This window comes from Cibotium barometz, chromosome 9 (genome assembly GCF_041138505.1).
Source record: "Cibotium barometz isolate CiBa-2024 chromosome 9, ASM4113850v1, whole genome shotgun sequence".
Lineage (NCBI taxonomy): Eukaryota > Viridiplantae > Streptophyta > Polypodiopsida > Cyatheales > Cibotiaceae > Cibotium > Cibotium barometz.
Genome location: NC_141054.1, coordinates 18573783 through 18717961, shown reverse-complemented (window position 1 = coordinate 18717961; position 144179 = coordinate 18573783). Strand labels below are relative to the sequence as shown.

Below are 144179 nucleotides of genomic sequence, written 5' to 3'. Positions count from 1 at the left end.
ACGGTTTTGATAAATTCTCAATATGTAGTAGGTGTTACTACCTGAGGCGTGAGTTGTGATAGACTGGTCTTAATTGTTTTGAATTGCGCTGCAGAATATATAGTAGTTTATGATGGGCAAGGAAGGCTTCACAGTGGACCTCAATAAGGCTCTTGTGTTTCAGGTTTGAACTCAGTTACTTTGCTATGCTTTCATTTGCACACTGGGTTGAATGAGTTAGGTTGGTTTCAAGCTTTCTGTTTCCTTTTGTCCATGCAGGTGGGTCACCTGGGAGAAGCTTATCAGGAGTGGGTTCATCAACCAATTGCATCAAAACAAACACCCCGTTTTTTTGAAAACGACTTCTGTGAGGTAAGCTCACGGCATGGAGTCTTGTTTACCCTTAATCTGATTACAGACACATCACTATCTTATCATAGCTCCTTACTTGAAGCACATGGGTGGGCGGATACCATCAGTTTGTAATGATGTAATCACCACTTTGGTGCTTATGCAAATTAACTCTACTCCAGTTTTTTACGCGTACGGTTTGGTGGGTCATACCGTTGGTATGGCTTCCGGTGGTGGCCTGGAATCAAGTATTATCGGTTCAAAGGGGTCTTCCACCAGCACAGGCGACAACCGTGATGCTTTCTGGAGTATTTCTATGGACTCTGATGGAATACTCTCTGCACCGGTTTCTCTTTCACATAAAGACATCCACTTACTGGTGAGCATCTACTGAAACCATGTAACATGTCAGGAAGACTTTCATGTCTTAGAGGTTCTCAGTACCGATGGATGGCTTTGCTTATGGTTGCAGGGGGAATACATTGCACTATCTTCTTCATGGTTGTCACCATAAGCATCCCATGGATGGATATCGCCTGGTGTTCCCACCTGCTGCGACTGCCCTGTTGGCTTTTCCGGTATATAGAGCTCTTTTATGCATTTGTATCCCTGATGGAATTCATCTCCTCAAAGCAAAACATTTGAATGTTGGGGTAAAACGTGCTTTGTTGTTCTGCAGTTCTGGCTCTTGGCAAGGCTGCTGGTTCCCTACAAAGCAGTCCCGGCTGCTTTTGGTGGGGGGCTTCTCGGGTACGTAATGTATGATGTGACCCATTATTATCTACATCATGGCAACCCTTTCAATGAAATGACTCGAAAATTAAAGGTATGGGCCCTGCACTATTAGAGCTTGGATCAGGGATGGTTCTTTTAACCAATAGTATTGAGCTGTTTTCTGATTGTATTGATACAGAAATATCACCTGAACCATCATTTTAAAGCCCAAACGAATAGTTTTGGAATCACGTCCCCACTCTGGGACATGGTATTTGGGACACTGCCCTACATTAAACAACAACGAGGTTGAAATGGTCCTTCCTGGACTTTCTTGGAAGTCATGGTTAATAGTTGAGTATTCATTATTTCTTTCTGCTGAGATTCTTTAAGTTGGCATCTGGGGCACATTTTCTCTCCAAGACTTAGCCAAGAGTATTCCCCATGTCTCCAGGACCTCTTTACTGGCATTCGATGTATTAAGTTGAGCTTTCTTTTCGATTTGCAATCAACATTCAAAGTTTCGGGTGTTCAAGGAGAAAGATCCAGTTCTGTTGCTCGAGTCCTGGTCTGGTCTCCATCAGGGGAAGCTGAAGCTCTGGTGGAAAGTTTGAGTACAATTTTCTGTGGTTTAAGGTCATTATTATTGATGCTACTATTCATTTATATTGTGATTCCCGAAGAGATTGGTACACTCGTGGAGGAAATGATGGCATTTGCATTAGTTGTGATGATGAGAGCTAGTATGGTATACAAGGTTTTCCAATTGTGTGTGGCAGAGATCTGTTTCTAAGAGGGGCTGAAAGCACATATGTATAGGGGTTGTTATGCCAATGGTGCTTTGATGGTTATACGCTTAACAGGTGTTGAGTTTGTAGAAGTAGAAAAGGATACATCACCTGGTTCTGTGATTAGTTGGTCCTTCTGTGTTGGTATAGATGCTATGCACGCACTATTGCACGAAGGTTCCCATGAATTGCCATGGCTTTGAATGTGAAGAGCTCTCCTCCCACATGAGTGATTCTCAAGAGTGCATGAGAGGGCCTTGCAACATTTTGACTAACATCCTCCCAGAGGGCATTGCCTCTTTTCGCCTCATTCAATCTTTGTTGGGTGCATGGAGTTCAAGCCACAAGTTGTCTTACAAGATCACTGTCCCCATATGGAGCCTGAGCTACCCCTCCTAAAAGTTGTTTGGAATAACTAAGGTCTCCATAAGAAAAGCAAAATGTATCTAGTTTTTGTAAATGCCAAGGGGCTACAAATATAACTTGGTGCCAGTGGTGTTTGACTTGACATTCACTTTCACAAAAAGATGTTTCTGACACTTAAAAGTTTGTCCCTTGGAGTTAAAAGTCTCTATGGTTGTAAATAACGAGGGTTATTAATACCCTTTGAATGTAGGTGATTAATAGGGTTTTGGATCAGAGAGTGTGAAATCTATTAACTCCACCTTGAATTTACTTAAGCCAAAAGTACAAAGATATATCTTCTCCAAATTGATGACGGTACCTAATCTCCATATCAAGAGGAAACTTGGGTCGGATTGCAAGCTACTTAGAAGACCTAGTAAAAGATAGAGTGGGTGTCACTATAATGAATAGAGAAGTTCAATATCAAGACTACTTCAGCATGCAATCTGAAGATAACATATAATGGTTAGGAGGCTTAGAGAGAAAAATGTTAAATATTCTGAATTAGAACAAACTCTCCTAATGTGTTAGAACATGTTTACTTAAGCCATGATGTGTTGGAATATATTTTCAACCAAGGGAATTACCAACTACTACGATGAAAGTCGTAAACTTTTTAGTGGAATGGCATATTGGTAGGTACCTGAAGACCTTGAAATGCATGTACAATGTTATCCGTGGTGCATTTGCATGGAGAAGAAGTCATCTATGGTGTAGTCTTGGTAAAAAAAGAGAGCTTTAAATAGAGCTAAAAAGAACTCCAATTGGGAGTCCAATCCTATGAATTTATATATGCACACTACGTGCCCCAAGGTGCAACATAAACTACAATCATGTGTCTTGCTTCATGGCAAAACAAAATAGCATTTTAATTTGGTCCACAAGAATTTGATGTCACATTGACAAGCAAGAAGTGTTTTTTTGGTGTGCAACTAGACATGTAGGAGGAAATAGAGGAGTCAATGGCCTAGTAGACCCATATTAATGATTCTACAAAAGAATACGAAGGCGGCTTAATAAATAGGACTTATTGAGATAACCAACTTTGATTAGAATAGTTAGATAGAGAAAAAGAAAAGCACATGAATTAATTCCAACGCAATGGAAACTCTCTCAAAGAGGAATCAATTAAGAATTTGATGTGGAACGAAATGGATAAAGGGCATTAAACTACCTTATTTTTTGGCAAGGCTACAGTGAAGGAGAACAGGAGTAGAACCAAGAACCATGTCGAATGAGGCCACCATGTCGAATGAGGCCACAATGTTTCAAACTTTTAGTGTCGATTATGAGCTGGGTTTTGTGGCTTCCCTCAGTGGCATCTTGACGATGCTTAGCTCTAACTCCAACTTTTTTCTTTCCTTGAGTACTTGCTATTGAGTTCTAAAAATCCTTGAGTACTTGAGTACTTGAGTACTCAAGGTGCTCATCTCTAACTCCAACGTTTTTCTTTCCTTGAGTACTTGCTATTAAGTGCTGAAAATCCTTGAGTGCTTGCTGATAAATCCTAAAAATCCTACTCCGAAGGGTATTCCTGCGTGCAAATTCTTTTAATAGTTGCTTCGAGGGGTATTCATGTGTGGAGTTACTTTAGATCTTCGAGTAGTTGCTTCAAAGGGTATTCATGTGTGGAGTTAGTTCACATTCTTTGAGTAGTAGCTAGGAGGATCGACTCCAGGTTAGATGTATCGATTGTGAAAATCCCCTCTAGGTGTCATCCATTGGCAGGGTGAAGTAGGTATTCTAGTGGCTTGTCCAATACCTGGATGCTTGCTATCTAGTTCATTGTTTGAAACATTTTCTTTGAGATGGTAGAGAGGCCAATTTCTTTTAATATCTTAAAAGCTCTTGAAAAGCTCAGTTTCTAACTAGTCCTCTTCAATTATTCCTACCATCGAGTTTTTGATAACTAGTCCTCTTCAATTATTCCTACCACCGAGTTGATAACTAGTCCTCTTCAATTATTCCCACCATCGAGTTTTTGGGAACTACTCTCGATAGTCCCTAGTGTTGTAGACTAAAGATTGCTTGGCCTGGCCTTATTAGTGTTGATATTTCTTGGCCTTGCATTACTAACATTCTCCAAGAAACATACAATTTTAGAGTTTTGGATGTGTTTAGGTTGTTTTTGTTTTGATTTGAAGTTTATTTACATTAGGGTATTCTAATTTCATCCTTTGGAGGGGAAAAATGCTAGTTCATTGGTGATTTGCATGATTTTGGAGCCCACAATGTTTAGTTTTCATTACATTGAGCCAAGGAATAGCTTAGCAATTATGTGATACCGAGGTAAACCCATGAAAAAATAATTTTGTGAACATTTGGTAATTGGACTTTGTCCGGGTCACTGATCGGTCACATGAGAGCAAAACTAGCTAAGGGTATGGGAGTGGAATCCACTTCGAAAGCATGAGCATTAAGCTCCATTAGGTGTGGATTAGAGTAAATAGGCAATTTTTATCATGTATTTCGTATTTTTCATGCATTGTTTGAATTGGTAGCTTAGAAGCATGCAAAACCAATAAAAAAATACTTGCATAATCACCACTAGGATTAGGTCCCTTAACCACCTCCCATCAAGTCCTAAAATCCTTAAAAAAACTCCAAAAACTATGGAAAATGAGCTCTTATGTTGGGAGACGTGAGCCCACATTTCGATGAAAAAAGATGTGAGTCAACACACGTGAGCTGGGAGATGTGTGTCGTAAGTCTAGAGACGTGAGTCAACTAGACATGGGTCTAGAGGTAGGTATACGAACTAATTATTATTGTCTTAAAGACTTGTAAGGATATACCTACTCATGTCCTTTAAGGATTGTCTTGTCATACAATCTGTATACAAGAGCAGCTACAATTTTCAATGAAAATTCTTGTCCCTTATAATTATTGAAAAATTAAAGTATAATTATTGCTCAAATGAACACCAATCCTATCATAGGCCTAGTGCATAAAATTACGTGCCCTAGGTAGGCCTATTCTTGTCCCTTATAATTATTGGGAAATTAAAGTACAATTATTACTCAAATGAACACCAATCCTATCATAGGCCTAGTGCATAAAGTTATGTGCCCTACCTAGTGCATAAAATTACGTGCCCTACCTAGTGCATAAAATTAAAGTACAATTATTGCTCAAATGAATACCAATCTGTCATAGGCCTAGTGCATAAAATTATGTGTCCTAGGTAGGCCTATTTCATAAAAATCAAGTACATGAGCATAGTTCATAACAAAAAAGGCTGAGTCTAACACACGTGAGCCTAGAGACGTAGTTCTGGAAGCATGAGTCATCAGACGTGAATCAACACACGTGAACCAAGAAAAAAAATCTTAAAAAAATATGAGAAAAAAAAACGTATTTTGGTAGCTTGAGCAGAATATACGTGTCTTAAATCAATTTTAGACGTGTCTCAAGAAGGACTAGAGACCATTTCACTAGAGTGAAACCCTTGATGCAAACTTGATCTAGACTAATTGTTAGAAATGATTGCACAATCGACTATAGTGCATCAAACAATAGTTCCTCAAATGCACCTAGCCTTTAGTCCTAGCAAACAACTAGCACACTCAATATGTTAAGAAGCAAAACTCCTTTGGACCCAGCTCTCCAGCAGGTAAGGAGATTCGGGATGAGATGAGCCAACTAAATATAGATGTGAGGAGAGTCAACATACGTGAGTCAACAGAATTGGAGTCGATAGAGGTAATTCAACACACGTGAGTCTAGAGGCGTGGGTCATAGACATGAGTCAACACACATGAATCTAGAAAAATAAAAACCTTTAAACTAAATAAATTGTGAGAAAAAAAAATGTATTTTGATAGCTTGAGCAAAACATACGTATATGAAATAAGTTTGAGACCTACTTTAGGAAGCACTAGAGACCTTTTCACCAGAGTGAAACACTGATCTCGACTAATTGTTGGAAATGACAAAACAATCGGCTATAGTGCATCAAACCATACTTTCTCAAACCCACCTAGCCTTTGGTCCTAGCAAACAACCATCACTCAATAGAGTGTTTTCTTGTTAAGAAGAAAAAACTCCACCAGATCCTCAAGTGAGGAGCTTTGGGACAAGATGAACCAACAAGTAAAAGCGGAGAAACAAAAGAAAACCTGGAAACACGAGTGGCCACACATAGTCCTTGGAACCCAAATTTACTAACTAGCTCTGTAAACATCGCTATAAGCTTCATGAAAAGGGCACTAAATCACCCTATTTTTAGGTAAAGATCTAGTGAAGGAGTGGGAGTAGAACCAAAAACCTCAAGGTTCTCTTTTTCAAGAAGTGGCCAAACCATGTCGGATGCCACAATGTTCAAACATTTGGTGTCGTCATGAGCTAGGTTTATCCTAAGACCATGACCAATAAGTCAAGTAGCCCAACAACTGTAGTTATGACAATCGGGACATGTCTCCTTTGTTGTACCATTACGGTTCTTCAAAGCACACAATAGCAAGCATACAGTGCAAGTAAGAGTCCACTTTCCACAGGAGCTCATTATAGAAGCTCTTCACCATGGAACCAAGTTCCAATTCTTCTTCATATGGACAAGAAACAAGAAACATGGGGAACAGTAGAGAGTCAATGTTCGAGACTACCTCAAACCAAAGCGATCCACAAGGGCATTCACATAACGTGCCAGCCATAGCAAGCCTGCAGCCTCAAAGAAATGGATGACAAGTGCCATTAGAAACCATACAACCCACCAATCCCCCCATGGGGAAGGGGGTTGCCAAAGTTGGTAAAAACAAAGCCAGTCCACATCTCAAGGATGGTGACAAAATTTGATGAAGCTGGACATCCCATTCAGCATCATCTAGAGAAGTTTGATCAAATTTGTGAGGCCATGGGAAGGATTGGTGATCCCACCGTGATCTGTTTGTTTGGGCTTTGCCTTGAAGACAAAGCAAGCCAGAGGTTTAGCTCTTTAAACCATGAAATCTTGAGACACACATTCTTGTGTGGTAATCTCACCCAACTGAGCCAAATGGAGCCCCAGCACACAGATGTATAACGTCAAGCAAGAGGAGGTGACACAATGTGGGACTAAATTGCTAGAACCAAGTATCTTCATATGAGATACAACCTCCATGAGAGACTAGATGGCCTTTTGATTCATTGATTGATCGATCTCAAGAGCAAGATGCTTCATTACCAACTCTATATGTCTAGACACTACATCTTTGATGAGTGTTGCCCCCACGAGATAATAGACACACGAGGCAATAAACCTAGTAGACAATCTCCAAGATAAGTCATCCACCCTAACCAAGAGATAGGGGATGCGTCATCCAAAGCCTCAATCACTAAGGGTGCCCAACCAGGGCCAGCTAGAGTCCTACTCAAGGACACCTACTAGTCAAGGCCATGAGCATGGATGAGCTAGCAGAAAATATGCTTAGCCCCAACCTGTTCCTCAAGTGGGACACCCACATTTTTTTCCATAGAGAAATATGGTTTGGTGTGCAATTTGTTATCAAAAGTACAAAGTGTCCAGTGCTAATGCCTAGATGACAACATTATTGTGCTCATTGTCAGTGCCATGTAAACTACAATACAACCCATTGTTAGTACTACTCGGGAAACGTACCATCCATTGACTATGCCTCCTTGTTCAAAGCATTGGTGCAACAAAGGGCATGAGACCTCAATAACATTTTGCATATGCCACCTTTTCAATGTTCCCATTGAAAGGGCCAGCATTGTGTTGGTGAGTGTCCTCATAGGTTTTTCACACCACCAAGTATCCCAACTCCATTCCAGAATCTAGTGCCAAATCCCAATGTTATTTAATAGAGGCACATGTTACAAGTGTGGATTTAAACATTATTTTAAGGATTTTCCCAATAGAGTGATAATCACCCCAATGGATAAAGCATCAGCCACATCAATAAGACTTAACTTGTTGAGTGTACAAGGTGGACTTATTCATACAAACCCCATCGCAAGGCTCCACCAAGGTGAGAGTAGCATCCAAGGAAACATCCAAGCAACTAAGCAGTAAAAAGATCAATCTTCAACCTCGAAGCTAGAAGCCAGAGGCATAAACCCCAGGCTGCATTAGCCCTCTGAAAATACTAAAGGACCCAAAGGTGCAAAATAAGAAAACCTTAAAGAGCATGTGGAAACACAATGCATGATCACTTTTATCAAGGGCAACGACATCGACCATTGAAAGTGGTTTGTACCATAGCTCCGAAGATACCTTTCTTGTGGAGACAATGGACGATCTCTGGCTTAAACCAACTCTTCCCAAAGAAGAGAAGAAACCCGTTGACTACACAAACCTTCCAAATAAACTCAAAGAGTACCCCAACCTCATTTTGGAGAAGGAGCAAATAAAACAAGCCTAAGTGCTTGTAATGAAGGCGTAGAATAAACTAGAGCCAATATTTGAGCATGTGTATGCCCCATTAGAGTAAGTACTTGAACAAATAGTTGAGTACAAACTAATGACCCCAGTGAGAGGGAACCTCATAGCGCACTAGAGGACATAACTGAACCCTGAACATTCGTAAGAAGCCTCAAAAAGAGCCAGTTTTTCGAGAAGCCTCTAGAACCAATAAAACTAGATTCCACATTGCTAGATGTAGTGAAAGAGGACTAAGTGGTTGGGAGGTGAAAGTTAGCCTTCCATGGGTCATCATAGCCACCACAATATTTTCTCCAATGTGATAAGTGACAACTTTATTTCGACCCCATTAGAGGCACTATCTCTTAGGGAAGGGGATTAGTGCACATCCCGTGCACATTGGCAAGTCTAGGTCCACCTCTAAGTTAGTACGAACTAAGTGAGCATGAATATCACACACGAGGGATGTAGCACACCTCACAGCCTTCCTTATTACCCTCGGGAGTTTAAGTCTTGATAAGTTCCCTTTTATAAGGAAATTCTCAAATTTGGAGAGACTGATCAGACTAGATGATTGGGAACCTAAGAGCCTACACACTTGAACCTGAAGAGAAGGAGGATGAGCCATGCCACATGGAGTTCTCTCCTTCCATATCCAAGATAAAAGGACAGCCAAAAGTTCCCATGAACAACTTAGGACACTATTTCAAAAGTGATGAAATGAATGCCATGTTACCTCTTGTTTTATATATAGGAACAACGGTCTCCACAATCTTGGATGGTGGTGCTGGTGTGTTAGAATAATCACCAAGAATTGATAGGAGGCTTAGGGAGGAAGACCACTACTCATAGGCACAAGCCGACAAGAGCACAACTAAACCTTTGGACATCCTCTTGAGGATGCAAAGATTAAGACCTTCAAGCTAAGATTCCATCACACATTCGTTGGTGTGATGGATTTTCAGAGAAGAGGGTCATGGACCATGATCCTCAAAATGCTTACATGAGAGACACAAGGCTAGTTTATGATTGGGAAAACAATCACATTTACATATATAAAGGTAACCGGTCCTTGAAAGTAGGGAAGAATCATCCCATGGGTTGAGGAATTCTTGGCAATGAGTCTGATATAATCACTTGGACCACATCAATCGATATTTGTAGAGTTTACAAGATGTGGGATGGTGAAGATGAGGACCAATAATATAAGCCCCTCCAAGAGATTGGTGACTACGAGGACTGGATTCATGTTTTAACGACCATGGACACTCTTCCAAAGAATCTTGGGACAAGGTTTGCATCATTGGACGGTGTCAAAATCATATCCCTGTTTGTGCTTAATGCATTTTGTGGGGACGAGAAGCTAGGTCCTCCACACTCCACCAAGAGCTTCCCACCATCACCTTGACATCTTCGATTGCTCCGACCACTGGTGCTCTCCGACTGGTGCCCTTTGACGGCTCCAACCGCCGTCACCCCCGTTGGTGCCCTCCGACTGCCGTTACCGCCCACACCTCTGACATCTCCGACCGCCATCATTGCCGGTGCCCTCTGACATATCCGACGTGCATGGCCAACTCCAATGGCACTCATGGAGGTAACACCCCTCTCCCTTTCCTGAGGGACGGTGAGATCCTCTTGAGCACCATCTTCCTTTTCCCGATGGAAGATCTTCCCTCTACACTACATGATGAGGGTTGGGACTTCGAGGAGGAGGAGATAAGGGGAGCACTCTCTCGTCGGTAGGACGGACAGACTCTCTTGTAGGACATTCATTGTAGCACATTGAGGCAGGGAGCCCATTCTCTATTGGAGTAGAGTCTCTCTTGAATCATTCCTTTTTCGGTATCTTGATATACAGTGTTACGCTCTTGTGGTGTTTGGTCTCTCTCTCTCTCTCTCTCTCTCTCTCTCTCTCTCTCTCTCTCTCTGTGAGTGAGTGGATAGTGATGGGTGGGCTGTGAGTGAGAGGCCTGTAGGGATACTGCAGTGCTAGGTGGTGAGCATGGTAGATAGTGTAGAGCATAGGTCTTGCATGTCTAGCCGGTGAGGTCGACTCATCCTTGGCGGGTATACTTCCCTGAGAGGATCCACAATCCCTTTTCCCCAACCCTAGTGTTTGTGTTGATAGTCCATGAGTTCCCTAGCGAGGACCGGTGGAGTCATCTACAGCTGTGAGTGTGAGAGGCATGTAGGGATACTACGGGGCTAGGTGGTCGTTAGAGAGCATGGTAGACAGTGTAGAGCATAGGTCTTGCATGTCTAGCCGATGAGGTCAACTCATCCTTGGTGGGTATACTTCCCTGAGAGGATCCACGCTCCCTTTTTCCCAACCCTAGTGTTTGTGCTGGTAGTCCGCGAGTTCCCTAAGCGAGGACCGGTGGAGTCATCTACAGCTAAAAGAAAATTTGGCGATCACAATGGGAGTCTCCTAGAGGTCAAGGATAGTCTTAAAAAAAATCTTTTTCTTTTTTGGTGATTTTTGTTTGTGGTGAGAGGAGTGTTGTGTATGCTCCCGAAGACTAGAGCTTCTGGAGGTGATTCACCCCTTCATTCTCCCCTTTGAACTAGTCATTTTTGTAGGGTTCCTCCTCGTTCCCTTACTCCTTCCTCAGCATCTTCCTCTTCTAATCCCTTGGCAGCTCCAGGGCCAGAGCCATTGGCTACTGCTGTCCTTAACCGTGTGCAAGTTAAACTACCAACCTTCAAAGGTACCATCACTGAAGATGATGCGAAAGACCATGTGTGGCGGTTCCTCAATGTGTGACTCAAGAGGTCTCAACCGAGATGATGCACGCTTGGTCTTGTTCCCGACAACGCTGGAAGAAAGTGCCGCAAAACTAGTGGTACAATCAATTTCATGTCAACCACTTCTCGGATTGGGCCACCCTTAGGGTACAGGTCTTGGCTACATTTCGGCCAGGAAACTACTTCGGCCTCATTACTCAAGAGCTCAACCAACTCTCCATGAAGGTGGGGGAGTCAGCGGCCTAACTTGTCACAAGAGATAAAGTTTTGGTCGCTCGACTACCCCAAGATCCTGGAAACTACATGCTGCAAACAGTGGGTGCTTTGAGCACTCCCTACTCAAATGGTGATGAAGATGAGAGAGACCTTCCCACCCCAAGGCACCCTGCAAGACTTCCAAGACAGAGCTACACAACTAGAGAATGCTTGCCTCATGGTCGAGCATAGTACCTCTCGGTCCCCACTTATCCCTGGCATGTCTTCGACTCCTCCAACTGTTCCTCTAGCCCCGATGGTAGCTTCTACATCCACTTCCATGGACGAGCTAGCCAAGCTCAAGAAGGAGCTTGAAGATTTGAAAAGGTCACAAGAAGAGGACGCGACCGTGGCAGCGCTCAGGAAGGAGATCGAGCAGCTCAAGGTCAAAGATCCCAAGACGAGTCCATAGTGCCCAATATGTAGCTCGCAAGGCCATCTTCCAAATGATTGTCCCACCAAGAAATATTGTTCATTTTGCTCTCAAAAGCGGGCCATGAGGACAAGGAGTGTTACTACCTCAAGGGACTTCGCCTTATGCAACAACAACTTAAGCAAGGTGCCACCCCGCTTAATCCCTTTGTCGAAGACTACATGGTGACCACAATTAGTAGTGCTTCAACTTCTTCCCATAACCACCAACCAAATCCAACACCCTTCTTGAACCCTCAATCAGCTGGAGCTACCCCCCAATCCCAAGCTTATTAACCCTGTCACCCCTAGCCCCTCCTACTTAGCTGCCCCACATACCCTTCCCTCCCCCATGGTGGCTACTTTTGTACAAACCCCTCCACCGCCCCAAGCCACATCATCTTAGCAGGGAGCTCAAGTAACCACGGTAGCATACACCAATACCCCTCATCCTGGAGCAACCCTAACATACAACCCCCTGCCTATGCAAATCCCATATCATGCAAGCACTCTCCCAACCTATCAGCCGTACCTCCCACCCGTGCGAGTCCCACAAACACCCCAAGCCTATCAAAACCCACCCCCGCTGGTCTATGCGGCAGCTCCTCTAGTAACTCTGGCCACTATAGGGCCAGCCTAACCAAAGGTTTACCAATCGCCTGTTGGAATTAGGGTTGCAGGAATGCACACACAACTTCAAGAAGATGAGGAAGCTTGAGCACAACACAGTAATGTATTATGAGTGCCAAAAATGAAAGATAACAAGCCCTAGAAGATAATGGGCGTATATACAATGCACGGGGGAAAAAACCTCCTAGTGAGGGAAAAAGTGCCCCGGCGGTCCTAAGTGTGTTCACACACATCACTACTATAATATGGTAACAAATCCCCCCTGGAGTGATGCGGTGAACAAGAGCTAGCACTCATGTATAGGGAAGTGTCTAGCTATGTGGACGAATCCACAAAAGGGAGTAAGCCCAAAGCTTTGCGAAAAGCTTCGAACTTCTCACGAGGCAGAGCCTTTGTGAAAAGGTCTGCAAGGTTATCCTGTGTTGGCACATAAGCCAAACTGATCTCTCCTGCAGAGAGTCTCTCCCTGACATAATGGTAGTGCACCTCAATGTGCTTCGTACGAGCATGGAACACTGGGTTCCGCGCAACTGCCAATGCGCTCTGACTGTCAGTGAAGATGGTGGTGGCAGATGGCTGCCCAACACCCAAATCAGCCATAAGGCGTCTGAGCCACACACACTCAACCGTAGCTGTGAAAGCTGCCCTGTACTCAGCTTCACAACTAGAAGTGGCCACAGTAGGCTGCTTCTTGCTCAACCATGATATGCATGAGCTTCCAAGCATGAAGCAAAAACCACTCGTGGACACGCGTGTGTCATAACAACCAGCCCAGTCAGAATCTGAAAAAGCATGTAAATCTGGCGGCAATGATCTCCCCTTGGGATAAAACAACCCAAGATGCCGAGTACCACTCAAATAGCGAAAGATACGCTTCACTGCCTGCCAATGCTTAATGCCTGGGCTATGCATAAATCTGCTCACCTGTGAGACTGCAAACTGAATGTCTGGCCTCGTAATGCATACATAAATGAGGCAACCAACAGCTGTCTGATAGAGTGTGACATCAAAGTGATCTCCAGCATCATGAAGACTCAACTTCAAACCTGTCTCCATTGGAGTAGCAATAGGTTTGCAGTCTTCAAGGCCAAATCTCCGCAACAATGTCTCAATATACTTTGTCTGACACAAAGCAATACCTCCATCACACTGCTTAAATTGTATCCCCAAATAATGATGCAAATGCCCCAAATCTGACATCTCAAAAGAGGCATTCAAATCAGCCTTAAAATCAGCAATATGACTCTCATTTGGTCCTGTGAGCAGCATGTCATCGACATAGAGAGCAATGATTAGATGTACACCATCCACACGTTTAACATACAAAGTGCTTTCTGTTGGACTATTCTGAAACCCATGTGCAGTCAAATATGCATGTATTTTTTCATACCAAGCTCGTGGAGCTTGCTTTAAACCATATAAAGCCTTTTTTAACCTGCACACTTTGTTTTCCTGCCCTCTTTGAACAAAACCACGAGGCTGCGATATATACACCTCCTCATGCAAATCTCCATTTAAGAACGCAGTCTTTATATCCAGCTGATGTACATTCCAACCATTATGAGCTGCTAATGCACAGATGCTACGAACAGTGGTCATACGACATGTGGGAGCAAAAGTCTCATCAAAATCAATGCCCTTCTCTTGAGCATAACCTTTTGCAACAAGCCTAGCCTTATGGCGATCCACTGTGCCATCAGGCTTACGCTTCAATTTGTATACCCACTTAGTGCCAATGGCCTTCTTGCCAGGGGGCAAGTCACATAAAGACCATGTACCATTCTTCATAATAGCATCGTATTCTGCTTGCATAGCAGCCATCCAATTTTCTGAACTTTGTGCCTCATCAAATGAAACAGGCTCACTTTCATCGCACATACTAGAAACAGCCAATGCATAACAATCTGACGCATAAGAGGCACCATGAGAGCCAGAACGAGTGCGACTAGACAAAGGGGCATCCAACTTGCTGTCACACAAAGTCTGCACCAGCCATCTAGGCATGTTCCTAGAGCCCTCAATCTCTTGTCTCTCATCCTCAAGTGCATCATGCACATCTGCATCAGATATAGGCTGATCTGTGCCATCATTTAAAACCTGCATAGGCTGAAAAACTGCCTCATGAGGTATTGCACTTGACTGTGCACCACTGAAAAGAGGCAACAATGTATCATAGACATCACGTGAGCTGATATCTGTCTCCTTAGTACATGAAACCAAGGGCTGAACTGCATCTTCCACAAATACAACATCACGGCTAACCAAAATGCGCTTTGTCTGTGGATGATACAAACGATAGCCTTTGCTCTCAGCACTATATCCAACAAAAATACATTTGACAGCTTTGTCATCCAATTTTCTGCGATGTTGCACAGGCACTAATGCATATGCCAGGCAACCAAAAACACGTAAATGGCCAACAGATGGCTTGCGGCTATGCCAAGCCTCATATGGAGTGACAACCTGTAATGCTTTGGTGGGACACCTGTTTAGTACATAAGTGGCACACATGACAGCCTCAAGCCAAAAACCATGTGGTAGACTTTGACTCTTAACCATACATCTTGCCATTTCCATGAGAGACCTGTTTTTTCTCTCAGCCACACCATTTTGCTGTGGTGTATACGGCACTGTACATTGGTGTTTTATCCCACGCTCAGCCAGAAATGCATTAAATTCTGAAGACATATACTCCCCCCCTCGATCTGAACGGAGGGTGCCCATCTTACTTTCTGACACATTTTCAGCCATAACCAAAAACTGTTTGAAGCACAAAAACACTTCGGACTTTGCCTTCAAAGGATATACCCATGCATGCCTGGTAAAATCATCAATGAAAGTCACGAAGTAAAGGTAGTTTCCAAATGATGGAGTTTGCATGGGACCACAAACATCACTGTGAACAAGCTGCAATCTGCGTTCAGCTCTCACTGATCCATCTTTGGGAAAGGAAGCACGCTGCATTTTACCCAATATGCAGCCCTCACAAACATGTTTGACAGGTGCCTCAAGCTTAGGCAAAGAAGACACCATTTCAGATTTCTGCAGGCGCAGCAAACTTGCAAAATTCAGATGACCAAAACGTGCATGCCACAGTTTTGCATTTGAAATAGCCTGCGTATCCATAATAGCACATGCTGAATCCTCTACACATTTGCCATCCATATTGAGCTTATACAGCCCTCGACATAGTGAACCAGATGCTACAATGATGTCACCACAAGAGAGATCATGAACAGTACATCTGTCATCCACAAATTTTACAACCAAACCTGTTTTGGCAAATGCGGAGACTGACAGCAGATTCTTTTTGATCCCTGGCACATACAATGCATCAAAAAGTGTAAAGGTGTTGCAATTTGCAACATTCAGCACAATCTGTCCAACTCCTTTAACGGGATAAGAGGAGTTATTGGCACAAGTGACAGTATTCCCTGTGGGAGCAGACTCAAGGAAAGTGAATAAACTGCGCTGCGAGGTGATATGCTTAGTGGCACCACTGTCAAAGTACCATACATCTGAATCTACTGCAGACATACATGTGTCATGCAAAGATGGGTCATAACTGCACTGTGCATTGAATGCCCATTCTGTATCTTGAACAACATTAGCAGATTCATTGTTAGAAGGAGAGGCATCTGCAACAGCCATACCAGCCTCTTTCTTCTTAGCCTCTTTCGCAGCCAGCTTAGGACACGCTTTGATGACATGATCATTTCCCTTACAGTACTTGCAAAATGTCTTCTGTTTGTCACCCTTCTTCTCATCTTTGTCTTCCTTCTTTGGTTGCGCAGCATTTGCAGATTTCTGCTTACTAGAAGAAAAGCCAGCTTTACCTTTCCCGCTTCTCTGATTAGCAACGAAAGCTTGATCTGCGACACGCATAATATTCCTGTTTTGCCTTGACTGGTCTTCTTGCAGCAAAACAGAAACTAACTCCTCAAATGATAAGGCATTGGGATTGCCTTTCATCATCAAGCGAAGAGTGGAAGCAAAACCCTGATAAGAATCTGGTAGACCATTCAAAACAGTCTGCACAAGTGAACTGTCTGACAGGATTTCATCTGCAGAAATGAGCTGCTCTTTGAAATCCTTGATCTTTGTCAAAAAGCTATCCATAGAATCACCTTCGTTCATATGCTCACTCTCCAACTGTTTTCGGAGGTAAGCAACACGAGCCTCATTTCTTGCCTGATACAATGTGGCAAGTACATCCCAAGCATCCTTAGAAGTCCTGCAGGAGCGAATATGTGGGATAATGGTACGTTTGACAGACAGCGCAATCAAGGCATGAGCCTGTGCATCTCTACCATCCCAACGAATCTGCTCTGCTGAAAGTGGTGGTTCTCGAACAGCTGCTACAGCACTTGTGCCTGCACCATCATCAACAGTACCTGTTTCTGATGTGTTTGCAGCATTCCCAGCCACAATAGGACGTGCATCAATACCCTGCACAATGTTCCATAACCCCTTTGCTACCAATACATGTCGCATCATATATGCCCACAATGGATAGTTGGTGCCATCCAACTTATCCTCAGCAGCCAACATGCGGAATACATCATTGTTGTCAGCCATGGCCAATGACTGTACTACTAGATATAAATGCTGTCTGTAAGAGGTAAACCTGTATAAAATCGACCTGTGCTATGTAGCACAGCCCAAAACAGACGAATGGGCACCTGTCCTGCAGATTTTAATCTTGACAGAAAATCTGCACAGTAGGACGATTTTGCCTGCGCAGTACTGCAGACGCTCGTGAAACCTCGTTGCGATCGGAGGAGATGAAGCGGCAGGTGCCGGTGATGCTGCCCGGGAGGAGGAAGCCTGCTCTGATACCAATTGTTGGAATTAGGGTTGCAGGAATGCACACACAACTTCAAGAAGATGAGGAAGCTTGAGCACAACACAGTAGTGTATTATGAGTGCCAAAAATGAAAGATAACAAGCCCTAGAAGATAATGGGCGTATATACAATGCACGGGGGAAAAAACCTCCTAGTGAGGGAAAAAGTGCCCCGGCGGTCCTAAGTGTGTTCACACACATCACTACTATAATATGGTAACATCGCCATCCTCCCAACAACCCCACCCGACCCCTCATATGCTACCGTTGTGGGGAAAGCGGCCACATGCAAGCTCAATGCACCGTACCAGAGGGCTCGCCCCCATGCCTCCATTGCTCGGAGAGCCGAGACCACTACACCTAGGATTGTGCTAGAACCCCACTGGTTAACATGGTGGAAATTGTGGAGCCACCTCCCATGGCTGGCACTCCAAATACTGGCAGTGGTGCCCTCTCCCACTACTGGCACTCCAATAGTGGTGGCCATCACCCGGTCCCAAGGAGCCCCAAAGACATCAACTTCTCCTCTAGATGGTGCAGTTTACCATCCATTGTGGAACAAGCTTATGAGGAGGCTGTGGAAGAATTCACTCAAACACCACCCATGGAGAAGAAAGCGGCGCCTACCTTGGTCATTCCCCCAACCACCTTACCTTCAAAGGCAAGTGACGGGTCTACCCAACCCAAGGTTAGTAATTTAAGTTGGGAGGAAGTGTTGGCAGGAGCAAAGGTGGAAATCACCCTTCCTTAATTATGTGGTTTGAGCCAGGAAATAAGAGAGCAATTGCTAGGCTTGGTCCAGCATTGGATGGATTCGAAGCCAACTAGTAGGGGTGAAGCCACATCTAGTAGTAGTGGGCAACGGCCCAAGCAGCAAGCAAGGGTATGCCTCACTGCCCAAGGAGTGGCCAATCATTGAAGCCCGAAAGTGAGTCTTCGTGGGAGGAACTCAAATTACAAGGGCCATTGTGGATGGTGGTTCTGATGTTAACATTATGCTTGAAGCTACTAGGCAAGTCTTGGGTCTCTGAATTAACGAGCCAGCTCCCTTTGCCATCCGAGTGCTAGACCAGAGAGAAGTGATGCCCTTGGGACTAGTCCGGAAATTTTCGATCACTTTTGAGGGATTAGTATTTGAAATGGATTTTGGGGTGTTAGACCTCCCACCAGCTATAGGGGCCTACAACTTGCTCATCGGAAGGCCTTGGTTGAGGAAAACTCAGGTGATCCATGATTGGTGCTGAGACAACTTGCATATCCCTAACCCAGGACTAACCCAGGAGGGACGATGACCTTGCCCTTGGAAAAAGGTCCCGATGAGACTGCAAGGGGCACTGCCCTACATGACATGATTCCCATTCGGGGGGGAAGGACCCAGTGACAAGGAAGAGTAGGAGGAATGGCAAGGATTACCACAGTGGATGAGGCTTGGGGTCCATTCGGGTCAGAAAGAGAGGTGGCAAAACCTCTATGGAATTGGTTAAATTCCTATGAGGGGTCCCAATGCAATATGGTGGACATAGTGGAGTTGGACCCAGACCCCATTCAAGAGGTGTCCCAAAAAGAAGAGCTCTTAGAAGAAGCAGTAGTACGGGATTGGACAGAATTCTTGCTCACTCTGGCCTTCTCTTTTGCACCAGTGCTCAGAGAATCACCAACTTTTTCAAAGAGCACCAAGATGTGTTTGCATGGACTTACAAAGGACCTCCCAGGGATAAACCCAACCATTTGCACTCACAGAATTCCCAGGGATAAACCCAACCATTTGCACTCACAGAATTCCAGTAAAAGAAGGTAGTCGGCCAGTCAAGAAGGGCATTTACCGCATGAACCCAAAATATTCAAAGGTAGTGAAGAAAGAGCTGGACAAGATGGAAGAGGCTGGTATCATTGTTCCCATTGAGCACTCCGAGTGGTTCACACCTATAGTGGTGATTTCGAAAAAGAAGACCAACTAGATTAGGATATGTGTCGACTTTAGACCCCTCAATTAGTGCACAATCAAAGATGGGTTTCCCTTGCCCTTCATAGAGCGGGTTCTGGAAGATGTGGCCGGCCATGTGCTCTATTCCTTCATGGATGGGTTCAACGGCTACAACCAGGTAGTGATCAATGAGAAGGATCATCTCAAGACAGCATTTGTCACACAATGGGGAACATATGTCTACAAAATTATGCCCTTTGGTCTTTACAATGCCCCAGCCTCCTTCCAAAGGGCCACCACCAAGATTTTCCAAGAGTATTTGAATGATTTCTTATGCATCTTTTTGGATGACTTCTCTAACTTCAGTGGGGAAAAAAGGCATGCTTAGGGTGGTGGTTCTAGAGGAACACCTGCCCCTCAACTCACTTTGGTGTTCGTGAAGTGCAAGGTATCTGGTCTGCACCTTAACCCCTTCAAGTGCCACTTCCTTGTGGGTCATGGTGCCTTGCTGGGTCACATCATCTCAGGCGATGGTCTTTCTCCGAATCCTGACAAGATCACTGTTATTCTCAGATTAGGCCCTCCGTCCAATCCTAAACCCGTGCAGGAATTCCTCGGGCATACAGGCTACCAACACCGGTTCGTCTACATGTATGTAGACGAACCAGTGTATGCAGATATCACTTTGTGGTGATCACGAACCATCAAGCCCTGAAGTATTTGTTGAATAAAGCCCAGGTGGCCCGCAGGATCTGGAGATGGCTCCTTCTCTTTCAAGAATTTGACTTTGAGATTATGGTCTAGGACCATGTCATGGCTGATTATCTGTCAAGAATCCCAAGTGGTGAGCTAACCTCTGAAGATGGGATTTGTGATGATCTCTCGGGGACAACATGTTGTTTGCGGTGGATGCCACCCCTACTTGGTATGAGGACATTGTGATGCTGGTGAGCACAGCTAGGTTTCCCTAGAATGCTGATACGCCAAGGCAAAGAGGAGGCTTTTACTTAAGAGTAGACCTTGTCAGCTCATTGCTGGACAATTGGACAATTGTACAAGAGGGGCAAGGATGAAGTGTTGAGGAAATGTGTCAACCCTCATGAGGTTCCCCTCATCATGGAGGATGCACATCTGACTGCAAAAAGTGGATGTAACAATGCGACATATGTCAAAGGTCTGGACCCAAACCAGATAGTAGGCATTACTCACCTCTCCATGTTTCCCCACCCTAGGAGCCCTTCGAGAAGTGGGGCATTGATTTTGTGGGCCCCATCACCCCAAAGTCCCACCCCCACTTAGTGCAAGTATATTTTGGTGGCCACCGACTATGCGACCAAATGGGCCGAGGCCATAGCCACTTGGGACAACACTGCTCTCACAGTGGCCAAGTTCCTGTATGAGTGAATCTTCACCGGATTTGGGTGTCCATAGAAATCATTAGTGAGACAGAGGTAAACATTTTGTGAATGAAGTCATAGATACCCTGCTGACACATTATCAAATCTTCCACACCGGAGGTCGTGTGCTTACTCTACTATCCCAAGGCTAAGAGACAAGTTGAGAGCACCAACAAGGTCTTGTGCAAGTCCCTGTTATACGGGTAGCCAAGGAGCACTCCCACCAATGGGATCAAACCCTCTTGGGTGTATCGTGGGCCTATTGCACATCTTACAAGGCAACCACCTCACACACTCCATTCCAGCTTGCTTTTGGGCTAGAGGCCATATTACCTTTTGAATTTAATGCAGGATCATCCAGAGTGGGGCAGCCTAGGACTCCCACATATCACCCCACATACTCCGCTTGGCACAGGAGTAGCTCGAAGTATTGGAAGAGACCCGCCAACTCGCTCAAAGGGCCACAGAGGTGGAGAAACTTCGACGTGGCATGATCAACACTTGAGACTTCCCCAATTCTCTGAAGGTGACTTGGCTTTGGTCTACAATTCTAAATATTTAAAAAAGGCTCGGAAGTTGGTGTATGCTTGGCAGGGTCCCTTCCGCGGGTAGTGGAGATCTTGCTCATGGGTGTGGTGCAACTAGAAACTCTCCAAGAAGGTGCCTCCCTTCCGTTAGTGAATGGCTCCAGGGTGAAGAAGTATTGGCCTCCTTAGGTGTGACAAGCCGCAACAAGCGCTCGTGGGAATGACACGGGTTGTACATATTTTATATCTTTTTAAAATCTTCTTGACCACTTTATTGGTTTTCTTTGCATTTTCTTTTTCTCGTTTCTTTTTCTCTCGTCGTGGGTTACATGGTGGCCTCAATCTCCACCGACCAACCCTTTCCCCCTCCCCTCTCAATTCTCCCCTCGGCCTTCCTCACCGACCGACACCCCCCCTCCCTCTTTTTTTCTCACCGATTCAAGCCAAAAAAAAAAAACCCCTCATAGTTTTCTTTTTTCCATTACAAGGCAACCCCCCCTCTCTCTTAGTTTCCTTTTTCCATTACAAAGAAAAATGAAAAAAATGTCTCTCTTTCTCTCTCTCTCCCCCCTCACGCCCCTCTCTCCCTCACCCCACCAACCATCACTTCCCTTCACTCCCCACCGACCACCCCCTCCCTTCATTCCCCACCGACGACTCTCTGTCTCCCTCACCTCACCGACCACACACTCTCTGTCTCCACCGACCACACACTCCCCCCATCTCTCTCTCTCTTTCGCACCCCCCCAGCACCACCTCTCTCCCCCCCCTCTCTCACCGTCTCTCCCCTTCTCACTCACCGTCACCCCCCTCTCCCCCTCTCACTCACCATCACCCCCTCTCCTTCTCTCTCACCGTCACCCCCTCTTCCTCACTGTCACCCCCCCCCCCCTCTCACCGTCTCTCCCTTCTCACTCACCGTCACCCCCCCTCTCTCCTCACCCCACCGACCAGTCACCCTTCCACCCCCTCTCCTTCTCTCTCGTGCACCATCCCAACCCACCCCCTCTCTCCCTCTCACTGACCAACCCCTCCCCTCTCTCTCGTGCACAGCAACCCCCAGTTCCCCTCACTCTCTCGTGCGTCGATCCCCCCTACTGCACCACCCTCCCCTCTCCTTCTCTCTTGCGCACCGACCTTCCCACCCCCCCCCCTCTCTCGCCACCCCACTGTCACTCACGCCCCCTCACTCTCTCGGGCGTAGCCCTGACCCCACCCTTTCCCTCCCTCGCGACCTCTCTCCCCGACGCATACCATCGCCCCCCTTGCGTCACCCCCCGTGCTGCACAACAGTTTTGTTTGCACTCGTCATGGTAACAATGTCTCTATAAGAGTTCAAATGGTGCCAATCTTGATTCAAGCCCACAAAACTGCATTCAGCTTTTGGCCTTGTTTGCGCGAGCGCATGCACATTGCACCCTCCTCATCGACTGCTCCCCCCCCTCTCTCTCACTTACGCCCCACCCCCCTCTCTTCTCTTCCCCTCCGTCACCCCCCGGACCCTTTCCCCCTCACCCCATCGACCAAGCACCCCTCTCACTTACCAAACCCCCACTCCCCACCTTCTCACCCTCTCACCCGTCCCCTTCACTCCTGTCCCCCTGTGATGGTGCAGATTACTAATAAGCAGTGCAAGGCCGGATGACCATGCCAATGGGGATAGGTGTTCAAAAGCAAAGCCTCTTTCGATGTAGAGAATAAGTTGAACCCAACTTTGCTGGCTATGCCTATGAGAGCTTTTGATTCTTGAAGGGCTTTTTTGATGAAGCTTGCCATGGCTACGGTTATGGCTATGGAGCCTGCCCCAGAACAGCTCCGATTCAAAGAGACTGAAGCTTCCTTTGGCTACGGTTATGGCTATCTTCGGGTTGAGTAGTTGTACCATTGGAGAAGGTGATCTGTAACATATGAAACTTCTTCTGAACCACAAGCCCAAGCTTGTCAACAACGGCTCCCTTTACCATAGTGCCCTTTCTCCACTTCATTATGCAGCTTCCCATGACCAAGCTGACGTACTCTTGCTGCTTTTGGAGAATGGGGCTATGGTGGAGGCCTTGATTCATCACAACCAGACACCCTTGATGTTTGCTTGCAAGCATGGCAGTAGCTTGCATTGAGTTGTGATGGAAGGGGGAGCTAATGTCCTTAGATTTCGATGCATCCCATGGGTGGACTTGCAGGCACTACGCTGCAAACAGTGGGCACCTCCACTGCCTTTGGATAATCTTGAAGCAGCCTCAGATTTGGGAGCACGCCTTTGCATTTTGCAGACCGAGGTGGGTGAATTGAATGTGTAACAAACCTTTCTAGCATGGGGTGCAGATAGGTTGCCAAGAACCTCTCAAGGGCACACTCCTTTTTTCATCGCTATGAAGTACCATCACATATCATGTGCAACTCTTCTCAACCCTTTGGTTGCCGAGCCCTTGGTATGGCTATCTCCATGACAGTTTATGAGCAGTCTTGACCTTGAAGAAAACATTCTGTTGGAGGTTACCTTGGCACATGCTAATGATGCTTGGGAGAAGAGGATCTTTTATGTATTAGCCATGGCCGGTTTCATTTGTACCTTTGTATGTTTGGACTTCGTGCTGGATGTTTTGCCCGGACGAAGTGGCGAGTGATTATTGTTTAGATTGGTTTTGTGCTTTTGTTGGTGTTAACCTTCCTGTCGGATGCTTTGCCTAGGAGACGACAGTGGGCAATACATGTAGCGATGGCTTACTGGATGAAGTGCTCAAGAGCTCTCAGAAATACCTTGCTAGATGAAGTGCTTAGGAGCTCTCAGAAATAGCTTGCTGGATGAAGTGCCCACCAGGAGCTCTCAGTTCGATCATTTTTCCATAGGTCGCTTGCTGGATAAAGTTGTCGAGAAGCCTAGTTGAATCATTTTTATTTATGATGTATCTCTCTAGAAGATTTGCCTGGAAGGATCATTGTATGAGAGGTATGTCTGGAGCTTGCTTACCGGATGTTTTGCCCGGAGGCATTCATTGACGAGACGGTGAATTGAGTAGTAGTGGGTGACCTGTGGACGGAAAGCCAGGTCCTCCACACTCCATGAAGAGCTTCCCACCATCACCTCTGACCGCTCCAACCGCTCTGACCGTCAGTGCCCTCCGACCGCCGTCGGTGCGGTCTGACACCGCCAGTGCCCTTCGACATCTCCGATGTGCATGGCCAACTCCAATGGCACTCATGGAGGTAACACCCCTCTCCCTTTCCCGAGGGATGGCGAGATCCTCTGAGATTCTCTGGAGCACCATCTTCCTTTTCCCGACGGAAGATCTTCCCTCTACACTACACGATGATGGTTGGGACTTCGAGGAGGAGGACACCCGAGGAGGAGATAAGGAGAGCACTCTCTCGGCAAGATGGATGGACTCTCTTATAGGACATTCATTGTAGCACATTGAGGCAGGGAGTACATTCTCTATTGGAGCAAAGTCTCTCTTGTATCATTCCTTTCGGTATCTTGATATACAGTGTTACACTCTTGTGGTGTTTGGTCTATCTCTCTGTGTGAGTGAGGTGAGCGAGTGGACAGTGGTGGGTGGGCTATGACTGAGAGTCCTGTAGGGATACTGCGGTGCTAGGTGGTGGTTGGAGAGCACGGTAGACAGTGTAGAGTATAGGTCTTGCATGTCTAGCCAGTGAGGTCACCTCATCCTTGGCGGGTATACTTCACTCAGAGGATCCACGCTCCCTTTTTCCCAACCCTAGTGTTTGTGCCAGTAGTCCGCGAGTTCCCTAGCAAGGACCGGCGGAGTCATCTACACATTTGAAATAGAACCGTGTGGGTGGAACCCACTCTCCTTGAGCTAGAGTTCCACTACAAAGACACCTCACTACATGGCTCGCCTTGGTTGTCATTCACTGGAGATAGCGAAAACATGATGTCTTGGGAGATGTGTGGGACCTCATTATGCCACCCACCCCTGCACAATCCATAGAAACCATTACCATCCAACTCCGAGGATTATATTCACGTTTTGGCAGCCACCATGAGTGAACACTCTTCCATAGAAACTTAAACTTGGGACAAGGTTTGCACGATTGGACAGTGCTGAAATAACATCCTTGTTCGTGCTTGACGCATTTGAAATAGAACCAATAGTGGAACCCCCTTGCCTTGAGCTAGAGTTCCACCAAAAAGACCACTTAGTTGCATGGCCCGCCTTAATTGACATCAGGGCTAGCGTTGTCTTGGGAGAAATGGACCTTATGAGTCCACCCACCCCTCACACCATCCGTAGCAACCATTACCGTGGTAAACAAATCTCAATCTATGACCATTAGTTATCTTAAAGCTGAATGTTATATTGAAACTAAACTTGCATCTTGCATGTTTTATGTGACCCATGCCCGATATAATGAAAGAGAACATTCCTTGGGATGTGCTGGATTGTAGCCAATTGTGTTGTTAGTTGTAGTAGAAAAGAACTTCAACACTTCAGCTTCCCCATGGAATGGTTATATCCTTGCTGGCCTTGGTGGATGAAGGCACCTCACACCTGTCAACATCCCAAGTCTCGTCCTCCACTTATAAAAGTCATCACCTCAAGTAACTCCTAATACTCAACACTCCTCTTGTCTCCCTGCGTCAACCACCTCCTCTCAAACCATTATGAAGATCTAAAACCTTGTTGGTAAAAACAAAGATTACCCCCAAACTCAACCTCAACAACCCTTCAAGGAGGTCCGCACTAAAAAGGATCCCCAAGAGTGGGTACCCAAGAGTACCCTGGCTAGCCAAGGAAAGTATGATGCCCAAGCAAAGACTTGGCAACCACCATTTAGCTAGAAGCCTACCCAAGCTCTACCAAGCGCGCGAGATCCCCATGCAATAAAGTTTAGCCAATCCCCGAGCCATGTTGGATCCCTGTCAAGGTGTTAGAAGCTCAAGGCTTCTATGTTTGAGTCCCAAAACCTTGTAGATCACACCCCAATCTCCAAAGCCAAACAGATTTAGGCATGGCCATGAATGCCAATTCAAGTCCAGTAGTCGATATTCCGTTGGTTTTTAACCAAGATGCTAGAAACGCAAGGAGAAGCCCTACATTTAGGTTCCGAAGTCAAGAAAATCCATACCACAAGACTCTACAAGCACACCAACAAAGTTCCTGACCAAAGATGCAACCCTAAAGCTTAAGCAAGAATGGAGAGGAGTGGGTTCCAACTCGACTTATGTGTCAGCACCACCTTCAGAGAAGTCGAAGGAATCCGTGGATGCCATGTAAGGCTTTTGTTGTGGATGGGCAAGCAACTCTCTGCCTTCGCTTTGTGCAAGGCAGGGCCACACTGTAAACCTTAAAACCCTATTATACGTATGTAACGTAGCACTTCCTATTAGTTGTACATACACATACCCCCAGGAATGAATAAAAACTTGAAACCTAAAACAAAACAAAAAATGACCAAAAAATAAAAACCTGCACATGCACCTACATGTGCACACAGCACATACACCACTAACGTTTGTACGTGCACTCTCTACTTATGGTAACACACACACACACACACACACACACACACACACTCAATTGTTTTAAAAAATAAAAGCTTTGACTTTTTTTGGAAAAAAAAGAGTACCACATGGCGATGTAGGCTCACTATGTTACGTGTCAAAAAAATTAATTATTATTATTATTTGAAAAATAAAAAATAGGAGAGAGAGAGAGAGCATAAGAGGGCACAAGAAAACCTCCCCTGAGAAGAGCATCACGAGAAGAGAAGAGAATCTAAATGGAGAGAAGAGCCTGCACTACAATCGAAACTAACTAAATCTAAACTCAACCGGGGGCTGTCTCTCCTTCCACAATGCACAAAACATGTCAATAGCGAGTCTAATCAAACGAGGTAGAGATGCCAAGGTCACTGCAAAGCCACAAAAGCCGCACCCCACAATTGGCATTGTTGGACAAGCCACCCGCTCGGAGACCAATGCACATGGTATACTGGGTATCCTAAGTTCTTTTATTGTCATGGACAACCCAACCTTATTCACACCTACCTTATCGGCAACTAGCCTTGCTACACATCAACTTAATTCCGTATCTCAAACCGTGTGTAAGAGTCAAAGAAAAAGCCAAATAAGTGTCGAAAAAAGAAGTTAGAGTTTTCACTGAAAGGAGCTTCTACATGTTGGATGATCCTACTTGCTTTGTCATCTAATATGGATTAAACCAAAAGTTTACACAAGTGGTTGGGTATTTGTAAGTGATTTCATCATCTCATCTAGCTTTAATCAAGCATAGTATGTAGTGGTGTGAGAAAAAAGATTTCACCCAAATTGATGGATAACCTTCCTCTAAAAATCAAAAGTATTTCTTACTAATTTTACATGATTTGAAGGTAATTATAAGTAAAACCTCTTAAGCCTTCAATTGTAGGATTTGCATGTAGTGTTTAGATTCACGAGGTGTCAAATACACTAAACCCCACTTTTTTTGGACTGGTGTATAAATTTCATATCCTGAGTGCTTGATTAATTACCCATTACACACACTTCATCATTATTAAGGTCCAAAGTAACTCCTCATCCCATCACCAGCATATGCACCCCACCTCCATCTATGTCACCAACAGAGACCACAACTCCTTTTCTAGCTGTTGCAACCCCTCCTAGCCCAACCCAATTGCCTCTCCCAACTATAGTGTAAGGACCCAAGCCAAACTATAAAATCTAACTGGAGAAGAAGAGTGCTCTCAAAAAAATGAAACACCAGCATGGGATACTTTGTTTACCAACCATCCCTATACATACATACATACATATGAAACCCTAGCATGGCATACTTTGTTTCCCACCCAATCCCTTTACATAAATACATACTAATGACTTCGAGCATCTAGTGCATCTTACCTATCAATCACAACAGTACTAACGCACACCTATGTTCAGATGGTACCCCATGCTACACGAACATCATGGGTCTTCAGGCCTACCCAAAAACCGTTCACATCCGCACACCCATATGGACGTAAAGACATCCACAAAATCATGGTCAAGGCCCACGAGGATGTAATTGTAGAGATGCCACACCTCCATGTGAAAGGTGTCCGCAAAAGCATAGTCAAGGCCCACATGGGGCGTGATTGTAGGTGCACATGCACGAAGTTTGGTAACTTGGTGTCTTTTCCAGATATCCTTCTACATGATCTTGCATTATATAACGTTGAACCAACACTAGAGCATTCATGATCCTACATGTGTATATACCATAAATAGGAGCTGCTTTGGAACAAAGGCAAAATTAAAAAGCAATAATAATTTACAACAATGGCCATGCTTCAAATGCAGTAATTGGATTGTTTATAGGCGTTTAAGAGTTCAATATGGTGACCATGCACCCATCACACCACCACATACATGAATTCACACAGGTTGCAAGTCTTTAAAACAATCATGGAACTCTTGGCGAGTTCGAACAAAAATTGTAATAAGCTTCATAAAATAACATGGAACCTACAAAAGAATTGCCACACTAAGAAACACAGCCACAATCAAGATGAGTCTTGTAACACAAAAAAAAACATGCAATGATATGCCCGCAGCATAAGAACCTTTTCACCAGTCAGCTCGTGTAAAAGAGGTAGACTTTGACTTGAATAACCTGCGCCTAAGTATACTTGGCCAATTCCCTGGCCACACAAGATTAGATGCTTGCTTCACTTCTTTGCTTGACTCAGCCTGTGCACTCTCTTCCTGTTCTTTTTGTTTCTGCTGGGACAGGTTCTTCATTCTCACTATAGCTTGAGACACTGTAGCAGCAGCCTGCATAGACAAGCACTTCAGACTTCCTCCCCAGCAGCACAAGCAACTGGACAAAAAGAAGAAGAGAGGTTTGCATGTACCTTCATTGGCTTTAGAAGGTCAATCTGAGAATGATCCAGAACACGTTGACCTCTTTCATTTGTGTGGATGAAATCCTCATAGTCTCCCTCCCAAATCACATCATCATCGCAAACAAAATAGTCCTGTTGCATAAAATCCCCTAAGTAAGGTTTATAAGCCCACATGAAATTGTGCTTTCCCAACCAACAATATGATTAATTACACTCAAGTATTAGGTAACAGCACGTGGGATGCCGTTACGTTTTCGAAAACAGGTGACCGCCGTGACCCATTCTCTCAAACAGGACAGCAGGCCAGCTGCCATTCCCGGACATCGTAGTCTCGGGGAGGCAGTTTTAAGGTAACTAGGCAAGACAACAGACGACGGACACATCTTCATCCTTTGCAGACGTCAACAGGCAGCAAGCAGAGGGGGTCATGACACAGCAGGCACAGAAGATTAATGGTGATGGTGACAGGTGGGTGCAGGAGATGTAGATTTTTTTCTTGCACGTCCATTCTATGTTCCAGATCTCTCCACCAACCCACAACTATGATGCATGGAATTACAATAAGCTGTCCAATATCCTGAGAACTTATGGAGCTGATACAAGACCATCAAGCATTATGTCTGCTGCATGAATCAAGCTGCTTTCACCATGCTCGGGCATTTAAGAAATGCCCATTAGCACCAAATAAAGTAAAGCCTCTAGATCATAAACTTTTTCACACAATGTAGCATTAGGTTGATTTTCAAATAAACTTCTCAGTGAGCCACTCGTCAAGGTTTTAAACATAATCCTAAAGTTGAGATGGATGCAGTGTCACATGCACCCATGCATTGAGACGGATGCAGTGTCACATGCACCCATGCATTGAGGTGCTATGTGACACACTCATCATCATCAGTGCTTTACTTGTAATCTTTAGTACCCTTTTAGGGATTGTTTCTTGTACGCCATGAACCCCTTGTGAATCCAAGCATGTAGAAGCATTAGATAACATGGGCATCAAGGGCTTTAGGCCAGTCATGGGAAGCCTTGCACATGGGCAGCAGCCCATGGGCCACCCATAGCCACCATTAAAGGGGCAAGTGCTTGAACCTTGGTATGAAGGCCAGCTCATTGCTCAGTCGGCTCAGTTGGCCAGCCGCATATGCAGCCCAGCCACACGTGTAAACGATGACATGAAAGTCGATAGCATTTGATGTTGTGAACATATAAACAGGCCGACAGCTGTATGAGGAAACCGACCAGCATATAAGCGTGCATATATAGGGCGCCTTCAGTTTCTTGCTTAAATCATCTCATTCTCTCATAGTTTCAGCCGTAAACAAGAGCAGAAGAATGTGTCCTTGAGTCCTACGGCTTGTGCATACTTATATAATCCTTGGGTCCTACAGCTTGTGCTTCAGTCCAAGGCATCCCAAAATCCTCTTCAACATTCAGCCTTCAGTCTTCCATCTCCCTCAACAGATCTGGGTGTGCATAGTGGCTTCAAGAGTCCCTTGATGGTTCATCCGATGTTTGGTCTACCTCGTCCTTGCGTTTGTCATTCCTCGGTCAACAGTCATTGTAAAGAAAGTTCTCCAAAGCAATGAAGTAAATACTCCTACTTGCAAAAGGGGGCCCTTAAGTGGGTAGATTGGGACCTAATCTAGTGTCAACTCTACATATTCTCTCTACAACTCTCTTTTTTTTTCCCAAGAAAATATCCTTCCATTAATTACCAAAAGATAGCCGAAACGGCTGAGTACATGACCCAATCTCAATCAAGGGAGACACGAAAAGCAATTGGGGATAGATAGGGGCTCTTCCTCACTTTTTTGTTTTTGTTTTTGTGCTTCAGTCCAAGGCATCCCAAAATCCTCTTCAACATTCAGCCTTTAGTCTTGCATCTCCCTCAACAGATCTGAGTGTGCATAGTGGCTTCAAGAGTCCCTTGATGGTTCATCCGATGTTTGGTCTACCTCGTCCTTGCGTTTGTCATTCCTCGGTCAACAGTCATTGTAAAGAAAGTTCTCCAAAGCAATGAAGTAAATACTCCTACTTGCAAAAGGGGGCCCTTAAGTGGGTAGATTGGGACCTAATCTAGTGTCAACTCTACATATTCTCTCTACAACTCTCTTTTTTTTCCCAAGAAAATATCCTTCCATTAATTACCAAAAGATAGCCGAAACGGCTGAGTACATGACCCAATCTCAATCAAGGGAGACACGAAAAGCAATTGGGGATAGATAGGGGCTCTTCCTCACTTTTTTGTTTTTGTTTTTGTGCTTCAGTCCAAGGCATCCCAAAATCCTCTTCAACATTCAGCCTTTAGTCTTGCATCTCCCTCAACAGATCTGAGTGTGCATAGTGGCTTCAAGAGTCCCTTGATGGTTCATCCGATGTTTGGTCTACCTCGTCCTTGCGTTTGTCATTCCTCAGTCAATAGTCATTGTAAAGAAAGTTCTCCAAAGCAATGAAGCAAATACTCCTACTTGCAAAAGGGGGCCCTTAAGTGGGTAGATTAGGACCTAATCTAGTGTCAACTCTACATATTCTCTCTACAACTCTCTTTTTTTTTCCCAAGAAAATATCCTTCCATTAATTACCAAAATATAGCCGAAACGGCTGAGTACATGACCCAATCTCAATCATGGGAGACATGAAAAGCAATTGGGGATAGAGAGGGGCAGTGGGGGGCAAACAGGTAGAGAGGGGCTCTTTCTCGCTGGCCGCTCTCGGAGGAAGGCTATCTCATACGATTGGGGGGGCCCCAAGTCACAGAGGGTGTGTATAATGTCTGTCCATATGCTCTGGATGGACTCAGCGGGTGGCATGGTAGTGTCCTCTATGGCCTATAATGCCAAGTAACCTCGTTGTCTCTCTGTAATGCCAAGCAACCTTGCTGCTTCTAAACCCGAGGAAAGGACCATTGCTCCAAATCCGCAAAAAGCCTCTCGGTGCTTCTGCATACGTCCATAGCTGCTTCGCAGCTTCTTCCACTCGCCACGGAGGGTGTGTATGATGTCCGTCCATATGCTCTGAATGGACTCAGTGGGTGGTGTGGTATGCACCTCTATGGCCTCACTGCAGCAAGCATGCCAAATGTGCCATGCTCCTATACTGTTGATGATCTCCCGGTAGTACTCCTTGCTGGGGCTGATGATAGCGGGGCTGTCATGATACTGTTGTGAGAGAGGAGAAGGGCGAGTGCTGTCCCATCTCCTCGAATGAAACCTAGGCTACCGCCCCCAGGTGATGGTGCGGTCAAATGCCTGGTCCACGGTGAAGATACGGAGGATCCGCAACCAAACCTCTTGCGCCTTGGGACAATTCCAAGGGCAATGCCGTTGTGACTCCTGGGGGTGTCCGCACCTAAAACAAAGGGTTGGCCGACCTCCAACTGCCAACCAAGTGCCCATTGCCAAGCTCCTGTGAGCTATCTGCCAAAGGAAGAGAGTAATCATCTGTGGCCGGAAGCTGTCCCACAATCGCTACCAGAAATCATGAAGGAAATATGGCGGGATGCCCAGAGTCTGCCAATGTACTGCTGTTGGCGTACTATCAACCTTAGGCATGTGAATCCTGCGGCCCAAGTGGACCGTGTACTCAAATAAGGGGATGTTGGGAGCATCCTCGGCGGCAAAGGGATCGTGCCACAGCCATTCGCCTGGATCCCACTACAGCAGCATTAGTGGTCGACCCTCCCATAACCATATCTCCACAATGTCTCTTTGGCCACTTTGGCCGAGGGAGAGTCAACGTGCCATCTGTGGTCATGAAATCCGATCACCAACTTGATTCAAGACATCCATGGTCTTTGTCACTAGCCAATATTTTTCAGAAAATTGGTGCCAAACTCCATGAGATGGAAGATTGTTTGATAATTTTTGCATGTGATCTATGTCGTATATTTACATGATTATGTGGGAAAGGAACATGTCAACGTGACTTGTTTTTGGGCATGGACATTGCCTGCACGTTTGCATATGCATGCGCATGGACATTGCTGGCACTATTGCATATGAATGTATGTGGGTTTTGGAAATGCCTGAATATCCCAAAGGCACGTGTATTTGTAACCAACACAGGACCTCTCTCAACACTGAACCATTGATGCTATTAAACACTTAAACATTTAAGCGCATGCACTAACCAAATTCACATAAAGCTGAAAATGTAAATAGCACATTTGAAGCCACATTGAGGCCGACCCCCGTTGGAATAATGAATGTACCAAGGAGAATATAATGTTAAAACTTTGAGGGCTTCCTTCACAAGGAACTAGCCAGATTATCCTATACGATAGAATGATTCAAGTACAAGACTTCTCACATAGATATCCGCTAGATATCGGATATCCATAATAGTTCTTCCAAGTGTGGGCTCTAATCTTCCCCACAGAATTAACCCACTAGAACACTGATAAAGATATACATCCACAGGGCACCGATTTTTCCTAACTCCCAAGTGTTCATTGCTAATCATGAGATTACTGAGCAATATAACACTAAAAGATTCTAACGAGTATTATCATATAAACCAAATGAGGTATAATAGAAAATACTGGCAAGTATTTATGGGAGTGTAACCTGTAGAATCCTGAAAAGCAGCTCACTACAGGTACTAGCAGGGCAGAATGGAGCTGCCTAGTTAGGTACAAATAACCATAAACTCCACACAGGAGTAAAAAGTAAGTACACACAGGTTCAGCCAGCCAGAACATGCATTTTAGCAAGTACAACAGGTATAACCAGCCCGTACAGTCCATTTAGCAGTACGGAAATTGTTAAATATTGCGGTTCTAGTGTGTGTGAATAGTCGCTAGCATGTGGGTTTTTTTGACTGTGGGAACCTCTTAAGAGGATCTTATGTAAGCAATGTACATAGGTAACATCTCTTAGGGACACTTGGCATCATAGTTTGACATGTGGCATATGTGGTGGTAGCATATGTATGCACCTTGTAAAGGGGGGTCTCTCCTAGAAAAGGACCATTATCATAATGATGAAGTGTGCCTAATCTTCATTCCCCCTCTTGCTAATCACTCTTGTTTAACCTTGTGATTAAAACCCTAATACCTAACAACTGGTATCATAGCTAGTGCATAGTCTAGCTGCCGCCACCAACGGTGATCAAGACAGCTACTTTGCATCCTTGGGAAACGTTGATTTTGCTAGGACAAAAGTGGTCACCATGCTTTAGTTCTCTTACTCAATTTAATATGCTTCCAGAAAAACCCACAAGTCTATATTTCCATTTTTCATAATCTTGGACCATTCAAACCATAATGTCCAGCCATTGAAATGTAAATTCCATTAAACACAAGGTGCCCATTTTATAAAATGGCCACCCTTCTACAAGTGAGTGTGGATGTCGCCGAAGATACCCACACATACATCGTGGAAGAATCAAATCCCTCAAGCTATTTACACACTATTTCGGCAGTTCATATGCAATGTGTGTGCCAGATTGGATTACTCCCATGTGCGAGGAGATCATGTTGTTGTGTGTCAAAATTGATTCGTGTGATCTATGTGTCAAATGGTATCACATCAACACACATTGCTTGTGAAGAGGCGGCAGCTGATATATGGCAGTGGTCATGTCGTGGTAAGACAGAAATTGTTGATCATTTGAGGGGTGAGTTGCTTGACTTCAATGGAAGTGGAAACAATTTAGCAACTTTGTTTTGTAGTGCACACTCATGATGAGGGGTGAGATGCTTGACTTCAGTGGATGTGGCAACAATTTGGCAGCTTTATTTTGTCGCTTTGGCTTCAGTGAAAGTAACCATACTTCAGTGAAAGTGGCAACTTTATTTTGTTGGTCTGGCTTCACTGGAAGTAACCATCATCAACAACCTTGATAATTTTTATTTTGCAAACTCAAAGTTTCATGCTATGATCTGAACAGTTCTCTTTTTCTCCCTACTCAGCTGTCATGTGCAAGAAATGCCATGACCATTCTCAGAGGCTAATCCAGAAGGGGCAGCCAAGAAAAACATCATTAGAGTCAGAAGTTGGAGCAACACAGTGCTGATTTGGCAGTAGTGTGGACTTGGAGCATGGAAGACATGGGAGATGCTGTCATAGGACCTAGCGGCTGCGTTGGAAGAGGCTGTCGGCTGAGCCAGGATTGCTGTCGGAGGCAGGGGTGCTTCAGTTTATGTGGAGGAATGCCAGTCGGACAGCGTTGAAGCATTTACAGTATGCTATGTATTCAAGAAGACTATAAATAAGGAAGTGGTGCTCCTCAATGATTCATTCACTCCCATAAGGGGTGGGTCCTTAGGGTCCAAGTAGGGACTAGATTTTGGGTGTTTTATCAACTTTTTTTATGAGGCAGCCTAGGGCTGTGGACTAAGTACCTTTTTGTACTATATGAAATATACTGAATTTCCAGCATGTCTCTCTCTCTCTCTCTCTCTCTCTCTCTCTCTCTACTCTCCCTTTTGTCTGCGTTTTTGCATCAGCATGTTCTCAGTAGTGTTTAGGGCTGAAAGAAGACCCCCAGAGCTTCCGCGTGTTACATTGGTATCAAAGCATCAGGCTCAGCAAAGCTAAACACTGAATCAATCCCATACGATGGTGTACAGGTCCAAGGTACAGGAAAGTACACGGATGCGAAGCCCAAGGCAAGGAACACAGAACCGGGAAGAGCTCCCAGGAGGTTTGTTGGTGGTGTTCCACAAAGCCAGAGGGGATGGCAGTCCTATGAGCTAGATAGGTTCTCGGGCAACGGTCCCAAGAGTGAATTATCCTCCAAGGGGTGATGTGAGAGTGCCAGACTCATTTCTCAGGAATGAAGACCAACACAGTGTTCAGAGTCAGGGCAAGAATGGATTGTAGACTAGATGGAACAGATGCATAGATCTTATTCAGCGTCAGAGTGGTTTTGGAAACCGGGCCGGGGTTTCAGTGAAAAGGGTTGCCAGAGTTGGATTGATGACAGAGGGACTCCGGGAATAGACTGGGATGATGACAATCATCCAAGGAAAAAGTTGGAATCCCGTCATCAAGTTTAGCAGAGGGGGATGTCATATGCAAGAAATGCCATGACCATTCTTAGAGGCTAATCCAGAAGGGGCAGCCAAGAAAAACATCATTAGAGCCAGAAGTTGGAGCAACACAGTGCTGATTTGGCAGTAGAGTGGACTTGGAGCATGGAAGACATGGGAGATGCTGTCATAGGACCTGGCCGCTGCGTTGGAAGAGGCTGTCGGCCGAGCCAGTTGGAGTCGGCTGAGCCAGGATTGCTGTCGGAGGCAGGGGCGCTTCAGTTTATGTGGAGGAATGCCAGTCGGACAGCGTTGAAGCATTTAATGCACTGAAGGCTGGCCAACCAGCAGTCGGCCAGTATGCCATGTATTCAAGAAGACTATACATAAGAAAGTGGTGCTCCCCAATGATTCATTCACTCCCATAAGGGGTGGGTCCTTAGGGTCCAAGTAGGGACTAGATTTTGGGTGTTTTATCACCTTTTTTATGAGGCAGCCTAGGGCTGTGGACTGAGTGCCTTTTTGTACTATATGAAATATACTGAATTTCCAGCATGTCTCTCTCTCTCTACTCTCCCTTCTATCTGCGTTTTTGCATCAGCATGTTCTCAGTAGTGTTTAGGGCTGAAAGAAGACCCCCAGAGCTTCCGCGTGTTACGTTGCTCATGAAGGGGATTGTCGGGGATATTTCATTAAAAAAAATCATGTGATGTATCCAATGTGTGGACAATTTGTCTAGAGTGTTCTAGAAGTATGTACGTGTAAATAGATGCTAGGATAAACATAGAATCAACGAAGCTTCATTTGCATCGTCCGTGTCCTTAAGTAAAGTTTAACATTCTCTCAATATTCCATGCAACCCACCACGGTTACAGTCTTACTATTTATACACGGTCTCATAGGCCATTCTGGCCTCTAGCAGACGTTGATGAAGCTCTCTCTCTCTCTCTCTCTCTCTCTCTCTCTCTCATGTGCGTGCCCGCACACACACTTGTCCATCTTCACACTAATCTGGGCAAAGTAGGCACCTAGCAGTAGCATAACTTCCCATGTGACAAAGCGAATGGGATGCTGTACCTTCAGGAGCAGATAATCCGATTGCAGAAAGAGAACTCTGAGCTTAAGGAAAAGCTTCGAAGTTTCAAAAATGATAAACAAATGTGGAGGCTTCTCAGAAGGAGTTGAAAATAGAAGAGATTTTATCAACAGTCAAGTAGAGAAAACTCTTCAACATAGCATCAGAAATTTCAGGAAGAAAACAAAGCACGTCCCAATTTTTTTGACAGGGGTCATCATCACAGAAATCAAGGAGCAGAGGACAAAGCACAAGTCAATAAAGTTTTTAGAGGGGTTGTCTTCATGGCAATCAAGAGGCAGAAGCACCATGATGAACTAGCACTGCTTTCTTTAAGTGCTTTGCCCAAGGAAAAAAATAGGGGGTATTTTTAGCTGAATGTCTACCTTACAAGGTTCTCTAAAAATGGATGGGCTGTTTCACAAAGGAAATTTGTGGCAAAAGAAAATTAAAAATTACCCAAAATCACTAATTTTGAGTGGGTTTTGAAGACAAAATTGCCAAAAATACACCACATGTCAAGTTTCAACGTGTAACAACATAGAAGATAAATTTAAAAGATTCCCCCAAAGTTTCTATATTTTCATATATCTAGAGAACATATATTTGCCAACCTGTCTATATTTATACCATGAAAATAGGCTCTTATTTCTCTACCCTGGCTATGTCCAGGACCTACCCCTAGTATGCCATGTTTATGATGTGCCCATGCCCATGCCCATGCCCATGCTATGTCATGAGGGTTGCCTGTGAGAAGTGGTTTGATATGGGATGAGTCACTTCAGCCAGTAGCCAAAGCCACATCCACAACCGCATGGGACATCCCATCATTCAAATCAATCACTCACCTTTATAGGTGGAAAAACTCATCATGATGGACAAAGACATGTAAAACGCCAACAGAAATGCATATGCTTGTACCTCTAGATGAAATACAGGTTGCATTGAGGTCCTCTCCATGCCCATCACAGTAAGTGAGAACGAAGCATCCCCTTCATGAAGAGATTCCCTGGTATGACCATACATTGGGCTCTTTTTATCTATTATGTGCCGTACCATCAGCCCATACCTCAAGTACGACACCTAGTCAAACAGTTGGGATTGTAATCAGATGCTTCCTTACCATCACATCCTTTAGCTCTTATTGTTGATAAGAACTGAATAGAGAAAAATACCTCTGGATGCACAACCTCCAAGTCCTGTGTTGAGCAGAAAACTGACCCGGAAGGAAGGGTCACAAATATTCTAAAAGTCAAGCATATTTTGGCATCAACCAGCTCACAAGGTGATGGGCCGGTAAGCACCAATCGCACCGCAAAAGCTCTGCATGACAGTAACATACCATTTTTACGATTGTGACCATATTAAAGACACCCATTGCTTCTCATAATACACACAAAGCTCTGCATGAATGTAACAGACCACATTACTACTGTAGCCCTGTTGAAGATAACCATTGCTTCTAATAAACATAAAACACAAAGATCTAAGCAAGTAACTGGCATCTTACTTGTACTTTTCCTGCTGTTCAAGACCCAAAACAGGTAGGAGGTCATCAGTCTTGATTATGGCTTTCTTGGAGCAGCGTATTGGATAGGATGGTTGAGACATGCGAGCAAAAACTGCAAGATACATGAACAAAAGCGTTAACATGTGCTTATTATCACAGAAAGCATTACATTCTGACTGAAAACCGAAGGCGAAGTGATATGAGACCCCAGCCTGTGCAATGAGAGCATGTAGTTGCATGGCAGTAGCAAACCAACCTCCAGGGGGTGTATCTTTGTTGGTAGAACCTAGCAAACAGGATGCATAAAGCAAAGGAAATGAGACTATGGTGCCAACAGGAAAAGAAATGAATTTGATGATCTTAGGTGGTCACTTGAAGACTGTAACCGCCAACAGAAGGTCAATGCCTCATCTAAATGAAAGCTGGTTCATGAAACCAGAGGACAAGGTGAAGCTGTTCAGGGATAAGGACCGTGAGTGGAATATGAACCAACTATGCTGCATAACTGCTATGAGGCAAAGCATAAAACTTGGGACAGTATCAGCAATAAATTGGTTGGAATCAATGTGTGCAATCGAAGGTAACGGATTCATCTAGTCAGCAATCATGCTCTAAGAATATATGAGTATGACCAGAGTTATCATCATTCTGCTCTTGGATTGAAAAGGGTGCGGGATATAATGGAGTGTAAGCCAGACCTGTACTTGAGATTTATGAAGAACCAGGCAGGTAAAAAAAGGGGTGTCCCAGTAGCATACAGGACACCAGGTAGCAGATGGGCAGACAGGTGGCCTGACAAGGCAGCCTTGGAAGCAGCCACTCAGCTGGCAGACAAGCACTGGGGTTATTAAAAGCATCCCTTTCTCCTTTCTGTAGTGCCTGCCTGAACAAAAAATTGGGCTGACACCCTTAATGGCTGGCCAACAGCGCTGAGCTTGGCCTATTAAAACCAGCTCTTTGTGACCCTTCATTATAATGATAATATAATGTTCTAAACCATACTTAATACGCCTCATAAACCTAACATTAGGTTTTAAGGCATCAAATTGCCTCCAAACCACGAACCCACTGGTATTCTGAGCTGTCTAGTAATCCCACCTTGAAATCACACAATTCCAGACATCAGTTACATGGAATTCAACTCCAATTCATGGTACACCAGCTTTTGAGTCCATCCTTGACTCTCCATGGTCGATTATGGAGTCCTACATCATTGTAGCTATACCTACTGCCTCTAGCATCCTGCTGAAGTCCTTCTAGCCGTTTATTATGGCAACTTGTTGCTGATAAAAGAAAGTCACCATTTGAGGTTAGGTGCCACGCATTTTATTCCAATTAACCTGAACTTCATATGAGTATGCCTTGGCAATCCTGTTTAACAAACCCTCCAATCACTCCATTACTGATTTCAACAAAGCCATGTGCTTCCAAAATCCACACTACCACCACTCTTTCTTGAACCTCCATATCCAACTTGCACTCCTTAGTTATCATAGACTCACTTGCTATGCTCGAGCTTGTAAACCAAATTTCCCCTCTATACAGGCACCTGCATCTTCCCGTAGATGATGGAGTCTTCACAAGAGAACACTCAGTATACAATTTACCTCATCAATGAGTTCTCCACTCTTCGGTATCACAACTACTTAGTTTAGAGCTCACAGCAAGGCATTATGTTCAAAACTTAAAAATAGGTTTACCTGCACCACTAAGAAAAACAAACAAAAATTGTGCCATCAATGTGTTCACGTTTGCCACAAGGAGGCAAAAAGGCGAGCGAGCAGCAACTGGTGCTCCTCCAAAAGTTGTCGAAAGAGAGAGACTGCATAAAACCACACCTAGTTTACTAACAACAAACAATATCGCCACACACATGCACACACGAGAAACATGTTTGGATAGTTGCACTTACGCATACAAGAAGATATTCAGTAAGGCTAGACAGCGTTGCCTTGCTGATACCAAGGGGCTGGTTGTTGCATCCTCTGGCACCACTCCATTGAAGCTGAGCCCATCCACATCTAGTAAATACAATGGCGTGAAAAGTAACCCTAATGCCAATGGAGCAAGAAATACTCCTACCAGAAAGTGACCAATTGGCATCTACATGGGAAAAGCAAAGCCAAGCAAAGATTAGTGAAAGTGCAAACAATAGAACAAAATCAATCAAGAAACATTGAGTCTATTACCAAAGTCTAAGTGCTTCAAAAAGGTGTGTACAAGTCTTGGGGTGCAGCCTCACATGGAAAATGAGCTGTTAGGATCATTTCTCTAAAGTATTTGTTCAAATCAGCCCTTTGTTAATTGCCTTGTTTCCTTGGCTAAGGATAACACTGCTCAACATGGGTCAGCCATGGTCTTTGGCATCAACAGTATCACATTAGACTTGACAATGGGCTTGGGGCCACGAGAGGATCTAGGTCATGCAAGATAGTGTAAGATCCCTCTAAATTACGCAGAAATTTTGAGAATTACGAAAAGGCAGGTATGCCGCTATGCTTAGAATTATCGCTAATTTTTAGAACTAAAAGTGTATTTAAAATGAAGTGATATAAGACTCGTAAACCCTCTCTTTTAATTAAATATATTATATAAATTAAGGTTGAATGGATTTAATTTAAAAAGATGCATGTACATAAGAAGTTATCCATGTTAGACTTGGGTTTATCTGTGGTGCATGGTATAATTCGCATAAGGTGTGTGAGAGGGAGGAAATATTCCAATTTTAGACCAGCCTTGCCTGCAACACGATTTTGACTGATTTGAGGCCCAATTTGGACTGGCCTCAAAAGGGTGAAGTTGTGCGTCTACTTTCAAGTTTTTCAATGAGATAAAAAGCATCCCACTATAGCTAAAGTTATGGCCAAAATACGAGTCTGCAGATTTTGGGAGCATGCAGAGGGTGAGAAAGCTCTCTTTTTCCATCATGGACGCAGAAGACCACAGGCTCCCCAACCCTAAAGGCTATAACAAGTTGACAGGGGTTTTGTAGAGAGAGAAAAGAAAGATTGCCTATCAGCCCAAAACTTTGCCAAAATTCCGTCTTTCCATCATAGGTAAGCCTCTGTCAAATACAATTTGCTTCCATCATATGTAAGCCTCTGTCAAGCACAATTTGCTTCTACTGTTCATCTCTATGGCTTTTGGCAGTGGCCGAAGAACAATTCTCTTTCTCCTTGCCTGATTCTTGGCCTGAGGGGCTTTCTCTATAAATAATAAGTATGGTTGATATGATCAACCCTTACGTGATAGTTCAGCCTGGGAATTAGGAGAAATTGGCTCAAGGATGGACTACTATGTGCCGGAATGCAAGCTATGTTTTTTCTCTCTTCTCTATTAATTCAATTTACATAGTTTGATGTTCTGCATACGAGTAAGTATTGAGAATGATGAAAAGGCTGATTTTTTTTGCAAAAAGGAGACTTCTATTAGGTATAAATAAACAATACAAAGTCATGGTTGGAAAAAGGACAAAACAAGACCTCATTCCTTTTTAAAAAAAACAAAAAGGAGACTTCTATTAAGTATAAATAGACAATACAAAGTCACGGACAAAACAAGACCTCATTCTAAAATGTAGGGTGATCTCAACCAATATGAGGCAAAGGTGCCAAGAGAGTCATGTGGGGTTCATCGAGAAAAAGATCCCTTGATCCCACTCCCTCATGAAAACAGTGCGCTTTGCTTGCACAGATCTGGATGGTCCCTGTATACGAGCCCATGTGGCCATAAGAGTGGAGAATATCTCCCCATATAGTGAAAATGCACTGAGTGAGTGTCATATATCTGAATCTGCCAAGCTGTGATATTGGAATCTTGCAATGAGCTCCCAAGTATGAATCCTCTACAGAGGTGGTCTATACAGTGTATAGAGGAATATCCACTATCCCTGCCTACAAAAAATATTTGTGGACCACACTAAGTGAGCCAAGCAATAGCACCCCAAGTAACATACATGGTCACTCCTCAATTTGCACATAAGCTGAGCTATAGAGCCCCAAATCCTTTGAACAGCTCTACACCCCCATATGCGATGTTACACTGTCTCAGAAGCTATCAGGCATATGGGGCAGGTAGAATCTACTCCAAAAATTGCCCTCCACTCAAGAATAACCAGAAGAAGTGGGAGAATTGGCTCCTCCTGTATGAGTGCCAACAACTCTACCAAAATCTCTCTTGAATCAATGGGGTGATGTCATAGCTCTCCTAGTAGAGTGTCCTCTGAATTTATCCAAGTAGAAGAAGCTTGGCATTACAAACAGTGTAGTTGAAAAAAGGATGACGCTTCATAGGATTGGCTGCATTAATCCACTCCCACTCATCAGGAACCCAATGAAGATATCTGATAGGACATCCACCATACAACCATAAGCACCAAGACCCATGGGTCACAATATCACGCAAATGGTCAACATGTCAGTTCTTTCCTGAGTGACTAACTACTTGTTAGAAAATATGTGATCTAGTATCCATCCTTAGTGCAAACCTTTGTGGGAAATCCTTAGTGGTACCTTAGAATAAGTGGTCTAAGGTTAGAAGGCTCTTGTTTTAATTGATTACTGTGTGTGGGTCAAGTAGGTGACTTCTTGATTCTAGCCATCACCTTTTAGGTGAGTCAAGTGAGAGATCTTAGGAGAGGTGGAGTGATTCTAGACCTCTAGACGCCTCCTCCTGATGAGTCTATACAAACAAGCTCTTCTACTCATTCACTAGAGCTATGTGGAGAGAGTAGAGTGTGTAAGCCCACCAGGGCGTGCAGTGACAGACTCAACCATGTGTCCAAGAGATAAAGATATAGAGAGAGAGGGGAGAGAGAGAAGGGAATAGGGATCTTGCACAATACACCACACTGAGCGGGGAACAGGCCCCGCCCCCTTTGAGGAATTTATTCAAGAACAATCCACGGGCACGCTGGCTAGGATCAATACAATCAATGAATACAAAACAAACAGATATGCCAATGTAGGATATCCAAGCCGATGTCGATGTCTAGGCACAAGATCTCTGATGCCGAGCATACCACGGGGATGACCCACAAGTATCTCTCACCGGGCTAGTACCAAATCTAATATCCAAATCCGAATCCAATGAATCCAAGTGCAAGTCCAGATCCAAGTCCAAGTCCAAGCAAGTCCAAGTCCAGATCCAAGTCCAAATCCAAGTCCAAATCCTACTCCAAATTCCATGTTCATGTCCAAGTTCCATGCCCATGTCCAAGTTCTATGTTCTATGTCCAAGCTCATATCCAAGTCCAAGTTCAAATCCAAGTTCCAGGGTTGTTTCCGTACGGTGTACGACGCCTTATCGTACGGAATACCGTATGTACTCTAAATTTTTTTGGGAGGTAATGGTCTTTTTTTTGCTTATCTATGGTTGTTTGAGCTTTCTCTGTACTATGATGCTTCCCTCCTTTCTAAAATACTCCATATTTGGACTTGGAAATGCCTAAGTTTATAAGTATTTTTTTGAAACACCGTATTTTATCGTACGATAAGAAAAAAATTTATATCTTACCATATTTTCCCGTACGGTATCGTATCGTACGAACCGTACGGTATCGTATTTGACAACTATGCCAAGTCCAAGTTCCCATGAGTAATCACCACAACTCCTACAACCTTGTCGTCGATGAAGAAAACCATGAAAAAGTTCGTTCTGGCAAGAAAACTGATATAAAACTTGTTTTAATGGTTTTTGGGCGATGAAAACCTCCAAAAGATAGTTTTTAGGGTTTTTGGAGCAGTTTTAGGATTTTTGAAATTTCTGTCCGTACAGCTCCGTACACGCGTCCATATTGCCCATGCATATGCCCATACAAGTCTAGGGCTAACCGTACATCTGAAAAGAAAGTTGGAGAAGGTGTTGATGGCGAAGAAGAAGCTCTCCATGATCATAATGATGTCCACACACACTCCACGATCTCCTTCATTCTTCAATGATCATGTTCATGGTACTACAAGAGAAGTCGAATCCTTTTTATCCTTGTCAGAGACCCTACTTTTTGCCAAAAAGCCTTCATGCTTTTGCTTTGCCTTTTTATGCTTTGCTTTTCTCTTTTTGCTTTTGCTTTTGCTCTTTTTACTTTTATTAATAAAATATTACTCAACTATTGGTGCTTTGCTTTTCTGGCTTTAAGGCCTTGCTTTTTGGCCTTAGAGTTGCTTTTTGAGAAAGCGCCTTTTAGCTTTTTGGTCCGGCTCAGTCTTCTCTTTCCAATGGTGCCCTTGGCTTGCAGTCAACCCTATTTGACTTTTTGCTTTTTCTTGCTTTTTGACCAAGAATGGTGCTTTTTCGTAATCAAACCTTATGGACCCTGTCCCCATGTCTTCTTTCACCTGTCTGGTATCTTGGCATGGATTTCATCATGTGAAATAGAGCTAGGAGGGCCAAATAGTTACAGAGTGCATACTTTGTGTACTTGCTTAGTGCTCAATATACTAAGCAGTCCTTTGTGGAAATACTCTCTTCATTAGCACTTCATTAGCATGTGTTTATGGTTATGTCTAAGTGGTGACTTTTGAGCATATTCCATTGCTCATTGGTCATACCTTATCTTAATCTAAGTGATTGCATGTGTTGCTTCATTGGTGTGAGTTAGCTTATGTGATAATCATCTTCATTGTTTGATTCACTTAACCATTGCCAAGCTTAAGCTCACACCATGTCTTTTAACATGGTATTAGAGCTCCTTTCCAAGGGAGTGTGCCATGTGGTCCTAAATGTGTTGATAGGATACATCTTAGCGGTTGTGGGTGTATGTGTGATTTGTTCACAAGCATTCCTCCTCATTATTAAGAGTGTGCATTAGTTGCTAAGTGGGCTGTTTTCTTGCTTCAATTGAGTGGCATTTTGAGCATTAAGAAGAGCCAACATCCAAATCTCTTTGTGAGCTTCTATGTGAACCTTGCTTTGTGCAACACTCTTTGTACCTTCTTCTCATTGCATTGGTGTGGGTGGCACACACGGTAAGCCAACATTTCTGCGATACAGTAGCTCAAACATTGAGCTATGTTCCCCAGCAGTAGGCAATGGCCAATCAACATGGAAAATCAAGAGGGGAAGGGCAGCACAAAGAAGCGGTGCGGAGATCCCGCTATTTGCACTGATTTTCAAGACATTTTCCCCGCTTTCTCTCCTTTAAAAGAGGGAGAATCCTTTTTTATTATTTAAAAAAAAAACATCACCTTTGTGAACATATTTTTTGTAATGTCCTAAGGTGTAAAGGACTCCACTTTATGTGAACCCCAACTTTGAGAGCTTGAGTCTCTATGTGAGACTCCCTTCTATGTGGTATAACAAAGCATCTGATAGCAAATCTTGTAATACCCTACAATCTATAAAGGGATTCCCCCAGTGTGTTTATTCCATGTGTTAGTCACAATGCCTAGATTTTTACATACTAAAACCAAAACTCAAATTGCATTAGCCAAAGGTTCAAAAACAAGTTTCAAGACCAAAGAGTCAAGTTACTTGGGGTGGTCAGAGTTCATGTGCACACATCTTCATTTTTTTGGTGACGGGATTCTTGAGTGAAGTTCTTTGTTGTGACAACCAGCTCCATTGTAAAGTCCTAGAGCTACAAAGGACTTCCCTATTTGTGTAATCCGGGAACAGTGTGTGTGTGAGAGGTTGAGTACCATGGCAAATACGGTGGAAACAATGTTTGATAAAACAAACAAATTTGATGGATCCAAGTACCACACTTGGTGTATCAAAATGCAAATGTGTCTTATAGAGAAGAGTTGTCAAACCTTAAGGGTCTCCTTGTAGGGCATACCCACAACAAGACTCCAAACCTCCAAAACAAAGCCATAAAACCACACCGAGCCACGAGTTGAGCAAACTAGCTAGACGTACCGACCAGCCTCTACCCCATGACATCCCATACCGCCATGAGGCTACTCTCGAGGACCTTGAGACTGCTACCGGCCTCGACTGCATGAAGCAGGTCCACGTCTGCACTAGATCCAAGCTCTTGACCGCAAAGCTCTTGCATAGACTCGTGAGACTCTAACTGAATGATTGACCCTGGCCACCCTTTTATAAGCTCTTGGCCGGTCACCGAGCGTCCACACATGGGTGCCCGCCCATCAGTCCATCCCCAGCCCAGCTCACCAATCTGCGTGCCTGGCTCCAAGCTACCCTAAGCCTCAAAGCCAGTCTTGTGTGCCTACTACACACGGTAGATACACTCTGTGCACATGACATACTCCCCTTCCTATAAGAGCTCACTCCTGAGCTCAGTAAAAACTCGAGGTAATCCCTCTAAAGGGTAGTCAATGTCTTCCATGTAGCGTCCTCCTCAACACGATCCTTCCACTTGATCTTGTATTCCGTGAGTAGCGTATGCCGTAATCGTCTTTCATGAAATCCACGAATCTTTCCCGGTTCGTGTGGCACAAATGTCATATCCTCAACATCTATGATTTCTTGAGGAGTAATTAACTGGTCTGCTCCACCCAGTACTTCCTTAAGTCTACTGACATGAAATACGGGATGAACAAGTCCAGTTCATATGCAACTAAACCTATCCGGCATTTAACCCGAAATGGTCCGTAATATCTAGGGGATAATTTCCGAGATCGGCCCGTCCGTAAAGTCTCGGAATCTTTCAGAACTTGCAAATACACCATCGTTCACCGAGAGAGTTCACCATCGTTCCTTCAAAGAACTCTCTCGGTGAACGATGTCTATTAGAATAAAATGTCTCTATCTTAAGCGCTTCTAAAAGATTCCTTTGCAACTTCTAACATTTCTTGCATGTCTTGCAAAAAGGTACGTGCTGCATCGTGTTGAAGTCTTGAAAATCTCACGATAACATGTGATCTAGGTTGAAACCCGTACATAAGCATAAAAGGACTAAAACCTGTACTCGTATGCTTAGTAATGTTGTATGCAAATTCTAACACAGGAAGATAATCCTCCCATGAACCCTGTCATTTGGAGACATATACACGAAGCATGTCCTCCAAAGCCTGATTCACCCTTTCAGTCTGGCCATCAGATTGAGGATGATATGAGAAACTCAAATTCAAGTTGTTTCCAAATTCTCAAAAACAAGCCTCCAAAAGTCACTTGTAAACTTGGTGTCCCTATCACTATCTATGTCTTGCGGTAAACCGTACAGTCTAAACAATTGATCGATAAACTGCCTTGCTAATTGCGTAGCTATAACAGTCTTCCGTGTAGATAAAAATCTAGTCATCTTTGTGAAGCAGTCTACCACAACCCAAATAGAATCATGGCCTTGACGTGTTCTTGCCAATCCTGTAATAAAATCCATGGGGATACTTTTCCACTTATTACCTAGGATTTGCAAAGGATGCAATAATCCCGCCTGCCTAAAGCATTCACCTTTATTTGCTTGACAAATTTGACACTTGAGGACATAATCTTCTACATACCCTTTCATCTTTGGCCAATAGAAAGTGTGTCTCACTAAAGCTAATGTCCTGTGTAGCCCAGGTTGTCCAACAGAAGAGGCGTCGTGACACTCCTTAAGAATCTTGGACCTAATGTCCGGGACCTATGGTATACAAATTTTGTCATTACAGAACAGTAAATCATTTCGAATCATCCATTGGTCTCCAGCAGCCTGAATCGTAGGCTACTCAATCATCGAGTCTTGGTCAATCAATGAGCTCCCATCCTGGATCCACTACCAATATGGACTAGATCCACTACCAATATGGACCAAAATAGTTATCAGTCTTGCAAAGCCCTCTCAATGATTGAAATAAGTCAGTGGAAATCTCGATGAATGACAAAGTATTCACCTCTCTGATCCAATTAAGCGCATCCGCTACATGGTTCATGGACCCCTTACGGTAGCATATCTCAAAATCAAAATCTTGCATTAACTCTGCTCATCTAGCCTTTCGTCCAGTTAAATCATCCGCATCACAGGTAGGTGCTTCTTTGACTATATCTTTCAAAAGTCTGAAGGCCATATCCAAATCGTTATTCCAAGTGATAGGCTGATTCGCCTTACGTCCACGATCTTTCAACAAGTTGGTCATTGGTAGTGTGAGCTGAGAGTACTCCCTCCCAGATTTCCGAAGAAAAACAACAAAATCGAGAAAAGAACGAGGTTGTCTCACCGTCTGCGGTATCGACCAAGCCAAAACATTCTCCACTCGGTCATAGTCAATGCTCAACCCGTCTCTTGTGATCTTGTGTCCCAAGTAAATGATTTCTATCATGAAAAACTCACATTTACTAAATTTAGCATACAATCGATTCTGTCTTAAAATAATCAAGACAATCGTGAGGTGTCTAACATGATCCTCGAGAGTACAATTGTATACTAAAATATCGTCCTGGAACACCACCACAAACTTCCCCAAATGCTCACAAAAAAGATCGTTCATCATTTGCTGGAAAGTGGCTGGAGCATTGGTCAATCCAAAAGGTGATACGAGAAACTCGTAATGGCTATACCTAGTCCGAAAAGTAGTTCTTTCAACGTGCCTTTCATGAATATGTATCTCGTGGTAGCCAATTGTCATGTGCAAGTTTTGCCCATGGACATGTCCTGAAGCTAGTCCAGAAGGGGTAGCTAGGAAAAGATGATTAGAACCAGGATTTGGAGCATAAAGTGCAGATGTGGCAAGCGTTGGACTAGGAGAAGGACAAAGGGGACTAGTCGTGCGTAGAAGGACAAGATAATTGCTGTCGGCTCCATGAATACTGGTTGGATCTGCGTTTTGGAAAATATATGCTTAGTCGGCTGGCCGACCAGCTCTTGCACAGCACTCCTATTGTCCAAAGGCCTATATAAAGGCACAGATGCTCATAGTTAAGGTCATTCACTCCCCCTTTGGGTCTAGACTAGGATTAGAATAGGGTATTTCACTACCTTTTCAAGGCAGCCCATGGCCGTAGAATCTATGTACCTTTTTGTACCATATGAAGATACTGAATTTCCAGCCATCTCTCTCTCTCTTCTCTCCCTTCTGTCTGCGTTTTTGCATCAGCATGTTCTAAGTGGTGTTTAGGGCTGAAAGAAGACTCTCAGAGCTTCCGCATGTTACATTGGTATCAGAGCATCAGGCTCAGCAAGGCTAAACACTGATTCAGTCCCATATGAAGGTGTACAGGTCCAAGGTACAGGAAAGTGCACAGGTACGAAGCCCAAGGCAAGGAACACAAGACCGGGAAGAGCTCCCAGGAGGTTTGTTGGTGGTGTTCCACAAAGCCCAAAGGGGATGGCAGTCTTGTGAGCCAGGAAAGGCTTTCGGGCAACGGTTCCAAGGGAGGATGATCCTCCAAGGGGTGGAGTGAGTGCCAGACTCATTTCTCACGATTGAAGACCAAGACGGTGTTCAGAGACAGGGCAGGAACGGATTGGCGATTGGATGGAACAAATGCTTCATACCTTCTATGGATGTCAATGAATTAAGTGTATTCGAAAGCAAAGAATTACAGAAGATACTTGATTCGTTTCAAGATGTATTTCCTAAGGAACTGCCATCGGGCTTACCACCTGAAAGGACAGTAGATCATCGTATTGACCTGATCCCTGGTGCTCACCCTGTTAGTATTCCACCGTACAGGATGAGTCAAGCTGAGGAAGATGAGTTGGCCACACAACTCGAAGATTATTTGAGGGTGGGCCAAATCCGTCCAAGTAAATCACCTTGAGGTGCACCTGTATTGCTTAGGAGAAAGAAGGACAACACCTGGAGAATGTGTATAGATTACAAGAGATTGAACAAGTTGACAATCAAGAACCGTTATCCTCTCCCTAGATCAGATGACCTGATTGACCGGTTAGCAGGAGTGAAATATTTCACGAAGATAGATTTACGTACTGGCTATCACCAGATACGTATTCGTGAAAGGCATGTCGAAAGAACCGCCTTTCGGACTAGGTATGGCCATTACGAGTTTCTTGTATTACCTTTTGGGTTAACAAATGCTCTAGCCACTTTTTGGCAGATGATGAACGATCTTTTTCGTGAACATTTGGAAAAATTTGTGGTTGTGTTCCTGGATGATATTTTGATATATAGTCGTACTCTTGAGGATCATGTTAGACACCTCACGATTATCTTAACTATTTTAAGACAGAATCGACTATATGCTAAATTAAGTAAATGTGAGTTTTTCATGACAGACATCATTTACTTGGGACACAAGATTACTAGAGATGGATTGAGCATTGACTATGACCGAGTTCAGAAGGTTCTGGCCTGGTGGCCTATACCGCGAACAGTGAAACAACTTCGTTCTTTTCTCGGTTTTGTTGTTTTTCTTCGAAAATCTGTGCGGGAGTACTCTCAAGTCACACTACCGATGACTGACTTGTTGAAAGGTCGTGGACGTAAGTCAAATCAGCCTATCACTTGGAATAACGATCTGGATATGGCCTTCAGACTTTTGAAAGATAAAGTCAAGAAGCACCTATCTTAGCATTACCCGATCCTAGTTGGCCTTATGTTCTTGAAACTGATGCCAGTGACTATGCCATCGGGGCTGCTCTATTTCAAGATGGTAGACCTGTTGCTTTTGAAAGTAAAAAGCTAGACGACACTCAATCTCATTGGCCAACCCTTGAGAAGGAGCTTTATGCTATGATTCACGCTCTCAAGGTTTGGAGACATTATTTATATGGCTCCAAGTTTGTGGTATTGACTGACCATCAGTCAATCAAGTATGTGTGTGATGCGGATAATTTGAGAGGAAGGAAAGCTCGTTGGGCAGAGTTAATGCAAGATTTTGATTTTGAGATCCGTTATCGGAAAGGGTCCATGAATAGTATTGCAGATGCGCTTAGTCAGATTAGAGAGGTGAATACTTTGTCGTTCACCGAGATTTCTACTGACATATTTCAATCATTGAGAGGGCTTTACAGGACTGATAGTTATTTTGGTCCATTTTGGTAGAAGATCCAGGACGGGAGCTCATTGATTGACCAAGACTCGATGACTGAGCAGTCTACCATTCAGGCTGCAGGAGGCCAGTGGATGATTCGGAACGGTTTACTATTCCGTAATGACAAAATTAGTGTACCACAGATCTCGGACATTAGGTCCAAGATTCTTAAGGAGTGTCACGACGCCCCTTCTGCTGGACACCCTCGGGTACATAGGACATTATCGTTAGTGAAACACACTTTTTATTGGCCAAAGATAAAAGGGTATGTAGAAGATTATGTTCTCAAGTGTCAAGTTTGTCAAGCAAATAAAGCTGAACGTTTTAGACAGGCTGGGTTGTTGCATCCTTTGCAAATCCTAGGTAATAAATGAGAAAGTATTTCCATGGATTTTATTATTGGATTGCCAAGAACACATCAAGGCCACGATTCTATTTGGGTTGTGGTAGATCGCTTGACAAAAATGGCTAGATTTTTACCAACCCGGAAGACCATTACAGCTATGCAATTAGCAAGGTAGTTTATCGAGCAATTGTTTAGACTATACGGGTTACCGCAGGACATAGTCAGTGATAGGGACTCTAAGTTTACGAGTGATTTTTGGAAACTTGTTTTTGAAAAGTTAGAAACAACTTTGAATTTGAGTTCTTCAGATCATCCTCAATCTGATGGCCAGACTGAAAGAGTGAATCAGATTTTGGAAGATATGCTTCGAGCATATGTATCCAAAAGGTAGAGTTCATGGGAGGATTATCTTCCTATGTTAGGATTTGCATATAACAGTACTTAGCATACGAGTACAGGTTTTAGTCCTTTCATGCTTATGTATGGTTTTCAACCTAGCTCACCTATTACAGTGGAATTCTCAGGACTTTAGCATGATGCAGCACGTAATGTTTTGCTGCAAGATATGCAAGAAATGTTACAAGTTGGGAAGGAATCTATTAGAAGTGCTCAAGACCGAGACAGATTTTATTCTAATAGACATCGTTCACCCAGAGAGTTCTCTGAAGGAACGATGGTGTATTTGTGAGTTTCGAAAGATTCCGAGACTTTACGTACGGACAGGTCGATCTCCCAAATTATCCCCTAGATACTGTGGACCATTTCGTATTACACGACGGATTGGTTCAGTCGCATATGAATTGGATTTGCCTTCTCATGTGAAAGTTCATCCTGTATTTCATGTCAATAGACTTAAGGAAGTACTCGGTGGAACAGACCAGTTAGTTACTCCTCAAGAAATCATAGATGTCGAGGACATGACATTTGTTCCACACGAACTTGAAAAGATTCTTGCAGCCTCCTCAGAACTGTACCTACAGCTGTCCTTGTGAAGCGCCGCCTGTACCCTTGTGATGCGCTGCCTGTACCAGCTGTACAAGACTGAACTGTACGCGCCTGTACCTGCTGGACAGGGCTGTCAGTACCCGCTTGCACCTATCCGTACAGGTCAACACCTGCAACAAGCCGTACCTGTCCGTACCAGTCACTTTGCAGCAGCCTGCGCCAGCTGACCTGCAACAGCCGCCTACGCCAGCTGTCTAGCCGTCACCCGTACCAGATGACCTTTAGCAGCCGACTGTACCAGCCTGCATCTGCCAACCTGTACCAGGTGACCTGCACCGACTTGCACCAGCTGTTCTGTACTGGCCTGCACGGTTCTCTTCAGGCGATCCTCACGCTTCCTCTCCACACAACAGCCTATACGTGTTCTCTCCCACACAGCCAGCCGACCAGTCCCCTTTCTCCAAAAAGCAAGAGAGAGAGGGAGAGGGAGGCGTGTACTCTAAAAGTAGAGTAGCCCCCCCTCCAAAATTATCCTAGTGGCCCTCCCTTAAAGTTTTTAAAAACTAAGGGCCACCCAAGGTTTATAAACCTTATAAAATTTAATAACTTGTGCCCCCCCTTCACACTTGGGGTTGTCCACATATTACTTTTGTCCGGACACCCAAGTATGCATCTTTAAAAATTTATCTTGCTCACCAACCACCATGCTGACACTTATGCTGTTCCACTTTTACAGGGTCATGACATACCCCCCTCTTGAAAAATGGCAAGCGTCCTCGATTGCAATCTGGTGATATAGCAAAATATCCAGAGTGAAAAGTACAATATGGCAAGATCAGCGTCCCAATCTCTCTAAGCCATGCATATGTAACAACATTCACTGCAAACCAATGGTGTAGTAATAGTCCAAGTTGTATACCATACACAACCACAACATTCAATGTGACTAGTACACATATATCATAGAAGTCCCATAAACAGATGTACTGTCAGCCATCAATACCTTCGGGTGAGACAAAAGCTGCACCAAGTGACCTCTAGATGTCATCTGAGCCTGTCTGTATCAAGGGAGTGGAGGTGCTACCCCCCTCTTGAGCATCAGGCAATGCTCCAGACTCATGCTCTGCTGAACCTGAATGAGCCGTAACAAGAGTCGGCTCCAACTCAAAGGCATCGAGATAGAGCTGCAAAACCTAAGGTGAATCTGTTAAGTCACCTTCCTCCATCCACTTCGCATCCATCGGTGAATAGTTCTTGAACACAAGATAGCGACAGGAAACTTTACCTCGTACCTTTCTTTCCTTATGTGCCAGTATCTGCTCTGCAATAAGAACCTCATCAAGTTCCTCAACTTCCGGCTGAGCCTCATCTGATACATCCTCAGGCACATTCCCATGGAAGGGCCTAAGTAGACTCACATGAAATGCATTGTGAATCCTCCAGTGATCTGGTAGCTTCAAGCCATAGGCCACCTCACCAATCTTTTCCAATACCTCAAAAGGTCCATAATAGCGCATGCTCAACTTAGGGAATAAGCGCTTTTTACCCTTCATTTTCATGAGCCTAGCTTTTTCAAATCGCAAAAGAACCCAATCACCCAATGCAAACTCTAATGCACGTCTGTGACGGTCTACTGCTTTCTTTTGCTTTTGATGAGTTTTCTGGAGTGCCAACTTAACTCTCTGATAAGCTTCATCCATGTTCTCCACATACTGATCAGCCTCAAAGATCTTATCCTTTGTGTGCAAAATAGGTGGTACCTTCTTCCCTCCTTCCACAATCTCAAAAGGCGCCTTGCCCGTCGAGGTATGAACGGTGTTGTTATAAGCAAACTCCACCAAAGGAAGATACTTTTCCCACTGTTGCTTGTGCTCTGACACATAACGCTTAAGAAGATCTAGCACTATAGAATTAGCCTCTTCCGATTGACCATCTGTTTGTGGATGAAATGATGATGAAAACTTGAGAGTTGTATCCATGTTGTCAAACAATCCTCTCCGGAATAAACTCGTCATCCGTGGATCACTGTCACTGATGATAGACGAAGGCAAGCCATGATACTTGAAGATGTTCGCCATGAACAACTTCACCATATGATCAACTTTGATCGACTTACGCACGGGAATGAAATGAGCCTGCTTACTGAACCTGCATATGATAGTCCAAATGCCATCATTCCCCGTTTGTGTCCGTGGAAGATCAAATATAAAATCCATGGCAATGCTCTCCCATGGTCTATCTAGAATAGGTAAAGGCTTTAGTAACCCTGGTGTCTTTTGACGGTCAAACTTCACCTTCTGACATACGATGCATTGCCTAACAAAAGTATCAACATCTCTTCTCAAGGTCGGCCAATAAAAGAAAGTCTCAACTGCTTTTACCATGGCGATACCTCTATGACCTGCATACGGTGGAGCATGACTTTCAATCATAACCTTGAGTCGTAATTGCCTGGTAACACACAATCTACCATGCATCAACAAAAAACCATCCCTAAGAGTATAATGATCATGCCGCTGACCCTCAGACATCTGATCATAGAGCCTTCCAAAATCCTCATCATGGGCATACTGCTCTTTCATCTCATCAAGCTCATGATGACAAGCAAGTGAAACTGCTGAGACCTGTGGTTTGTGTGACAAAGAATCTACCACAACATTCTTTTTGCCTTCCACATGAACAATCTGAAAGTGGAACATAGACAAAAAGTTAGCCCATTGCATATGCTTCTCAGAAAGTTTAGTTTGTGTGAGGAAATAACGCAAGGTCTGATGATCTGTCTGCACAGTGAAATCAGCCCTAAGCAAATAGTGTTTCCATGTAGAAAGAGAATGAATTACAGCCAACATCTCTTTCTCATAAACCTGCAAATGCTTCTCGGCATTCTACAATATACGACTCTCATAGGCTATCACATGTCCTTCCTACATGAGAACTGCCCCAATGCTGTTTCCACATGCATCACACTAGACAACAAAAGCCTTTCGGAGATCCGGTAATACCAATACAGGATCAGAAGTAAGCTTTCCTTTAAGCTTTTTAAAGGCTGTAATTTCCTGATCAGCCCATCTAAACGGAGTTGCCTTCTTTGTTAAGGCATGAAGGGGCGAAGCAATCTCAGCAAAATACCGAATGTACCGCCTATAATAGGAACACAATCCCAAAAAGCTGCATACATCATGCACGGTCCTCAAATCTGGCCAATTGAGAATTGCTTCCACTTTCGAAGGATCCATACGGACTCCATGCTTAGGACACAATATGCCCCAAGAAGTGTATCTCTTCCAAGAAGAACTCCCTCTTCTTGCCATTAATGACCAGCCTATGCTTCCAGAGTTCTTCAAACACAATGGCCAAATGCTTCCTATGCTCCTCCTCTCTGTGTGAATGCACAATCATATCATCAAAGAATGTGCCCACAAACGCTCATGAGGCCGGAAAATCCTGTCCATCATCCTGTGTTAAATGTGGCAGGAGCATTTGTCAAACCAAAGGGCATAACTAAGAACTCATATAGCCCAAAAGTGGTCCGAAATGCTGTCTTGTGCACATCCTCGGGTCTAATGTGTATTTGATGATACCCGCTTTTCAAGTCTATCCGACTAAAGACTGTTGAGCCCTGTAAGCGATCCAATATGTCATCGATCCTCGAAATAGGGAATCGATTCTTGATGGTATTCTTGTTTAGCGCCCTGTAATCAATACACATGCGCCAAGAACCATCTTTCTTTTGCACTAAGAGTACAGGTGAGCAAAAGGGTGATGAGCTAGGCTGGGTTAACCCTTTATTCAACAACTCCTGTACCTGACTCATAATTTCTTCTTGTTGGGCTGCACTAATGCGGTACGGCGGTCTATTTGGTGGAGTGCTCCCCGGAATTAGATCAATAGCATGATCTTCTGGCCTTTCTAGAGGAAGTTCTCCTGGCAATGACTCGGAAAAACAATCTTGGAACTCACGTAAGAAATCAGTCCCGTCTTTATCTAACATAGACAAATTAGATTTAGACTCATCATCTTTTGCATCCTTTACAAAAATCAAGTGCGTGGAAAGATGCTTTTTCATTACTGATGAAATTGCCGAAGCTGATACAATAGAAACAGATTCCCCTTTAAGCTTTACATCCAAAATATGCTCTTTCCCTCTATGAGTCAAAGTAATCTTCCTGTTGTATGTATCCACCACCGCATGTACTCTATGGCAACAAAACATCACATCCATCAAGTGGCATGATGAAGAACTCCTCACTGTCCACATAACCTTGCACATGTAGCCTGAGCTTCCCAATAATAGGAGTAACGGGTTCTAGATACCCAAGACAAGCCATATTAGCCTCATACAAAGGCCCCATCTCCTCTCCACGGATCCCCAGTCGGCCAGCCAAATCCCGTGAAATAAAGTTGGCTCTAGCACCTGTGTCAAAGAAAATCAAGACATTTTGATCTCTCACTTTGCCCCATGCCCTGCATAACTCAGTCTCTTCACCACCTGGCTGTTCCCCAACAAGATCAGGAACTAACCCTGCAGAAGGTTTTGGTTTCTTAGACTTGGGCTCCCCTTTAGTGTCAGAGTCCTTTTGGGACTTACGCTTGGGACAGTTAAAAGACATATGTCCCTCCTCTGTACAGTAAAAACATTTCCGAGCATCCATCAAAGCCTGTCTCTCCTCAGGAGTTCTCTTGGACATTGGTAACTTCTTATACCGTCCCACGGATCTCCTCGTGATCGTCCTCGGTTCGAGACTCGAATCTGCAAACAAACGAACAACAAACAACAAGGGGGTGCAAGCTTGACTCACCTCCCAACCATGACAGCCGTGGGCAAGCCCACAGACTTGGTTGGCCCCACCGAGCCACGAGCTGAGCTAACTAGGATGACGTACCGACCAATCTCCTCTTCGCGACGTCCCATACCGCCACGAAGCTACCCTCGTGGACCTCGAGATTGCTGCCGGCCTCGGCTGCGTAAAGCAGGTGCACGTCTGCACTAGATCCAGGCTCCAAGACCATAGAGCTCTCACAAACTCGCGAGATTCTCTATAATACAATAACTAACCTTGGCCACCCTTTTATAGGCTCTTGGCCGGTCATCGGGCGTCCACACTTGGGCGCCCGCCCGTCCATACTTGGGTGCCCGCCCGTTAGTATATCCCTAACTCAGCTCGTCAATCAGCCTGCCTAGTTCCAAGCTTCCCCAAGCCTCGAAACTAGTCTTGCGTGCGTGTAGCACACGGTAGATACACACTGTGCACATGACATACTCCCCTTCCTCTAAGAGCTCACTCCTGAGCTCACTAAAAAGCCAGGGTAATCTCTCTGAAGAGTAGTCAATGTCTCCCATGTAGCGTCCTCCTCAACACGATCCTTCCACTTGATCTTGTATTCCGTGATAAGCGTATTACGCAATCTTCTTTCACGAAATCCAAGAATCTTTTCAGGTTCGTGCGGAACAAATGTCATGTCCTCGACATCTATAATTTCTTGAGGAGTAACTAACTCATCTGCTCCACCCAGTACTTCCTTAAGTCTACTGACATGAAATACAGGATGAACTTTCACATGAGAAGGCAAATCCAATTCATATGCAACTGAACCAATCCGTCGTGTAACACGAAATGGTCCACAGTATCTAGGGGATAATTTCGGAGACCTACCTGTCCGTAAAGTCTCGGAATCTTTCGGAACTCGCAAATACACCATCGTTCCTTCAGAGAACTCTCTAGGTGAACAATGTCTATTAGAATAAAACCTGTCTCGGTCTTGTGCACTTCTAATAGATTCCTTCGCAACTTGTAACATTTCTTGCATGTCTTGCAAAAAATTACGTGCTGCATCATGCTGAAGTCCTGAGAATCCTACTGTAACACGTGATCTAGGTTGAAAACCATACATAAGCATGAAAGGACTAAACCCTGTACTCGTATGCTTAGTACTGTTATATGCAAATTCTAACATAGGAAGATAATCCTCCCATGAACTCTGTCTTTTGGATACATATGCTCGAAGCATATCCTCCAAAATTTGATTCACTCTTTTAGTCTGGCCATCAAATTGAGGATGATCAGAGGAACTCAAATTCAAAGTTATTTCCAACTTCTCAAAAACAAGTTTCCAAAAATCACTCGTAAACTTAGAGTCCCTATCACTGACTATGTCTTGCGGTAACCTGTACAGTCTAAACAATTGCTCAATAAACTGCCGAGCTAATTGTGTAGCTGTAATAGTCTTCCGGGTTGGTAAAAATCTAGCCATTTTTGTCAAGCGATCTACCACAACCCAAATAGAATCGTGGCCTTGATGTGTTCTTGGCAATCCGGTAATAAAATCCATGGAAATACTTTCCCATTTATTACCTGGGATTTGCAAAGGATGCAACAACCCAGCATGTCTAAAGCGTTCAGCTTTATTTGCCTGACAAATCTGATACTTGAGAACATAATCTTCTACATACCCTTTCATCTTTGGCCAATAAAAGTGTGTTTCACTAATGATAACGTCTTGTATACCCCAGGGTGTCCAGTAGAAGGGGCGTCGTGACACTCCTTAAGAATCTTGGACCTAATGTCCGGGATCTGTGGACACAAATTTTGTCATTACGGAATAGTAAACCATTCCGAATCATCCACTGGCCTCCTGCAGCCTGAATGGTAGACTGCTCAGTCATCGAGTCTTGGTCAATCAATGAGCTCCCGTCCTGGATCTTCTACCAAAATGGACCAAAAGAACTATCAGTCCTGCAAAGCCCTCTCAATGACTGAAATAAGTCGATAGAAATCTCAGTGAACGACAAAGTATTCAACTCTCTAATCCGACTAAGCGCATCTGCAATACTATTCATGGACCCTTTCCGATAACGGATCTCAAAATCAAAATCTTGCATTAACTCTGTCCAACGAGCTTTCCTTCCTCTCAAATTATCCGCATCACACACATACTTGATTGACTGATGATCAGTCAATACCACAAACTTGGAACCATATAAATAATGTCTCCAAACCTTGAGAGCGTGAATCACAGCATAAAGCTCCTTCTCAAGGGTTGGCCAATGAGATTGAGTGTCGTCTAGCTTTTTACTTTCAAAAGCAACCGGTCTACTATCTTGAAATAAAGCAATCCCGATAGCAGTCATCACTGGCATCAGTTTCAAGAACATAAGGCCGACTAGGATCAGGCAATGCTAAGATAGGCGCTTCCTTGACTTTATCTGTCAAAAGTCTAAAGGCCATATCCAAATCGTTATTCCAAGTGATAGGCTGATTTGACTTACGTCCACGACCTTTCAATAAGTCGGTCATCGGTAGTGTAAGCTGAGAGTACTCCCGTATAGATTTCCGAAGAAAAACAATAAAACCGAGAAAAGAACGAAGTTGTGTCACTGTTCGTGGTATAGGCCAGTCCAGAACCTTCTGAACTCGGTCATAGTCAATGCTCAACCCATCTTGAGTGATCTTGTGTCCCAAGTAAATGATGTCAGTCATAAAGAACTCACATTTACTTAACTTAGCATATAGTCGATTCTGTCTTAAAATAGATAAGACAATCGTGACGTGTCTGACATGATCCTCAAGAGTACGACTATATATCAAAATATCATCCAGGAACACCACCACAAATTTTCCCAAATGTTCACAAAAAAGATCGTTCATCATTTGCTGGAAAGTGGCTGGAGCATTGGTTTAACCCAAAAGGTGATACGAGAAACTCGTAATGGCCATACCTAGTCCGAAAGGTGGTTCTTTCGACATGCCTTTCATGAACACGTATCTGGTGATAGCCAGTACGTAAATCTATCTTCGTGAAATATTTCGCTCCTGCTAACCGGTCAATCAGGTCATCTGATCTAGGGAGAGGATAACGGTTCTTAATTGTCACCTTGTTCAATCTCTTGTAATCTATACACATTCTCCAGGTGTTATCCTTCTTTCTCCTAAGCAACACAGGTGCACCCCAAGGTGATTTACTTGGACGGATCTGGCCCATCCTCAAATAATCTTCGATTCGCAAATAAAACAACGTCCCTCCTTCTTGAGCTTTAAAGCTCTAAGGAGTCGTTTCTTCTTCGCTGGTGTCGAACGGGAATTCTTCGAAGGTTAGTCCGAAGACTTTCCTTCTGTCGTGTTAGCCATAGGTGCGGAGAACTTCCTTTTATGCTTGTTCCCCTGCTCGGTAACGGGTTTCGACTTGGAAGAGACCATCGTATCATCATAGATACGAGCTGAATGAATGGCCTCGTCCAATGTTTTACATTTGTTATTTTTAACCTGTAAACGGTATGAGTCTGGTAAACCAGCTACGAAAAACCCCAAAAGAGTAGTGGGATCCATCTTTGTAGCTTTCATCTGCAAGTCACGAAACTTCTGGAGGTAGACCTCATAAGTGAGATGCTGCGAGGTCACGGTCAAAGCTGAAAACCGGGCAACAACATCATAATCATCCTCTTTCTTGAGGAATTCTTTCTTGAAGACGTCTTCGAATTGTGCCCAAGTCGTTGGCTTAGGGTTGAGTTCCTTCCACCAAAGCAAAGCTTTGCCGGACAAGAAACCTGCTACTAACTGGATCTTCTTTCCATCATCATATGGATGAAACTGAAAGTGAACTTGCAACTTATGTAGCCACGTGTCCACGATCTCCTTGGTGCGCTGCTTTTGCTCGCCCCCGAACGGTTCCGCAGTAATGTTGGGGCCTAAAGCAGAAGCCAACGTATCCATACCCGATAGAGTAGAGACGGAAGTGGTCAATAGAGCGATGGAGTTCTGCAAAGCTTGCATCTGGGCTGCGATTTGTGCCTAACGTGTCGTCGAAGAAGCTTCGAGAGCTACTTTGAACTCTTGGAAATCTGATTTTGACACAAAATTGTCAAAAAGATCGGCATCGGTACCTTCCGTAGCCGGCAAGCCATCACGTTCCACAAGGGGCTCCAACTCCGATTCTTGGGTCGACATCGTGAAGAGGGTAAGTGGAGAAAAAATTCGATCTTTGCACAAAGAAAGTGCACGAGAACTGGAGAGCTTGAGAGCTTGAAAACTTGAGAGATGTGTGGCAAGAAGCCCACTTAAGAGGTTTATAAAGATAGCCCCAAAAGCTAAAAATCTCCAAAAGCTATACGTAGCTTTTGCTTTGCTTTTGTGTTTTTTTTTTTGATATATATATATATATATATATATATATATATATATATATATATATATATATATGGATATATACATTCTAGTGTCTTTTAAAAAAAAAACACCTTGAAACCTTAGAGGAGGGGTTTTAAAACTTTTTAAAAAAAAATAAACTAAAAAAAACGAAAGCTCTAAAAAAAAAGTGGGCTTTCCTTGTTTTTTGTTTTCCTCCTCCTGGATTAGCCGCCGGTTGGAGCTGCCGTCGATTGAAACTGCCGGCGCTTGCTTGCGCACAGGCGGCCTGCAGTGGCCTGCGCCACCTTCTCATAGGCCTGGCCATAAAGCCACGTGGCCTGGGCTGGCTACGCAAGCCTGGCCTGGGCGCTGCCTGGCTGGCTACGCAGGCTTGGCCTGGGCGCTTGACAGGCCTGGCCGCCTGGCTAGACAGGCCTTAGGTGCCCGTAGCCACCGGTAGTCCATCGCCAGCAACACCTGCCAGCGCACAAACCCGCCAGCATGAATACGCGCTCTCTCTCTCTTTACGTGTTCAACGAAAAGCAAACGTGCTTTTTTTTCTTTTTCCTCTCTCTATAGTACATGCGATTGCACAAACAATTCAGGCCTCTTCTTCATGCAAAGCAACGACCCTACTTAGACTACCACCTCCCATCAACATGGGTTTCTTTGATGAAGAAAAAAAAACATACTATTTCTGAAAACAGTAGTATGCACAGAAAAAACAGCAAGCTTTTTAACACATACCTTTCTTCGACCTCTTCTTCTCTACCTACCGACTTGCTCGTTCACGAGATATGCTCTGATACCACTGTCAAATCCCAACGGATCTCCTCGTGATCGTCCTCGGTTCGAGACTCGAATCTGCAAACAAACGAACAACAAACAACAAGCCGGTGCAGGCCTGACTCACCTCCCAACCATGACAGCCGTGGGCAAGCCCACAGACTTGGCTGTCCCCACCGAGCCACGAGCTGAGCTAACTAGGATGACGTACCGACCAATCTCCTCTTCGCGACGTCCCATACCGCCACGAAGCTGCCTCGCAGGCCTCGAGATTGCTGCCGGCCTCGGCTGCGTAAAGCAGGTGCACGTCTGCACTAGATCCAGGCTCCAAGACCATAGAGCTCTCACAAACTTGCGAGACTCTCTATAATACAATAACTAACCTTGGCCACCCTTTTATAGGCTCTTGGCCAGTCATCGGACGTCCACACTTGGGCGCCTGCCCGTCCATACTTGGGTGCCCGCCCGTTAGTATATCCCTAACTCAGCTCGTCAATCAGCCTGCCTAGTTCCAAGCTTCCCCAAGCCTCGAAACTAGTCTTGCGTGCGTGTAGCACACGGTAGATACACACTGTGCACATGACATACCGCTTCTCTGTAGACCCTTTTGCATCACACGAAGCATGCCCTGACTTTCAGACTTTTCAGATTTCTTGCTTGAGCTTTTACTTCCTTTAAATCCAGATGAGACTCCAGTGAGTAACGCATTTGCCGTCATAGCATTCTCTATCATCTGTGACATGTTTGTTACTCGAGTCTTTATGCAATAATCACGCACTTCCTTGGGCAGCCCACAACAATACTTCTCTACCTGCTCAGACAAAGACACTCCACGATAAGAAGTAACTGGGAGTAAAGCTTCCCAAAACTTCTTATTATAATCCTCAAGATTTTCACACTTTGATGCATCCAACTTGTGCCATGCTGTCATTACATCCACCTCAAAAGTAGATGTGAGCCATACGGAAGAGAACACCTATTTAAACTGTATCCAAGAGATGGCGCTATGCCCTGTAAAAGAAGAGTGGACCACCACTGCAATGCATTGCCGTTGAGAAAAGTCGCAGCTTTTCTCACCTTAGAGGATTCCGTGTAATTTCCACCAGAAAAAGCAGCATCAAACTGCTGTAAAAAGGTAAGTGCCCACTGCCTTTAGCTTATCTTTGGCCCCACTGAACGTGTCAAATTTCACTGCAGCTCCCCCTTCCTTATAATACTTCGCCTTACCCATAGGCGTTAGATTATCGTAAGGAAGTGGCTTCACAAGATTGCTACCCCCGGCATTCATGCCCATCATAGGGTCAATATTGCCAGTTCCCACACCTGGCATTCCATACATTCCAGCCATGTTTCCAAACATACCACTATGCATACCGGGCTGGCCGCTGCATGCCCCCATACATGTTTCCTTGCATTCCGGACTGCATACCACCATACATATTCCCTTGCATACCAGGCTGAAAACTAGCTCCAAAATTCCCTGGCATACCCATGCCTCCCTGAGGATAACCCCCAGTCATGGATTGGAACACAGAGCCACCACCAAAATAGCATGGACGCATAGACTGTTGTGGAATAGATGGCTGTCTGAAAAAGGAACTCTGTGAGTTTGCACCAAAAGTGTTTTGCATGTTCGGAAACTGTCCAAAAGAAGGATCCTGTGGAAAGGCACCACTATTGCCCTGAGGTGGGTTATTAGAACGCACTTTCTTCTTCTTCTTTTCAGGCTCAGAACGGGATCTCATAAATTCAGCAAACTTCTCACTTTGAGTGAGCTGCATAAACACATCCATTACACCTGCCAAACGATTTTTAAACTGAGCATCATCTTCCTCTTTACTAGGCATGTCTTCTGGCTGTGTTACATCCTCATATTGTGCATCTTCTGCAGCTTGTTCTCCTGCAAGAATATCCTCAGATTCATTTCTCTCAAGAGAGGCCTCTTGTTCTTCCTCTTCATCATAAAAATATTCATCTTCTGTGTCTGACATGTTGCTGAATTTTTTTCAGCAATAACTTTCCTCGAGACAACCACGAGCTCACCCCCTTAAGAAAGTTGATGATGGGTCCCGGCACCGGAACCTTGAAACCGGCCTCTGGTAGAAACCAAAGTGCGGTAGACTAGCAGTCACCTATCCAATTGTAGTCCAGACAAATAACAAATGAACAGGAGCTAGAATGCTCCAGAACAAAAAGGAAAACGACACCTATTGGCCCCAAAGCTTGGCGCCCCTTTCGGTATTTCTTTATTCAAATTCAATAGTAAGTTTAACTGAGTACAATAAAGCCAGTCAAGGAAAGTAAACCTGCATGTCCAATCTGGCAGCCCTCTCAAGACCTCTTAGCATAGAGGATTCACACACATCTGGCTGTTCCATGTTCATGGCTTCAAACTCAGCCCAAGTACAAATCCACTGTCCAACTCTGTTTCCACCCTTCAAACTGCCATACCCCTCCTCTCACAAAGGGCCAGAAGAAACAACTCTGTAGCAGACATAAGCCAGTGGAAAGAAAGAGAGAAAGATATGTTCAGAGTTTACCAACTGTTATGCGCAGTTTTGCACCGGAGGGATTGACCGTACTAGTCTGTACTTGCAGCCGCCTGTGTCAGCAACTCTGCAGCACACGTGTGCACCTGTCCGTACAGGTTTGTACTTGCAGCACACGTGTGTACCTGTCTGTACTTTTCTCCCTGCAGCCTCCTCAGAACTGTACCTGCAACTGTCCTTGTGAAGCGCCGCCTGTAGCCTTGTGATGCGCCGCCTGTACCAGCTGTACAGGACTGAACTGTACCCGCCTAAAATAGAACATATGAGAAAGCTTTTGCAGGCACAAGAGCAAGAGCTAAAATTTTTGCATGAAGATCCCCATGTGCAAAGTGCCATTGAAGCAAGGAAAGCCGATGCAATGGTAGATGTGACTTTTGAGTCCATGGCACGGAAAGTGGGCAAGAAGCCAAGGGAGTTGGCACTTGCCTACCTCCTCCGCAAAGGCGACATCAAAGAGGGGGATGACGGAGAGCTGAAATTCAGAAATCCACCTCGCTTGAAGCATGGAGATCCCGCATCTCAAAGGTTGAGGTCTTTTATGCAAAAGGAAGAGGTGACAGTCACCTCTCAACATGCATCTTCTCCACAAGACACAAAGCCTGACAGGTATATGTATGCTAGTGCTCATGGAGGGCATGAAGGTCACATGCATTCAAGACATGTATCCCATGGTAGGGGTGACAGGTCTACAAAACTAGAAGAGCTTTGCCCACTGAGTTGTCTCATGGAGAGACATTGCCTTATGCAGGAAAGCCACATGCATTTGATTCTCAAGTTCATGGAGCACATGCCACCGTGCTTCATGAAACTTCCATGATGGCCCATGGAGCCCATGCAGATAGGGCTGCCCCGTTGGATAAGGGGAAAAGAAAAAGAGAAGACCATGAGCCTCATGCCAGAAAGCTCAAAGAATTTAAAGCAGGTGACAAATCTGTTAAGTTTGATGTTTTTCATGGAGAGCATGATGCTTCTAAAGTGTTAGCAAAACATACTTTGCAATAGCTCACAGCTTCTGCTCTAGCTACAGAGCAATTGGTGCTCAAAATTAAGCAGGATCAAGGCGGTTCAAAGGGGAAAGAGAAGGCTGTCCCAAATCTGCAAAAAGGTGGACAGCCACCTAAAAAGAACTTCCGGGAGACCCACAAGGGAAGTAGAGCTGAAAATACCTCAACTAAAGATCAAGATCCAAAGAAGAACAAATTCGGCTTGACTCCGGAGCAAAGAGAGCAATATGCCAAGGAGAGCAATATGCCAAAGAAGAACAAATTCGGCTTGACTCCGAAGCAAAGAGAGCAATATGCCAAGGAGGGAAAATGTTTTTCTTGTGGTAGAAAAGACCACATGTTTCGACAATGCCCTGACCGCAAACCAAAGCACGAGGACAAGCAGACCAAGGCTAATGTACATGCAGTTCTTGATGTGCAAGGAAATACAAGTCATGATGCAAAAGAGCGGATGGTATACAAGGCTTGGGGACAAATCAAGGATCAGCCCACCTTATTTATGTTTGATGACTGTGCAACCAACAACTTCATCTCTATACAAACGGCAGCTGCCTTGGGTATTGAGGTTGAGAACATGGGACCTCAGCTTGAAGCCACCGAGTGAGTGCTGCACAACAAGAAGAGATCATGAAGCAGGTAAATGAGCTTTTAGAGAAAGGTTTGGTTCAGCCCAGTTCCTCACCTTATTGCTCTCCTGCGCTTCTTGTTCAAAAGAAGGACGGATCATTCCGCATGTGTGTGGACTATAGAGCTTTAAACAAGCTTACCATCAAGAACAGATTCCCAATTCCGTGTATTGATGACATTTTGAATAAGCTTGATGGTTCGGCTTGTTTTAGCCGACTTGATTTGAAGAGTGGTTATCACCAAATACGAGTAGTGTCACAAGATGTCCATAAAACTGCATTCAGAATAGCCTTTGGATTATATGAATTTTTGGTAATGCCTTTTGGTCTCACCAATGCTCCTGCCACCTTTAATCGTATGATGGATAGGATATTCCGACCCCATCGCAAGTTCACAGGAGTATTCTTTGATGATACCTTGGTTTTCTCCAAGAATGGGCAGGAACACAGAACTCATTTGGTCATAGTGTTCGAAGAGTTGCGGAAGCATAAACTTTTCATTAATGCCAAGAAAAGTGAGTTCTTCCTTTCAGAGATTCATTATTTGGGAGTCGGGACACATTGTATCCAAGGATGGAGTTACAATGGATCCTGCAAAGATAGAGACCATTCGGAACTGGCCCGAATTGCAAAACGTACATCAAGTACGTAGTTTTCTGGGATTATGTTCTTATTATAGGCGTTTCATAAGGCATTTCGCTATGATAGCCACTCCTCTACATGATCTCACAAAGAAGAAAACCACTTTCAAATGGACTTCAAAAGAACAGGATGCTTTCTTGCAACTCAAGCATTCTATCATATGTGGACCCGTTTTGATTGTTCCTGACTTGCACAAGTCATCCGTGGTAGAATGTGATGCTTGTGGCGATTGTATAGGAGCGGTCCTAAATCAAGAAGGGCATGCAGTTGCATACGAGAGCTGTCGTTTGCATGATGCTGAGCTTCATATGGATATCTATGAGAAAGAGCTCTTGGCTGTAATTCATGCTTTAAAGATATGGAAACATTATCTTCTTGGGGTTGAATTCGTAGTCAAGACAGATCATCAAAGCTTGAGATATTTCCTATCTCAAACAAAGCTTTCAGAGAAGCAAATGCGAATGGCAAACTTTCTTTCCATGTTTCATTTTCAGATTGTGCATACTCCAAGAAAGAAAAATGTGGTGGCCGATGCATTATCCAGGAGGCCTTATGTAGCTACAGTCTCAGTGGCCTCTCACGGAGACTTATCTCCTATGCGAGATTTGTATCATTTGGATGCTGATTTTTGCCATATATGGACTGATTTGATGGCTGGTCATTCACATGCCTCTTATGTTATCAACGAGGGTTATCTTATGAAAGATAATTGCCTGTGTGGTGAAGGATTTGTGTCCAAAGGTTATGGACGAATGTCACGCTCCACCTTATGCTGGTCATAGAGGTATTATGCCCACTACACGCATGATTCAGAGATATTTCTTTTGGCCAAGCATGCGTAAAGACATTGAGGCTTATGTACGTGCATGTATTACTTGCCAAAAGGTGAAATTTGACAGGCAAAAACCTCCAGGTTTACTTCAGCCATTGCCTATTCCCTCGTAACCTTGGGAAAGTATTACTATGGATTTTATTATGGACTTGCCTAGATCCCAACATGGGAATGATGCTATTTGAACCATTGTGGACAAGTTTAGCAAGCAAGCTCATTTCTTGCCCGTCAAGAAAACCATTAAAGCTGATCATATGGTAAAACTTTTTCTAGCTAATATTTTCAAGCATCATGGTATGCCTAAATCCATTGTTGGGGATAGAGATCCCAGGACTACAAGCCTCTTTTGGAGGGCTTTATTTGATAACTTAGGTACTAAACTTGAGTTTTCGTCAGCTTATCATCCCCAAACGGATGGCCAAAGTGAAGCTGCAAATTCAGCCGTGTTGGATTTATTGAAGTGTTATGTGGCGGATCAAAAAACTGCATGGGAGAAGTATCTTCCACTTGTTGAGTTTGCCTACAACAATACAATCCATGCCTCCATGGGAAAGGTTCCGTTTGAGATTATCTATGGCAGAGTGGTACTGCCACCCATCCTTCGTACAAAGGATGAGATTTTTGCAGCTAATGAATATGTTCGTGACTTGGAAGTAGCCTTTGCTCAGGTGCGGACAGCCATTGCAAGATCACAAGATAAGCATAAAATGGCTGCTGACAAGCATAGACGGGACATGCAAGTCAAAGAAGGTGATTGGGTTTTGCTGAAATTTGAGAAGGCTAGGCTTCGGAAAGCCAGGACGAGAAGGATCATATCCTAAGCTTTCTCCTCGCTATTATGGACCCTTCAAGGTGATTCAAAAGATCAATGAAGTGTCATACAGGCTTGCTTTACCTAGTCACTGGAAGATTCACAATGCATTTCATGTGAGTCTATTTCGGAAATATGTGGGGCCAGATCCTAACGAGCTTGTCACAGAAGATCCGCCAGAGATTGATGAGCTTGAGGAGATCCTCCAGCCAGAACAGATTGTTTTTCACAAGCAGCGAAAGCTACCTGCAGGAAAGCTTTCCAGGAGATACCTTGTGAAGTTTAAAAATTATTTGCCTATTGATGCAAAGTGGGAAAATGAGGATTATTTTGTTGATTACCCACAGTTGTTGCAGGCATATCTTGAGGCTTTTCAGTTGAGGACAACTCTTTAGAAGCCCGGGGGGATGTCACCAATTGGTCAACCATTTGGTCCATCTCCAGTTTTGTCTCGTTCACTTGAGGCCAGGCCGGTGTCTCATGTGAAGAGGCCAGTATTTTTGCTTGACATGGACGGGAGCCTAACTGGTGCAACCCGTGTGTTAGCAGGAAGGTGTCGTATGGACGGGAGCCAAACTGGTGCCACCCGTGTATGACCTAAACTGTGTTCGACCCATGGGATTGTCACGCCATGGAAGAGCCAGTATTCGTGCTATGTCTTACCTATGGGACTGTCACTCCATAGGGAGGCTCGTGCCTAGAGCTGTGTTTTACCTATGGGACTGTCACTTGTCCATGATACTATTTGCACATGCACTCATGTTCTGCATGTTTGAAACTGTTTTCGCATGACTTGTATTTTTGTGTTTGCCTGTTTGTCGTGTCACTTACTGAGCGGGGACGCCTGCCAGTGAGTCGTGAAGTTTGCTCTGTCTTCTGACGAGTTTTGTTGCATGTGAACAGGTGGTAAGTGTATTGCACATGTTGGTTTAATAGTTTATTAAACCAACATTTTATAAGGTTATATGTTCACACTCACTTAAAAGTGGGCACCCACTTCGGGGCCAAGGTGGGGAGCCACACTTCACTTGTGTGTGTGTGGGGGTGGGTGTATGGTCACCTACCCACACCACCATGGAACTGGCCGCCCACATGCAAACGTGGGGAGCCAGCCAAATCAAATGGTTTTACTCCACTCCAACCTTTAAAAAAAGGAACCTCTATCTCTATCGTAACCAGCCCGGCGATCATCTTCTTCGCTTCAGGCTGCGCCAGCTTCATCCTTTCAGCAGTTTACGACTCTCTCTGTCCAATAGGCTGCGTTAAATCTTCAGCAGGCTACTATGCTTTGCATACTGGCGGCGGCTGTACATGCTTTAGCTGGTGGCTGTTTCCTTCCATCAGCGCATGCTTCTCCTCCCATTCAGGCGGTTGTTTCCTCTATGCTACAGGTTGCGTGAGGCTGCTCCTCCACGCCTCTTCCTCTTCAGGTTGCAACTAGGCGACTACAGCAAACACAGAGGCGGCTGCTCCTTCTGCCCTGCAAGCGGCTGCTTCACCTCTGTCCAGCAGGGTGCGCCTGTTTACTGCAGGCACCTACACCACCTCCTCTCCTACAGGCGGCTACGCAGGCTGTAGCCAGGCGTTACTGAACTGCTCTACCAGGCGTTACTGAACTGCTCTCCCAGGCGGCTACTGAACTGACTGCGCATGCTCTCCCAGGCGGCTACTGAACTGACTGCGCATGTTTTCCCAGGCGGCTACTGAACAGACTACGTTTCTGCATACAAACGACGGCTGAGCCGTACATACAGGCGACGGTGACTGTTCCATACAGGCTGCGCTGCCTCCACAGTAGGCTCCTGTGAGGTAATACTTTTCCCAAAGCAACTACTCCTCTCGACATGCTGCTGTGTCTTGGTGTCCCTCTCAAGTAGCTGCACACAGACACCATGGGTATTGGACTTTTATCTGCCATCCACAAGTAAGTGAAATTTCAGATTTAAGTAAACTACTTTGTGATAAATCTGATAAGGGATTCTCTCCACGGCAACACCCGTTCGGTGCCGGGTAGTCCAAGCTCTTGGAGAACCACGGTCCAAAGGTGCTGAGATCGGGAGAGCTAGGCGTTAGTACGGGAGCGCCTGTTTGTGCGTGGTCCTGGAACACCAGTTGAGCGCTCTCCGCGGAGTCCAGTGAAGGCACAGGACCGTAGAGACTGGACCACTCAAGTGGTCGCTCTACTTCGAATTTCTACTTCGAGCCTCTTGTTTGGTACTGTATTCATTTGTACATGGACATCATCGGGTTCTTGGAATCCATGGAGCATTGTATTTGCTAAATACTCCCAATAATATATTATATATTTTGAGGGGGGGGGGGGGAGGGGGTCGGCCCGTTCCGGTCCCAGTGTTGGTGTCCATTTATCTCATTCCATTTCATTTCAATTTCAAGCTGTTATTAAGTTGTCCATTTTAAATTGTGATATTAAGTTATGCTATTACGCGTGTGGGTGTCCAACGGAGTCTATTCCCACTTGACGGGATCGGTTTCAATTTATTTTCAGATTTGCACCATTCGTGGTGGGGGGCCTACAGAGGGTATTTGGGACCCAATACTGTGTCCTCTTCTCTCCCTCTCTCTCTCTATTTTTCTGCACATCTATATTCAGTTTCGTGCGTTATTTTCGTCGCAACGAGTGTGCTGTTTTCTTAGGATTGAAGTTACCGATCAGTCCCATATGAAGGTGTACAAGTCCAAGGTACAGGAAAGTGCATAGGTACGAAGCCCAAGGCAAGGAACACAAGACCGAGAAGAGCTCCTAGGAGGTTTGTTGGTGGTGTTCCACAAAGCCCGAAGAGGATGGCAGTCCTGTGAGCCAAGAAAGGCTTTCAGGCAACGGTCCCAAGGGAGGATGATCCTCCAAGGGGTGGTGTGAGACTGCCAAACTCATTTCTCATCAGGAATGAAGACCAAGACAGTGTTCAGAGACAGGGCAGGAACGGATTGGGGACTGGATGGAACAGATGCATAGATCTTATTCAGAGTCAGAGTGGTTTTGGAAACCGGGCCGGGTTTTTAGTGAAAAGGGTTGCCAGATGAAACCGGCCTTCAGAAATCTGACGGGTGGTGAAACAAACACTCGCACATAGAACACTTCAACGCCATTGAGGACCTAGAAAAGGAAAACAAACAAGGGGAGCTAGAGTGCTCCTGCAAACAGTACACGGACACCGATTGGCCCCAAAACGCAGTGGCGCCCCTTGCGGTATTCCTTTAATTGATTATAAGAGCTTTGATTAAATAAGGTTGGGAACTCAGCCGTCATAGTAGAACTCCTGAAGCTTGCAAATACCCTGCATCATGGCTTCATGTCCACTCGGCATCCACAAACAAGTCCAAGCATTGTTCACCTCAAAAGACTCTCACACATTAAGTCCTGCATACAGAAGTCTTCTCCCATGATCAGGACTGCCACAACCATCCATAGCCTCTCACCCTATGAACAGCATCACAGCCTGACACATCCAGTGCTTCTGCATCACAACACAGACTCCCAGACTGTCTCTCAAAAGAGAACTCGTATCACAGCACAGCATACCATACAGTCGACACACCTATACCAACCCTCTCTACCTTCCAAGGGTACTATCCATCTCTGTCATGGATTCCCTGTCCCCTGCCCAATCAGTAGCAAGGCTGTACCAAACATGTGTCCATTCCTGTACTTTCTGCCTGCATGTGACCTATCTCCTGGAGAAACCCAAAAACATGTTTCCTCGAGAAACCTACGACCTGTTTCCACATGAAACCCTTAGGCCTGTTTCCCTTTGAAACTTCTGTCCTGTTTCCATACAAAACCATTCATGGCACCATTCAACAACAGTGCCAACAACGGCATACATCTAGTTACCTGTTCCCTCATGAAACATCTGGAAACATAGAGATGCCCATAACTGTAGGTCCCTTTGTTCCTTTCTAGGAGGAAGAAAACAATCTGCTCCATGAGCACGCAACCATGCGAGCTTGCATCACTCCCATGCCAAGAAACACTTTCAATTGACCTGTACTTGCAGCCGGAAACCCAAGCACATAGCTGAATTTGCAGCCAACCAAAAACAGCCCATAAACAGTCTCAAAATTGCCCATGTTCGTAGCCACATGCATTGCCACGAAACAGTCCATAAACCCTTTCCAAAACAATCCCGAACCAAAGCAAAGAGAAGAGCGCCATCGACATGATGTCTATGTTCATGAAAAACCAGCCCCTGTCCGCCTCTTTGTCCAGAGAAACCAGCCCTCTGGCCACCTAGGAGAAGAGCACGCAGCCCTGAGCGCCTGCAGTCCAGCCCTCCTGTGCACCAAGCGAGAAAAAGAGAAAGGAACATGTGCCGCAGCTTCAGCCCCCCTCCTACTGTTCAGCCCTCAACTTTTGCGCACACAGAAAAACGCCCAAAAACAGGCCGCCAGCCCCCTGTTTTCACCCAAAAAGCAAGAGAGAGAAAGAAGCGCATCCTCCAAGAGCTAGAGAGAGAGAGAGAGAGAAGGAAGGCCTGTGTCTCTGTTCTGTAGCACAGCACAGCAGCCAGCCCTTTACTCTCCCAAAAGCATGCCTGTGGAGCTAATTCAGCTGCGCCTCCAACTTCTGTAGCACAGCCCGCCTGCTGCCCTTTCCAAAAAGCCAAAGCTATTCAGCTGCTCAGACCCGCCTGTACCTGCTGGACAGAACTGTCCTTATCCGCCTGCATGTACCTGTTCGTACAGATTAGCACCTGCACAGTAGGCGCCTGAACCTGCAGCACCCGTACCAGTCTGTACCAGCCTTCTCACGACTGCTATATTGTACGGCTACTCTCCACGCAGCCAACCAGCCTGTTTTCTCTTCTCCTCCACACAGCCAACTTGTACGATCTCTCCCCAAAAGCAAGAGAGAGAAAGAGGCGTGCCTCCCCCCAAAAGTAGAGTAGCCTCTAAATATGCCTCTAAATATTACCTAGGGGCCTCCCAAGGTTTTAAAACCTTTCTAACTTTAATTTTTGGCCACCAAAGGTTATAAAACCTTTTTAAAATTCAAATCTCTGTCCCCTTCAAACTTGGGTTTGTCCACACATGGGTTTCCTTTTCAACTCCAAACTGATGCCATTCACACTGTCCACCATGTCCCCGTGCACACCTACATACTGTCCAGAGAAAAACACAGGGTCGTGACACCAGAGATGGATGGATGACAGAGGGACCTCGGGAATAGAATGGGATGATGACAGTCATCCAAGAACAGGTTGGAATCCCGTCATCAAGTTTAGCAAAGGGAGATGTCATGTGCAAGTTTTGCCCATGGACATGTCCTGAAGCTAGTCCAGAAGGGACAGCCAGAAAAAGATAATTAGAACCAAGATTTGGAGCATAAAGTGCAGATGTAGAGCGTTCGACTAGGAGAAGGACAAAGGGGACCAGTCGTGGGTAGAAGGGCAAGATAACTATTGTCGGCTGCATGGATACTGGTCGGATCTACGTTTTGGAAAATATATGCTTAGTCGGCTGGCCGACTAGCAATTGGCCAGCACTCCTATTGTCCAAAGGCCTATATAAAGACAAAGATGCTCATAGTTAAGGTCATTCACTCTCCCTTTGGGTGTGGGTCTAGACTAGAATTAGAATAGGGTATTTCACTACCTTTTCAAGGCAGCCCATGGCTGTAGAATCTATGTACCTTTTTGTACCATATGAAGATACTGAATTTCCAGCCATCTCTCTCTCTCTTCTCTCCCTTCTGTCTGCGTTTTTGCATCAGCATGTTCTAAGTGGTGTTTAGGGCTGAAAGAACTCTCAGAGCTTCCGCGTGTTACACCAATACGTAAATCTATCTTCGTGAAATACTTAGCTCCTACTAAACGGTCAATTAGGTCATCTGATCTAGGGAGAGGATAGCGGTTCTTGATTGTCACTTTGTTCAGTCGCTTGTAATCTACACACATTCGTCAGGTTTGATCCTTCTTTCTCGTAAGTAACAGAGGCGCACCCCAAGGTGATTTACTTGGACGGAACTGGCCCATTCTCAAATAGTATGCGAGTTGTTTAGCCAACTCATCTTCCTCAGCCTGGCTCATCCTAACGGCGGAATGCTAACAGGTTGAGCACCAGGGACTAGATCAATACGATGATCAACTCTCCTTTCGGGCAGTAAACCCGATGGCAGCTCCTTAGGAAATACATCTTGAAACGAGTCAAGTAACTTCTTTAATTCTTTGCTTTGAAACACACTTAATTCATTAACTTCCATCACACGTAGCACGTACGAGAAATGAAGAAAATGAAATCAACACAGTGGAAAGCAGTATACAAAGAAGAATCCATTATATTTCCAAAATCAACTATATTTACAAGAGGTCCTTGTGAGGGATGTATACAATCACCTTGTTCAAAAGAAAAAAAAATGACTAAACCAATCTATCTGGACCTTAAGGGTCTTAAACCACTCAATCCCTAATAGCAAGTCTACATACTCCAGGTGCATAACATATATGGCTCGATATCATTCACCCCCTCCGTGGTGGTCAGTGGGGGAAGCTGTAGGGAGGTTTTGACCGCATGCAGATGCGGCAGAAAGCCTTCTTGAGACTTTGGAGGCTTGGCCCTTTCCTCACAAATAGAGACGATGACCCCATTTGGCATTACAGGCCACCTGTATGGTTGTTCCCCCCCTCCCCCTGTATGAGATAGTCTTCTCCTCACAAAGCGGCCAGCCGGAGGAGAAGCATCTCTTTCCCTTTGATCATTTGTCTCCCGCTCTTATACTGTATTTAGCTCGTTGTGGATGTACTTAGCCCTTTGCGGCCGTTTTTCTTTAACTAATTGAAGAATCTTTTTCTCAGAAAAAAAAGAATTCTTCGAAGATTGGTCCGTAGACTTCCCTTCTGATGTGCTAATCATCGGCGCAGAGAACTTCCTTTTATGTTTGTTCCCCTACTCGGTTACAGTCTTGGTTTTGGAAGAGACCATCATATCATCATAAATTCACGTAGAGTGAATGGTTCCAGCGATGCAAAGAAAACGAACAGTTCTAAAATCAGAAAAAAAAACAGACTATGACATAAACTCATACTCTTCTCCTCTCTACCTACCGACTTGCACACCCTTAAGGCACACTCTGATACCACTGTCAAACCTCCAGGGTCTCCTCGTAGGACATACCTGCAACAACAAGACTCCAAACCTGCAAAACAAAGCCACAAAACCATAAAGGGGGCGTAGGCCTGACTCACCACCCAACCACGACAACCGTGAGCAAAGCCCACAAGTCTTGGTTGTCCCCACCGAGCCACGAGCTGAGCTAGCTAGCTAGACGTACCAACCAGCCTCTACTCCATGACGTCCCATACTGCCATGAGGCTACCCTCGAGGGCCTCCAGACTGCTGCCGACCTCGGTTGCATGAAGCAGGTGCACGTCTGTACTAGATCCAGGCTCCTGACCACAAAGCTTTGGCATAGACTCATGAGACTCTAACTGAATGACTAACCCTGGCCACCCTTTTATAGGCTCTTGGCCGGTCACCGGGCATACACACATGGGTGCCTGCCCATCAGTCCATCCCCAGCCCAGCTCGCCAATCTGCGTGCCTGGCTCCAAGCTACCCCAAGCCTCGAAGCCAGTCTTATGTGCCTACTACACACGCTAGATACACTCTATGCACATGACAGGAGTGGTCAATGGCACTGAAAAGAGGCCAAATAGAGATCTAGATCTTATTCTAAATGGACTAATCTAGACTCCAAAGCTTTATCTCTCATCATTTGTGGGCTAGGTGATAGCCAAATTCATTAGGTGAGCTCAACAAAGACTTCTAATTAGGCGTGGCTTAGGCTCAAATCCATTTTTGGGCAAACCAATGCAGCTGCCAAGTTCTTCTTAAGGAAGAAACTTTACAGGATGAAAAAGGCTGACAAAACTAGAGTTGCTTCTCATGTCAATGATATTAGATGTATGTTTTAGGAACGTGCATGTTGTATACTCATGGTAGTCAACCCACAAGACTATATAACTATCAACTCCATTATGCATAGTATAGACTATATAACTATCAACTCCATTATGCATAGTATAGACTAGATACTATGACATCCCCACTAACGTCATCAATGCCCAATAGTGGGTGTAGAACTCTGTATCAAGATATGCTCTCACACACGCACTCCACACACACACACACACACACTGTGTTTATGGTTATGTCTAAGTGGTGACTCTTGAGCATATTCCATTGCTCATTGGTCATACCTCATCTTAATCTAAGTGATTGCATGTGTTGTTTCATTCGTGTGAGTTATCTTACGTGATAATCATCTTCATTGTTTGATTCACTTAACCATTGCCAAGCTTAAGCTCACACCATGTCTTTTAACACCACTCTCACTAGATGAAGAGTAGTTAGTGCCAAGAATAATCTCATGTGACACATTTCAACAATCTCCATCCTGGCTAACTAGAACATAAAACGCGATCTCCCTCCTCATCCTGATCCGACAAGGCTAACACCTGTAATGGCACTCTAGTCCTAGAGAAAACTCCCAGTCACCTAGGATGATGTTGATCGTGACTCGTGAGGTATAGGTGCATCAATTTGATCGATCCGTCTAACATTCCCTCTGAGATGCTAGGTAGATGCAAGTCTCCAATCCATAGGAAGACTTTTAAAAGTTTTCTAAGCAATAATTGTCAATGTACATGTCTCCCAACCAGGCTACTGATATATCCAGACGCACCCAAAGGTCGCCCAACCTCATCTCTAATGAGGTCATTCCACATAATGGGCTGTCTATCAGCCTCATCCTCTGATCTAGGAAACCTCTGTCTCAAAAAAGGTCTCATGCTACTCCAAGCTAGGCTCTGATAATGGCAGCTATAAGTGGAGAGGAAGGTGCCCTATACTCTACCTTAGTGAAGATGAAACATGAACTAAGCATCCAGTCTCCACCACCATGAGGTGTACAATCGGAAATGTGAGACATAAAGAAATTCTTCCAAGGCTCAATGCCTGTGTTGCATGCGTGGAAGCCTTGCTATACTTGATCCAACCCTAAGCTTTAAGCCTACTGATTAGGAACACTACTGCAAAAGCAATGAATAGACAGCAGAGAGGAGAGAGAGATGAACTGTATTTTCAGTATATTACTATGGTACAAAAAGATGTAAATGACTGTACAACTAGTCTATGGCCTTTGGCCTTCCCATAATGGTAAACAAAAGACCCTATCTAGACTGACTATGATCTGCCCCTTAGGTGGGGATCAGATGATTGTGATGTTGTGCAGACCTAGCGTTTTATAGGCTCTATATGCACAAGTCGGCCAGAATAATAGCTGTTGGTCAATTCCATTTGTCCACAACAGAGATTATTTGCTAATAAACCCTGAATGATCATGTCGGCCAGCCCTGATGATGCCCATATCTGAATACCTGCTCTCGGCCAGCTTTCTGATGCCTGATGCTTGTCAACTTGCTGCTTCTTCCATGCCTGAGCCTGCTAGTGCCCTAAATCTACCCGAAGATTGTTGCCTAATGAGGGAATAGCTATGTCCACATGTGTGCACGTGACATTCCCTCCTGCTACTAAACTTGATGACGGGTTGGAGAATTGTCATCCTTCCTCCCTGGACTACTGACTTTGTATTTTGACTGCTTGACTTCTGATACTTTTATTGAAAACCCTGTCATGTTTGAGAACTGTGGGTCTATTCCACTTTGTCCCCATGCTTGCAATCCCTTTCGCTTAACGTAGCTATGGTCTCCTGCTAAGAATAATCACGCATGATGCTCCGCCTTTGGAACTGATCTGAGAGCCAATGGTATACTCCTTTGAGCATACTACTCCCAGGGAATGCTTTCCTCTGGCTTTGCTTTTTGCAGACCACCTCATAAATGGCATTCTTCCATGGATCTGTGCACCTTTCTTGGGAAAGCTGAGTGCTTAGATGGCTAAGTCTGAATGCTCTGATACCTATGTTGTTACTTGATCCAGCCCTAAGCCTACTAATTAGGAACACTAATGCAAAAGCAATGAATAGACAACACAGAGGATAGAGAGATGAACTGTATTTTCATAAATTACTATGGTACAAAAAGATGTATATGACTGTACAACTGCTGTGTGGTCTTTGGTCTTCCCAAAATGGTTTAAAAAAGACCCTATCTAGACTGACTATGGCCTGCCCGTTAGGTGGGGATTAGATGATTGTGATTTTGTGTGGGCCCAGCCTTTAGCACTTAAAACTTTGAACATGGTGGTGTTTGCACAATTACAAACACAACACCAGCACCACTGGCAGGACCTACAAATGTTACACATGGCTCAGTCCCCCCCACCTGCACCCCCCCCCACACACACACACATGCAGGGCACGTGCATAGGCACATGGTACAGTGCACAGGCATATGGTACACACTTCCCTCTGTTCCTTCTTCTCCTCTTTCTCCCCTCCAGGTCTTTCTACATCCCTCCACAAAATGGGTAGTGAAAATTGTCAGCATGTTATTCTAGTCATTGTGCCCTAGTGTTGAAAGTCATATGCAGATTGCTATAAGCAAAACAACAGTCCCTATAGCCTAGCATAACACATATTATGTGACTTCTTGATAGGTCACATGTGGCTATTGAGCGGCTGGGTCACAAATAGCGCGCATGCACGCACACCCCCCCCCTCACATGCCCTGCATGTGTGTGTGTGTGTGTGTGTGTGTGTGGCTACTGAGCGGCTGGGTCACAAATAGCGCGCACGCACGCACACCCCCCCCCCCTCACATGCCCTGCATGTGTGTGTGTGTGTGTGTGTGCGCGCGCGCGCGCGCGCGCGGCACACACACTGAGCTCACAAACACAAATGCACATGCACGCAAGGACACGTGCATGTGCATGCAGGACACACACACACCCATGTGTGTGCATGTGCACACATGTACAATTATCATGTTAAACATGTGAAAGCCAACAACTGTAGAGATACCAATGAATGTGTGGAGATAAAATGTAATAGCATGTGAATTTCGATCAAGACAAACCTTTAAGCAGGCAACATAGAAATCTTGGAAGAATGTAATAAAACCCCTGTTTTGCCATACTAGCAATCCCTCCATGCCTTTTCTTCCCTTAGACCTAGACCGTGCTACAGTCTTTGCACCTTCAAAAGCAGCGGCCCCAACCCCACCAGCATCATCTTGTGTGGCCTGTTGCTGCAACATTTCATCCACTGCCCTATCCTCAATAAGATCAGTAGATGCTGACCTTATGTTTGCAGCCATGTGGTTTATGAATTTAATACTGTGTGCAGCTCGTTTCCATCTACTGCGAGCATCCATCTTGAATGGAGCAACCAAAGGGGAGGCTTCTTTATAAGAAACAACAACCTTTGCGTCTGAAACATGAGTGGATTGCAATAGTGCAGCACCTTCAGAGCTTTCCCCCCAACTTTCCAGAGTAGACAAGCCGGAAGGAGAAGCATCAAAAGATTGCAATGCTGGAGAGCTGTCTACCAACGTAGAGGTTTTCCTGACTACAAGAGGCATTCTATCGACCTCCCGTACCCCATCAGCAGATAGTATAACTTCTTGAACCTCTCCCTCCTTTAAGGAGCCAACAACTTCATCTGAAGTCGGTCCAAAGTTTGCATATATAAAGGGGTTATTACGGGGCCCATCTGAGATGTCTTCTTTGTCTGTGAATGATCTGATACTTCCTCCTAGCTCCCACATGCTAGCACCCCCTTCAACCATTGAGGCGCCGTTAAGTGCCTGCCCTGAAAATCCTGCCTGAGAAACCTTCCTATCTTTGCCAACAAAGGTAGCATGTTTGCTTGCTTTGAAGAAGCTGTTATCAGAATTGACTACTATGCCTTTCTTCGTCCTCCTCCTCTCTACTTTGCAATGATGCCCATGTTCAGTTAACAAATCCCGGCCTTTTTCCTCCATGTGTGCTAAACCAGAAGAGTTTCCAAATCTTGTTTTTTCCTCATGCTGACACTTCAAGCATACTGGTGGTTTTGCATGGTGTCTGTCTTTGGCCATCGGGCTTTCTGCTCTCGGCTGACCCAGTGATGCCGTGCTCCAAGTCTCTTTGCCTGGTGATGGTGCTCCGTGGGGGGACAAAAACCCTCCATATAGAGATGGATCAAGCCCTGTCTCCTCTATTGACCTTGCTGGCACCAGCCTAACCCGCAGAGATTCTCTTCTGAGCGCCGTCTTGCCAGCTGCAAAATTTCACCTGCAATGCACATGCATAAAATCACCAGTCTAAATATTATTCCGGTTATACTACTACAAATATATCAAAGAATTTCAGTAAAATATGTCAAACAAAAAATTGATAATTAATGACTCAATAATTAAAATAAAAAAACAAAAAACTCCTGTATGACACAGTCACTCTATCATAGATTACATTGCTGAGAATAATAAAAGCCTCCAAAAAAGTGAAAATTGAAAATTCATGGATCAAGCGAAAAAACTTTTGCAATAACCCCTTGTATATTTTTTTTGAAAACTCAGCGTACAAATTTAAATGTTAAACAATTTTCCGTTTTTTTCACTGCAACTGATCTGGCTACCCTTAATGACATTCATTACAGAATTCAGGTTTAAAACTTACAGTTTTTACTTAGTTATTCTGAGTCCCACATGGCCTTTCCATAGAAGAAAGCTCAACACTTCAGATGGAAGCATCTGAAAAGCTCCATAATAGCTGCACCTACATATGATCCGCGCACCGACCGTTTGTAGATTGGCAAAAATAAAGTGATTCTATATTGCCCGCATCAGCTGTTCAGGGTTCCTGGAAGTCAAGTTTTTTTGTACAATTATCTCTACGCTTGCCCTAATCAGCTGCGTACTGTTTTAGAAGGCAAAATAAGGGCTGGATCTTTCTCTGATATGCTATGTGCAGAGGGCGACAAAATACTGTAAAAGAGATTTTTCAGATTTCGATTATGTGAAAAATACCTTTAAAATTGCCCTGATCAGTTGCTTGGGGTTGCCGAGACGAGCAAAACACCTCTGAAATTTGCCATAATCAGGTGTTTAGGGTTACCATAGGGCCAAAAAAGGGCCTAATCGCAAAAACAAGCGATGCAGAATATGGCGATTAGAGCTTGCACACAACAAATTCTGCTCTCAAGAGGAAAAGCGGGTAGCAACGGATATGGAAAGTACTGCACATCAGCACTCACAATCTACATCTCAAATGAACGTTGACTTCAAATGCTCTACGCATCCTTTTCTTGTAAAATTTTGATGGAAACAAAGATCCTACCTTTTAACCTTTAACCTTTGATGGAAACAAAGATCCTACCTTTTAACCTTTAGCCTTTGACCTTTGATGGAAACAAAGATCCTACCTTTTAACCTTTAACCTTTACATGGAAAAGGGGTAATTAATAATTAATACCTAGTGGCACCCTTGGAAAATGCAAAGGCATAGATCCTATCTTTTAACCTTTACATGGCAAAGGACCTAGGGGCACCCTTCTCTCTTTTGGAAAATGCAAAGGCATCAACCTCTAAGTCTCGTGACCAATGATTTTCCTGAGGGTAAAATTTTTCTAGCTCGGCTTACAAGACGTGTACCAAAGCCTAGTCTCATGCGAATCGAATCATCAAAACCCTTTCTACTTGTAGATTGTTCACCTAAGAAGGTTTCGTGTCATTGTGTGATAACTTGTATCAGTCCGTATACATTGTCACATAACTAAACAATTAAAGTGATGATAAGTTATCACCAGCCTAGCGACCAAAAATCTAGTTTCTACCTAAGGAAAACCTTCTCTCTCTTAACTACAAAAGCATTGGCCTCTCTCTCTAAGAATGTGATGCCTCATATTTCACATCTCATTTGTGGGTGGTGAATTAGGTAAAGTAGACCTAGATATGTAAATACGTTTCACTATGTTGAAAGCTTCTTTTTAAGGTGTTGCATTTAGAATTTGGGAAAGTGTTGAATGTAGAAATTTGGAGTAGAATCATTATGATCCCAATCCATCTCGGTCTTGCCAAGCCATTTTGTGCTACCTTTTATGTTTGGATTTCCATGTTGACTTTTTCATGCAAAGGATGAGATGAAGGAACTTGGACGAGAATTGTGAAGCCAAAATCATAGAGCTTATCAAGAGTTTCGAGTAACAAGGGCTTATCAAGGATTGGGAGATACTGCCTCCCAAATAGGACTACTTTCAAAAGTGAAAAGCAAGCTTTTGCCAACTTGCATGGCACATCTCTATATGGGGATTGGAAGCTTTCTTGCGTGCACTACTTTCTTGGGACTCTTCTTGAGGTGTTGACTTTATGGACAAAAGCAACTTGCCAACTTTCTAAAATGGGAGGGCTTTGCTTTTTGTGAAGCCTTTTTAAGCACTATATGAACTTGGATTCTACATAAGATCACAACATCTACTTTGATCAACACAAGTCAAATCGTCTCATCAACAAGGAGACTACTTTGATCAACACAAGTCAAATCGTCATCAACAAGGAGAAGAAGAATTCGAAAGATTTCTAAAGGTTGAAGGGCTTACATAAGTGAGATATCTCTCATTAAGTGGAAGCCCTCTCTCACTTTTTGGTTCACACCTTGTGAATAAAGGTTTGTTTGTTTTCTCAAAGCCCAGTTACCTTGTAATTCTCAAATCCCAGTTACCTTCTAATTCTCAAAGCCTAGTTACCTTCTAATTCACAACCTCTTTCTTCTACCTCTAGCACATCACATCTCTTCTCTAACCACACCTATCCACTCTTTTTTCTACAACCACAAAGGGAGCTCCATCCTAAGAAGGCAAGAGGTCTTGTCACCTTTTGACAAGTAATTTTTGGCAAACAATTTTTAGAAGTGATAAGCGGATTTTAAAAATCTCAATCTCTCATTCTCTTTCTAGGTTCCCTCTTACTCTCCTCTCTCTAGGATCTACTTCTCTCTACACATACATACATGCATGCATGGATGCATATATATATATATATATATATATATATATATATATATATATATATATATATACACACACACACACACACACACATGCATGCATGCATGTATATATACATACAAAGATGTGTACATATCCCTTCTTCAAGACAATAGCTTACCTTAGTCTATGCCGAAACAAGTGTCCTTTGCCATAGAGCCACAAAAGAAACTTCCCTTGTGAGTGTGCTAGAGTTGTCACACTAGAGGAGACTCTGTGCCCATGGGAGTGAAAGCAAAGCTCTCTTTACCTAGATGGAGGCTAAAAGAGGATAGTGTTCACAATCGTTCTCTCTCATGAGAGGGTAGAAACCATCAAGGTATACAAGAATCCAATAAAACACAAGCAAGCAAAAGAGTAGAGAAGAGGCAAAGCTCACAAGTATTCTATTATAAGGGAATGAATGTGTGTTGCTTAATGTTAAAATTGACTTATATACAAATGGCTAGATGTCACACTAGGCTGAACAAAACTTTTAAAAAAAGTCTAAAGCCACTAGTTCTAGCCTTAAGCAAGTATATATACAAAGTTTGTGACTTCCTTATTTGGCATTAAGGTTAGGGTAAGGCCGCTCTATATCATCTAGCATCATCTTTACAAAGAATATGCTTCCATTATATCTGGGTAACATGGTGAAGTGCCTTATAGTAGGAGCTTATGGTAGGAGGATGAGAAGACAAAACCATGTTGACCCATGAAGTGGTTAACACACCTCCTTTTGAATGGTGATCATGTCCTTGCACCTTCTTAAAAATGTTTGATGCTATGAGGCCTTATCTCTGGGTTTTGGGCCCAAACAAAGAAGGATGGACATGTGGTTGGATTTATAGATTCATGTGCTAAGATCATGGTGGTCCAGAAGTGTTAGGCATAGACATTGCAAGGTATGGTTCCCAAATCACTCAGTGGTACTATACCTTCGTTGTGTGTGTGGTTCTTGTTATGATGGGGAAGGTAGTAGTCGAAGAAGAGGCAAATAGTCCAATGGAGAGACCATAAGGAGTCCTTTGAACCAAGGGATGGGTTGTACCATGGACTAGCATTTCACTCACCATGGGCCACCCATCTAGAGATGTACATAGATGGTTGCTCTTGTCAATGATGAGGCTTGGTGCCAGTGCTAGCTATTATGAGTGCCTATTTATGTGCAGAATGTGCTTGTGAAATCATGCATAGATTATGAGGGTTGAAGGTGGCTACTATCAAATGATGAGGCTTGGTGCCAGTGCTAGCTCTATTATGAGTGCCTATTTATGTGCAAAATATGCTTGTGAAGTCATACATGGGTTATGAGGGGCCTTAGAGCTGCAAAATGTAACTTCATTATGTGGATGTGCTAGCTTATCCTTCTCACGTCCTCTCTCTATTTGCTAATGGGGTGAAAGGAGAGATGGTCCTTCATGATGGTCTCTCTCACAAAAGGCAAGGGATGAAGGGGAAGCTAAATACAAGTAGAAAACATACAACCAATTCTATCTAGCAAACATCCATCGAACATGTAAGATTCAATAGCATACATGCAAGTAAAAAGAGGAAAGAGAAGAGCTCACAAGTATTCTATTGCAAGGGAATGATTTTATATCTTCTTATTCTCAAAAAATGACTTAAATTTAAGTGACTAGTTTACTGGTGGCTAAACTTAAAATGGTCCAAGTTCTATTACTAGTCTTAAACAAGTATGTACAAGAAGTCCCTAGACTTTTCCTATTTGACATCAGGCACAAGGTAAGGCCACTTTATTAGTTCCAATGTCGTCTTATAAAAGATAATAAGGTCTTGTTCTTCAAGTGAGTAAGATGGCAACGGGCCTTATGGTAATCGAGCAAGTGAAACCATGTTAATGGAGTGACTAGATAATTTAATGGATGGATATTTCTCAATAGACTTTAATCTGCGGTTTTCTATGTGAAGCCAAACTAAATCATTTTCTTCAAAAGTCTTTGGTCTTCTATGCTTGTTAGCCCATCTAGCTTGTTGAGCCTTAAGAATAGACTCACGAGCTTCGGCCAAAATACGCTTATGAGTCACGACAAAATCATCGGCCACCGCTGGAACTTCATGAGAAAGTCTAGTAATTGGAGCTGGAAGTTTCTTACCATATAAAATCTCAAAAGGAGCTTTGCCAATGGCTGTATAAGGTGTGTTATTAGTTTGTGGCCTCAGTTTTTCCATTACTTTCTGGATGATATGCAGAATTAAAATCATTTTTAGTGCCTAAGTTTGAAAAAAATACCATCAAAAAATGATTACAAAAACGAGAATCACGATCTGAAATAATGACTTTAGGTAAACCATGATTTGTGAAGACAGTTTTGATAAATAATTATGCAGCATGTGAAGCATTCAATGTTTTACGACATGCAATGAAATAAGCTTGTTTACTATACCTATTAACAATTGTCCATATCATATCATTTTGAGAAGATGTGGTAGGTAAACCAGTTATAAAGTCCATAGGAATTTCTTCCCATGGTGCCGCGGGAATAGGTAAAGGCATGAGTAGTCCATATTGTTTTCCTTGGCGTCTTTTAACTTGTTGATATGTCACACATTCCAATACAAAAGAAGCAACATCATGTTTTAATTGTGGCCAATAAAAATATTCTTCTATGGTACGAAGAGTAGTGAGAATGCCACGATGACCAACATATGAGGGACGATACATCTCTTCAAAGAATAAAAGACCTATAAGGAAGCGTAGTGCATAAACGCTTTTGAAAGAAAAGGAAACCATCATTATATGCATAATCATGAAGAGGCAACCATCATTATATGCATAATCATGAAGAGGCAACAACCAATTATTAGTTTCTAACTTGTGCCAAACATTAGAAAAATCAGGATCTGTAACATATGAGTGACACATATCATGCAAAGAATGAATGTCAAGCACTAAAATGTTAGAAATAGAAGGTCATCGACTAAGTGCATCAGCAACTACGTTCTCTTTACCAAGTTGATAGCTCTGAATAAAAGATGCCCATTTAATATGGCGATCTAAGATAAGAGGTTGATTAAGAAGATATCTAATACTTGTTGGTCGGTCTTAATCATAAACTTAGAACCCATAAGATAATATTTCCACATGCATAAGAAGACATGGACAACTGCTAATAACTCCTTGTCATATGTACTATACGAAAGTTCAGAAGGTGTCAATTTTCTACTCTTATAAGCCAAAGGATGTCCATCCTGCATGAGGACAGCACCGATTCCTGAGCCACTAGCATCAGTGACTCTACGAGAAAGAACCTTACCTTTTTTGGATCAACTTTGATACCTTAACCTGAAATAGTGTGGCCTAAATACTCAATTTCATCTTGGAAAAAGAGACTTTTATCTGGATTAACATAAAGTTGATTTTTTTTAAGAAGATTAAACACTAATGTAAGATGCTCTTCATGTTGTGCATGATTCTTACTAAAGACAAGCAAATCATAAAAGAAAACAATGATGCAATTCTGATGGTCAAAAAATATACGATTCATCATGCGTGCAAAAGTAGCAGGTGCATTGGTTAGACCAAAAGGCATAACCAAAAATTCATAATGACCAGTTTGAGTACGAAAAGCAGTTTTATAAATGTCAGAACTAGTCATTCAAACTTGATGATATCCAGATTTCAAATCAAATTTACTAAAGACAGATTCACCTTTAAGCTTATCTAGCAAATCATCAACACAAGGGATGGGATGTATATTCTTAACTGTGATCTTATTGAGAGCTCTATAATCAATACACATGCAGTAAGTCTTATTTTTCTTTTCAACAAGAAGAACAGGTGCACCAAAAGGAGAACTACTAGGTCGAATAAGTTTCTTGTCTAATCATTCTCTAATTTGGCATTCTATTTCTTTTTGTTGAAGAGGATTTGTATGATAAGGAGCTCTATGAGGTGGTTGGCTACCTGGAATAATCTCTATAGTATGGTCTTCAAGATGTGAAAGAGGTAAGGTATGAGGTAAATCGTCTACAAAACAATCCTGAAACCTAGCCATGAATGTTTGCTGAGGAGTGAGATTATTTTCATATGCTTGCACTTCATTAACTAAAATCATGTATGTACGTAATTGCTCCCGAAGTGCACGTTTAGCTTGGGTATGGGATAATAATGGATACATCTCAAGAGAACGATCACCAACTAATTGTATGAGAGTACCATTATGTGTGAAATCCATAGTATGCATAGAATAATCAATATGTGGAGGATTGAATTCATGTCTAAATGGCATACTAAGTATGATGTCACTAGAATGCAAAGGTGTAATGAGAAAGTTTGGTTTTTGTTTATAAGGTCCAATTTGTATCTCAAGGTCACAAACTTCACGAGTTCCCGTGTAGCGTGTGCCTTGAAATACAGATTTAACCTTATAACACAAAGGATGAGTCTCCAAATGCAACCTACAAACTACCTTTTCAGAAATAAAATCATGTGTACTACCATCATCATGCAAAATAGTGATATGATTTCCATGAATAGATTCTTTCATACGAAGCAAAGAGTGAGGAGTGATTGAAGTACCTGTTGATTCGCTTTGCGTACCCACCACTTCTTCATTGTTGAGTTGATCTTTCGTCCAATCTGGAGCCGTATCACCATCACTATCGTAGTATGTGACGTCTTCGATATTGTGGAGTTGTGCCACTTGAGTAGAACGAAAAGTACAATTGTCAGCTCGATGTCCCACTCGATGACACTTAAAGCATGTAGGCACATTATTGCCTTTTGACGAGGTTGGGTAGGGTGAGGAGTGGGTCCATTACTATTATGACTAAAATTGGGTTTGGGGTGTACATTGCTTAGGGTGGTAGTATTAAAATTGTTCTTTACATTTGAATTGGAAAAAGAGTGTGCATTGCTACTACCATTACCAAAATTACCATTATTAACATTCCATGGATGTCGTTGTTATGATGAAGGAGATTGATAAAATTGAGAGTGTCAAAAAGAAGATCTGAAACCTTGATTCCCCCACCACGAAAGAAGATTGTCGATTGGGTGGAGAAGTATACTAACCACTGCGAGGTAATTGACGAGGCAAACCTTTCTTGCAATCAGAATCATGAGCAAGAGAGATTGCATCATCAAGAGAAGTTGGCTTGAACATGTTCACATCCGCTTGAATAGTTGTCTCAAGACCATCTTCATACTTTTGTTGGAGTGACTCTTTAAGAACATCCTCGAGCATACGAAGCTAGCCAAAATCTCTCCGTGTATTGAGAAACAGTATCACGATCTATCATGTAGAAAAATTCCATGCTCGACGAGTGTGAAGGTGGAATTATGGAGGAAGAAAACCAGACTTGAATTTGTCTTGGAATTGATCCCATGTAAGAGGCTTGGTAGGACCCATGCGAAGTGCGTTTCACCACACAATGAAGCTTGATCACTCAAAGGATTAGTAGTACACTTTATTTTATCTTCCTCGGAGAAGTGTTCACCAACAAAATAATCATCAAATTGAGTCAACCAAGAAAGAACTAAATGTTGAGATATGTGGTGCCAAAGAGCACCGTCAAGGTTAGCTGACAAACAGGTGTGATTCGTGGCAATGGGGGTTGAGGTGGGAGAACTGGGGGTGGTAAGGACGTTTCAGGTACCCTTAGAATTCCTCTCTAGGCCACTTCTTGGCTTGGTTGAGGTGCATTGTGAAGAGCAGGTGAGTTGGGAGAGCCATCGGGGTTGCCTTGGGTTTGCAGGCGAGGCTTGAGCTAGAGCATGGGCTTGAGCAGCCCTTTGCTGATAGTAGTTCATGACTTCGTGATTTTCCCATCTTTGACAATATTTGCAATAGAGGGTGGGATGGGGTCACAAATGTGGACACTCGGTGTTGGTGTGGTTAGCTCCATAGATTGGGCACCATACTAGCTCCCTCTTTGAATAGAGAAGGGGTTGGCCGGCTCTTCAATGCTGGGTCATTTGCTGCATTAGGCCAACTGAACTTGCTGTCCAGATGTGGACTCTTTTCTCTTTCCATTAGATTTTGTACTAGTGGTCTTAAATGAGGCTTCTGATGTACCCTCATGAAGTTCTTGGGAATATGTTCCCTTAAAGTTGTCCTCAAAGTCCATAACACTCTTGCAACATTGCTCGAAGGAGGTATGGGTCAAGGTATACAATGAATTATGTAAGGGTACGTCATCCAGACCTTCCAGAAATCTCCTTATTAACCTTTCATCAGAGAACTTGTCTCTGGCACTGCAGTGGGAGTGGAGGTATCTAACTCTGTTGATATAGTCTCGGATGGTTTCACCATCCCTTTGTCTAACGTTGTGTAGTTGTGCCACCACTGGACTCCATCTGGTACCCTTATAAGAATATCCTACCTTGAAATCCTCTTTCAAGGTTCCAAAGGTGGCCTTGTCCTCAGCTTTCAAGGATCTAAACCATTGGTCAGCTTTACTGTCTAGGGTGAGGCCAAAAGCACTCACCTTAACTTGATCTTCCACGTGGCCAAAGGCTTCATAGATTTGGTTAAACACATCTCCAAATGTGGGATGGGGTCTCTAGTCCCATCGAATTTAGTGATTAGCTTTGAGATGTTTTCGGGTATATTCCGCTCTATTCTGGGTCTTGGTGTGCAGGTTGAGTTGGGGCTAGGGAAGTAATGCCCGCGACCACCCCCTCTATTTCCATGGCTAATCTTAACATTTCTAGTGTTAGCCCTGCCATGGCTCGAGAGGGTGTTAGTTGAGGAATGATTGGAGGAGGAGTGGGACCAAGCGATAATAGACCCATTGGTGGCCCTTGTCTTATGGGTGGGTTAGGTTATGCCCCTTGTGGTCCCATGTGGTACTCTGGGTATGCTCCCTGTGGTGGGTACTGGGCTGATGAGACTGGGTCGGGTAGGCCCTTTCTCTCTGGTATGATGTTTCTGGTCCTTGGGAAGATGGACCTGGCCCTAGGTTTTATATGGGTCTTTGGGCCTTGTATGAATCAGCCACTCTTGAGACAGGCATGGCTTTCCAAATTGGTGGTTGTTCGCTTTGCCCTATTTTCGCTCTAGGATCTAGAGAGCCTGGGCTCACTTTCTTGTTGATGTTCCATACCTCTCACCCTAGGTTGTAGCTCTTCCGACTGTGTGTTTCCTAGGATGAAGTCACAGAGCCTCGAATGTGTGGGAGAGGTAGGGTCTTGCTCTTGGACAGGTGGTCTATCCATACACTAAGCTTCGGGTTGTCCTGTCTTGAGGGCAAGAGTTTCTTATCTTGTGCTGGGATGGTCTTCGCTCTCAATGGTGATTTTAAAGACAAGGACCATTTGGATCCACACGATATTGACTGATGGGTCTGACCTTATGATGAGCTAGGGAGCTTCGAAAGAGTTTACATCATCAGAAAGACGGTTGTTTTGCACCAATTTACTCGAACGTAGGTGCATGGAAGTGTGGAACGTCTGTGTAGAACCCCCTAAGAACAATCTGTTTTTTTTAAATGGTACGGCCATACGCTTGAAGATGGTATGGGCATACGCTTCAGAAGGGAACATGCATACTCTTCTCAGGGATCAGATGGCACGGGCGTACGCTTCCTAAAGGCACGAGTGTGGCTTCAAGAAGGAATGGGCGTGCGCTTTTGGATGGAGAAGGTACGGGCGCGGTAAGTGAATGGGACAGGCGTGGAAAGCTTGCCCCCACGGGTGTATGCTTAAGAAGAGACAATTGGTACAGGCATGTTATAAGTGGAATGGTCGTACACTAGCTGGAGCTAGGCAAAACTAACACAAACATGTGACAAAACTAACACAAACATGTGGCAAACGAGAGGAATACTTTGGAACGGGCATACACTTTGGGAAGGAATGACTGTGGCAGAAATGGAACGGCCGTGGCACTCAGATTTCATAGATTTTTCAGAGAATTTAAGGCTATAGGTCTGACTACCACCTACAATATTCCCTGATAGTGTAGTTGTACCCCCTTGGTTAAATGCAATTTATGCCCACTTAATGCAAATATTCTATTTTTAATGCTAACTGCCACATTCAAGGCTGAAAATTTCCCAAGATCTACCCAGATGAAATGGTACGGGCATGGCACATTTGCCACGGGTGTGGCTTGTGAATGGGGTATAATTATATTATACATATATACGTATACAAATATATGTCTATGTATATGTATATGCATATAATATACATATACATACATAGGTATGGGACTGAGCAATTGAGTCGTTGGGGCTTATCCCTCACCTTCTATGTGCTAGAAACTTCAGCTATCCCATAGCAGTCACCCGTTTCCATGCGTCCCATTGCCTTCCCTATCCCTATCCCTATCCCTATCCCTCTCACTTCTACTTTGCCTACCCCTCACTCTTCTACTTTCCCTACTCCTCGTCCTTGAGTTCCTCTTAGTACTCAGTGCACTCCTGTCCCCTCCACCTATTAGTAGACCTTGCTCGTATCCACAGTGCCATCTCCCCACAGTAGCATCCTCACGATGCCACTCAGGTGGTGATAGCTCGAGGAGTATAAGGATAGAGATTTCATATATGTGGTGTAGTGCATACATGAGCAGTTCCCAAACCCACCACACACGTGTTTTCTGATGAGTGGGTGAGGAATCGCATAATAAAGATACTCAATAATAGTGAAAGTAGTTGAATTTGAATTTGAATTATCACCCGTGTCTCAATTCTTATGTTGTTTTTCTTGTGGCTAACTTTTTTACATTGTTTCAATATTTAACGCAAGAAGACAATGTTGAAAGTGGCCCGTGATGAAGGTGGTGGTGCACGTGGGTGAAGATGCAGGGCGAGGAGAATCTTGATGAAGATGAAGATGATAAGTTAATTTAATTAGTTTTCTTAATCATCTTCATCTTCTATCATTTTTGGACCTGATCAACTTATGTAATTTGCAATATAATAGTATTGTTGTAATGCCCACGACAATGTATTACAATTATTTTTTAATGTATTTGTGTGTGTACTGTATGTTTTAAGTGATTAGGTATTTTTTAAAATGTGATTAATTAGGATTTAAATAATGTGGTTAAAAAACAGAGACAGAATGGGGGAGAGATGTGGGGACACATCTCTCTTCCATTCTATCTCCCCCTTTTTTTACAAACAGCCTGTGGCTATACTACACGTGGCTATATACGTGGTTATATGCATAGTTATATGCACGACTATAGCTGAGCACCCCTAGCCACGTGTATAGTCACACCTATAGCCACGTGGCTATATGCGTGGTTATATGCATAGTTATATGCACGACTATAGCTGAGCACCCCTAGCCACGTGTATAGTCACACCTATAGCCACGTGAAGTTTTTTTTTCATAAATGGATTCTTTTAAATTTACATGGCTCTGAATGTGGCTGTGTTCTTTGTGTGTTGTAGTGCTCCAAGTAGAAGGTGAGATACTAACTCTGGGTAAGTTACTGGCCAAGGAAATGGGAAAGATGGTGACAACAGTAACTAGGTCATGGAAGAATCATTTAGAAGGGACACTAAACATAATCACAGTGTGTTAACCTCATACACATCTCCAAACCTAGAATTAATATACATTGAAGGTGGAGAGATATATTTAGCCTTAAGGAAACTTTACTCAAAGTAGTTTAAAAAGCTAAAAAATGATAAAAATTATCAAGGACGTGCATTAAGAGTCCTACTATACAAACACCCAAGGTCCATGTCTTGACAATACTAAGTACATGGACAAGTGAATGGGGTATCTAAAGAGACTATCTGTTCTTCTCAAATCATCTATGGTTATAAGGCAAGGGATAGCCACCCGTGCATGTGGTGTAAAAGATTACATGGTCCACTAAGGATCATGTTTCTTCAATCCCACACCTCATTTTTAAAGGTTATTAATTGTGAGTGTAAATCAGACGTTGATAATTAAAATGTGTGTGTGTGTGTACACACACATATACATATACATATACATATACATGTATATGTGTGTGTGTGTACACATACACACACACACACACACACACACACACACACACACACACATTCATATACATATGCATATACATATACATGTATGTGTGTGTGTGTGTGTGTGTGTCACACACACACACATATTCATATACATATACATGTATGTGTGTGTGTGTCACACACACACACACATACATGTATATGTATATGCATATGTATATGAATGTGTGTGTGTGTGTGTGTGTACACACACACATATACATGTATATGTATATATATGTGTGTGTGTACACACATATATATATATGTGTGTATATGTATATATATGTGTGTGTGTACACATATATATACATATACATATACATATACATGTATATGTGTGTGTGTACACACACACACACACACATATACATATACATATATTTATATATGTATATGTGTGTACACACACATATGCATATACATATATATGTGTGTTTGTGAGGATCCACATACACAATGTATGAATTTTTTTAAATATTTATTAGAAATACTAAGTATATAATTAATTTTTGTATAGAGATTAAAATTATTTTATAGTTTTTTAACCATAACTTGTTAATGATTTATCTTGGTTAATAAATGCATGAATAAAATATGGACTACCAAATTATTTTAAAAATCATGTTTTTAATTAAATGTATAATTTTTGTATTATTATAAAGTAATCAAAAACAAAAAATTTGTTCGACATTTTTTACTTAAACTTGTTTTATTAATTCAAAAGAAGGTTTTTTAAAGTAGGACACATGCTTTTTGAGAACCATTTCTCTTACTTTGGCATTATAGAGTTTAAGTAAAGTTTGCCCCTTTTAATATTTGTAGCTTAAATTCTAAGCCACGTTCACATTTAAAGCTTAGAATTTTTGTATTATTATAAAATAATCAAAAACAAAAATTTTGTTCGACATTTTTTACTTAAACTTGTTTTATTAATTCAAAAGAAGGTTTTTTAAAGTAGGACACATGCTTTTTGAGAACCATTTTTCTTACTTTGGCATTATAGAGTTTAAGTAAAGTTTGCCCCTTTTAATATTTGTAGCTTAAATTCTAAGACACGTTCACATTTAAAACTTAGTATGAATTAACCCCTTGGTAGTCCTGTGGGGTTGCTAAGTATGCATTTATAGTTTTCTTTAGGAGTCATCTTTTTAGGTGTCTTGATGTTGAATTCTCAAAAACTAGTTGCACTTATTCCATATTCACTTCAGCACTTTTAAATGCATTAAATGAGGTGCACAAATGTGTTCCATATCTTTACTTCTTAAATATACATAATATAACAGACAATGCATGCATATTCAAACAACCTCTACTAGACCATTAAATGAGGTGCAAAAGTGTGTTGAATATCTTTACTTCTCTTGTTTTTTCAATCATCACCACATCTCCTTTTTAGAGCTCCTTTTTAGAGGGTATTCACTTAATAGCTAAAATGTGTGTGTGTGTGCATGCACACGCATGTGTGCATTTATATGTGCATGTGTGTATAATTATATTATACATATATACATATACAAATATATGTCTATGTATAGGTATATACATATATATATATATGTATATGTATATGTATATAATATACATATACATATACATATACATATGTGTATGTATATGTATATATACATATACATATGTATATGTATATATGTATATGTACATATACATATATATGTATATATGTATATATATATATACATATACATATACATATGTATATGTATATACATATATACATATACATATATATGTACATATGTATATGTATATATGTATATATACATATACATATGTGTATATGCATATATGTATATGTATATGTATAATATACATATACATATACATATACATATACATATATATATGAATATGCATATGTATATTGTGTGTGTGTGTGTGTGTGTGTGTGTGTGTGTCCACACACATTGCATACATAAACATATTTATGTATACATATGTGTGTGTATGTGTGTATCCCCCCATATACACTATATAAATAAATTTATAAACCCTTTATTAGAAATACTAACTAGATTAAATACTATTAAAAAGTAATATTAAAACTATATTTCTTGCTAATGATTTATCTTGGTTAGTAAATGCATGAATAAAATGCATACTATCAATTATTTTATCTTAAATTTTAATTATAAAATAATTAATAACAAAAAGATCATTCAACATTGAAAAATATATTTATTAAAGTTCATTCAAAAGAACGTTTTTGAGAACAATTTCTCTTGTTTTGGTAATATAGAGTTTAAGTAAAGTTTGATTTCACCCCTTTTTAATATTTGTATAGCTTAGATTCCAAGTTACTTCTACACTCAAAGTTTAGTATGCATTTATCCATTTGCAATCCTTATTGCTCAAAAGTATGCATGAATAGTTGTCTTGAGGTGTCTTCATGTTGAATTGTCCAAAGTCAATTGCACTTACTGGAGAGTCACAACACTTTCAAATATATCAAATGAGGTACACAAGTGTGTTAAACATTTTTGGGTTGATCCCAAAAAAAAAAAACTTTGGGTTGAGCTCCACAAGTCTCCAACCTCCAAGTTCAAATTCTATCCTTTTCTCGCCTTTTCTTGAACCTCCTCTTTTTCTCTAACCTCTAAATTTGTGGCATGCTATAGTTTTGTGATCTTGCCACGTGGAAGCTTTGTGAAACTCTTCATTAAATTCTTACTTACCCTGTGGCAGCTTTGTGAAATAGATAATAGAGACAGAGAAGAGAAACCTTGCACGCCACTCCAAACAACCAAACTGTAAAGGCTTCTATGCCCTCCCCTCTGAAGGCTTCAAATTTCAACACGCACCCACCCACCTTGCCACCCCGTGCGCGCACACACACACACAATGGGTGAGACGAGTGGTGTGGCTCAGCAATCTCTAGCTGGCGGAGTTTTCAACTTAACTTTGGCATCAGATTTATGAATTTTTTTCTCTTAAACAATTAATTATTCCATCATAATTCTTGAAAACAAGATTTCATTCTGATAATTTTGTTAACCAATATTCACAACCATGAAAATAATTTGGAATCTTTTGTAAAACATCATTTATTATCAAAAGTTTTTGATATATACATAGAGCGTCTCGGCTCCAAAAGTCACTGCCTCAATCGCGTACACATAAAAAGGCAATATTGCGATGGAGAACATAATGGTGCATCCAGCAATTTGGAACATAAATCCAACATCACATCGATAAGAAGAACTCTATCTTCCACTGTCATTGCACCAAATGCTCCTATCTCTTAGGAATCCTAACTAATAGCCACACCATGCTGTGGTGTACCACGGCACGCCACATAATCACACACCATGCATCTCAAGTGACATAAGATGCATGTGAAAGTGAATGCCCCATTATCATAGATCATAGAATCATATCGGTATCCACAAAATGTAAAGACACATGCCTCATAACTAGCATCCCTATGAACATAGGTATCATCCTCAAGATTGGCATATTTGCAACTAATGCATACTTCATCATCAACATGTATAGCATGTGTAAAATACATGCGATAGGCATGATTAATAGGAGTAGAATATGTCACCTCAAGACTATCATCATCTCCATGAACAACATGTGTACCACCCATATATGCAGCATGATCATCAACACATGCACATGTATAAAGTCCTCTCCCATATGCATCAAGATCCACATCCTTCAAGTCCCCATAGTCAAATAATGTACCATCATGTCCAATCCAGACTCAAGAATGGATCATATAATGCATTCCCATAGACCTTCCATGAACCACTCAATTCATCACCCAATACATAATTATCTAAAGCATAATCATCACATGTATCATCACTACATGAGTCATCATCCCTTGTGTCAACAACAATTGCATGCACATCTAAAACATCCTTAATGATCGTGTTGTCATGATCTCATGGCATCATATCGGATGAAAATGTATGAGAGCACTTATGAAAGTGGTCCAAGCATTTCCATTTTAACCATGTGTACTCCCATTGACCATAGACACATTGGTGATGACTTGTCGAGAAAGAACGGCATCAAGGTATCCTCATTTACTTGATGTCACAAATTACAGCGAGTGTCTTATGCACTTCATCAACACCCACAATGTGTGCATAAACACCCGCATAGTCATACTCCATATGCAATGACTAAATGTGATAGTGAATGGAAGTCATCTTTTGTATTTTCTCAATCCAAAATCTTGCAACATTGAGTGCATAATAGATCTTCTATCCACACTCAAAGCAAGAGGATGACCAAGTGTAGGCACCAATTCACATATATTACCCCTCTTTATCTTGGCTTCACTTGTAGAGGTTCTAGCATCAATAAATTGCACATTTCCTTCTTCTAATCACTCCCTTTGAAGAAAATGGTGTTTGACTATGTGCCTCATCTCGCTAGGCAATGTTGAAGTATATTATTGGTCCTTCCATTTTTTGCACAACTCCGCTTGAGTGGAATTAAAGGACCTCATTAGGCTACTAAATGATTCACCATGAGTTTTTTGACTTGTTGCAAGAGCACCATTGCCTTTTTATTGTTTTACATCAAACCCATTACCTCTTACTTGCATTAAAGATAAACCTTACAACACATTTGCTCCAACTTGATACATAGGCATATCAAACTCATTTTTCCCACCTTGTTGCATAGGCATTATAAATGCTGTTGTCCCCTCTTGATGCATTAATGGGGTGGGAGCGAATTCTTCTTCCTAAGAATAGAACCACAACTTTGATCACCTGGTTCCAAATTAGCTTGAAGGATATGTATTTCATTTGCATATGAAGTGTTAACAAGAGATCCATAAGCTTGAGGTTTGATTATCAAAGCTTGAGACCTTTGTCTCCTTCTATCAAAGAAGTCTTTCCTAGAGGACATCCAAGTGCTCATTTCTCCTCCACCATGAGGCATCAATAATACATAGCTCATTGCTTGCATTGCATCAAAACTCTCATAGTACTCTTCTTCATCACTCTCAAGGGTTTGGAGTTGAGGCTCAACTCCACTTCCTTGGTTCTAATAACCATTGCTATAAGTGACCTTATAGGAAGAATCATAGCCACCTTGATTGAGTTGGGATGCAACTTCATCTTCATGGATCCAATCATCATTGCTATGAGTGACCTCATAGGAAGAATCATAGCCAACTCAATTCTCATAGGCATAAGCACTTTTATACCTTCTAAATGCTCTTGAAGATCATACTCATAGTCTTTATCACATTGATCATTATCCATGCACGATGAATCTTCATGATTGTCACTATCCCCATCGGAAGTATCCTCTTCAATGCAATCTTCCTCATCCATAGTACAAATTCCATTGCAAGTACTATCATCGGTACTATCACATTGATCATTATCCATGCACGATGAATCTTCATGATTGTCACTATCCCCATCGGAAGTATCCTCTTCAATGCAATCTTCCTCATGGACATAGTACAAATTCCATTGCAAGTACTATCATCGGTATTGTAATCATCTTCATCCCCATAAAATCTTTCATCATCCTTACTATCGTAGTCACCCATGACTCTGAAATAGTATACTGGACCCAAAACTACCCAACTATGCCCTCGGTATAAGATTTTATCCAACTAGTGACTATGGAATCCGATTGACAAGATTGAAAACTTGTCGTGAAGATTATGGGGTGAGGATTAAATCCCAATTAGTTCTCTCCCAATTAATTCTGTCACCCTAAACCCTCTTGACTGAATTAGGGTTTAGTACTCTGCTCTATGCGGTTAAAAATTGCCAAAACATTAAATAGGCTGTATTTTTCTCAAATCGACTCCTAATTCGATGAGCGTTAGTTTGCCACTTTTGAAATGGAGAGAAGAATGTGTATGCCACCTTGGATCCCACTTTGGATGTGCGCTATACCCCTTCTCTATTTTGAGATTTGTGCCACACGCCCATTTTTTACTACATCACTCAAACAAACCCCGACTTGCTGGATCTTTGGGTCATTAGAATTATCTTGATGAGTAGATTAAGGATGTGTGAAAATGGATTTTAAAAGTCAACTACCCATGTTGAGACCAAAGTTTTGACCATTTGAAAAAAATCAACCGCTTTGAGTTGATCGGTCAAATGGTATCCAAATCGGGCATGCTTTGGCTTGTCGGAAAGACCTTGATATGTAATTTCATGCTATATGATCACTTTTCCATCAACTTAAGGCATTTATAATGTCAAGGTTTTGTAGAATCTGTCAAAATTTGGTTCACCGTGTTTACAAATTGAGTTTTAATGCTTGTTAGAAATATCTCTAGTAATGCTATCTAACACTCCAAACCCCTTCAAGACAGCCCGCATAGTTTGATTGAATTAAGCTTTTTTGCATTACTTGTGCATAGTCAAAATTGTCCCAGTAGTCTCCAATGCATCAAGCTTGACCATAAATGATCTTACCAATGTCAAATACTATGTATAGACTCAAGATGAGCATTTAAAATTTCATTTTGAAGAAATTTTGGCATAATCTTTGGGCAATTGCTATTGAAAATCAACCCAAAATGTGACCACAAACAATTGCTATCGAAAATCAACCCAAAATGTGACCACAAATAATGCCCATGCATGGGAAACATGCATATATGACTACAATCCTTTTCACTTTGTTTGTTCCATTTCTTTGCCCTAAATGAAATTACCAACTTATGCCATGTACTATTGCTTTACCCAAATGCAATTACCAACTAGATGATTGTCGATGAAGCGTGTTGAAGCTTGCCGATCTCCCAGCCAAGCTCTTCCAACCCCCTTACTCAAGTTTGAAATCTAAGAGCAAGGGTTTGGGACATGTATTTCCCACCAAGTACCTATTTCTTCACCTTACTACTTTCCCATGGCAATCACGACAAGGTGGATTCAATCCATGCTCTCCCGATCTCTCCTCCACATACCGGGGTACCCTCACACATCACTAGTTTGACTAGAAATGCAAAGTGTAGTACAATGTGATGTAGACAGTGATTAAATCTCAAATAGATGGGTTAAGATCACTTACAAATGGATTTAAGCATGACTCATGCTCTTAGAAATGTTCAATCATGTACTCCTACTCGTCCACCCACAAAGCACTAGTTTGACTACTAGAAATGCAAAGTGTAGTACAATGTGATGTAGACAGTGATTAAATCTCAAATAGATGGGTTAAGGTCAGTTACAAATGGATTTAAGCATGACTCATGCTCTTAGAAATGTTCAATCATGTACTCCTACTCGTCCACCCACAAAGCATAGTCTCATAACTTCCCGAATAATCTCAACACATAAAGTGTCCATATGATGCCCTTACCATTTCTTGCCCTTGTACTTAGTTGATAAAGCTTGATCACTACTAAAACTCTCAAAAACATTCTTTCTGCCTTTTTTCCCGTGCAATTGTAAGCTTATAAGCTATTGATAGGTAAGAGGGGCTGCATTGCCTCTCTAAGCATGTAATCAAGGCTTAATCTATGAGATTAAGGTTTCTTAAAGGGAAACCCGAGATCTTGATAATGGATTCATGCAACTCAAGAAATCAATCTCAACTAATGCAAGAAAGTGTGTATAGCCAAGCATGGACAAAAATATTGTTGAAGCAATTTTCCCAAATTTATGGTAGAATCTATAACTTTTCATGAGAAACCCTAAGGTGCAAAAAGTTGAAGGTTTGCAGCATTGCAGAGAGTTATGTCTTTCTTACACATTAGAGTGTTCCCAAAGTATTTGAGTAACCAATGTGTGAGTTTTGAATCTCTAACACCACCATAGAAGAAGGCAAAAATGGCTGCAACCTCATGAGGGAAAAGTGTGCATAGGAGAAGCCATTAGATGGTTGAACAAGCTTGTAATGAAGCCTCACAACATACTAACCAAAGATTCAAGGCTTTGTTAAACTTTAAGCTTGGCATTGAGCATCCAAAACACCATGAAGAAGGCGATTGCTGGTGGCGACCTAACGGTGCATTTCATGAGAAAAATTACCACAATCTCGAGCTTGAAATGTTGTCTATACTCTCCTCTTTAAAAGCTTTAAGTTTTATCAAGCTTAAAGCTCATGATTGGGTCACTATAGCTCCCATAAGATCAAGCAAAGAAGAGGAAGGAAGAGAAAATGTTTTTATTAATAAAACTAATCAAGATTAGTGAGAATATTATTGACTTTCCCCCAAATCCGGTACTCCAAATTTGAAAGTTTGGTGTGGCTCTCCCAAAATTTTGGTACCCAATAAGCCCATAGCTCAAAAAATTCAAGAATTAACCATAGAAATGGGATGTTAACCATTCAAAATCACCATAGTCATCTTCTTGATCAAGAAACTCAAGAAAATCTGGAAAATTCAAGAAAAATACTAGAAATGAATCAGACATGAGCTTTGATACCAATGAGAGAAAGGAGGAAGAGGATGACTCGTTAATGTGGAGTCGGGAACACGGGACATCGTTTACATGGAGTCCAATACATAGGTGAAGGTCACCATGGAAGATTGGGCATTAGCACTAAGAAGGCATAGATGTCTATAGAGTAAAATATGATAAAAAAGGTATAATGTCAATGAGCCCTATGTGTAATATATACCAAGGCTCCCAAAAGTACACATGTAAATGACCCTAAGCCCAAGTACTTAGGTCCCATCGCCATGTGCATGTGCATACCAAATCTACTTCATTACACCTGTCAAGAATAGTCTCGAGCTATACCAATAACACTAGGGAACTAGTATTTAATGTGGAGTCACCCACGATATCAATTCACTACGATGGCACACTAGCATCCGAGCACCCCTGTTCAGCCTAAAGGGTGGACATTATGTAGCATCTCGGGTGCTTGGGAGTATATATTTTTATAGTACATAAAGCATAAGGCTCATCCATTATGGCTTTATGCTTAAGCTTACACATTATGTTTTTGTGCATAAGGATTTATGCAAAAGCCTTATGCATAAAGCTTAATGCATATATCTTATGCATTAAGCTTAATGCATATGGCTTATATATAAAGCTTAATGCACAAATCTTTTTTCATGTGTATTCTCTATGGGATCTATGTATGCATATGTTTTTGCATAGAGCATGTATCTCTCACATAGAGCATACACATGCTCTATGTGAGCTATGTATGTAAATGTTTATGCGTAGATCATGATTATGGATTTATGCTTATGCTTTTGCATTATATTTTTATGCATAAAGCTTAATACATAAGGTTTTATGCATAAAGCTTATGCATGAGCTTTATGCATAAGGCTTCATGCGTAATGTTTTTATGCATAAATCTTTTTTTGATGTGGAGTGCTATGCATGGATGGAGAGTATAAGCTTTTTGAATGTTTATACTATCTTATACATATAGCATATATTGCTTATTCTCTCTATTTCTATGCATAAGGTATACTATCTATTCATTAAGTTTACATGTGTATTAACATAGTCATCACAATGCTTGCCAGACCTCCTTATGGTAGAGTTCACTGGTAAGTGATATTGCATGCTAATGTAAGGAGGTTTGGCAAGTATTATGAAGTGGGATCTTCCCACATATGAGAGTATACATAGACTCTATGCATGCATATAGATCATGTATAGGTCTTAAAGCTTAATGCATTATTATTATTACAATAAGCTTAATACTAACCATATTAAAATTTTTAAATGTGGCCATCATGGGGATCATCAATGGATCAAGATCCGATATATGGAGTGGCATCCTCTAGTACAACTCCCATACCCATAGATGACTTTGATTTGCATAGTGTTTTTGAGGCACAGGCCGCTTAGAACCGACTGAACTCTATGTATGGGACTGAGCAATTGAGTCGTTAGGGCTTATCCCTTGCCTTCTATGTGCTAGACACTTCAGCTATCCTGTAGAGCAGTCACCCGTTTCCATGCGTCTGACCACCTTCCCTACCCCTCTCACTTCTACATTTCCTACCCCTCATTGTTCTACTTTCCCTACTCCTCATCCTTCAGTTCCACCTAGTACTCAGTGCACTCCTGTCCCCTCCATATAGTAGACTTTTCTTGCATCAATAGTGTCATCTCCCTAGGAGTAGCATCCTCATGATGCCACTCAGGTGGTGATAGCTCGAGGTCTTCTCAGAGATGGCAATCTAGTAGTGAGAGAGGTGGGTGCTGCAGATGCTTTGGGGGAGGTGCACAATTACCTTATGACAATAGACAATGTGCCTGGGGAGGGTAGTATGCTTTAGTATACCCTTGATGACGATGACACGTCTTTTATGGATGAGACGAGGTGAAGGGTTTATTATAACTTTCATCATCAATTAGTCAACCAAACCTATAAATATGCCTTTAAACCATGGGGAGAGTATAAGGATAGAGATTTCATATATGTGGTGTAGTGCATGCATGAGAAGTTCCCAAACCCACCACACACCTGTTTTTCTGATGAGTGGGAAAGGAATCATATAATAAAGATACTCAATATTAGAAGGTCTCATGCAATAAGTTACACGAAATATGGTTCACAAATGCCCTCCAATTGCATTATTAAGGAGTGGAAGAAGACAAAGAAAGAAGCCAGGGAGGGTACTTAACACCCTCAACAAATAGTGGCACATACGAGTCAGCTCTACAGAAGTACGATGCAACAAAGTATGGATCAAGAGGAAAGATAGCTTGGCTTCCACGATTTTTAAGTTTCTTCTTTGCCATTCATCACTAAGTTTAAGTTATCCTTGTGAATTTCATATCTCATGCAAGTTGTAATATTTTGTAAGAAAGAGTAGTAGGTCGCCTCCCAATTGATAGGGAGAATAGGTACCGCTAGCATCACAATGAAGCTAAGACTTGGGAGTGGCTCAAATGTGAGGGAGTGGTCACCGATGTGGATATCCAACGAGCTCAAGGAAACTTCGTGGAGTAGTTGAATTTGAATTTTAAATATCACCCGAGTGTCTCAATTCTTATGTTGTTTTGCTTGTGGCTAACTTTTTTTGCATTGTTTCACTATTTAATGCAGGAAGACAATGTTGAAAGTGGTAGTGATGAAGGTGGTAGTGCACATGTGGTGAAGATGCAGGCAAGGAGAATCTTGATGAAGATGATAAGTTAATTTAATTAGTTTTTTTAGTCATCTTCATCTTCTATCATTTTTGGACATGATCAACTTATGTAATTTGTAATATAATAGTATTGTTGTAATGCCCATAACAATGTGTTGCAATTATTATTTTTATGTATTTGTATGTAATGTATGTTTTATTAGGTGATTAGGTGTGATTAAAAAATGTGATTAATTAGTATTTAAATAATGTGGTTAAAAAATAGAGACAGAATGGGGGAGAGATGTGGGGACACATCTCTCTTTCATTCTATCCCTTTTTTTCTAAATAGTTCGTGGCTATACACGCGGCTATATACGTGGTTGCATGCACAATTATATGCACAGCTATAGCCGAGCACCCCTAGCCACATGTATAGTCATGTCTATAGCCGCGTGAAGTTTTTTTCATAAATGGATTCTTTTAAGTTTGCACGGCTCTAGACGTGGTTGTGTTCTTTGTGTGTTGTAGTGCTCCAAGTAGAAGGTGAGATACTAACTCTGGGTAAGTTACATCATGCATGGCTAAAGAAATGGGAAAGATGGTGACAATAGTAACTAGGTCATGGAAGAATCATTCGGAAGGGACACTAAACACAATCACAGTGTGTTAACCTCATACACATCTCCAAACCTAGGATTAATGTAAACACATTGAAGGTGGAGAGATAGATTTAGCCTTAAGGAAACTTTACTCAAAGTAGTTTAATAAGCTAAAAAATGATAAAAATTATCAAGGATGTGCATTAAGAGTCATACTATTCAAACACGCAAGATCCATATCTTGACAATACTGTTGAGAAATGTGGTGCCAAAGAGCACAAGGAAGAGCTAGGGAGTGAGAATGAGTATCCAAGAAAGTGTAAAGCATAGCAGGTAGCCACATGAGCAAAGGGATTTATCCCACATTGATGTACAAGCCCAAGGGTGTGCCTCCTCGAGGCCACTTCAAGCAATGAATCATATCACTTGCACTAATCTCAAGTTTCTCTATGTGTCCAAGTTAATCTATCTAATTAGCTTGAGTGCAATCTAATTAGCACACACAGTCATCATCATGAGTTTACTTAGGTATCACCCACCTTAGATTAATCATGTTAATTGTGTTGTTATTAGAGTAGGATTAGCATCTCATTAGGAGGTTGATTATCTTTAGGAGAGCTTGATCAATGATGGTCAACATGGTATCAGAGCTTAGGTCTAGCTCTCTTAGTTTAGGTTTAGTTCATTAGCAAAGGAATCAAATGTTAGGTTTAGGTTAGGGAAAAAGGTATTTTCTTCTTCTAGTCTATTTTTCTTGAGCTCAATTGTTTTCTCAATCTCAGTAGCATAGAAGAGAGAGGATGAGTTCTTCAGTTAGCTAATAGAGGCACTCTATCTATAGCTAGCAAGTTGGTGCATTCAAGGAATAACAAATTTCAAAACATAATGGCAAGGATTGTGAAGAAGGCACTTGCATAGCAAAGCACATTTGGGGTGTGCAACTTGTGAAATAAGGTCGCAAGAAGAATTAGCTTAAGAAGAGCACTAGTAGAAGAGAGAAGGCACTTGTACAAAGAAGAAAATGAGAAGATAGTGGCTATAGGCGAAAGGAAAGAGTGACTATTGTCTAGCCCATCTACTCACAAGTATTACAAGCTATATCTGCAAAGAAATTAGGCGCACCGCAAAGGGACAAGTGACGCTTCTGCAGAGAAGGAAAAGAGGGTAGCAGCAGCGCACACAACAAGCACAGATAAGCAACGTTCACATCTCTCAGGTCAAGATCAGATCAGGTAGTAGCACAGTAGAAAACGTGCAGCAAGGCAAAGCATAGTCGGCTACAACAAGCGCATGCGTAAGTAGCATTCACATCTCTTAGACGAAGGACCAGATCAAGTAGCAGCACAGTAGGAAACGTGCAGCAAGGCAAAGCATAATCGGCTACAACAGCGTAAGTAGCGTTCACATCTCGTAGACAAAGGAGCAGATCAAGTAGCAGCACAGTAGAAAACGTGCAGCAAGGCAAAGCATAATCGGCTACAACAAGCGCATCAGCGTAAGTAGCGTCACATCTCTTAGACGAAGGAGCAGATCAAGTAGCAGCGCAGTAGGAAACGTGCAGCAAGGCAAAGCGTAATCGGCTACAACAAGCATATCAGCGTAGCCGCATCATCGTCGCCAGCAAGCAGTCATACTGTCTCAACAGGAAGTTGTCGTTTGTTTAGCAGGTTATAGGACAGCAGCAGCACAACATCTTACCCAGCAAGCACTCAGCAGAATAGCCGACGAGCGTAGTCTTGCAGGCTGCGAGCCCAAGTTGAAGAAGCTGGTCATCGATTGAAGCCCGCCAGCAGTATTAGATAAACTATATTTTTATTGTTTTTATATGGTGCAAAGGATTTTAAGGCTTATCCTCTCTTAAGGGTGTGTTCACACCAAAGGTTCTTTTCTTGCATAATTGGCTCATTCACATGGGTTTAACAAAAATCACCATAATGCGCTTCCATATGCGGATCTTCATCAACAACGAGATCACCAAATACATCAAGAAAAAGGCAAGACCAAGTCCGCAACCAGAACAACGACATCATCAAGAAGAAGAAGAAAAGAGTGGAGTCAAGGTCACAACAACCAAGAAGCTATCATCTTCATCAATAAAAATTATTCATAAAAAAATTATAACTCTTGTAAAAGCGACCAAAATGAGCACGCAATAAAAAATCCTCTCACTATCCATCTCTTAAACAAAAATTTATCAAGGGGGGGACCTCACTCCTAGAGATGACCTCTAGGCCTCAAAGATAGGTCAAGTCACCATCAAGGGGCGAAAGTGCTAAAGTAGCACATGAGCTAAAGTTGCTCACAACACATAAGGAAATGTAAAAAGTAAAAAGTGAAATAATATTTTGTAACTGACATCCAACCACCTTGAGTAGACCAACGATTTGGCACCAAGGGGGGGTGTTGAGAAATATGGTGCCAAAGAGCACAAGGAAGAGGTAGGGAGTGAGAATGAGTAGCCAAAAAAGTGCAAAGCATAGCATGCAGCCACACGAGTAAAGGGATTTATCCCACATTGATGTACAAGCCCAAGGGTGTGCCTCCTCGGGGCTATTTCAAGCAATGAATATCACTTGCACTTATCAATTTCTTTATGTGTCCAAGTTAATCTATCTTCGAGTCTAATTAACTTGAGTGTAATCTAATTAGCACAAACACTCATCATCATGAGTTTACTTAGGTATCACCCACCTTAGATTAGTCATGTTAATTGTGTTATCATTAGAGTAGGATTAGTATCTCATTAAAAAGTTGATTATCTTTAGGAGAGCTTGATTCATGATTCTCAACAAATACTAAGTACATGGACAAGTGAATGGGGTATCTGCTGGAGAGACTATCTATTCTTCTCAAATCATCTATGGTCATAAGGCAATGAATAGCCACCCGTGCATGTGGTGTAAAAGATTACACAGTCCACCAAGGATCATGTTTCTTCAATCCCACACCTCATTTTTAAAGGTTATTAAGTGTGAGTTTAAATCACATGTCGATAACTAAAATGTGTGTGTGTGTGTGTGTGTGTACACATACACGTGTGGATTTTTCAAGTAGTGCTTAAGAGGCCATGGAAAATCCTAGTCTTCCCCATACCATCGTACCCGAACATGCTCCGATGGGGACCAAACTTTGCGAGACGAGCATGTGGTGGGGACCCACCCCCACATGCTTGCAAATTTTGGTCACCATGGGAGTATGTTTGGGTTAGCAATTAGCGTCCAGTGTGGATTTTTCAAGTCGCTTGGTGCTTAAGAGGCCATGGGAAATCTTGGACTCCCCATACCATCGTACCCAAACATGCTTCGATGGGGACCAAACTTTGTAAGCATGTGGGGGGACCCCCCACATGCTTGCAAAGTTTGGTCACCACCATCGGAGCATGTTTGGGTTAGCAATTAGAGCCCAGTGCGGATTTGGCATAATTAAGATAAACATAAAGATAATTAAAGATAAACTATTATCCACTTAAAAATTAATATTATTAATAATATTTATTATCAAGTCTAAATATTTATCATTACTAAATATATAAATTTATCTTTTATTTTATAATTATATAGTTATATAATTATATTTTCTTTTATAATGTTATTTTTTCAAATTTTATTCAAAGGTTTATCCTAAACATAAAATATTTTCAAGAAATATTAAATTTAAGAAATTAATTTTTTAATTAAATAACAAACTTTGAATATAATATTATTTATCTAATTCTAAAATATAATCCTTTAAAATTAGTAATTTTAAATTATTTTATATTAAATAGTTATATTTATTTTATTATTTAAATTTTTATTTTATTTCTTATTTTTTAAAATACTAAAAATATACTAAATTAACTTTTTCAAAAATATGTTTTTGAAAAAAATGGAAAGGTGGGAAGGAGATGCCATGTGTCACATGTGTGCATGACACATGGCATTTTCTTTACACGTGGCACTATTATGGCTGATGTGGCATGCCATGCCACCAAGTGCGAGGTAGCATGCAAAGGTGGCATTAATTTTGACTAGGATGATGAGGTGGGGAGTCAACTAGGTTGACCATGTTGACATGGAGGGTGGAGGTGGCAAGCTACTTATGTGGATCCTATCGAAGCTGATGTGGATATAAAGTGGCATGCATATATAAGATTTGTGCCTACCCAAGCCTCACACATGGAATGATATCTAGGCTTTGAAGTTTACCAAGCCTAGATTTCCAAACTTAACTAGGATTGGTTTTAGACTTGAAAAGGGGAGAGAGGACACAATATGGGAATTTTCACTTGGGAGGATTGAAAATGGACCTTCCCATACTCAAATTAAGCCAAATTATTTTTAATAAATTTGTGGAACAAGTATATTGATCCCTAGAGTTTTTAGATTGAAAGATTCAATATTTGTGTTTCTAGAATTAATTTACAATTGATTTAATGGACCTCTAACAGTCACAAAATAAATTTTCTAAAGTAAATCTACAAAAATCCAACTGTTAGATTTGTAATTTTACCTTAGACCCCACATTCTAGTAATCTTTCCCAATGTAATCATCACTAGATCCATACAAATTGAGCATTTTAAATGGTAGATGTGGTGGGAGGACAAAATAGTATATTTTTAACAATTTTATTGTATATTAAATAATATAAAAAATAGTAAAACACATCAAAAATTACTCGATAAATCAAGTTTAAGATCTATGTTATTTGAATTTGTGATATGCAAAGTTGGAACATCATATGAGTAATAATGTAAAAGTTATAGGCAATTTACTCACATTCAATGTGCCTGTCCAAACCTCCGACAGGGCCTATATACAATTTTGGTTTCCAAAGAAAAGGGGATTTTCAATTATTCGATGAGATTATAGTTTTAGGTGCCTAACTTTGTATATGATGTTTCATTAGAAGACCTTGAAGTGAAATTCCTTGGCTAACTAGGAGAGATTGGCTATTTTTCTTGAAAAAATGCATGTTTTCAGGCTAAAGCCAAGGGCATCCACTAAACAAAACTAGATAACCTCATCTTGCAACCACCCTTGTATATGTATATGTGTGTACATTCACATATGCAACCACCCTTATATATGTATATGTGTGTACATTCACATATGCATATACATATATGTGTGTGTGAGAGGAGCCACATACACACTATATGATTTTTTAAATATTTATTATAAATACTAAGTATATAATTATTTTTTTAGAAATTAAATTATTTATAGTTTTTTTAACTATAACTTGTTAATGATTTATCTTTGTTAATAAATGCATGAATAAAATATGTACTACCAAATTATTTCAAAAATAATGTTTATACTTAAATGTATAGTTTTCTTATTATTATAAAATAATTGATAACAAAAATTTGGTTCAATATTTTTTACTTAAACTTGTTTTATTAATTCAAAAGAAGGTTTTTTAAAGTAGGATACATGCTTTTTGAGAACCATTTCTCTTGCTTTGCCATTACAGAGTTTAAGTAAAGTTTTCCCCTTTTAATATTTGTAGCTTAGATTCTAAACCACGTTCACATTTAAAGTTTAGTATGTATTAACCCCTTGGTAATCTTGTGGGCTGCTAAGTATTCTTTAGGTATCATCTTTTTAGGTGTCTTGATGTTGAATTCTCAAAAAGTAGTTACACATTCCATATTCACTTCAACACTTTTAAATACACAAGTGAGTTACACTTATTCCATATTCACTTCAACACTTTTAAATGCATTAAATGAGGTGCACAAGTGTGTTGAATATCCTTACATCTTAGATGCATTAAATGAGGTGCACAAGTGTGTTGAATATCCTTACATCTTAAATGTACATAATGTAACAGAAAATGCATGCATATTCCAAAGAACCTCTACCAGACCATTAAATGAGGTGCAAAAGTGTGTTGAATATCTTTACTTCTCTTAGATGTACATAATGTAACAAACCATGCATGCATATCCAAACAACCTCAAAATTCTTTACAATCTAGTGAAATGTCTATAATGAACATGGATCTTATCATTATATAGTTCTAGCCTTGAAATATCTAAAATGAAAATACATCATTAGATAATGTTAGCCTTGAAATATCTACAAATGGACATGGATCTTATCACTGTATAGTGCTAGCCTTGAAATATCTATAAACTCTTATCATTGTATAGCACTAAAGAAATGAAACTTGGTTGCAATGTATTTTGATCTTCATAATTTAAAAAGATCATATGGTGTAAGCAAGTCATACGATCCACCAAGGATAACATGCATGTTTTTTTAATCACCACCACATCTCATTTTTAGAGGATATTCACTCAATAGCTAAAATGTGCGTGTGTGTGTGTGTGTGCGCGCACGCACGTGCATGCACACACATGTTTGCATGTATATGTGTGTGTGCTGCATGCAAGCATGTGCGTATAATTATATTATAAATATATACATATACAAATATATGTATATGTATATGCATATAATATACATATACATACATAGGTATGGGACTGAGCAATTGAGTCGTTGGGGCTTATCCCTCACCTTCTATGTGCTAGAAACTTCAGCTATCCCATAGCAGTCACCCGTTTCCATGCGTCCCATTGCCTTCCCTACTCCCTATCCCTCTCACTTCTACTTTGCCTACCCCTCACTCTTCTACTTTCCCTACTCCTCGTCCTTCAGTTCCTCTTGGTACTCAGTGCACTCCTGTCCCCTCCACCTAGTAGACCTTGCTCGTATCCACGGTGTCATCTCCCCAACAGTAGCATCCTCACGATGCCACTCAGGTGGAGATAGCTCGAGGGCTTCTCAGAGATGGCAATCTAGTAGTGAGAGAGGCGGGTGTGAGAGATGATTTGGGGGAGGTGCGTGGTCACCCTTACCTATGGTGGCGACAGATGACATGCCCGGGGGAGGGTGGTATGCTTTACTATACCCTTGATGAGGATGGTGGTCCTTTTATGGATGAGACAGGGTGAAGGGTTTATTATAACTTCTGTCAATTAGTCAACCAAACCTATGAATATGTCTTCAAACCATGGGGAGAGTATAAGGATAGAGATTTTATATATGTGGTGTAGTGCATACATGAGCGCATACATGAGCAGTTCCCAAACCCACCACACACGTGTTTTCTGATGAGTGGGTGAGGAATCGCATAATAAAGATACTCAATAATAGAAGGTCTCATACAATTAAGTGCATGAAATATGGTTCACAAATGCCCTCCAATTGCATTACTAAAAGGAGTGGAAGAAGGCAAAGAAAGAGGCCAGGGAGGGTACTCAACACCCTCAAGAAACAGTGGCACATATGAGTCAGCTCTGTAGAAGTACGATGGGACAAAGTATGGATCAAGAGGAAAGGTATCTTGGCTCCCACAATTTGTAAGTTTCTTCTTTTTCATTCATCACTAAGTTTAGTTCATTTGTCCTTGTATGTGAATTTCATATCTCATGCATGTTATAATATTCTGTGGGGAAAAGTAGTAGGTTGCCTCTCCTAATGGATCATGAGAATAGGTATCGCTAGCATCACAATGAAGTTGAGACTTGGGAGTGGCTCAAACGCGAGGGAGTGGTCACCGATGCGGATATTTGATGAGCTTAGGGAAACTTAGTGAGAGTAGTTGAATTTGAATTTTAATTATCACTCAAGTGTCTCAATTCTTATGTTGTTTTTCTTGTGGCTAACTTTTTTACATTGCTTCAATATTTAACGCAAGAAGACAATGTTGAAAGTGGCCGTGATGATGAAGGTGGTGGTGCACGTGGTGAAGATGCAGGGCGAGGAGAATCTTGATGAAGATGAAGATGATAAGTTCATTTAATTAGTTTTCTTAATCATCTTCATCTTCTATCATTTTTGGACCTGATCAACTTATGTAATTTGCAATATAATAGTATTATTGTAATGCCCACGATAATGTATTACAATTATTTTTTAATGTATTTGTATGTACTATATGTTTTAAGTGATTAGGTGTTTTTAAAAATGTGATTAATTAGGATTTAAATAATGTGGTTAAAAAATAGAGACAGAATGGGGGAGAGATGTGGGGACACATCTCTCTTCCATTCTATCTCCCCCTTTTTTTACAAATAGTCTGTTGCTATACTACACGCGGCTATAGGCAAAGCTATATACGTGGTTATATGCATAGTTATATGCACGACTATAGCTGAGCACCCCTAGCCACGTGTATAGTCACACCTATAGCCACGTGAAGTTTTTTTTCATAAATGGATTCTTTTAAATTTACATGGCTCTGAATGTGGCTGTGTTCTTTGTGTGTTGTAGTGCTCCAAGTAGAAGGCGAGATACTAACTCTAGGTAAGTTACTGGCCAAGGAAATGGGAAAGATGGTGACAACAGTAACTAGGTCATGGAAGAATCATTTAGAAGGGACACTAAACACAATCGCAGTGTGTTAACCTCATACACATCTCCAAACCTAGAATTAATATACATTGAAGGTGGAGAGATATATTTAGCCTTAAGGAAACTTTACTCTCAAAGTAGTTTAATAAGCTAAAAAATGATAAAAATTATCAAGGACGTGCATTAAGAGTCCTACTATACAAACACCCAAGGTAGTACATGGACAAGTGAATGGGGTATCTAAAGGGACTATCTGTTCTTCTCAAATCATCTATGGTCATAAGGCATCTAAAGAGACTATCTGTTCTTCTCAAATCATCTATGGTCATAAGGCAAGGGATAGCCACCCGTGCATGTGGTGTAAAAGATTACATGGTCCACCAAGGATCATGTTTCTTCAATCCCACACCTCATTTTTAAAGGTTATTAATTGTGAGTGTAAATCACACGTTGATAACTAAAATGTGTGTGTGTGTGTGTGTGTGTACACACACACATATACATATACATGTACATATGTGTGTGTATACACACACACACACACACACACATTCATATACATATGCATATACATATACTGTATGTGTGTGTGTGTGTGACACACACACACACACACACATACATGTATATGTATATGCATATGTGTGTGTGACACACACACACACACACACACATACATGTATATGTATATGCATATGTATTCCATATTCACTTCAGCACTTTTAAATGCATTAAATGAGGTGCAAAAATGTGTTCAATATCTTTACTTCTTAAATATACATAATGTAACAGACAATGCATGCATATTCAAACAACCTCCACTAGACCATTAAATGAGGTGCAAAAGTGTGTTGAATATCTTTACTTCTCTTAGATGTACATAATGTAACAAACCATGCATGCATATCCAAACAACCTCAAAATTCTTTACAATCTAGTGAAATATCTACAATGAACATGCATCATTATATAGTGCTAGCCTTGAAATATCTACAAATGGACATGGATCTTATCACTGTATAGTGCTAGCCTTGACATATCTATAAAATCTTATCATTGTATAGCACTAGCCTTGATAGCTATCTTGCTTTAATTTAAGTGGAGTTCTTAAAACAAACATAACTTTCTCGGTTGGAGAATTAAGAAAACAAATCTACATAATTAGAAAAGAAATGAAACTTGGTTGTAATGTATTTTGATCTTCATAATGTAAAAAGATCATATGGTGTAAGAAAATCATACGATCCACCAAGGATAACATGTTTTTTCAATCATCACCACATCTCCTTTTTAGAGGGTATTCACTCAATAGCTAAAATGTGTGTGTGTGTGTGTGTATGCATGCACACGCATGTGTGTATTTATATGTGCATGTGTGTGTAATTATACTATATATATATACATATACAAATATATGTCTATGTATAGGTATATACATATATATATATATATGTGTATATGTATATAATATATGTATACATATAGATATACATATGTGTATGCATATGTATATGTATATATACATATACATATGTGTATATGCATATATGTATATGTATATGTATAATATACATATACATATACATATGTGTATGTATATGTATATACATATATATATGAATATGCATATGTATATTGTGTGTGTGTTGTGTGTGTCCACACACACTGCATACATATATATATGAATATGCATATGTATATTGTGTGTGTGTGTGTGTGTGTGTCCACACACACTGCATACATAAACATATTTATGTATACATATGTGTGTGTATGTGTGTATCCCATACACACTATATAAATAAATTTATAAACCCTTTATTAGAAATACTAACTAGATTAAACCATTAAAAAGTAATATTAAAACTCAAAGTTACTTCTACACTCAAAGTGTAGTATGCATTTATCCCTTTGCAATCCTTATTGCTCAAAAGTATGCATGAATAGTTGTCCTGAGGTGTCTTCATATCATCCAAAGTCAATTGCGCTTATTGGAGAGTCACTTCAACACTTTCAAATATATCAAATGAGGTACACAAGTGTGTTAAACATTTTTGGGTTGATCCCCCCCCCCCCCCCCCCAAAAAAAGGTCTTTGGGTTGAGCTCCACAAGTCTCGAACCTCCAAGTTCAAATTCTATCCTAACCTCCTTTTCTCGAACCTCCTCCTTTTCTCTAACCTCTAAATTCGTGGCATGCTATAGTTTTGTGAAACTCTTGGTTCAAATCTTGCCACGTGGAAGCTTTGTGAAACTCTTCATTAAATTCTTACTTACCATGTGACAGCTTTGTGAAACTCTTCATTAAATTCTTACTTACCATGTGACGGCTTTGTGAAACCGATATAGAGGAACCTTGCACGCCACTCCAAACAACAAAACTGTAAAGGCTTTTATACCCTCCCCTCTGAAGGCTTCAAATTTCAACACGCACCCACCCACCCTGCCGCCCCGCGCACACACACAATGGGCGAGACGAGCTGCGCTGTGGCTCAGAAATCTCTAGGCGGAGTTGAAGATCCAGCATGGTTACGAGTTATCGAGCTGAGCTCGCTGTGTTCCTTGCCCATGGCCTTAAAAGCTGCAATAAACTGGCCAAGAACAGTGCAGAAGAAGGGTTATCAGCAGCCCAAATAATGTCTGGCATCATCATCAACGATTCTGCGGCCGCCTCCGATCCTGCAAAGGCTGCAATCTCACTAGATCGCATTCTAAGGGTACTGGCAAGCCATGGAGTTCTCACAGCATCATCATCATCTCCAGAAACAAGCGTTGATCAATATGGCAAGGCTGTAAGCAAGTATGGGCTCAACTCAGTGAGCAAGTATTTTGTGATGAACGAAGGTGGGGGCGCATCCCTGGCTCCACTGCTGCTCCTGTTGCAAGACGAGGTGTTAATGCAAACTTGGCACGATCCCTTGAAAGAGGCAGTCCTCGATGGTGGAAGCCCTTTCACCAAAGCCCACGGCCAACATATTTTCCTCTACGGCCAACAGGATGTGAGATTCCGCGAGCTCTTCGACCGTGCAATGGCACAGCAGTCATGCGCGCACTGCTGCAAACCACCACCACATGAAGATGAAGATGAGCCCGATGATTCTAACGAGGATGGCTGCTTACCTCTATCAAATTCTTCTCCTCTATACTTGCAAATATTCCTCTAGATCCAACAATCCTCAAGTCGCGTGCTCCAAAACCCTACTAAACATGTCAGCACTGCTCTTTTGACTGTCACCTAACTCCTACCTGACCGAGTTTTAACTGAACTGACTTAGGTGAGTATAACTTTCCACCCATGTGTCTTATGCATCATGCATCATGCATAAGGCATAAGGCTTATGCCATAATGCTCAAGGCTTACAGCATAAGGTTTATGGCATAAGGGGCTTAAGCAGAAGGTTCTTATGCATAAGAGTCTTATTTATAAGCCTAATTTGAGTTCTTCAAATTGAATCGTGCGATCCATTTGCTGATCTCCCACCCATTAGGAGGAGACATGTTTGTGCGATCCATACGCTGATCTCCCATCCATTCGTTGTAGGAGGAGACATGTTCGTGAGCATCCCCCAAGTTGACGCTATTTCATGAAGGCAATTTTTATCCACCTTCATCAATACTAAAGCAGCAGAAAATTTCAAAACAAAAAATTAAAATTTACTTCACTTTAACACTTTTTTGGTGGACATAATTTATTGAGAAAATTCTACTCTATTATTGGTGGAACGAATTTCTTCAAACTACATCACTCACATCATATTGTTATGATTTTTTAAAATTCCTTTTTAAGAAAAAATAGTGGAATTCGCACAGTTGGAATGACGAGCAATGTGTGAAAATCTTGGAGAATTGTTACAAAGCACTTAAGCGAAGGGAAAGTTATAGTGGTGGATGTTGTCCTACCAACTACATTGGAAACTAGGCTAAGGGCCCCTGTTGGGTACCAATTTAAATTCATGATGTTTGCTTATAGTCCTGCAAGTCAAGAGTGTACCGAAGAGGAGCTTCATGATCTCTCTAAAGTTTTGAGCTTTGCACACATGCAAGTGATCTTCAAGCTTAATGAGTTTGGTGTTGTGGAAATATATAAAGTTTAGGCCTAGGTGAACAAACATACAAAGTTTTTTACTTAATGTCATCTATATTCAATGCCTCTTTAGAATTTCTACAAAGTGGTACAAGCTTTTAGAAACATGTGTGAAGATAAAGAGCCCCACATGAAAAAGATGGAGATTTCTAGTGTTGGGAAAAGAGTAGGGAAAGACCATTGGGAGGCCTTTTCGATCGATGGCCTTTCCTGGCCTTTCTTGGCCATCAAGGACATGGGAGTGAGAGAAGAAGCAATTAATGTAGCCACATCAGCATCTGTAGAATCTATTCTTGATGAAATGGAGACCACTAGATGGATCGAATTTTGACATCTCAGATTCTTCCTCTAATAATGACAAGCGACTGATGCAGTGGATTTTGACAACCTAGCCCTACAAAAATTAACGAGTTCAATGCCAATGTGCACGTGTCCAAGATTGGATTTTCTTAAAAATAAGGCTAGTTGATTGGACAACTCAGATCCTGCCTTTAACGAATCTTGTCCTTGAATTCGTGCTGTTATGTGTCATGATCTTAATGGTTACGACTGCATTCTATGAAATAATGCAACTAGATTTGATGGTTATGTCCCTCATCCTTGATGGAGATGGACAGTAAGTGATTTAACCTTTTTTCTCTTTTCGATTTGTTTAGACTTCGTAGTAAAACAAAGTAGATAGTTATGAACATTTTTTTTATGAGATCGTTCTAATCAAGCGACTGAAGACTTGGCTTTAATCAAGAACCAAGTAAGTTTTCATTCATGAAATTAAGAATCGATGTTTTGCATTGAAGGGTGTTGGAGAATATACATGCGATTTTGAATTAGCACATCAAGAAAATTGTATAGGTGCATGAGGCAGAATCTTTCCCTTGAAATTTTGCTTGCTCTGCACCATTCCATGATCTTTCCATGATCATAAGATGATTAGTCCATTTTACTGAATTCACCAAACACTCTCACTTGAGTATCTCTCAATCTCTCAAGATGTCTTATACCATTAGTGTGTCTTGCAAGGGCCTTTTCCGTCGGCTCTTTCCCATTTTATTTTCGACAAGAACGTTTATACATAGTACTCCTCGACATGTGACACATCTTTTAACTCTTTGGTGCTTCCCCCATACGACAACACCTCTAGCTACATTTTCTCACTTTCACGGGGTTGCAAGTCCCATGTACTTTGATTTTGTTTATCACTTCTAGATGGTCACCGTCCTCTTATAGACAACTCATCTTCCAAAAGAAGCATTTGGCTTGCGAATTTCCCCTACTTAGGTGAATAGTCCATCTCTCACTAGGACTCTAGGGTGTGCACAACTCCATCCATGTGTGCATTTATTCTCTTCTTTGGGTAAATTTCTCCACCAGGGTCTTTTATATCTCATCCAAGAAGACCCATCATAAGCACTAAGTGTTGGGTAACACAATGCGCCTCTTCTAAACCACATCCTTGTGCTCTTTTTCCTACTAAGTGGTGAAGTCCTCCCTAGAAATCCTTCATTTGTCCCATCTTACCTCTCCTGACTTCTTATTAGCAAGACCCTCTTCTTCAATGATGCTACTCTCGCACCAAGCTAAGATTGTCTATGTGGATCTCCAAACCAAGTGCTCAAATGCATCTAAAGGACTCACTAGTGGAGATCACCCCATGTGATCTAAGTTGCAACTCTCCTTCGCCACAACTTCTCCTATCAATGGATCCTCAAGTAAGGATGGTGAGACTCCTTTGGATTACTCTAAGTATGCCAAGGACGACACAAATCATCCACAAGTACCAGGTTCCCATTTCCATTTGGCTCAACCTCCTCATGCCAACACCTAAGAAAGAAAGACAATACTCTCTTTTCTCCTCTTTGCAACTCACTTGGCTTTATGGGGCAACTCCATGTGTGATTTCCATCTCTCTCACCACCCACAAGGTAAACCATCATGGATCTATGTGTGTCACTAGGTGCAACATGCCCTCATGTCCCATTTTCTTGCTTAGGAGGAGTCATCCAAGATGATCTCCCCCTTCTCTAGTGGAACTACCAAACTTCATGGTGAATGATTTTGGTGGTGTACTTCCGTCTTACCCCCACCGCACCATCATTACCTTTGTTCATTTTAATGAATTAAATAGCAAGAGAATAAGAAATGCTAAACCAAAAGAGAACTTACCAATGTATAGTGCCAATGCAAATGGTTCGTCGTCGTTGCTCTTGCTTAAGTGTGTCCACCTCTTTTTACCCATGCTCATAATGAGCCTAGGGCTCCATGTGGAAATAGTCTAAGAAAGTGTTTCTATCTTTCATGTCTTGCACAAGTTTCTTTAGGGTACTGTTGTTTTACGTGTCCAAGAGATCCTCCGACCTTCAAGAGTGCTCTTCATGGCCGAGTTTGGTTCCTTGCCATTTTCAACTTGAGATGAGTACTTGATGGTATCATGTTTGCTCTGATACCACTATAATAAGGTAGAATCTTTCCCTTGAAATCTAGCTTGCTCTCCCAATCCATGGTAAGTTGATTAGTTCATTTTACTAAATTCACCAAACACTCACTCAACTCTCTCTCGATCTCTCAAGGTGTCTCAAACTGTTAGTGTGTCTTGATATATGGATGTTCCTTCATGCATTAGGTTATCGTCTCTCTCACTTAGTTATGCACATACTAGATCTTTTTAAGCATATAACATAATGAACATACCATCGTTCATAAGTGAGACGCTACTACTTAGAGCACAGTTCCTTTTATTTACAATAGAAGTAATTATCACACATTGTTTTTATTTATAGAATTTAACATAGCATACATATGACAACCAAGACAACACGAGATCATCCATCATAGAGATGAGACTCGTACACCAATGTAGATTATAGTTCTTCCTTATTCAAGATACATTCTTTACAAATCATCATTGAGTACTTATACCTTTATGTTTTTTTCTTTGTTGTTGGATGAAGAACCCACGACTAGATCTTCGATGTGTACACTATTGTGTACTCATGATTTGTTCTCGTGTGCCATTCCTTTTCTTGAGCACACTCAAACTCATCCTCCATGAGAATGCCTAGCGCATGCGAAGCCATGCACAAGCTATCATCATAGAAAGCACCTCGCATACTCATAGCCTCCGCTTGGTGCTCATGAGCTCCCTCACAAACCTAGTGGTCATTCTTAACTCCATAGTGATCCACTAGAACACCCTCTACTCTCACTCCTAAGGTGTAGGAAAGATAACCTCTCCGTGGTTGGGTTACAAGGGCTACTCCATCAATCTCTTGCACCCTCCTTGCCTTCAAGACTTTCATAAGAAATCCCTCTCCCTCTCTCATAGTGTACACACACGACATCCGTCTATGGTGTTTAATAGACCAATGCGTTGCGTGCGCTCTTGTTGGCGATACTCGTCCAAGCACACTCCATTCTGCTCATCTATAAGCATAATCCCTTAGGTCTCTAAGTGCATCATCGCCATGACCTAATCCACCGAGTCGTGACTCTTCCCTAAACGCACACTACTTGGTCCCCCTCATCATCAACGTTGTAGTATATAAGCTACACCCAACACATAGCTCGACACACTTACTGCCAAGTAGTCACCATATCGGCTCCACTGTTGTCTGACCCCCCCATAGGAGCTTGTCATTGATGTTACAAAGGTGGCCACTCTATGTTGGAAGGCTCCATATACAATGGAACATGGTCGACTCCTGCCACGCTCTCTCGGTATCCTATGGGCCTAACTATCACTTTCAACCTCATCTTGTATCTACACTCCAAGCCACACATAACCTATTGTGCCTGGTTGGTGACCTGTAGTGTTAGACCCTCATTGTCTATGTAGAAGGTCACTCCATCGACCTCTACGCACACCCACCATTAGGCAATCCTCTACTCTAGAGCCTCGGGTCTCATTGTTCGAACGTGATGACCTTCTTGTCTCCATAGGTGGCCCACTCGTCAAGCACACCACGTAGTGGCCTCCTACATGTACCAGCCAGCTCCGTGTGAGCACACCATCATGGGGGTGCCTCTCTCTCTTTGTGCGTGTTGACATCCCTCACAACATGCTGCCTTTCTCTACTCGTCGAGCCTTGGGGTTGTGGACAGATCTCAAGCTTGTGAGCTTGGCTTTTCCTCACAAGCTTGAGAATGTGGGCCTTTTTTGTAGTCAACTCTCCTTTTCCAATGGTCAACTCACACTTTTCCAGTAATCGAAATTCTCTCTTTCTCTCACTAACTCACTCTCTCTTCTATACACTCTTACATCACTCTCTCTCCTACATACTCTTACATCACACATGGATCATACACACACACATGCACTCTCTCTCTCTCTCTCTCTCTCTCTCTCTCTCTCTCTCTCTCTCTAGCCCGTTGACCTAGACACTCTTACACACACAGATCATACACACACACACACGTGTGAACACACTCCTGCAAGAGTTTCAAAAATTATGGTTGAGATGGCAAGATTCAAACATGCAACTTCCTTCTACCCACCCAATGCACCTACCACTACACTACACCACGGTTGATACTCAGCTACTTGAAGATATATGTGTTATAATGTTAAAAAAATATGGTTTTTTGAGGGAAAAAAAAAGAGGGGTAAGGAACCCGCCGGAGCCCCAAAAGGTGGCCACCCGTAATGCGGCCCGCATCCTTTCCATCGTGCCAATAAGACAAACTCAGAAGCTTGAGATCTATCCGAGTCCAGGCGGTTTTCTATCTACATAAGACGATTTGTTGGCCAACCCATTAAGGCACACACGCCTTGAGGGTCGAGCCCATCATGGCTCTCAAACCTGCACGACTTACTAGCCGACCACCTGGCTTCCTCTGGGTGCCAGCTGCCCTCAAGACCCGAGAACTTCTCTGCCCTCTAAACCGTAGGCAGCCTCCACTTCCATGCACGGGTAGCTCCTAGCCAGTTGGTTCTTCTTCTTCTACATGGCGCTTGGTGCTCAAGTTCCAAAGTATCTGGCTCACGAGCCCACACACACATACACGTAGCATTAAGGCTCAGTCCCATTAGTCGTATAGTTGGCAGCCAGCCTTCTATGATGTTTCGAGACTCTCAAGACCTCTCGACTCACCACAGCATGACGTCCATGTATTCTTTTCAAGCACCAGGATACGCACCAGTCGGCCAGCCTACGAGTGCTCCCCATGACTTCCTCCTCCTCGCTTGTGGTTGCCGCCCGCCTGGATGATGACCTCGACTTGGCTTTGTGAGGTGACGACCCGGCCGTCTCCTTTATCGTGACCTCCTCCACATGACTTACTGTGGCCTGTGGGGTGCCGAATCTTGGCCCTGCTCCCATTGCTACATGTAGCCTCCTTTGTGGATAGCAAAGGGTGCCACCTTTTGCCTTTTGCCCCTTGGCTAATCCACACATGTGTGCCCATCCCTTTGGCACCTAGTCACAAGCATACTAAGCTGCTCTTCTTTTCCTCTATGGTTGCCGGTGCTACCTTAGCATAATACACCTTAGTGCTCCCTCTTCTCCTCAAGGTAACAGGGTAGCTTGTGACCATTACTGGACATCCTTTCTCAAAGGAGTGTCCCTGGCAACCATGGACTCGAATCCAAGCCGACCATGCCTGCAAATTCCTTATCAAGGCATGGTTTTCTTCCCGCGCACGCACTCTATCAAGGCTCTATATGCATTGACTAGCCACATATCACGACCTTGATTAACGAGCGAACTCATTATAGCTAGGAAGGGGAAAATACAAATTAAATTAAAAAAGAGAGCAACATTGTCGGGAAAAAAACCAATAAAATACATGACAATCATATGTACAATGAAAATAGATTTACCACTAACAAGGGAGTGTACATTTAACACACTACCACCAAGGGGTTGTTAGCTTTTCTTGTATAGGCAGTGTTTAAGGGTGTACATTTAACACACAAAAGGACACCACCAAGCCTTAAGGGGGTGTACATTTAATACACAATCACCAAGGGGTTGTTAGCTTTTCCAATTCTCCAATGTCAAACTAGTAGGTGGCAAACCATTTGTCCACCAAGGGGTTGCACAAATCCAACTGCCCATGGCATATAAGACCCACAGACATGGGGTTCCCAAGGCTTCAACTAAAAAGTCACTTGGGAATGCATTGTTCAAGCCACAAGCCCAAACCACTATGCCAAGAGGCCACTAATGCCAAAATTGTGGAGTAGACCTTATAAACCTGGTTAGAAGTCCTCCACCCATGTAATTGTTGGTTGTTTACCTTCTTCTCTACCTCTATTTTGAGTAGTACACTACTGTAGCCCACCATCCATTGTAAACTCTTAGACCTTGGCTACTAGATTTAAAAGGCAAAACAAACCTTTTAAATGTGAGAAAAGAAAGAGGTGAACTGTACACACACACACACACACACACACACATGTATATATGTATGTATATGTATATGTATATGTATATATATATGTATATGTATATATACATATACATATACATATACATATACATACATATACATACATATATACATACACACACACACACACACACATGTATATATGTATATGTATAGAGTATAATGAAATTAAAAACATGCTTATGTATTTTCAAAATGACAAGCTTTGCATTTAGGTTAGGTCAAAATTCAGCCTCGATACTACTCTCTTTGATGTGGCATGAGAGTATTTCCATGGGTGATTTCCAATGAATAGAACTTAAGTGGAATTTTGTTTTTCTCTTTATGAGTGTTTTTTTTGGTTGAATTCATACTTTTTTTGGATGAACTAAAAATTGCTTATCTAATGTGATTAAAATGTGGAAAGCTAAGGTGACAGTGATTGCTGAGAATGTAGGGTTGTGCTAGTATGATGTTTGTTGGAGATGAACTTTGTGCTAAATTTTAAAATATAAAGGAGGTGAATTTGGATAGGTTTGTATGTTTACGAATTGAGGTCAGAGTACGATGACATTAAAAATATGCTTATGTATTTTCAAAATGACAAGCTTTGCATCTAGGTTAGGTCAACATTTAGCCAATGCTACTCTCTTCGATGAGGCATGATATTATTTCCATGTGTGATGTATAATGCAAGAATAGCACTTAGGTGGAATTATGTTTTTCTCTTTGAACGTTTTTTGGGTTAAAATAATACTTTTTTGGGTGAACTAAAACTTGCATATTTGATGGGATTAAGATGTTGAAAACTGACCTCTAATGGAAGTAATGCCATGACACTGTGAGAAGGCACCTAGAGAGTATAATGGAAGTAATGCCATGACATCATAAGAGGGGCACCTAGGGAGTATATGTTAGATATATGATAGTACTTCACCTTAAGGTCATGCACTTACGCCATGGGAACTTTTGGCCCACTGGGTTTTTCTCCATGGTCATCCACGTGTGAATGAGCACCTTAGGATCAGCTAGTACATAAGCAAGCTTCCTCACATTTTAGGATTGTTTGCTCATTTATACTTTCTCTTTGTACTTATAGAGAGATTTCAACTCTCTTCGTTGAGCTTATCATTCTCTCTCACACTCTACACCCTTGTCATGGTTTTTGTCATTGAGCATTATGTGTGTATGACTCCAGCTCTCCATTCCACGAGATCCAACAATGGTATCAGAGCCAAGCTTTTTTATAGCTTGCTTTTACTGGTGTTTCTCTTCACACTGTGTGCAAGCTTCCATATCGTATGTTCAAGATTTCAATATCTTGTTTCATTTGGTCTTTATCTAGGTGTTTGCAACTCAGTTTAAAGCTTTCCATTGTGAAGCTCTCTTTCTCATTGTACTCTAAAGGAGACACTTTATAACTTGAATCAACTCTTCTACTTTAAGAATCAATTCCCATATAGCTGATTGATACAAGGGCTTCAAGCTACAACCAAGCAATTTAACACAGCTACAATTTTTAGATTTTCACAGTTGGATTGTTTCATGAAAACAATCCGATCCCACTTTTCCATTGCTTCTTCTGTGCATGCAACATGTGATGGATATAATCACTTGATTTTTTGGATCATTTTCATCTTATATTGTTTTCTTAGAATCTTTTCGATCCTAGTTTTTAACAATCTTACTCCAACAATCCTACATTAATGGTCCTAGTTTAGTGATCCTACTTTTCGACAATCCTAGTGATCCTACTTTTCAATGATCCTACTCCAGTGATCCTACTTTTGGCGATCGGTAATCCTTTCTCTAGAGATTCCACTTTGTCAATTTTATTATTTATGATCATCCAATCTAATTATTTTGGATTGTCCGATTGGGAATGTTTATAAAGCAAGCACGAGTGAGCGAGCATATTTTTATTTTAAAAGTATGGTCTCGATGATGCACGAGCAGGTCTAAGTTTTATGGTCTCAGTGTACGAGCAGGATTGAGTAAGCAGATCTAAGTTTTATGATTATATTCTTTTAGGAAGTGCCTAGATAGGTAAAATTATATTAATTATCAATTATACATAGGTGAAATACAATGTTAAATTACCATACCCCTTCATATCTCAATGTTAGGGATGCAAGGCTACTACCCATTAAACTTGGTGATCTCTACTGGTTTCTACCTTAGAGAGGAGTAGCATAGAGGTGCATAGTAGGCACGAGTCCTATGATGTCTGTTGATTCAGGGCTTTGATTAGTTTTATAATTACATTCTTTTATTAGGAAGTTCTTAAATAGGTGAAATTATATCAATTACCACTTATCCACATGTAAAATTATATAGCAAGGTTGCTTGCTTGGCACACTAAGTGGTGGCTCTTCTCTGGACAGTATGTCTGGAGTCCTCAATGCTCATAGTGCAACACATGTATGAATAGATAGAATGGAGTGGAACACAAGTGACAAGATTGCAAAAGGAGCAAGAAGGCTGGAAAACACCAAGAAACTGTTACATGCCCTTCATGCACACTCAATAGAGGTCACAGTGAATAGGACGACACATATGCTCACGTTGATAATAAGTGACTACATCACCCAAGTCTAAGGCTACAATATAGTATAAAGGATGAAGTATGAAGATGAAGGATGTCCTTTAGGATGAGTTACAGATACACTCAATGCTCTCCTATCAGTATGTATCTCACATCTATGTTTGGTGTGCACATTTGTAAAAGGCACCTATTATGAGGAGAAGCCATTGGTGCACACGTATTTGGTGGGAGCCCCAGATTAGACGTCGATGGGGTCATTATTGTGACCATTCATGATGGCTAGGAGATGGTTAGGGGTAAAAGCATTATCTGGGGATCGGGGGGTGTGCCCTTAGTCTGAAGGTATGGAGAATATTCCCAAGGATACCTAAGTTCATTATTAGTGGGTGGTGGATGGTTGGTGGATAGTTGGCTGTGTTCTTAATGTGCAAGCGGTGACCATGTCCATACTGTGTAACCATCCGCGTCTATCACACCACTTGCAGTACTTGATGCGTAGGCGATGACCATGTCCATACTGTGTAACCATCCGTGTCTAGTACACTACCTGCAGTACTTTATATAGACACAATTATCACAAGATAGGATATCCAATGCTTGTGAGTATCCACAATCTCCACCCTTATTAATTCCTCTATCTAGAGTTTACCTAGATCACCATCTAAGCTCTACTTGACAGCACATGGGTGTGGAGAATACCATCACATTGTACGTCTTAGAAATTTTAAATTCTCTATCTATTGCATTGTCCATTGCAACTAGAGTCTACCTCGATTGCCATCTAAGCTCTACTTGGAGAGCGCATGAGTGTGGACAATGCCATCACATTATCTCAATTTTGTTTTTAATTCTCTATCTATTGCATTGTCTATTGCACTTTGTTTTGCTATCTATCTTTCCACCACTGTACCTATATTCTCATATGGTTTCACAGATTAGGTGCTCTTTCGCAAAAAGAGTGCATAAAGTCTAGTCTTTTTTTTTTTTTTGCATAGAATACTAGGAGTGATGACTTCTAACTCTACGGGGTTGCAGTTGCACACCAGTCTTGCACATTCATCCACTAGCCTTCCCAGAAGGCAAGCTTGATGGGACAAACTATACTGTGGTGGAAATTAAAAATCAATGCAATTTTAGACTCTTATGAGCTTCTACAAACTATTATGGAAATGGATGCAGAACCAATTAGAACCCTTGACCTTGATAATAGTGCAAACATACTTCTACGAGATGCTACACTTCTTCGAGCATAGAAGAGGTGCAATGCTAATGCACTTTATGCCATCATCACCAACAACATAAGTGATTTTGTTCTTACTTTGATTCAACATACAACTAAGGAATTAGAGGCTTGGACCATATTGAGGAATCACTATGATACCTAGAATCCAACTAGGATTTAGAACCTAGAGAATCACCTTGCACTGAGAAGCTTACTGAAGCATAATTTTATCATGTGGATCAAAAATCTGCAGGATCATGTTGTTGTGGGGATTACAAAGACCAGTGAAGAAATAGCTTGGAGATGCATCCAAATTCTTCCACAAAATTATGATGGCTTAGTCACAATATAAAACACTCAAGTTAGAGTTTCACCTTTATCATTTGAATGCTTTAGTGCTATGTTGCTTTCAGGAGGAGATGTGGTTGAAGACCTGTGATGGCGGTGATGTTACATTTTTGAACAATGCTAAAGGCAAAGGTGCGGTATCTGCTCATGATAAGAAGACAAATCCAAAGAAGAATAAGTTTTAAGAGAGCTATTACTAATGTGACAAGAAGGGTCACGTTATCAAAAACTATAGAAAGAAGCAGGATGATAAGAAGAACGACACCCTAAAGTCTTCATGGAGGGGAAAGGAGTTAGTTAACAATGCCGAGACTGAGCTTGAACTTTGGGTCACCATTAAAGAGGTATGCTCATCTTCTTAGGCTCTAGTTGTTGGTGATTAATGGATTTTGGATAGTGGAGCATCTTGACACATGACCAGTAGAAAGGATTGATATAGTTCTTGGGAGCCTCTATAGAAACTCATCAATGTTGCTGTTGAAAATAATGCTAAATGTCCAGCTGAAGGTCTGGAACCATATCTTTTGTGGCATCTATAGGTGAAGAGAAGAAGTTGTCTAGTTGTTCTCTCTGTACCTCAAATCAAGAGAAATGTGGTGTCTGATATTGTGGACTTAAAGTACGCTTCAAGAAAGCTAAAGGAGAAATTCTAGATGCTGTTAACAAGGTAGTCAGCAAAGGATTAAGGCACAATAATATGTACAAGCTCAGTGTCCTTACACAGTAGACAAGATCATGAGTAGGCTTTGGCACATGAGTGATTTGGTCACATCGTATTTTTTCATGTTGAAGAAAATGTAGAAAAATGGAATGGTAGGCTAATTTGCCTACGTTTTTAGAATTGCAAGAACCATGTGAAGCTTGTATGATGGGCAAGTAACAACACAATGTACTCCCACAGGAGATCAATAGAGCAAAGATGATTACAATATTGGGAGGTGATCTTTGTGGTAAGATGTCTACTACTGCATTGGCTTACTTTATGCTATTAATCTACAATTACTATAGGAAGATGTGGGTTTATTTCCTTCAAGATAAGGTTGAAGATTTTGGCAAAATAGTGACACAAGCTTGTGGAGAATGAGACAAGAAAGAAGGTGAAAAAATTCTATATAGATTGAGGAGGAGAATTTCTTTAGTAGAATTTGATGGCTTCTCCAATGAGAATTGCATTAAGCACCAACTCACAACTACTCACACACCTCGAAAAAATGGTGTTGTAAAATGGCATAATCGAACCGTCATGGTCCGATGCATGTTGAAAGGGAAAGGGTTACAAGACACTTTCTAGGCCGAAGTAGTAAGCACATCAATTTACATCCTCAATACGAGCTACACAAAGGCACTCAAGGGTATCACACCGCAGGATGCCTACTTTGGTAAGAAACGTTCATCGTCCATCTCAAAACATTTGGCTGTGAATGTTATATACATGTATCTGATGCATCTAAGAAGAACCTAGCCAAAAGTAAGAAGTGTATCTTTTTTGGATATAGTCAGGAGTCAAAGGCTTTTATTGACTCTATGATTCAGAGGTAAAGAAGATACTAACTAGCCGATATGTGGTGTTTGTGGAGCAGCCACACTAAGTATAGAGGAGACAGGACCATCCACTCTATCATTGCTAGAGAAATAATCTACCATGACCCCAACCCACCAAGTAGTTCCTCTCAAGGAGGAGGAGTTTTCAGAGGATGAAGACGTCTTCCACATCACACGAGCCTGCTGCTACACTACACACAGAACACCACTTCCAAATTGGGCACAACAGCTCTTTGATGAGCATAACCCAAGACCTCAGATGCCATAATCTTCAGCAAATGGACATGCATATCAAGGAGAATAGAGGGGTAGATAAGAGCATCTGATCTCACTGTCAACATGGCCTTAATGGCTGAGATAATGGGAAAAGTGAAGGAGCTAGCCACATTAGACAAGCCTTGGCACATCCAAAGTGTAAAGCCACGATGCAATCTTAGTATGATAGTATCATAAAAAATAATACTTGAGAGCTAGTTGATTGACCACCAAACAGAAAGGTAATCCGTACCGAATGGGTTTGGAAAGATAAGTATAAGGTTTAAGGCTCACTTGAAAAATACAAAGCTAAGTTGGTTGCACATGGATTTTCATAGGTGGAGGGTTTTGACTTTGCTAAAACCTTTGCTCCAATAGCTCACATGACAACTATTAGGGCAGACTTGCCTTAGCTGCTCATAAACAATAGCCAAATTTTCACATGGATGTCAAATCGACATTTTTGAATGGTTATTCGGGATGAGATTGCAAAATGGAACGGGTGTTCGCTTTCAGGGTCAAGAAGGAACGGGCATTTGGGATGAAGCCAATTGGAATGGTCGTGGTAAGGTGGTGCCACGGGGTTAACTTCAAGGTTGGCATGGGTGTTCGCTTCCGGCTCAAGAAGGAAAGGGCGTGCAAGTTTATGAGCCGATTAGAATGGATGTGGCAAGGTGGAAAAAGGAACTTGAATGGGCATTCTCTCCACCATGAGGAGCGAACGAGCATGGCAAGGCTTAGAACGGATATGCAAAAGTTGGAATGGACATGCGCTCACAAGCGTACGGCCGTAGCACTATCAGGGAGGGGTTTTTCAAATTTGACTGGCCTGCAGTAGGTCTGACAGTACAAAATTCTTCTTATTTAAATGCACTTCAATGCACATGAGGCTTAATTAAATGAAATAAAACTAATTTTAATGCTCCTGCCAAATTTAGGCAGCAAATCTACCAGATTTGGGTTGCAAGCAGAAGGAACGGGCATTCCTTGAACTTGCCACACGGATGTTCGACTCTTAGAGATGCTTGGCAGAATGGAATTTTGCATGGGAACCTCTCCAATTAGCAACTGATTCAGACACCTTCCCAGGGTCTTTTGATGTTTTTGTTTTTACAACAAGGAGCTAGAGAGCTAGTCTCTAGCTACTTATTGTGCATGGTTTAAGCTAATGGATCGAGATTAATTAAATGATTAAATAAAAATGCAAACATGATGAAAAACCCATAAATTGAAAATTGCTTGAATGTTGAGGGAAAATAGGGGCACTTACTTTCTTCTTCCCAACTCTCGGGGTGAAGACTCGAATGCTCCAATGCTCAATCAACAATCAAACCTCCAAGTAATCTCCAACAAAACACAGAACAAATAATGTTAATCAATCAGCTGGTGGATTTGCATCCCAACCGGGCAAAATCAAGCTCTAGCTAATGAATCAAGTAGAGGACCCTAAGCCAAATGCCAATCCCCAGTTGCGGTGCCAAAGATAGTAATGGTTTAATATTCTACCTTACAAAGACAAGAGAGAAGAAGAAGAGAGTTCTTGAAAGGGTCGAATCTGGTGATTTGCTCTTGGCCAACCCTATGAGGGTTAACTCCCTGATGTGAGGCTCCTAGGTGATTCTACACTCTCTTTGTGTCACCCAAAGAGAGATCCAAGCAAGCTAGGTAGGAGCAAGAGGGAAGGAGCTATGGAGAGCTCAACCTCCACCTCATGCCAATCGTATTATACAAACAAGACAAGGTGGAGAGGAATGAGAAGCGAGATAAGGAGAGAAGGGAGAAAAACACCATTCCTATTCACATACACCAATAGTCACAACAAGCAAGCAAACTACCATAAGCTCAAGAGAGAGTGAGAGGGAAAGAAGGCAAGACTCAATTGAGACAAATTGGATTGTCCCTTTTCATATTTCATAAAATGTCTTACATACATGAGCTTACTTTTTACAATGGCCGGCCACCCAGTTATAAATGCGGGCCCAAAAATAGTCTTCCTAGTTTAACTAGATCTGTGTACATCAATTCCTTATGACCGACATTACACAAGACGTAAGCTCGATCATCCCTTGTCTCATTTACAATTGCCGCTTAGCACGGTTACAAAAACGATGGATTACAAAGGTAGTGTGGTAACCGTGCAAAGGTCATGTTAACCATAGTGGTTAACAGTCACACAGTTTTAAATGTTAGGATGGCTTTATCCATCCATTAATATATGTGGAGCGTCTAATCACCTTTTGGTTGCAAAATGTCTGCCATAGGATCTCCAATGTTCTCAGTCTCCTCTCCACCAATGCAACTACTCCCTACTTGTGTCACTTGCCTACAAATCCTATTCTACAAGTTGTCATCCTAGGTTCAGAAGTAGAATGAGTAGTGTGGCTGATGTAGTAGACTGGGCATGGGATGTAATGGGAGTATTATAAACAAACAACACACATACAAAACATATGTTACATCATTTAATTTTATTAAACCTCATGAAATATTAATTACTCACTTATCTTATCTATAATCTTAGGTTGTTCTTACAGAAGTAATACAGACATATATTGTTGATAAATATTATTGACTCTCACTTATATCATTGAAAAATATCCATCTCTTCATCTGGAGCTATAATTTTTCCATGTCCAACCACCATGGGTAATGATCCCTCTCAATACTAGAAATATCCTATACATAGACTCAACATGCATAAGAATAAATAGAAGACTTTGGCATAATGAGAACTCAAAGGTAACACACTTACTCTTCCCAACTATAAGTCTTCATAAATATATGAGAGTGTGTCATTACAAGCCCATATGGTTGCAAGAGGACACACACTCCTGTAACATACCTCCGAGATTAACTAAGCTGTGATTAAAGATAATCTTAAGTTTTGGATGCTACATATTTCAATAAATGAATTCCAGCAAGTTTTCAGTAGTTTTTTAGCAGTAAAAATTCTAAGTGTTAAAATTAAGTGAAAATTCAAGATTGCTTTTTCAATTAGTTAGTGTGCTCAAAGAAAGCCTTTAAGTGTTTAAATAGACATTAAATCAAAATTTGATAAAAAATAAAATGTGACCTATTTTTGGAGTTAACTTTCACATATAACAGATGCGTTCTGGTAATTTTAAGTACCCACATGACTAGTATCTGATAACTGTGCATGAAGTTATACATGTTGCAGATTGTAGCCCTGATAGCAAATTTGAGAGGCTTACCAAATCTACAAACAACTCTTTCACAACTTTTGGAGAGTAGACATGGATTCCCAAAATCAATCAAGACATCAAAAAATATATCAAGGAAATACACAAACACTCATTCTATTATTTTTCTTTAAATTCTTTTGATATGAAATAAATAAATCGATAAGTGTATACGAGAGAATCTGAGTTAATATAGGATACTTAACAATACGTAATTCTTAACTTTCTTAATTATACATGGTCATCCAGGTCTATGAGACTTATAGTATACACACTTTTGGTGGCGTAAAGAGTTAGAAGATAGAATATTTGACTAGTTTATAACTAGATTCTAGGAATAACTTTCATTAGGAACTATTTTGCAAAGAGTTTATCTGTCCGTGTGTTAGAAATCATATTTTCAGATAAACACAAAAGTTTTAGAGAGGACAAGAATCTCTACAAGAGTGTAAAGAGACTATAGAAAGCCAAATCCCTTTTATTTTTTAATTATTAGAGTGCAAAGTAGGGCACTTAGCTATTTTTGGCAGTTTTATGTTGAAAACACAACTTTGGCTATTTTGAATACTCTCAAAGAAACATTAGAACTCATTTTTAGAGAACCATCACAGAGACGTGCTTTATAGAGCATTAGAAGTCCTAAAACTCTGTAGTTTTGACTTTTCTTTAATTCCAAATAGATTGGAAGATATTACTCTCCCAAAGAGACCAGTTATTAGGCTTTGCCTTAGAAATTGCTATCAAGATTGACTATCTTATCTATATAGACCGGATGGACCAACGCATAAGCATAGTTAAGACTTAGCTATAGTGACTAGAGATGAACTCGCTCGTTAGAACATGATAATTAATTATGTTAAGAACAAGGATTCCCGTGTGACTTAAAAGATAAAGAGAAGGTAAAGATTGTTTAAATGAAAAGTTTGTTTTATACTTGAAATTGATTGTGAGTGATTTGAATATGCATGCCTTGAAAGATTATGGACTAGAGATGAGTATGAGATGATATGTATAAGTTATGATTGCTTTGTTTTGAGATGAATGATTGATATGCACGCGTATGATTGATTGATATGCATGTATATGGTGAGACTCGACAGAGATTTTCAGATTCGGACCGGCCGTCCTTAGACAGGGAATGTTGGACAGAGAATGAGATTTATGCCCTCTGGGAGCCATGTGGTAGAACCTAGAGGACGAGATTCAGAAAGAGGCATACCCGGGATAGCCGCGATGTCCAGTGTGGAGGTTGGGTGGACGGGCATCGAAGAAAGCCCTTTGATCATTATGACTAACCATGTTTTCAAGCATGGTAATAATGATAGAAATCTTGAGATAGACACATACATTGTGATTGATTGAGATGCTATGCTGTAATTAAGAGAGATTTATATCATGTGAATGTTTGTTTGAGATTACATGATTCTTTGCTTATGTGATAAGAACCTTGGATATGGCATGCATGCTTGTTTTCTATTTGAGAAGGTTGATTTGATTATATTGCTATGTAGAAATAGCAGGATTAAGTGAGTTTAATGTTTTCTTAGATTAAGTTGTACGATTAAGATATGGTTAGAGTTGGGACCATCATAGTTGGTATCAGAGCCTAGGTTGGGCAGTCCGTACTTAAGCTGATGTTGCAGGTCTTGGGTGATACATATTATTTTCTATTTTTGTGATACAACTAGAAGTATCTTTTCTTTGAAAAAGCTTTTGTCAATTTTTTGTATACTCACAAGATGGCTCACAAATCTATTTTATGATGAGAAGGGAAATTTTATATAGAATAAGAGACTATAGATGGGTCACATATCTGTTTCCAGAGATGATAGAAAAGGTGCGACATGATTTCCTTTGTATACGAAGGTTCATAAACTAATGAGTGCAAAAACAAGCAGCATCACATGAGGTGCGTGAGAGATTAACTAAAAGAGATCAAAAAACAAGGCAAAATTTACAAGAGAATGTACGTGGATTTTCAAGTAATGACAACGCTCGTGGAGCAAGAGGTAAAGCTGCTGCAACTATGGCCGAGGAGATTGAAGAATATGCACTTGTCCATGCTGTTGTTTATACAGGTAAGGTCGAAAACTAAGATTTAATTAACATTCCTATCAAGATTGCAAATAGTGTATTTCAAGTGTTGATTGACTCCGGATGCAGCCATAGTTTTCAATCACCCCACGTGGTAAAACAATTAGAAATAACTTAATTTTATCAAAAGAAGCTTATGGTAGAGCTTGCTTTGAGAAATCAACAGACATGTAAGGAGTATGCCTTTCGTATAGATGACCTCAAGTCAAAGTGGCTTTTCATGAGGTTCTGACCGCATGCAAAAGCGGCGGAAAGCCTTCTTGAGACTTTGGAGGCTTGGCCCTTTCCTCACAAATAGAGGCAGTGACCCCATTTGGCATTACAGACCACCTGTATGTTCCCCCCCCTCCCCATGTATGAGATAGCCTTCTCCTCACAAAGCGGCCAGCCGGAGGAGAAGCATCTCTTTCCCTTTGATCATTTGTCTCCAGCTCTTATATGAGGTAAGACTGTATTTAGCTCGTTGTGGTTGTACTTAGCCCTTTGCGGCCGTTTTTCTTTAACTAATTGAAGGATCTTTTTCTCGGAAAAAAAAAGAATTCTTCGAAGATTGGTCCGTAGACTTCCCTTCTGATGTGCTAATCATCGACGCAGAGAACTTCCTTTTATGTTTGTTCCCCTACTCGGTTACAGTCTTGGTTTTGGAAGAGACCATCATATCATCATAAATTCACGTAGAGTGAATGGTTCCAGCGATGCAAAGAAAACGAACAGCTCTAAATCAGAACAAAATAGACTATGACATAAACTCATACTCTTCTCCTCTCTACCTACCGACTTGCACACCCTCAAGGCACGCTCTGATACCACTGTCAAACCTCCAGGGTCTCCTCGTAGGACATACCTGCAACAAGACTCCAAACCTGCAAAACAAAGCCACAAAACCATAAAGGGGGCGTAGGCCTGACTCACCACCCAACCACGGCAGCCGTGGGCAAAGCCCACAAGTCTTGGTTGTCCCCACCGAGCCACGAGTTGAGCTAGCTAGCTAGACGTACCAACCAGCCTCTACCCCATGACGTCCCATACCGCCATGAGGCTACCCTCGAGGGCCTCCAGACTGCTGTCGACCTCGGCTGCATGAAGCAGGTGCACGTCTGCACTAGATCCAAGCTCCTGACCACAAAGCTTTGGCATAGACTCGTGAGACTCTAACTGAATGACTAACCCTGGCCACCCTTTTATAGGCTCTTGGCCGATCACCGGGCATACACACATGGGTGCCTGCCCATCAGTCCATCCCCAGCCCAGCTCGCCAATCTGCGTGCCTGGCTCAAAGCTACCCCAAGCCTCGAAGCCAGTCTTATGTGCCTACTACACACGGTAGATACCCTCTATGCACATGACAGGAGTGGTCAATGGCACTGAAAAGAGGCCAAATAGAGATCTAGATCTTATTCTAAATGGACTAATCTAGACTCCAAAGCTTTATCTCTCATCATTTGTGGGCTAGGTGATAGCCAAATTCATTAGGTGAGCTCAACAAAGACTTCTAATTAGGCGTGGCTTAGGCTCAAATCCATTTTTGGGCAAACCAATGCAGCTGCCAAGTTCTTAAGGAAGAAACTTTACAGGATGAAAAAGGCTGACAAAACTAGAGTTGCTTCTCATGTCAATGATATTAGATGTATGTTTTAGGAACCTGCATGTTGTATACTCATGGTAGTCAACCCACAAGACTATATAACTATCAACTCCATTATGCATAGTATAGACTAGATACTATGACATCCCCACTAACGTCATCAATGCCCAATAGTGGGTGTAGAACTCTGTATCAAGATATGCTCTCACACACGCACTCCACACACACACACACACACACTCTCTGTGTTTATGGTTATGTCTAAGTGGTGACTCTTCAGCATATTCCATTGCTCATTGGTCATACCTCATCTTAATCTAAGTGATTGCATGTGTTGTTTCATTCGTGTGAGTTATCTTACGTGATAATCATCTTCATTGTTTGATTCACTTAACCATTGCCAAGCTTAAGCTCACACCATGTCTTTTAACACCACTCTCACTGGATGAAGAGTAGTTAGTGCCAAGAATAATCTCATGTGACACATTTCAACAATCTCCATCCTGGCTAACTAGAACAAAAAACGCGATCTCCCTCCTCATCCTGATCGGACAAGGCTAACACCTGTAATGGCACTCTTGTCCTAGAGAAAACTCCCAGTCACCTAGGATGATGTTGATTGTGACTCATGAGGTATAGGTGCATCAATTTGATCGATCCGTCTAAGATTCCCTCTGAGATGCTAGGTAGATGCAAGTCTCCAATCCATAGGAAGACTTTTAAAAGTTTTCTAAGCAATAATTGTCAATGCACATGTCTCCCAACCAGGCTACTGCATATATCCAGACGCACCCAAAGGTCACCCAACCTCATCTCTAATGAGGTCATTCCACATAATGGGCTGTCTATCAGCCTCATCCTCTGATCTAGGAAACCTCTGTCTCAAAAAAGGTCTCATGCTACTCCAGGCTAGGCTCTGATAATGGCAGCTATAAGTGGAGAGGAAGGTGCCCTATACTCTACCTTAGTGAAGATGAAACATGAACTAAGCATCCAATCTCCACCACCATGAGGTGTACAATCGGAAATGTGAGACATAAAGAAATTCTTCCAAGGCTCAATGCCTGTGTTGCATGCGTGGAAGCCTTGCTATACTTGATCCAACCCTAAGCTTTAAGCCTACTGATTAGGAACACTACTGCAAAAGCAATGAATAGACAGCAGAGAGGAGAGAGAGAGATGAACTGTATTTTCAGTATATTACTATGGTACAAAAAGATGTAAATGACTGTACAACTAGTCTATGGCCTTTGGCCTTCCCATAATGGTAAACAAAAGATCCTATCTAGACTGACTATGATCTGCCCCTTAGGTGGGGATCATATGATTGTGACGTTGTGCAGACCTAGCCTTTTATAGGCTCTATATGCACAAGTCGGCCAGAATAATAGCTGTTGGTCAATTCCATTTGTCCACAACAGAGATTATTTGCTAATAAACCCTGAATGATCATGTCGGCCAGCCCTGATGATGCCCATATCTGAATACCTGCTCTCGGCCAGCTTTCTGATGCTTGATGCTTGTCGACTTGCTGCTTCTTCCATGCCTGAGCCTGCTAGTGCCCTAAATCTACCCGAAGATTGTTGCCTAATGAGGGAATAGCTATGTCCACATGTGTGCACGTGACATTCCCTCCTGCTACTAAACTTGATGACGGGTTGGAGAATTGTCATCCTTCCTCCCTGGACTACTGACTTTGTACTTTGACTGCTTGACTTCTGATACTTTTCTTGAAAACCCTGTCATGTTTGAGGACTGTGGGTCTATTCCACTTTGTCCCCATGCCTGCAATCCCTTTCCCTTAACGTAGCTATGGTCTCCTGCTAAGAATAATCACGCATGATGCTCCCCCTTTGGAACTGATCTGAGAGCCAATGGTATACTCCTTTGAACACACTACTCCCAGGGAATGCTTTCCTCTGGCTTTGCTTTCTGCAGACCACCTCATAAATGGCATTCTTCCATGGATCCGTGCACCTTTCTTGGGAAAGCTGAGTGCTTAGATGGCTAAGTCTGAATGCTCTGATACCTATGTTGTTACTTGAACACACACACATGCAGGGCACGTGCATAGGCACATGGTACAGTGCACAGGCATATGGTACACACTTCCCTCTGTTCCTTTTTCTCCTCTTTCTCCCCTCCAGGTCTTTCTACATCCCTCCACAAAATGGGCAGTGAAAATTGTCAGCATGTTATTCTAGTCATTGTGCCCTAGTGTTGAAAGTCATATGCAGATTGCTATAAGCAAAACAACAGTCCCTATAGCCTAGCATAACACATATTATGTGACTTCTTGATAGGTCACATGTGGCTATTGAGCGGCTGGGTCACAAATAGCGCGCACGCACGCACACCCCCCCCCCCTCACATGCCCTGCATGTGTGTGTGTGTGTGTGTGTGGCTATTGAGCGGCTGGGTCACAAATAGTGCGCACGCACGCACACCCCCCCCCCCCTCACATGCCCTGCATGTGTGTGTGTGTGTGTGTGCCCGCGGCACACACACTGAGCTCACAAACACAAATGCACATGCACGCAAGGACACATGCATGTGCATGCAGGACACACACACACCCATGTGTGTGCATGTGCACACATGTCATTGATGACAATTATCATGTTAAACATGTGAAAGCCAACAACTGTAGAGATACCGATGAATGTGTGGAGATAAAATGTAATAGCATGTGAATTTCGATCAAGACAAACCTTTAAGCAGGCAACATAGAAATCTTGGAAGAATGTAATAAAACCCCTGTTTTGCCATACTAGCAATCCCTCCATGCCTTTTCTTCCCTTAGACCTAGACCGTGCTACAGTCTTTGCACCTTCAAAAGCAGCGGCCCCAACCCCAGCAGAATCATCTTGTGTGGCCTGTTGCTGCAACATTTCATCCACTGCCCTATCCTCAATAAGATCAGTAGATGCTGACCTTATGTTTGCAGCCATGTGGTTTATGAATTTAACAGTGTGTGCAGCTCGTTTCCATCTACTGCGAGCATCCATCTTGAATGGAGCAACCAAAGGGGAGGCTTCTTTATGAGAAACACCAACCTTTGCGTCTGAAACATGAGTGGATTGCAATAGTGCAGCACCTTCAGAGCTTTCCCCCCAACTTTCCAGAGTAGACAAGCCGGAATGAGAAGCATCAAAAGATTGCAATGCTGGAGAGCTATCGACTTCCTCAAAAATTCTGTTTTGAGGAAACATTGCAACAGTGTAGGTCCCACATGTGAAAGAATCGTCTGCATGTGAATCCAACGTAGAGGTTTTCCTGACTACAAGAGGCATTCTATCGACCTCCCGTACCCCATCAGCAGACAGTATAACTTCTTGAACCTCTCCCTCCTTTAAGGAGCCAACAACTTCATCTGAAGTCGGTCCAAAGTTTGCATATATAAAGGGGTTATTACGGGGAACATGTGAGATGTCTTCTTTGTCTGTGAATGATCTGATACTTCCTCCTAGCTCCCACATGCTAGCACCCCCTTCAACCATTGAGGCGCCGTTAAGTGCCTGCCCTGAAAATCCTGCCTGAGAAACCTTCCTATCTTTGCCAACAAAGGTAGCATGTTTGCTTGCTTTGAAGAAGCTGTTATCAGAATTGACTACTATGCCTTTCTTCGTCCTCCTCCTCTCTACTTTGGAATGATGCCCATGTTCAGTTAACAAATCCCGGCCTTTTTCCTCCATGTGTGCTAAACCAGTCACTCTATCATAGATCACATTGCTGAGAAGAATAAAAGCCTCCAAAAAAGTGAAAATTGAAAATTCATGGATCAAGCGGGTGAAAGACTGGAAAAGAAATATAAAACTTTTGCAATAACCCCTTGTATATTTTTTTTGAAAACTCAGCGTACAAATTTAAATGTTAAACAATTTTCCTTTTTTTTTCACCGCAACTGATCTGGCTACCCTGAATGACATTCATTAAAGAATTCAGGTTTAAAACTTACTTAGTTATTCTGAGTCCCAAATGGCCTTTCCATAGAAGAAAGCTCAACACTTCAGATGGGAGCATCTGAAAAGCTCCATAATAGCTGCACCTACATATGATCCGCGCACCGACCGGTTGTAGATTGGCCAAAATAAAGTGATTCTATATTGCCCGCATCAGCTGTTCAGGGTTCCTGGAAGTCAAGTTTTTTTGTACAATTATCTCTACGCTTGCCCTAATCAGCTGAGTACTGTTTTAGAAGGCAAAATAAGGGCTGGATCTTTCTCTGATATGCTATGTGCAGAGGGCGACAAAATACTGTAAAAGAGATTTTTCAGATTTCGATTATGTGAAAAATACCTTTAAAATTGCCCTGATCAGTTGCTTGGGGTTGCCGAGACGAGCAAAACACCTCTGAAACTTGCCATAATCAGGTGTTTAGGGTTAACATAGGGCCAAAAAAGGGCCTAATTGCAAAAACAAGCGATGCAGGATATGGCGATTAGAACTTGCACACAACAAATTCTGCTCTCAAGAGGAAAAGCGGGTCGCAACGGATATGGAAAGTACTGCACATGAGCACTCACAATCTACATCTCAAACGAACGTTGACTTCAAATGCTCTATGCATCCTTTCCTTGTAAAATTTTGATGGAAACAAAGATCCTACTTTTTAACCTTTAGCCTTTAACCTTTGATGGAAACAAAGATCCTACCTTTTAACCTTTAACCTTTACATGGAAAAGGGGTAATTAATAATTAATACCTAGTGGCACCCTTGGAAAATGCAAAGGCATAGATCCTATCTTTTAACCTTTACATGGCAAAGGACCTAGGGGCACCCTTCTCTCTTTTGGAAAATGCAAAGGCATCGACCTCTAAGTCTCGTGACCAATGATTTTCTTGAGGGTAAAATTTTTCTAACTCGACTTACAAGACGTGTACCAAAGCCTAGTCTCATGCGAATCTAATCATCAAAACCCTTTCTACTTGTAGATTGTTCACCTAAGAAGGTTTCGTGTCATTGTGTGATAACTTGTATCAATCCGTATACGTTGTCACATAACTAAACATTAAAGTGATGATAAGTTATCACCAGCCTAGCAACCAAAATCTAGTTTCTACCTAAGGGAAACCTTCTCTCTCTTAACTGCAAAAGCATTGGCCTCTCTCTCTAAGAATGTGATGCCTCATATTTCACATCTCATTTGTGGGTGGTGAATTAGGTAAAGTAGACCTAGATATGTAAATACGTTTCACTGTGTTGAAAGCTTCTTTTTAAGGTGTTGCATTTAGAATTTGGGAAAGTGTTGAATGGAGAAATTTGGAGTAGAATCATTATGATCCCAATCCATCTCGGTCTCGCCAAACAATACTCTGAAGTAGGTGTACAAGCCATTTTGTGCTACCTTTTATGTTTGGATTTCCATGTTGACTTTTTCATGCTAAAGGATGAGATGAAGGAACTTGGACGAGAATTGTGAAGCCAAAATCATAGAGCTCGTCTCACAATCTCTTTCTTGCTCTCTCTCCTCTTGTCTTCTTTTCTCTTTCTCTCTCTCTTTTTTGTTTTCTATTTTTCCTCTCTCTCTCTCTCTCTCTCTCTCTCTCTCTCTCTCTTTTCTTTCTCTTCTTTCTACATACATATATACATATATACACATACATACATACATACATACATACATACATACATACATACATACATACATACATACATATATATATATATATATATATATATATATATATAAGAAATAATTTAAAAAATTAAGTTTTTTTAACACGTGGCATACATGACACTATGTCATCACATGGTACTTTCTTTCAGTTTGTTTTTGGATTTAAAAAAAAAACTATATGTACGTGTGTGTGTTACCATAAGTAGAGAATGTGCATGTATAAGCATGGGTGTGTGTATGTTACCATAAGTAGAGACTACGCACATGCAAGCGTGGGTGTATGTAAATGATATATGCACATAAGTGCATGTGAAGGCATGGGTGTATGTATGTGCTATGTGCATGTAGGTGCATTTGCATGTATTTAATTATTTGTTATTTTTAGTTTTATTTTAGGTTTTTTATTCGTTCCTAGGTATATGGAGTATCTAGTGCTAAGTTTAAGGGTGGCAGTGAGGGAGAGTGGATTGAAAATGCATTGGCTGAAAAGTATACTAGAATTGGAAAAGTTGAATGAAACTCGCATGTTAGCCATGCATGGTATGATGGTGGAGAAGTATAGACGTATGTAATGTTTTGACCACGGTCCACAACCTTAAGACAAAGGAACTTAAGGAAGGGGATTTACTGCTGATGTATAGAGTTAAGTCAAACAAACGGCAAAAACTAAAATTACAAGGGATATGACCATTTAGAGTCATGAAGCTGACTCAATAAGGGTCAATGCGTATCAAGACCATTGATGGAGTTAAAATGGAAGTTTCATCAATGGTAATAAACTAAAAAAGTATTATTGCCCATTGACTCTAGATACGCTAGCTCAGTAACATAAAAAGAAATAAAAGAAAACAAAGAAAGAAAATGTGAAAAGAGAAGTTCAAGAAGAAGCCAAGGCTAAGGAGGCTGAAGCAAAACTAAAACTAAAACACCAAAACTTGAAAACATGGGTCAAAATGGGATAACCTAAGCTAGAACTAACAAGGGCCAAAATTAAGAGTATACACTCAGGGATAGTTAGTTTTATTAGAGTTTTTAAAGTTTTTGTGTCAAACAAAAATAATCACTTTGCTGGAAAGGTATATCTTATGCTAGTAGGTACGATGATGGAGGAAGAGATGTTGATGGGAAGAGGTTGGATTATAGTGTATCGGGATGTACCATCAACAACTGGGCTCATAAGATGGCACA

At 42.0% G+C, this 144179-nt stretch overlaps 3 protein-coding genes across 14 annotated transcripts in view; 2 read left to right on the top strand and 1 right to left on the bottom strand.

Moving 5' to 3' along the window:
• The window catches only part of LOC147635314 (dihydroceramide fatty acyl 2-hydroxylase FAH1-like), a 4287-nt gene extending 2577 nt beyond the window's left edge, over positions 1–1710 (top strand). The window contains exons 1-7 of one of the 4 annotated variants that reach the window (XM_086802548.1): positions 1–31; positions 107–163; positions 259–351; positions 513–709; positions 803–908; positions 1010–1156; positions 1244–1710. The exon at positions 1–31 is cut by the window's left edge and continues 756 nt beyond it. In XM_086802548.1, the coding sequence (XP_086658674.1) occupies positions 110–163; positions 259–351; positions 513–709; positions 803–908; positions 1010–1156; positions 1244–1357 (711 nt within the window). In that variant the 5' untranslated portion in view covers positions 1–31; positions 107–109 and the 3' untranslated portion in view covers positions 1358–1710. Of the gene's footprint in view, positions 32–94; positions 164–258; positions 352–512; positions 710–802; positions 909–1009; positions 1157–1243 lie in introns of all 4 variants that reach the window. The other 3 variants (XM_086802545.1, XM_086802546.1, XM_086802547.1) reach the window with 3 other exon arrangements.
• A 26860-nt stretch (positions 1711–28570) lies between these two features.
• On the bottom strand, positions 28571–141346 carry LOC147635312 (uncharacterized). Of its 9 annotated transcripts, none has more exons than XM_086802549.1 (10): positions 82207–82463; positions 81857–82039; positions 80275–81472; positions 40654–40844; positions 40442–40563; positions 38742–38853; positions 38407–38554; positions 38153–38314; positions 29190–29312; positions 28571–29109 (listed from the first exon to the last, which is right to left on the bottom strand). In XM_086802549.1, the coding sequence occupies exons 3-10, from the start codon at positions 81274–81276 to the stop codon at positions 28903–28905; spliced, it is 2067 nt and encodes a 688-aa protein (XP_086658675.1). In that variant the 5' UTR covers positions 81277–81472; positions 81857–82039; positions 82207–82463; the 3' UTR covers positions 28571–28902. The 9 variants fall into 9 exon arrangements, with proteins under 9 accessions (XP_086658675.1, XP_086658676.1, XP_086658679.1 ...); XM_086802550.1 differs by having other exon boundaries at positions 81857–82096; positions 82207–82459; XM_086802553.1 differs by having other exon boundaries at positions 81866–82039; positions 82207–82459.
• On the top strand, positions 116541–117394 carry LOC147635313 (cathecol O-methyltransferase 1-like). The gene has a single exon (XM_086802156.1). The coding sequence runs from the start codon at positions 116655–116657 to the stop codon at positions 117291–117293; it is 639 nt and encodes a 212-aa protein (XP_086658282.1). The 5' UTR covers positions 116541–116654; the 3' UTR covers positions 117294–117394.
• Positions 141347–144179: the final 2833 nt, after the last annotated feature.

Coding starts and splice junctions, on each gene's coding strand:
- LOC147635312 (XM_086802555.1), bottom strand. CDS start 81,276: ATGGCCAAAGACAGACACCATGCAAAACCACCAGTATGCTTGAAGTGT. Junction 38,854..40,441: donor TGTTTTTCTTAGTGGTGCAG/GTAAACCTATTT, acceptor TGTATCTTGCAG/TTTTTGCTCGCATGTCTCAA. Junction 29,313..38,152: donor AACCTGTATTTCATCTAGAG/GTACAAGCATAT, acceptor TTTATGCAACAG/GACTATTTTGTTTGCGATGA.
- LOC147635313 (XM_086802156.1), top strand. CDS start 116,655: ATGGTTACGAGTTATCGAGCTGAGCTCGCTGTGTTCCTTGCCCATGGC.